The following is a 144,179-nucleotide window of genomic DNA, read 5'->3' on the forward strand; positions in this document are numbered from 1 at the left end:
CATATATATTCGTCCCCATGTTCGCATACCAACTTGCTTCTTCACTTATCTGTATACTACCTTCCGCTCTTATATTATCATGGCTGATATCAACTACCACAGCAGAAGTGATGCTGAGAAACGTGCATTTTCTAATTTTATCAACTTGCATACGAATAGCGAAATTTGCGCTATACCTAGAGCAACCCGTCCATCTTCAAATACCACTCCTGATGTGGTCATTGCGTCTTCTATTATCATGCCGTATCTCGAGATCACTGTTCTTGATTCAATAGGTAGTTACCATGATCCTATCAAAGTAGACTTACACTTTTCTACCACCAAGAAACCACAACCGGAAGCTCTTTGTACCCAGCCAAATTTTGACCGAGCTAATTGGATAGAGTACCGAAGGGAATTAACGGATACGCTAGCTGGTGTTCCACTTCCAAACGATATCCCATCATTTGACGCTTCGCTAAGTCAACTCACTACGAGCATTCAAACCGCCAGTGCACTCTCCATCCCTGTTACCACCAGAAATCTCTACAAGCCTAAATTACCCCCTCAGTACCTCTCATTCATTTCCTTAGCCCGGACTGTATACAAGGAGTACCTACGCACTCGTGATGCTGTCACCCTACGTCTCCATCGCCAATATCTTCGAATGGTGCAAAATTACATCCGAGCGTATAAGAAACGTAACTGGATCAGAACTGTCAACACTTTAGCCACAGAAAGTCATCCAACACGTTACTGGAAACATTTCAACCGTCTTATTGGGAAAACCAGTGCACCTCACTATCCGCTAGTTGAGAACAATACTGCCTTAACCACAGATACAGACAAAGCGAATGCTTTTGCCCGGATTCTTCAAACCACCTTTACACCAGAAGTCACGCTTCGAGACAGGTCCAATCTCTATCAACGTGTTGCGAAGTACAGCAACCCTCATAATGGGTACCTAAGAATAAATATGGATCATACTCTGGACGATCAGAATCCTTTGACTGCGCCTATAACTCCACTAGACATTACCGAGGTCCTACGACACAAAAAGAACACTGCACCTGGCTTCGATCGTATCACTTACCGTCACATTACGGAAGGTCCAGCTCTTTTATTCCACATTTTAGCGTCGCTGTATACTTTCGTTCTCCGAACCGGCTATTACCCACCCGATTGGAAGGTTTCCAAGGTACTCATGTTTCTAAAGCCACATAAAGAAAAGTCAGACCCAGCATCATACAGGCCAATTCAACTGACGTCAACGTTAGGCAAAATATTTGAACGAATAATCGTTCGCAGACTTCATCACCACTTGTCAACCCATGATCTTTTGCCTACACACCAAGTCGGTTTTCGACCTAATCATAGCCTCCTCGATAATCTCTTAATTCTAGTTACTATTCTCACGAATCATTATAATAAAACAGCACCTTCCTGCTTACTTCTCTTCGACCTAGAAAAGGCGTTTGATCGAGTGTGGCACAATGGTCTTATCTATAAAATACATTTTTTTCGTCTTCCTGCGGCCTATCTTCGGATAGTGTATCATTTTCTCACCAACCGTCTTGCATATATTTCAATAAATAACAGTCTATCCTTTCCAATCTTTCCTTGCACTGGCGTCCCACAAGGCTCAGCTTTATCACCTTTATTATATATTCTATTTGTTAGTGATCTACCTGTTATGCCAGAACCGATTTACACATTCACCTTTGTGGATGATACAGCGCTGCTCGCTTGCTGTCAAACTATGCATCAAATCAATACCCATTTACAACGAGCCATTGATGCTTTTAGCAACTGATGTAGTCGGTGGCAATTAAACTTAAACTGTGACAAAACACAGGCGTTAGTCATCCTTCCGCATAAGAGGCGTAGTCGAGTGAGACGTAATCCATCTCTGCTTAATATTCAAGTCCAGGGTGTACCCATCCATGCAAGTACTACCGCTAAATATCTGGGAGTGATCTTTGATGCTAAATTAACCTGGAAACCACACATTCTTTCAATCAAAGAGAAGGCCCGAAACCGTTTAAATCTATTGAAGCGCCTGGTCGGTACCACGTGGGGCTTACATGCTAACACATTGTTAAAAACGTATAAAGCGTTTTTCCGTCCGTGTCTCACACATGGCCACACTGCCTGGGTTAGCGCTGGAGATGAATTTTATAAGCGGCTTCTTATCATCGAACGTCATGTGTTACGTCTAGCCTACCGCATCACCTTGCCTAGCCCTACTCGTCTTTTGTACGATAAGCTGACCTTTCCGCATATCACTCGACATCTTGAAGATCTCCGCTCTAGGTACACCTTGTCTCAAAAAGGTTTAGCGCATTCTTTATTGGTGTTTTGAGGCAAAAATTTTCTAAGTCCAGCTTCGGGTATCTTCGGGAAAAAGTAAGCCAGTTTCGAACCTCCAAGCCAGCCTTTGCAATCGGGAAAAAGTTTGCAGATGTGTTTTTCTTCTTTTAAATATAATAAGACTTGTTACCAAGTGTTTAAAAAAGCAACATTGATTGAAATACTTAATGATATAATATTTCGAAACCTTTTATTAATGTTAGCACATGCTTGTTTGTCATTTAGCTCTCTATACGTAATGGAGCATTTAAATACGTTAAAGAATCTTTCCATATGTAAAAGAATGCTCAAAGTTAAGAAATAGAACATAATTATCGCCTGAGTACTAAAATAAAAGTCAAAGTAGAACAGAAACAGCGTTTGTCATGGATATGAATCTCATAATTATCTTGAGATCCGTTATACATCGCTAGAAGCTTAGTTCTAGAAGTCCTTGTGTTAGCTCATTGGTAAGCTGTCGGATTTCAAATCATAAGGTTGTGAGTTCGAATCCCATCTGGGTCAATTCTTTTTTTTTAAAATTATATTTTCCGCAATGCATGAAAAATTATATAAAATAATTACATTAAAATACATAAGTTGTTTATATATAACATAATAATTGCAGAACATAGTAATTATTATGTTTAAAATATAACATCTGAGATAATTTTCACAGTAGGTCGTTATTATATATGAGAATGTTAAATACAAGTTAGGAAAATCGTTTAATAGCAATAAATAAGTTATGTAGTGTATTTATTTGCAGCTATTTGTCATACAGATTTAACTTCTCAATATTCTCATTACAGTATGTTATTTATATTCGTGAAATACAGTATATTCCTACGGATATAGAAAGTGTATAAACAGAGTATCCAAAGTCGTATCCTGCTTCAAGACACATAGCTTTTCCCGATCCCCTTAACGTCACGGGAAGAAACGCAAATTCTCTTTAGAACGGAATTTCGTTACTTAGAGTCTCATTCGAATACGTTGAATATGCTTTTGTGTATTCATCTCTCTCTCTCTCTCTCTCTTTCGCTTTGTTTATGTGTGTGTGTGTGTTGTGGAATATCCCAAGTTGAATACAACATTTGCAAAGTATATGAGCATCATTGTCATCGAATACCAGAAATTGTAACTCGTGTTTCTTCAGGTTAGGTTTGCGTGTTCATGTTAGCTCACTGGTAGAGTACGGACTTGCCACTGAAGAGGTCTTGAGTTTAAAGCCTACAGCTAATTATCATTCTTTTGTTAGTAGGATTGCACAGAAATCGGATACACGGAGTGGTTTACTTCTAGAAATATTTTCAGAAGCGTTTAGGTAGCCCTGAAAAGGGCTGTTTTCGGGAGTTAAGGCGGGGATATTAATATTGTGTCCAAGACCCTTCTGAATTTATTACACGCCTCATTCTTCTGGGCATGGAATCTATTACATGGGTGACAAATCTATCTCCTTCCCCTACCTCCAGCCATGCTTCGGAAACAAGATGCCACAGGTCATCCTGAGTTCTTGGTGGATCCCTTAGAGTACGCTTCACTTCTGCTCACATATTTTCCATGAGATTGAGGTCTGCTCCACGAGGCGGCCAGTCGATTAAATCAATCTCAGGGTGCCCTGCGAACCATTCCTGAACCACACGGGAATTATGTATTGGCGACTGGTATTGCTGGAACTGAATTACACCATCAGGCTGAAACAGATGGCATCATGATATTACTGATAATGTCTAAGTACTGAGCATTGTCCAGATGTCCTTCAATTCTATGAAGCTGTCCTGCTCCGTGACTGGAAATCCAACCCCAACATAAAATAGATACATGGCCACTGCGATTGCAAGCAGCCACATATCCATAGTCATATCGGGTGCCTCTCGGACGATACACAAAACGGCGTCCCTCCTTTGATGTTGTGAATATGGATTCATCTGAGAAAACTACGTTTTCCCAATTGAGACCCACATTCGCCTGTGCAAACGCGAGACGGTAAATTTTGTGGTCGTCTGAAAGTTTTTCCTTCACGGCAGCAACACGGCCACGTAACCCAGCATGACGAAGCCTTCGCAGAGCTGTATGCTTACTACCAGGAAAGAGAAAAGCTTCCCTTATCTGTCTAGACGTCCTTAGTGGGTCTAACCGGGCTTCGTTTACTAATCTCGCATCTTGGGCTTCGGTTGACACATGCGGACGCCCAGGAGATCGTAAATTACCAGTCTGACCTGTAGCACCATATTTCCGAATCCATTGCCTTCCTGTAGAGGCCAGGACACCTACTCGCCTGCTAGCTGCAGTTGAAGAATAACCTTCCAACTCCCATAAAGTAATTACTGCTGTACGTCTACCCATAGTTACCAATGTTCTGAGCTGTGAGAAGAAAGCAATAGGTAAAAGCTAGTGCCTGACGTGTGATTGGTTACTTGCACGACACGCCTATTGTGGGGAACAGCGTTGCCAGATCTAGCATAATGATGCTAGATCTAGCATAATTTGCATGTCTCTAGCACCTAGCATCTTGCTTTTAGCATCCTGCCCAAATCTAGCACAATTTCAGCAAGTTTTCAAAAAGCCGTAAAACCTGGAGAAGTTGGTCGTGGGAAGAAAAAGAACGGCAGAAATGTATCCTCTTCCATTGATTCATACACTCGGTAAACCATACAGGCAGTCTTATTTTCCTAAGCAAGTTCGGAACGGCTTTGGGCTTTTTTTTTATGTGGCTCCACCCAGGGTTCTCTAATCCTTTAACTCCGAGGCATGGGCGGAGCTATGGGAGCCATTCTCCCCCCAACTTTTTGACAACTTCACCATCTTTACTTCTGACTTCATGATCATATTTATTCCTCAAATGACAGCTCCGAGACCGACCAAAAATCTGCCCCCTTCTCCAGCAGACGATTCCCAACTCCGCTTATGCTGCGAAGTAATTTTCTTTCAAAATATGTAAACAAAAACTTTGCATTCGTTTATACGATATATACGCCATTGAGTTTGGCAACGACTGCAGTAATTTAGTTGAGTTAAAATTTTGGTGCGTGAAGTATTGAGTTCTATCCATGCATTCTTGCTCTCTGTGTATTTTAAGTTACGTTATCGTATCTCAACTTTGTTAAACTCCTGAATTAGTAATTATGAGGATCTAGCATAATTTGACCGAATCTAGCATAAGTTCGATCAAGTTTTGGAATAATTCCGAGCTGTGAGTCTGGCAACGCTGGTGGCGAACGACTTGGTCAACGACTCGCGAAAGAAATCTGAAAATGGTGCGCCGTAATAATAATAATAAAAACAGTTTTTATAAAGGAATATTAATACATACGAAAAGCTGTTTAAAGAATGAATTGTTATACTGACTTTACACGTATAAAAACATATACCATATACCAAACAGATTGAGCGATATGATTATAGCTGTTTTGAGACGAACACTTTCGAAGTCCAACTTCGGGTGTCTTCGGAAAACAGTAAACTAAAGCTGCTGGTTCGAACCTCCAAAGCCAACCTTAGTAATCGGGAAAAGATGTACATATATGTTTTTCCTTCTGTTAAATATAATAAGACATGTTGAAATGGTATTAAGTGTAGAAAAAAGTAACATTGATTGAAATACTTAATGATACAATATTTCGAGACTATGTATTCACACTCTCGTTTCGTCATTGTGATTTCCATACGGAAAAGAGCATTTACGTATGAGCTCAGTTATATTTCAGAAGCAGCTTCCGAAAAGCAGTCATGTTAGCTCAGTGGTACACCACCGAGCGTTTAAATCGTCAGTTCGATACCCGTTCAGGTGAGATTCCTTTATGATATTCTACTTACCTCAATGCATGAAAATTATGTAAAATAGTTACATTACAATTCATCAGTTGTATATATATATTCATATCATCAGTTGTATATATCAGTTGAATATATATATTCATATCATTTCACGACATAAGTAATTCTTATCTTTAAAATATAACATCTGAGGTATTCACAGAACGTCGGTGCGTTATGTGTGAATATTGAATACAAATTTTAAAAATCGTGTAATAGCAATAAATAAGTTATGTAATATATTTATTTGCAGCTACTTTCATCGCAGATAACTTCTCAATATTCGCATTACAGCATTTAGGTAGAGCATATCGAAAATCGGATCGTGGTTCAAGAGAAAAAACTAGCTAGCCCCAAACTGTCACGTAAGAAATTCACGAATCGCAAAAGTAAAGTGAAGAGATTGAGAGCGGTAATTCCTTAATCGCTCTCTCTCAACTCTCTCTTATCTGCATTTATACATATAAAAGTGTATGTACGTATGTTCCATCATAACTCATGTATGCCTAGAGCAGGGTTTCTCAACCTGGGAGTCGCGGCCCCTAGGGGATCGCGAAGATAGGCGGAAGAGATAAATATAGTTGGAATCTAATACCAGAAATTATTTTTAAATATTATTTTTAATTTTGTTCTGATAGGCATACTTTTATTTTTTATACACACTGTAAAGAACAATAAAAAATAAGTCTACTGAACATTTTCAAAGGGTGTAGAATTCGTGTTACTATTCGGTTCAAAGTCTCTTGTCGTCGCGAATTCTGTCGAGAAATTTGAAGCTTAAAATATACAAAACGATAATCATGCCTGTTGTTCTGTATGGTTGCGAAACATGGTCGTTTACTCTGAGGGAAGAACATAGACTGAAAGTATTTGAGAACAAGATCCTTAGACGAATATTCGGACCCAAGAGGAACGGGAATGGGGAATGGCGAAAACTTCATAACGAGGAACTACATAATTTATACGGTTACCCAACATTGTTAGGGTCGTCAAGTCTAGGAGGCTTAGGTGGGCAGGTCAGGTAGCTAGAATGGAAGAAAGTAGAAACGCTTTGAAAGTCTTGACTGGAAGACCAAACGGAAAACGACCATTAGGAAGACCTAGGGGCAGAGGGGAGGACAATATTAAGATGGATCTCGCTGAGATACGAATACAAAGTAGAAACTGGATCCAATTGGCTAAGGATAGAAGTCAGTGTAGAGCTTTTGTGAACGCTGCATTGAACCTCCGGGTTCCATAGGCCATAGAGTTAGCTGGTTAGTAGAGTTGTTTAAAAATGAATTTAAATCAAAGAGGTATGATATAAAACTAATGAGAACTGTATATCGAAATACTAGAAAAATACACATGAAACAAAACCTGCACATTGAAATACAATTAAAATTAAAACCTAATGAGATACCTAAGCATGGTGTAATTTCCCTAGTGCAGCAATGCCCGGTTCAATCTTCATGACGAATATTATCAAGCCATTTTCAACTGATAAGCGATTTCTTATCTTTGTTTTAATGTTTACCATAAAAAAAAACACTTTCGCACAAGTACAATATAGCAAATGGAATTATTACTTTTAAAGCAGCAATCACCAAACCAGGATATTCTTCTCTCCTCATCAGGCAGAACTTGTCCAAGTCTTCGTTACAGAAAACCAGTTGCAAAGACTTGTCGCATGATCATTCTATTATTTTGTCAAGAAGTTGTGGGCTTAGATCGGATACGTTAATGGCCTCTTCATTGAAGGAGTTTAACATCCATCTTGAACCAGCACCTTCGTCGTTGGGAATATAGATATTACAGTTACTGTATCCACTGTCAGTGCCGGGCGCCGAAAAGAGGGGCCACACATTTCGGAGGAAGTGTGTTACTCAAGTTAGGAAAGTGCATGTGCACATGTGTAAAATAGAAGGAAAAACGTAATAAAATGTGCTCAAAATTAAGGAAAGGTAGGCTTTATTTTGAAAATGTTATTGAGCTTCGTGCCAACCATGGTGGCGCTTCGTAGCTAGTCTGTCGACGTCACTCATATATACGGTGACATCGTACTATACTCTCGCCCCGGGCAATGATTTTCCATGGCACTGTTCACTATAAACAAAAAAAAAATGGATTCTACTATTATAGAAATAGGTATGTTAAAAATCCCACACAAGCTTATTATAAAACAAATTATAAAAGGGTCGCTGGCAAGAGCGTGTGATAAAAGGGGATCGTGATAGGAATTAGATTGAGAACCACTGGCCTAGAGTAATTTTAACCACATTTCTTATAGTTTCAAAAAGAGTGCTGTCGGGTTACCTATGGTGAATGGGAGGGGGATACATATAAAAGATTGCTAGAAAATGATCGATATTAGATTCATAGTTTTCGGGGTCGCTTAGATAAATAGCGAGACTTTCAATTTCGCTTTACTCCGATTAAGCTCTCATTAGTAGGGATGGGCACGAACGACTTTTCTTTGAAACTCGACTCGACTCGAAACAGACATCTTTGAGGTCTACTCTTGGACTCGGCGCGAAAAATATCTTCCAACTCGACTTGGATTAGATTCAAGTCGAACCAAAACGAGCCAAATCCTGTGTGTAGTCCTACCTAGACAATACATAGACAATAATTATTCTATCATCAATTATACTACTGTTACTACAAATAATAATAATAATAATAATAATAATAATAATAATAATAATAATAATAATAATAATAATAATAATAATTATTATTATTATTATTATTATTATTATTATTATTATTATTATGACAACACCGTGTACAAACATGAACGATAGATGGTTAGTAAAGGAATACTAAAAGCTAGTTGACTGCCGACGTCGGTAGTCATGAAGTCTACAAGGCAAGGACATCGTTCATTACCCTAAGCTGTAAGCGTCGGTGGACTACAGATGGTCAACTATTAACCTCTCGCCAGAAATTGGTGGCCCCGCAGCGACGATCCGTGATGGCCCAAGTTCCATTTTGAAAACTTTACTACCAGCGGCAGAGACGCGATTAAACGCCAACGAACCACAAAATTACTCTCCCAAAATATGTTAAAATGCCTATATGTGTGATTTGTTTATATTTAGGTGAAACAAAAAAAAAAAACACAAAACAAATACCCCGGGGTGGACGCGAACTATCAATATTACGATTACTAGGCACGTGTTCTTCTGACTTCCCCACGGAAACGATCATAAAAAGCTTGGTTGTTGAAGGATAAATCATTGACGTCCTAATTTAGCCAATCAGACAAACCCCTACATCTCGAGTTCTAGGAGGTGATACCGTGAACCGTTTCAGATTTATTGCTTTCTGGTGGAGTACTATCCATGCGTAAAATTTGAGCATAATAGCCGACATGCATCTTCGGTGCCTCTTATCTTTAGTACAATTTTAACCAGAGATGGTGTGGGTCAATGAAAATTTTAACCATTGGCCCACTCTGACCCATCAACCATCGTGATCCACTCTGACCCACCACCAACTATGAACCACTCTGAACCATTGCGACCAACTCCGACCCACCAAAACCCATCGACATCAACTCTGACCGATGACCCACGTACTCCTCTCCATTGACTAAAGAGATTACACTTGTAATAAAACAAGACTGTGAAATTATCACTTATCGGAGTTTGAATTTTTACCGTCATTGGCTCAAGTACCTCTTTGTTACAATACTGGTGGGTCTGACCTTAACGACATATAATGGCAAAGTGTTTCTCATCTTCCGAATTAAAATGAATTTAAATTTATCATATGTAATTATTTCTTTGTTGCCTTACGGACACATTTCAGTAGAAAATAGGGTGAAATTTAAAAGTTTCGAATCAAGGAAAAGTAGACCAACGTAAAAAAAAAAAAAAGAGAGAGAGAGAGAGAAAGAAACTAATATTCTATATAATTAAGCATGGCGTACTAATTGGAAATGCCCATGTAATTAAGTTTAGAATACAAATTTTATGGCCATTTTTCTCTAACTTTATGGCTTGATTGCCTTATGCTCGGAACGCTCCATATATTAAACACCAGCTTCAGCAATTATAAATAGAAAGCAGTGGGTATAAAATTCAAAAAGAACTTTAGTTTGCATTACTCAATTTTTTTCTCAACTAATATCAATCGTTTTCGATTATTTTTACAAATCAACCCACTACCAATTTCCAATATATAGAAAATGCACCCCCGTCCCCCCGCTCATAAAAGACAATTTTAAAAAATGCCAGGGCATATTCTCTTTATTTTTAATAAAGAGTTATATGCTGAATTTCAGCTCTCAGTGTAACGGCTTGTGAGATACTAAATTTTTCGCAAAAATTCGGACTTCTACTCCCCCTAAGGATATGTATTATAATGAAAGTGACACGCGTATGATAACTTCCCAGTTGGGATTGGAGCCTGATTATATACCAAACGTCAATTCATTTGACTTTGCAATTTGACCGTGATGATTACGCAGACATAGTTACTTTCAATTTTTTATGATACATATCCTTATTTCATATGTTACAGATGATTCAAAAATATTTTTTCAAGCAGTTAGCTCCTCTAAAATCTCACAGGCTGCATCCCAAAATCCAACTCCTACTATCCTATGACAATCCAAAAGTGACTGAACTTTTTTTATTAGGAACAAATGACAAAAGAAAAATGGAGATCTTGAAAGTAAAATGTAGAAAAGCTCGGTGCCCCCAATAACTCCATATTTCTCCGCCCCTTCATTCCGAACTTAAAAATAAAACTTAATTCGAATATGGTTAATTAGTGAATTTATTACAGTTAAATTCCACTCACTACATGCTACAGCTACAACTATGTAAGAAAAAATAACAACTGTGAAGCATGTTCTGAATTACTATTACATTTCTTACGCTATTATTAAACATATTAGAATAGTAAAAGAGGATTGTTCGTGAAATAGTATATTTGCTCATGATTTTTAACTTTTTCATACGGAAAAAATTAAAATATTCAAATTTAAAAATTTGCACTCTGCAAATATGTTGCCCTCTAGGCAATGGGACTAATGTGGACTAATGAGAAATGCTGCACTGTTAGCGGCGCTGAAAACTTACGATTCGATTCTAATATCGGTTGATTTCGATATCTTTATGTCGCTACGTAACCACCCTGGGTGCTAATGGGAACTTAATTGGACTTGAATTGAAAGTAGAGCTATTCACCTAAGCGACCACGAAACTATGGATTCAATAATAATATCGACCCGTTTCTAACATTTTTGATATGTATCCCGACAGTACTCTTTTTCCAGACTGTAAGAAATATAGTTAAAATTGCTCTAGATATATCAGAATTATGTTGAAACACACACATAAATCCACTTTTATATTCTGTATAAATAGAGAGAGAGTGAGCGAGCGAGCGAGCGAGAGAGGGCGACTCAAGGCATCACCACTTCCACATTGCAAAAGCATATATCAGGAATTGAATTGAAAATCTATGTAAAGACTTTCTGTTGTTGCATGCTTCATAAGGACAATTCCAGTCTGCTCACGTGACCTTTGGGGTTCATGAATTTTTTTGCGAGCGTTCCGACTTTGGATTCTCTGTTTATTCCCTCTGTTTATGCATCGAATAACTTTTCAAGAACATAAATGACATTCTATAATATGAATGTTGAGAATTACTCTCTATATGAGAAATAGCTGCAAATAAATACACTAAATGATTTATTTATTGCTATTGAACGAGTTTCTTAACTTGTATTTACATCCTCATATATAATACCGACCTACTGTGAAAATTATCTCAGATGTTATATTTTAAACATAATAATTACTATGTTCTGCAATTATTATGTTATATATAAACAACTTATGTATTTTAATGTAATTATTTTATATAATTTTTCATGCATTGGGGAAAATATAATTTTAAAAAAAGTATTGACCCAGGTGGGATTCGAACTCACAACCTTATGATTTGAAATCCGACAGCTTAACAATGAGCTAACACAAGGACTTCTAGAACTTAGCTTCTAGCGATGTATAACGGATCTCAAGATAATTATGACATTCATATCCATGACAAACGCTGTTTCTGTTCTACTTTGACTTTTATTTTAGTACTCAGGTGATAATTATGTTCTATTTCTTAACTTTGAGCATTCTTTTACATATGGAAAGATTCTTTAACGTATTTAAATGTTCCATTACGTACAGAAAGCTAAATGACAAACAAGCATTGCTCACATTAATAAAAGGTTTCGAAATATTGTATCATTAAGTATTTCAATCAATGTTGCTTTTTTAAACACTTGGTAACAAGTCTTATTATATTTAAAAGAAGAAAAACACATCTGCAAACTTTTTCCCGATTGCAAAGGTTGGCTTGGAGGTTCGAACCTGGCTTACTTTTTCCCGAAGATACCCGAAGCTGGACTTAGAAAATTTTTGCCTCAAAACACCAATAAAGAATGCGCTCAACCTTTTTGAGACAAGGTGTACATAGTTAAAAAATGGACAACTCAGCATCACACCCTCCTGGAAACCATACACATTGATGCCAGTCTTTCAACTCCTCCTAAGTATGCTTATACACCTTTACAACATCTACTTACAATCTATAGTCAGAAACATCCAGAGCATCCGCATCAACATTTCTTTCAATCATATCATCCACCAGAATTCAATCATCACGTTTATCCATCGCTTGCACAGTAACTCTCATTCTAACAAGGGCTTCCCCATGTCGCTCATCAGTGTTGAGTAGCCCCAACACAGAAGATAACCTCATTTGTGACTACTAACACTGCCCTGTGAACTGTGGCGTCCATGCACTTCATCTCATCATCATAACTTTACGACCACTCAGATTTCATAATATTCCTTCCTTGTTTGTTTTCATTGCTATTGTAAAACTTATGATTATTGCAGTCTCATTTTGATGTTACTTAGGCTCTGTGTATTTATCATTGTGTCTCCTGCCATGATTACAACAACAATAATAATTCACCTATATGTATGAATAAAGTGAGCTTCTTTATTATTGTTGTTAGAAAACCTCATAGCCCATACATGTGTTCCACCTCTTACAGAAGTTAAATTTAAGTCCCTCCCGAAGAGACGATGTTATCGTCTGCGGAAAACAGTAAAAAAAAAATAAAAATAAATATAAAAAAGGCGCTAAGGGACATTGAGGCATCATATATATACACGTGTTGCTGTTGCCGATCGTTTTTGGTTTTCAATATGTCGTGTGGACCTTCCTCTTCCGTCTGCAGTGACCAGTTTACCTGTGAGTCTCGTGGTGTGAAAGTGGAGCGGTAAAATGGCCGAACTGACAGACTTCCAAAGACGCATGATCGTTTGTGCCTATCTGGTTAGAGCTTTAGTAGCAACAATGGCGAAAATTGTGGGATTATCGAAAGGCACTAACGCTCCAATGTCACAGGGGCATACACAATTCATGGGCAAATGGAGTCTGGAAAGCACAATAGTGGTCGTAAGACAATCCTGTCACATAAGGACCGGAGGGCAATAAAAAGGATTGTAGCAGCTAAAAAAATACCACTGCAATGAAAATTACTTCATAACTCAATTATGGACTACAGCACCTGTTTTCATCAAAACAGTGCGACGGGAACTTCATAAAATGAAAACTCAATGCAGGGCCGCGATTGCCAAACCCCTGGTCACAGCAGTAAATACGAAGAGGCGTATCCAGTGGTGGAAGGAACATTAGGCGTGGACTCACGAGCAGTGGAAACACGTATTGCTGTCTGATGAATCGACCTTCGCTTTGTTTTCAACAACCGGTTATGTTTACGTACGGAGAATACCGTCGTAAGTCTATGATAAAGACTGCCTGCTCCCAACTGTAAAGCATGGGGGTGGTTCTGTTACAGTTTGGGCAGTGATATCGTGGTTGTCTGCAGGTCCCATCATAGCCCTGCATATAATGATGAATGCTAAGTCGTATAAGTCCATTTGGGCCATAGCCCAAATAATATTCCCTGATGGTGATGGCCTCTACCAAGATGATTTGCCACCTTTTCACGCTTCAAACAGGTGAAATCATTGCTTCAGGAGCATGACCAGGAGCAATCACACCTCCTCTGGATTTCAGAATCAACATATCTGAATATCATTGAGCCATTGTGGTCTGAGTTATATTGGTGTATTTGGTCTCGTTACCCTAAACCAGCATTCCTTAAGGAATAGAAGCATATTTTGGAGGAACAATGGTAAAAAATTGCACACACCACGATTCAGGAACTGTATACGTCCATTCCACGTCGGATCCAAACTAGTTTGGATGCAAAAGGATGCCCCACAACATACTACGTAAGATTTTCACACTTTTCAAACGTTTTAGATTTATTGTCTGACCCGTATATATATATATATATATATATATATATATATATATATATATATATATATATGTGTGTGTGTGTGTGTGTGTGTGTATGTGTGTGTATTCTTTGTAGTTGTTTAGTACTTAGTGTACAAGTACAGATAAAGATGATACAAATCCTCTCTAAACCGTGTATCCCTTGTAAGTAAGGAAAGTATAATACTTTCTTATAAGTATACTATATATTTATGTCGTTTCGGAATCCATAAATGTTGGTATTTGTGTAAAATTCATACTTCATTAATGAATAAGGAAACGAAACAAAATAAAATAAAAAAGAACTATGATTCTCCTGGTATTTATTTAGATGCAGTATATGATCTGCATTGCTTATTACGCCTGCCGAAGGAGTATATTTCATAAATAGCATAAACTTAAGATCATACTGTTATACTATTTCATGTAAGTGTTTTTCTGTGTTATTGCAGAATCTGCAAGGAATTCGTCAATTGCTATTACAATTCCCATCAATTTGACTGTTGCTCCAAGATACGTCCTATGCCACTTAATCCAACAATTGCCTACGCAGTGAACTCGAAAGTCACAAAGTAAGGGTTCTCCGTTATGCCATGTAATATTCAACTATTTATGTAGAATAAGGCAGTTAATATAAAGTAATGTTAGCCTTGTAATTTAATTCGCTTAAGGTCTAATGCTAGTTTATTAACATAACGCCATTTAAAAATAAACTTATCTTCGAATTATCTTCTTGATGGATAGTTCATGTACGCTTATCACTTTTTATACTCAATTGCAATGATGTATCTCTGATTTTCACAAATATTCTATTTTAATTTTCATCATGTAGTACTTGTTCTAATTATATAGGTGATCTTAATAGCTTTATATTTAATTTGTTAATTGTAAACGTAACCAGAACTAAATATGTAATAGGTCAAATTGCACCTTTCCATCCCGTTTTTCTAATTAACAATAGTGTTGTACCAAATTAACCATATTAACCATAAGTAAGGTAGTTTCTGATCCACATATTTGTGATACGAAAACCATCAACATAATATCTGATTCAAAGGAATTTATACAAATCAAATTTATACGACCCGTAGGATTTCATTCTATGTGTAAATAATTACAAATTTAAATAATTCCCTAACTTCCCTAGAAGAGCAAGCTACATTAATTACAACACGTACGCGCACATTCTCTATTATTTTATATTGCTAAAAAAACAATTATGAAATGAAAAATCTAACGTTCCTTTACAATCTAAAGAAATTGTTCCAAAACAACACCATTAACTTTCTCACTCCAATCTTCAACACTTCCTTAGTTTTGACAATAATAATAGGATTAGTAGTATTATTTACATAAGAGAACAATGATACAAAAATAATGGAAGAGAGAAAATTAACCCTAGGAAGACAATACTACTGCGGGTTTCAGGTTGGAATAATGGGTATTTTAAAGATGTCCACTGTAATTTTTGTATTGAATCGTAGCTTCATTGGTTTGAAAATTTACTGTATTAACCCATTTATTCCCAGGTGGGTCGTTATCGACCCAAGAACAATCTGCGATATTTATTGTTTCATGGTTAGCAAATATAAAAAAAAATAAGTTCATATGATGTTTTGTACTAAAAGGATCGGATAGGATGGGATTCAATTCGCTGTCAAAATAGTATAAGAAAATCTACTCTCTCATTCTATCCCCTCAGCCACGGGGACTACTTTAAATTTGCTTAATTTTTATTAACATAAACATATCATTCTGTAGCCATGACACGCGTCGCTTCCAACCCATAGAAAAGAGTTTTCCTGCTTTTTATTGATTCATGTACATCATCTTGGCTACCAAAACTAATTTATATTTGGCAGACTAAGTTTAAACCAAAAAGTCTAATACTTCACTCGATTTTTTTGATCCTACTTCTTCACTGGAAATTTTGAAATTCCATTCGCAATTGTGTTCTGTTCTTGAAAAGACCTTCGAAAGTATGGTTTCCAGAATACAGAACACCAATAATGATTTTGATTTTTTAAATATTTTTATTATTGTAATTTATTGTCTTTGGAAATATCTCCATAGATGGATTTTTCTATAATCTCAACTTACAAATAAATGAAAGTTATCGAAAAACGTAAGGAAAATGATATTCATTCGAATCATTGTGTGTTACAGTATAAGCTCAATAGTCTCTGAGCATGAGGGTACTTTAGAAAAGTTTCTGAGTGAAACTTAAGTTGAACGCTTTCGTTTAATATTTGGGAAGTTGCAGGAATGTACTCAGAGGTGGGTCATGGTGGTCTGTAACCCAACACAAAACCTTGGAACCATACTTCAGAAGTTTGTAAAGATAGTAATTTCCACTTAAAAGTTAATTCTTCAGTAAGCTTAATGACAGAAGTATCGATAAAGAAAAGCATGGAGTTGTGAAAACAGTTTGGAAAAAATTTAAGATTAAGAATTTTGGGAAATGTCACCACATGTATTTGCAAAGCGGTATGTTGTTATTAGCAGTAGTGTTCTCGCATTTTAGAAAAATATGTATATGCATTATGAGCTTAATTCATCTTCGGATAGGACAGCAATAGGTTTAGTTTATGATACCATGTTAAACATTGGAAGCATGTTACCAAAGCATTAAATTTTAAGCTATAGTTTAGATAATAGGTAAAGACATAGCATATGGGGTTAGCTCAAGTTAAAATATATATGTAAATTAAATTAAATATATGGAATATTATTTAGGAAATTCCTAATAGGAGTTCTAGAATACATTTTGAGGGAAAATACTTCTTCAATTAGCAATCAGTCAATATACAGGGTAGATAAAGAAGAAATAGAAAAGTATGTTTCACAGATTTGTGAGTGCATGCAACAAAGTGATATGTGACATTTTTGTGAAAAATGAGTAATCGCCATTCATGAAGGCTTCGGGTTTCATTCTACTTGCTGATAAAAGTGCAAAGATTTGGCAAGTCAATCAAAAGCTAGCGCTCACATCGTATCAGGAATTGGAATTGATGGTTAAAGTGTGAAAGAACGCGATATGTTCTTACCACATTCTATTCTTGATACAAGCGGCATTGTACTGGGTTTGTAATGATTTATAACACACTTTTCCGTTACGTGGTCCTACTTTTCTACATTGTGACAGGCATGTTGCAATTATTGGTAAGAAGAAATCTACAACAGTATAATGTCCGATTTAGTAGGCCGATAATATTAGAACACCAGAGAGAGCCATACCTATCCAAATAACAGAAATAACTAGAAGTATGTTCTTTTCCCTTCCTCATGTTGTTCCATCCTTATTCCTCCGCAAATAATGTGTTCAAGGTGAACAGGTTTACATATACAAAGTTTCCAATCTTAGAATTACCAAAGGGAAACCTGATATTATTGATATCGCTTACTCCTACTTCTATATAACTAATTAGCAAACAATCAACATTGCCAGGACTCACCAATCCCACGTCTCAAGGAAGTGATTGCCCTCTACTTAGGTTTGCAGAATCTTTAACTAACATTCAACAAGAATTTCGAGATTACAAGGAAACTAAAATCGGCGCTACTAAATCATTACCAAACGGCTTCAAAGCAAGCGGAGCAACATTAAAGTAAACCACATTCTTCTTTGTTACATTAGAGGAGGAATACAAATTCTTCTAGTTGAAGTCGGTCTTTCCATTAAGCCTGAAGGAGAAAACATTGGTTTCTATACCTTCTTCTACAGAAAGCGATGAAAAAACTCAAGAGTCTCATCATCTTCTTATTTAGCATGTTGTATTTACTTTCAAATGATTCCTTTAACATATTCTATATAATTGATACCGGTACTAACATTGTTACCATTGTTACTATTGCTACTTTAGCAAAATATACACATTTTTGGCGTAAGTGTTGCGATGGCAACAACACTTCCTTTTAACACTACACTCATGCCGTTTATGCATAGTTTGGATTGTTATCTATGAGTGCGGTTATGACAAACAGTTTCTTGAGTGTAAAGGAAGCCGGTTGAAGACGATTTGGACCGGACAAATATATTGGCAGTGTTACACCATGGTCTAAGAAATTATGTTTTTCTGCATGTCAACATGAAAGAGATCTAGGTGTAGAAAGAGAAATGGAAATGATAGCAGAGGAAAAATATGATTACAATCAAGATTAGTATTACTATCATGTCACGTGTCAGGTTCATGCACTCTAAGATATGTCTGTCGAAGGCGTCGCATAAAAATGTGTACGTAACGTTTTAGCATATAACAACACAGCGATCTCAGGATATTGTTTCTATCATTTACTAAATACTGAAAACAAACTATAATGATCAAAGCAATAAATATAGATATTATATCTCGAGCCTTTTGCAGCTGTTTATTAAGCAAATCTTTAATTCTAACATCTCAAGTTCTTGCATGCACCCACAAAAGTAGTCCGGAAAATTATTACATACGTTAAATATTAGATATTTATCTTGGATATGCAAAATTACTACTTAATCATATAAAAAAATATTAGTTACACCGCGTATCAAATATCCAAAGCAATTAACAAGTATATATTTCTCAAGTAATAAGTTTATCGAGAAACACAATTGTCTCACAAAAAAGGTTTCAAAAAATGAATTGCAATTGTAAATTTGTTTTTTTTTTGTTTTTGAGAGGTACAGAGACTACATTATATACCACCTGCACAAATTCGTTCTCTTTCAAAGAAACATATGGTACCAATCATTTTAAATGGCATCTTTTATTTTCTGCCCAGAGTTTTAACAAACGTTAGGCCAGTTCAGCTCCACAATATTCACAAATAAAGTAACCAAAACTAAGGAAACATGTTTCAATCGTCAATTTCATACAAAATACCAAGTACATCTGAAAATACGCACAAAGCGTCTCGATTAATGTAATCAGGGAATAATATGTATTATCGTAGCAACTTATCCATAATGTAAAGAATAGTTACTCATTTCTCTAATAACTTCAAATTACTTTTCGCCTACCTTAGAATACAACAAAATTTTAGAAACATAAGTCTAAAAGAGACGCTCTTAATATAACTATTCTTGTGCGTGATAGCTGGAATCGAAATACAGAGTGCCAAAAGTGCAGAAGTGGAGTACACTAAAAGAATCAAAGAAAGCAACCACGCCCAAGAGCTCAATTACATTTACCAGATTAAGCTGTATGCTGATTTTATAAATCTGTTAGGGGATAATAGAAGAACAATAGAAAGAATTTTTAGGTCTTATTAAAGCCTTTAAATAATTGGTTAGAAGTTAATGTAGATAAAACCAAATACATGAAAGTTCACCCTGATTCTAATATTATAAACTATGAATGTCTCAAATTATCAGATAATACTTTCGGCAAATTGGATTGTATCAAATATCTAGGATTAACATTAGCAGACGGAAAAGTATACACGTAGAACTTAAAAGTCTACTTAAGGTAGGGAATTCGTGTTATTATTCAATTGAATACTTTTTGTAGTGGTGAATTCTCTCAAGGAAAGTGAAGCTTAAAATACAGTATATGAAGCGATAAATATGCCTGTTGTGCTGTAGTTATGAAGCGTGGTCGTTTTATTCTGATTGAAGAAACAACACTAAAAAATATGAGAATAAAATACTGAGAGGAGCATTCGGACCCAAGTGGAATGGGAAATTATAATGGTGGAAATTTAATGATCAAGAACTGCATAATTTATAATTTTTGTCAAACATTGTCATGGTCGCCAAGTCTAGAAGACTAAATTAGGCAGGCAATTTAGCCATAATACAAGAATGTAAGAATCTTTAATTATTTTAACTGAGAATTCAATGGCAAAATGTGATTTAGGAAGACGTATTTACAGAGGGGCGCAAATATTAATACAGAGCTCCCAAAAATAAGAGTGCAAAATAGAAACTGGTTTCAATTAACTAAGGGCAGATTTCAAAGAAGATCGTTTCTTACCGCGAAATTGAATCTCTAGCCTCCGTAGGTCACATAGTTAGTTAAATTTACTCTTATAAATAATTAAGAACAGTAACCGGGAATACTTTTACTCTACTAGTTATTTCGTTCATGTATTTTATTTGAAAAATTACATAAAGCGTTTCAGTGTTGTGCATGTGGTCAAAAAGGTGATCCAAAATGTAAACTCCTTATACATTCTCGTTAATTCTTACTTTCAGTGAAGGCGTCGGTAAAGAAAACCGAAGACAGGTGAAGTTAGTGGGTGAGAAAAATAACACTAGTGATAGTTTATAATTAAGAAGTAATAATGAGATAGTAAAAAAATAATTATTATATTTCCCACAGGGGAACTCCGTCGAATGAAGAATGGTTTCCGACACCTGACGGCGAAATTGAATTTATTTTCATGATGAGGAAACGTGAAACAAAATTAAAGGTAAGTAACAGGGAGACAACATATCGAACCATAAATAAATGAATGTCTATGTTGACTGTATTTATCACCAAATGTACCAAACAGTAAAGTATAAATTATTTGGGATACAGAAAGCATGTATCCTCCCAGAACGTTTTACCTTAAAACTGCATACGTTAAGCATTCGGCATTCTTTACATTTTCAGTTATTGCATCTTAATATATATTTTGTACTTTCTTTTAAACTTATTAAAAAATATAATCACAATAGTATACATGCGTTTATTATAAATAATGTTTATTTTTAAATGTTTTCGTTTTTTTACATGTATAATTTTTGTTTTATATTCCTCCAAAAAAATCCTAAATTTTCCTTCAAACCATGTGTTTACTATATCACTTAAAAGCAATTCACAAATTTATTTTTAACAATTTTAGAGCATATTTTTGTCTTCTAATTTAAATTATGCTGAATACATCAAAAAGTGCTTATATCGTCTTCTGGAAAACATACATAACATTATTATCATCTCTAAAACTGAGTGCTGAGTTATTAACTACCATGCTGTATATCTTGTGTTTATAATTTCTAACGAAACACAATTGCACAGATAAGGGAATTTATGGTTAAGCATACTGTCTTTATATTTATATAATACCAAGTATTTATTAAAATATGTTTTAGTTCTTGTAACTCTGTAAAAGCACGCCATTTTGTCCAAATTTTCCTGCGTTGCTGCAATAAAATTTATTTTAGTGCTAAACTATTTATTCTGCTATTGTTCATTCTATTTGATCATTTACTTTACTCAAATCTTTATAATTATTTTTTCTGCCTATAAATTCTTCCTCTCGATATTGTAACTTGTATAACTACAATTATTGAAAGATTTCATAAATTTATAAAAGTATGCTATTTGAAAACAAATATATATAAATGTCTTTATTCCATATTAAATATTGATTTTATATTATATTTTCTTTAATTGTTCTGGAAATCGTGCATTAGATTCCTAACAAATTTAAGATACATAATCTCACATAGATCATTTCTTGAGTACTTCCTTATTTTTTTAAATAAGCACAGGAAAAATTTCTCTACAAATAGACTTGCTTTTTTAGTTAGATTTAGCCACAAGATCCACACATTCCATTCATTTGTTCATAAGTTCTATATTAACTCTCATTCGAATAGTTCGTCTGTTAATTCCGAAAAAAATCCTTTATCGTATTCAAGACATCTTCTTTTCATACCATTTTTAGAAGTTAACTGACGTATCTGTCCTACACACTTTTCTATCTTATGTCATACTCAGTTATATTTTACGACAATAAAATGCTAAGGAAGTGAAATACTTATTTGTTTTAAAATAGTTGCATAATTAAGGACCGTATAATCCGAGAATATCTTGATAATTATATTTTGATAAACATTAAAATAGTATTCAAATTAACTGAAAAAATCAATTGAGTACTTGCATTTTATCGTAGCGATTCTACAACATATCTATCTCTATAAATTATTTCCTTTAATAAATATCAAATTTCTATGACGTTTATTTGACATTGTAAATTTAAATATAGTAATAATTATATAGCTTAAGTTCATTATCTCTCATAGATATTATATTTGAGACTCAGCTGCTATCATTTTCTATACCTAGGAATGCAATGTGAGTCCGGCGGACTCATTGATTTCATAATTTTGATAGTATTTATTATATTCTTTATAAATAGTTGTTTGTTATTTTGCATCATACTATTATAATTATATGGATTTCAACATGTGCTAATTTTACCAAAGGTTTTACAAGCTCAGAAAAATATTATGTAACGCAAAGTGACAAAGTTAGTCCGAGGGACACCTCTAACAGGTCACTAAATAACTTTTTGTATATAGACAACTTTTTTCTCTAGTTCCAAGTAATACTCTCTCAACACTAATTATCCTTATAACGACTGGTTCCAACATTATTTCTTCATAATTAACTATATAAATTAGATATCTTACTGGCATTTTAGTAACAGAAAAAACGTGATGTATATACTGTGAAAGTAGTATTATTTTACAACTTCTCGGCAACCATATATCATTGTATTTTTTCTTTATTCTTACATTCATAGCTAAACTATAATTTCATAAATATAAGTGAGTTTGTGAAATGATTGAGCAGTTGAGTAGAAGTTTGCAATGGCTGGTGGATCACGAGTTGTTAATACCGAAGATGATATCGTGGAAGAATTGGTTGCTATACGTGATTTTTTATTTGTTTTGGCTGAGAAAGAAAATAATGGAAGTGTTTGTGAAAGCAAACTGTCTGAATTGCCTGATCTAATTAGTCACTGTAAAATGTAGAAACGCAAATAGGTCAACCAAATGCTGTAAGCTAACATATTTACAAGGCTATATATGGGACAGTTAGTAGTGTAATAACCTCATATTTACAAGGATATATATGGAACAATAAGTAGTGTAATAACCTCATATTTACAAGGCTATATATGGAACAATTAATAGTGTAATAACATAAATGCTGGGCCAAAATTCGAGGCCAACCCATTTTGCAAATATCTTTGACCAACACAGATTGAGTAGGGTTAAATTTGGCAAGGTGCTCTGCGCATAGGCTTTTATGACATTTAAAATAATAAAATACTTACATCTAAAACTAAAACTCTTCTATCTTATAATGTACCAGTGGCTGGGTATGTATTCCATCTTTAAGAACATATCTCTTAGCATCTAAACAACTTAAAGCTAATTTTTTACTTCTACACTGTACAAATCGTGCTTATAACTTGTGATTAAATTCATTCTTTTATAATATTTTTTGATTGAACAAACAGTATTTATAATCGTTAAATGAAAGCTCTTTACTTATATTATTTTTCTTACCTCCTTTTGCTTTTCTACAACATTTATCTTTTTCGAACTTGATTGAATACATTTTTGGTCTTAAACCAACAAATTCTTCTATGATTGTTCCTTTTAGTTCATTTTTTATCTTACCAAGTATTCTCTTATTGATCTGAGGTATCTTATACCTGTTATCTTTGGAGAAATCATTCGTGTCGAAGTAATTAATATACTTGTCACGTCCTCGTACACGTATTCTGTTTGGATTTGATAAATGTAACTATCTGTAGTTGTATAACAAATTTCTATTTTGTCTTAATAATTAGGTTTCATCATATTATAGTGAAAATCAAACATTAAATGTTTTGACTAATCTAAATTTGACATACCCACATAAATCGGTTTGTAAAATTGCACTTTAACTTTATTCATGTGAACAGCTACTAAATTTTCCGTAAAAAACTTTAGTGCTTTCATAGTTTGGCTTTGTTACAAGCTTCTCAATTTTTTTCTCAATACTTACTAGTTTAATGTTAACTCTTTTTCTAATACTTTCCATAGCTTTTCCAAAAACTGAATTGTTCATTAGATTATAAAAGTCTTTATCAAAATCATTTGTTGCTCTAGTTCTCATGTGTGTGTTAAGTCTATGTAATTCTTTAACCAATCTGTTTGTTCAAATTGTATTACACAATAAATTTCCTTAGGTTTTACTTCAAGTGATAAACATTGTTTTAAATTTCGATAGTGGATTACATATTTTTCCTTATCGTATAGAGATGTTAAGATTTTTAATTGTTTTGAACCAGGTGGACACATTTTTTTTAGGTGCTAATGGGTAGTCTTTGCGATAGTCATGCAGTTCTTTAGGATATTCAGTATCAACTTCTAATATGTAACCAGTATCAGAATCATCATGTATATTTGTTTAATCTGTTTCTCTTATCTTGTCTTCACTTAACCATCTAAATCCCTTAAATGGTAGGTTTTAGCTCATTGCCTATCCATACAAGTTGTTAGCATCGAAGTACATTAAGTAAGAATCTTTGTTTCCATCGTATGCTTCCATATACTTATTGTGTGTTTTTACATATCTTTTACTACATTGTAAAATCCACCTCTTATAGCTTTTTATATCATCAGCGTCATATCATAATCTGTTAATAATTCTAATTCTATATTTGTCAACTTTAACATTGCATCCCAAGCTAAACCTGGTGCTGTCATATACCAAGCTGGATCAAGAAGCTTTAAGACATGTTTCTCTAAAGTTCTCAAACACATCTGCTAATAACAACACATCAGTTGTTAGATATAGGTCATGGTATTATCCGAGATTATTAATTTTAAATGTCTTCATGACTTTCTCTGAATGCTTATAATCCTCATCATTTATGTGTGTGTTGGTAAACTCTTTGAAAAATGCTTCCTTTGGGGGTAATTGTCTCTGTCTAAACTTATTCCAGTCAATAACATAATCGTACGGGTAAACACCTTTTCTTGTTACATGGTTAAATTGTTCTTCATTAGAGTAGACGTGATGTGTGTGTGTGTCATTTGTTCTCTTGTTAGGTTTGGTGATAATTTGTCTAAACTACATGCCATAAATCTAAATGAATCTATGCATTTTAATTGGATAGTGCCACCCTTTTTACTGAATGAAATGTAGCGTTCTTCGTTATTAGGTATTAAATCAATTGTTTCTTTATTACATCCAAGCTCTTTAATGAATAAATGTGAGTCGTATCCTGTTAAGTTATGTATAATGACTGGTACAAACTTTGGAACTTTAACTTTCAAATTGCAATTATTACATAAAGGAGCTAAAAACTCCCTTGTTACAGGATCAATACGTTTAACTTTATAATTCTTTTCAGTGTATTTTTCTTTACAGTAATAACAAAATTCGGATTTAGTAAACTCTCTTTTCTGTTTCTTTGTTAAAGGCAATTCATTAATGTAAAGATTGAAGATAAAAATTTTGCTTATAAATGTTTGATATCTTTTTAGCTTCTTTTTGTAATTTATTTATGAATCTTTTCGCTGCATCTTTACCTTTAAACAAAATAGGTTCGGTTTTAGTTCCATCACTTTATACAATGTAATAACACAATCCAGAAGTTTTATGTTGTTGATATTTTTTGTATATGGTTTGTTTTCTGTGTAACATTTTTCACATCCCATAACCTTATGTGATAAGCATTCGAAATCAGCATAGATTACAAAGGGCATTCTCGTTTTATATTGATAGTTCTTAAATTTAACATGTGTTTTCTTCAGCCATTATTATTTTTACTGCTTCATTCGATGAACAGTCTTGCTCATGCTTATCTAATGCACTTTGTAACAAGCATCTATCACATAAGTATTTTCCAGCTCTCCACTTAGTCATTTGAGTACTAACTCATTTACTTAGGTCTTTAATCCTACAAAAATGTGTTTTTACTTTTTATTCTTTAACAAATTGTTATCCTACAAAAATGTGGTTTTACTTTTTCTTCTTTAAAAAATTGTTTTGTATATAATACATTCATATTTTTTTGTTCTGTGTGTGATGTAATATATAGATTGAATAGTCCTTAACATTCGCATAGACATTTATAGAAATATTAAGTAATTTTTCGACTTTTGGAGTATCGCTTAGTTTTACAGGAAAATGAGTATTTTTAATTTAGATTCTAAGTTTGACAATAGTTCACTATTTTTCGGTATTCATTCAGGATGCGAATTTGTAGGATATAAGGCTCTGTGTAATGAGTATAAGAGGCATTTGTTATCTTCAATCTTTACATTAATTACTGTCTTTTTGTTTTGAAGCTGTTTAGGTAATTTTATGTATGATTATCCTCTATATGGTGCATATTTAACGATTCCTGGCTCTAAAAAGTTAATGTTTATAAGAGTCCAGCAAGAACCTCTAGCCTGAAAGACATACATTGTAGTCCCGCCATTGTTGAAACACCAATGCTTGTTTCATATTAGTCAATGCCTCTTTTATATTGGTTGATTGGTATATTTCTTGGTTTTCAGTATTAAAATAAAACTCTTGAATTTCTTCACCTTTCTTATATTTACACATTAAACATAGATTAACTTTCAATGAACCATGTTTTTGTAAGCTGAGTTGTATTCTGTTTTAATATAGCTTTAGATGTTGTTTTAATATAATATTCTAATAGATCTTTTTGTTTAATTTTTGTTGTGAATCTCCTTGTTTCTAATCTTGATTTAAATGTAGCATCTGGCGTCTTCCATCGATTGGTTTTGATTCAACTTTGATTTTCGGTTCTTCAAATACTTCTCCTTTAAATGGAAACAATTTGAAAGCTTTCTTTCTACCTAATCTTTTAGGTTTTCGTTTTTCACGATGTCTTCTTGAAACGGAAATATCTGCCCATAATTTAATCTGTTTTGTTTATGTTTATGTTCTTTAAGACGGTCAATAATTTCTACTTTCCTTAGTCGGGAATAACCTTTAACCCCTTTCCCTTACATAAGTTTTTCAATTCAACTACAGTATGTTTAATTAAATTATTCATTATTATTCTCTCGTACTTATTATACACAAAAATAATTTTAATCATTTTCGTTACCTAGTACAACAGCTAATATACATGTGACGTAGGAAATCAACGAGTCTATTAGCATATTGTATAAGAACAATGGCTTTCATGGGAATAAGCCATCAAAGTTACTAATGATCTAATGAAATCTAATTCATTTCTATTATTCGTTTCTCAAATCTACCTCATCATGTTCATCACTATCATTTGTTCTTTGTCACTATCCCTATTTGATTCCGGTGTATATCTTTCTAGTTCTCCATTCTCTTTTATTTTAATAACATTTCTTCTTCTTTTAATAATATTTATTTTTCTAGTAGTGCTTTTATGAGGTTAAGATCTTGATGAATAAGGTTAAATTTATTCTGTATCAAATCACATTGTTTATCCATATTTATTATATACGAAATTTAACAAAAATGAATATATATTATCCTATTATTATAAAAAACGAGGTCATGGAAAGGAAAAATATCCCCCAACTTAAACAATTCTGTAGAGGAAACGGAATGCATGGTTATTCGGTACTTAGGAAGGCAGAAATAATATCGTTAATCAACGAGCACAGAAATGTACAAACACCAAGTGAGCAAGATAAAGCAACTACCACATATTCACAACAACCAAGTGGACTTATAATAAAGGAGGTCATGGAAAGGAAAACTAACCCCAACTTAAAAAATACTGTAGAAAGAACAGAATACATAGTTATTCGAAACTAAGGAAGGCAGAAATAATAGCATTAATCAACGAGTACAGAAATAAGTCTTTAACAACAACTGTTGCAAATTCACAACCACCAAGTGAGCAAGATAAAGCAACTATCACAAGGTCACAATAATCCAATGAACTTACAAAAGACATGATTCAAAAATGAAATCCTGAACATATCATAAACTACTTTCAAAATCCGCTTGGTAGAAATATAGTTATAGAAGGTTCTTAATAGCCGAAAATTCAAAGAATGGAATCAAATTTCAGAAATAAAGAGCTTACCCGATGACTTTGTACATACCTTCAAAAACAAGATACATTGGTGCTCAGTTACATCGACCCATAAACTATAACTTTCTTTTATTGAACGCTATGAAGAATACATCGATTGGGTCAGATTATCAAACAGAAAAGACTAACTTAAACACGAAAACATTATTAATAAGTATGGTGATAAATTTTCCTGGGACAAATTGTGTGAACCAAGGTATGGTTCAAGGCGTTTTCCTCATATAAAACCAGAATTTGTATTAAACCATAAAGAACCTACAAGACAACTTATTTATTGGGATTACTCCATCTATGAATATGCTCGGCAAATGACTGAAGTTTGTCTTAATGAGTTTAAAGAAGGAGTTGATTGGTTGGCGTTCAGTGAAAAAATAACTGGAGACAGTATTCATAGAAGCAAGCTATTGAGGTTTGTACACAATTCAGAGAATATTTATATTGGGGCACACTCTCCTGAAAAACAGATTTGCTCAAACTTCCGTTCCTAAAAAAACTTTAAAGACAACCTCAGTTGGAAGGAATATAGTTTCTAAAAGTTGCTGCATTACAGGAAAAGGACTAACAGCCTTCTTGAGGGATATTAATTCTCTTATCGATTGGCAAGCTATTACACCACAGCTAGGTGAAACACATGTAGGAAAATATAAAAAAAAAGTTTATTAGCCAAATGTTAGTTTAGACGATAAAAGCGAAAAATTCATTCTTCAGTTCGAAAGGAAAAGTTTTGAATTAAACAGCATAATAGGCACTTGTTGCGATAGGAAGTTCTCTGAATACTTTCTAATAAAAATTAAGGTCAAGATGGATATGTTTATGTTCTTAAGAGTAAATAAGCATGTTCACCATTTCCTCAGAAACAAACTAATGCTACTTTTAACAGGTTTGCATTTAATAGAGAACTCAGAAGAACGTCCAATATGTAAAGAAATAAAAACTCAATTGTGTAAAACGATGTGTAAGCTTGTGTTCTGCGTATGCTTACCTGGTTAAGAGATAATAACACTTGGCCTTTGTGTGGAACTGTTATTATACATAGCAATAACAATAACAACAACAACAATAATAATGAATATCCTGAAGAAGATCTTGATTTTGATAGTCCGGTTTATTTTGATTACATTGAAGAAGAAGTAGAAGAAAAAAAAGAAGAATAGACTTAGGATAGTACATTGGAACGAGCAAGAGTGAAGAACGATTTTGAGTAACTTGTTTTACTTTTAAATTTGTTAAGCTATTATGAAAATGATGATCATAAAAGCTATATCGAAAGTTTTTACATAGGCTTAGATGTTAACCGATCATATAAACGATCAATTTCTTTAAGCATATCTTCTTGTGATAGGGATGTCCAAAACTCATTACTCTTACCTTTACGAATATATAGTTCTTGTTGCACTAGTTTGAATAACTTAATACTGTTAGGATCTCTAAACTTTTCGTATATTATCTCAAGATCTGGATATTTTTTCTGCTTCATTAAGAGGCTTATACAGACTTCTGTTTTGGCATGTGATAGCATAATAAGGGAAAGGATCATTAAGTTTGTTTTCTTTGTATGTGATTAGCCAATTTTCTTTTGAATCGTCGACTGTATATGGTGCTGCTATATCTTTTAGGTTATTATTCTTTCATTTGGTTTTATATCTCTTCCATTCGTGTTTCTAGTATTTCTTGTTGTTGTAATATTGTTGAAAGTTTTGGATTAAGTAGTTCATAATAATTTCATTCCATTTAAGGTAAAACCTAGAAGAAATCCATCGAAATATGTCCAAAATCATTTTCTTTGTTACATATTTTCCTCTAACTTCGCTCCATATTTCTCCTTTGCCACCTGTTGCTTCTTTGATAATTTCTACTCCTGGAATTCCAGTTCTGGAAATGTACGCAATGAGTTCTCTGTATTCTTTATTTTGAAACCAATTATCAAACCTGTTACCACCATCTTAACACAACTTAGTGGCGTTGAAATATTCTGTTGATTTGTCTATAATCAACTTGAAATCGCCAAACTTACCATAACAATAGTAATCTTTAATCTGCTCGTAACAAATATCATTTAGACTAAGGGAATTATCCAAGGTACTCATTTTATTAAAAAAAATATATTTTAAATTTCGATCTTCTTTTGCCATTGATACTTTTTGGTAATTCCTAACCTGAAATTTGTTTAATTGTTTTTTTTTCTTTTAAATTAGAACGCTAAAAATCAGAGGTCTAATGTTTGATTGAGGTCGCTTCTGTATCTTCACCCTTTTACTAGATACTTAGAGCGACTTCCAAATTCCGGGAGTCGGATTTCTCACCATAGTACGTTATTAGTTTTTAGATTGTTTATTTTCTAACCAGTAATCAAATCTCCTATTACCATCTTGACAAAACTTAGTGGCGTTTGAAATATCCTGTTAATTTGTCTGTAATCAGTTTAAAATTTCCAAATAAACTATACCAATAATTATCTTTGATCTGTTCATAACATATCTCATTCAAACTTTGACCCATACTAGTTATTTATTTAAAAATATATATTTTCCTTACCTTTTATGGTTATTATTCCATAAAAGATAGCATTTATATTTGCATTACAACATTACTTTTATCTATCCAGCTATTACGTGAGTCATCAAATCCTAACCACTTAAAGTATAGATTGTCACCTTTCTTTATTAAAACCTTTTACACCAAGTATTCATCTTTATGTTTCGTTTTCAATAGTTTTGGTTCGTAAAATTTGCCTTGCACATCTTCTTCTTTTAAACCTTAAATTCTATACGTAGGAGGATTAGATGGAATAACTTCGCTAATAACAAATACTTCTGTTGACCAATTAGGTGTATATCCTTTCTCAAATAACCCTTTCGATTTACTTATACGAACATAATCATCGATCTTATACTTGGGCTTAACATGCTTATGTTCTTTCTTATAGAATTTATTCAATGTTGTTTGCTTATTCTTTTTATTAACTTCTATAGATTTTAAACCAATTGTTTTTATCCATACGATTATTATACTCGTTAACTAGTGTTGGTAATATCTCTTTCCATTTATAATTTCCTTGTGTTGTAAACTTCTTCCACATGTTTTGTTTAAATGTTCTATTGAGTCTCTCAACAACAGAAGCTGTCTTACCACTGTAGGTTGAGTAATGATTAATCTTATTTTCCTCCAACAACTTCTTAAGTTCTTTACTGTAAAACTTTTTGCCTTGATCAGTTTGTAAATTATTAGGTTTTATCATTCTTAACCCTTGTCCGCATGGTTCAGTAAATATACGCTAATGCATATGCAGGGCCTCCGAGGCCCTGTATGGTATTTAAAGGGTTCTATTTGGAATTTGATGCAAATTACTACTTGCAGCCCTATGATAGCTTAATTTATCACACAATAGACCAATAATGGGCATTTTCATAACTACAAGTTTTAAAACAACGTTTACAATGATTTTATATTTATTACAATTAGTAGAAAATACAAAAAAAAAACAAAAAAAATCACTGTAACAAAATATTTTCTTCAAATATACTTTTGTCAGTTTACTCATACACTTCATAATTTTCTAGTTTATTTTAAAATTCTGAACACACCTGTGAGAAATGGTACTATAATCGTCAAAAGAGCAATATTTGTATAATGTCTGACATTCTTGTATGCAAATGACATCATTGTTTAGCAGTTTTGAGGGAAAATGTATCTACAAAATGCATGAATTGCAAATCATTTTATGTGTTCTTTGCAAATGCTTTTGCCACACTAGCAGCATACCAAAGCTCTATTTCTATGAATACTGTATGGACAAAATTCATATTATCGTATTTTTTTCTCCTGCTTATTCCTTTTCAGTTCCGTATATCTTCAAAACACTAATTGTTGCTAGTGGCAAGTTGTTTATTTGTGATCTTAGAATCATCTGGTTTCTCTTTAAATTTTCTGTCAGTTCCTGCAAGAATAATGGACGATTGTCTTTCTTGTTTTCATAGAAATTTGGATTCTGCATCCTGAAAACAATGTGACTATTTATCTGCCACATCTATCATATTTGACCAGAGAGCAAAGGGTCACCTTCTAGCTTGTCTTTTGCATGTATAGTCTCTAAAGTCTTAACCCATAACATCATCTCCACATTAATTTTTGATGTAATAGTTTATAATCACTGGCTTTCTTTTGGTGCTATTTTCATCAACTGCCTTATCATGATGCATGTTGGTTATCAAAATCACTGTCTTCTTTTTCTTTGGCACTTAGCTGACCATAGTGACATTTTGCTTGAATGCAAACATTGATGAACCTACTCCTCAAAGATATGAGGCTCTCATTTCAACTGGAACGTCACGTTTGTTTCGCCTTAGTGTTCCCATAACCGTATGTCATTGTTGTAGCATATACTCTGCCAGATCAACACTATCAAAGACATTATCCATAGTATATTTCGTGAAGTTCAAGAAACGGTTTTGCACAGGTGTTCTATCACATTGTTCCCAGAGTTCTCTTCAACTGGTTTCTTTTGTTTTTTTCTGTGTATACAAAACCATCAACGGCATATGATGATTGAGCTCCGCATGGCCAAAATATTTTTATTACGTACCTTCAAGATTTTCGAGGCATGTCAATATACGTGTCAATGAACCCACACCTACCTCGAAGTGGCACTAACTGTTGATCTACTGTAAGTTCTTCACACGGAACTGGCACTGGCACTTTTGGCACTTTTGGCACTCTATACTGGCACTTTTGTACAGTTTCACAGAAATATTTCCTACACAAAACGAATAGGTGCCAGTATATCATTTTAAAGATAGATTTGCCTTGTACGTTTATTGTCTATCGTAAGGCTTTCTTTATGTCTTCAAACCTGTTGACAGACATAATGCCTTTAAACATTGGTTTGACTTCATAGAGATGAACAGTTCAGTGATTGCCACATCTCAGCTTTTTCTCTACTCGTACTAGTAGCAAAATGCCAAGAAAAGCATTCATTTAGTCCAGACTATCATTTTTCCACTCTTTTCGTTTCAATGTTGCAACCCTTCTTCCCTCAAGTTTTCTATGGTATAAAATTCCATTCAAGATTTCCTTTGAAATGAAACAGTCAAACGCATCTTTTGGACGTATTCTTTTCACTCCCTTTGAAACACCTGGGGAAAACTTCATTATATTATGTGCTGCAGTCTGTGATGGAGTTGTTTTCTTTTTCCAAATTGTGTCGTTTGTACTAAAATGTGTATCGGAATCACTAATAGCTTCATTCCCACTGGTGCTTTCTGAGCGTGATGACGTATGGAAATGTTCATCACTTACACTTACACTTACACTTCCTTGATGAACTGTATTATTGGATTCTTCATCCTCAGATTCTTCACTATTACTGTTCGACAGTACACTATTATCAAGACACTCATTTACAAAACGGACAAAATCATCCTCACACACTCTCTTCTAGTTCATCTTCCACTAGCCGTATATGTCATTTTGCGCTGAAACTAACACAAATTGCACACCAATGTAACTGGGCATTGCAAATTGCACCTAGTCACAATATAAAAGCAACAGTGGAATGTATATATATATATATATATATATATATATATATATATATATATATATATTAGAACTTTATTGTATGAAGTCTGTTGCTGTAATTGTTCGAACAAAGGAAACAAGTTAGCAAAAAGCTCTAATAAATGGCTGATAGAGTATATAAACAATCTTATATACAGGACGATTGATAAAAGCTTGCATATGTATTGCAGCGCTATCTACTGGGCATAAAATAAGCAATTATAAATAGAACTAATTGCAAATAAGTGCAATAATAATAAAAAATAATAAAACTAAATAACATATTCGTTTAGGACCAATTTTATTTACAAAATTATGTCAAATAATTCGCATACCATTATTATTTCATTAGGGCCTCCCAGGCCCTGCATATGCATTTAAGGGGTTACTAAATCAAATCAAATATTATTGTTTTCCAGATAATGCAAAAAAAAATATTCTAAAGCTACTCATGAATGCATAAAAGAATGTTAAAAGAATACACAATGAGCAAGGCTTATTGATTGAATAGATTTGCCATAACTTTGAAAATAAAACCCCACAGGGCGTGAGAGGCCCTGCATATGCATACAAGGGTTAATATGGATTCAAATGCTTCTGTAACCTTCTAACCGCTCTTATCTTTAACACTAAAACCAAAAGCATATATCGAAAACACATCTATACTCGTTAGCAAATATTTATAGGCTTAACACACCACTATCCATTTCCACAAGATCTACTTGCCATAAATAATCTATACCTTTAACAATAACGCTTAACGTATGAAAATTCTTTCTGGATGGTTAGTGAGTATCTTCTATAATGTCTTCTCGAATACCTTTCCATTCTTCTATTCAATCTTTCTTTTTAACGAATTGAGATTTAGTAACTCCACACACAGAACAAATACCTTTCTTAATATATCTTCTATTCTTTGTTTGTTCTATTCTAATGCATTTTTCTTCGTATCTGTTGATTTTGCTTCGTACAATACATCCTATTTATTATATAGAAATTTAAAATTCATCATTACCTAATACTACAATCCTAAATTATCATCATCACTTGATTCGTTTTCGTCTTCTTCTTCTCGTTCTATATACATAATAAACAATAATAATTTGCCATGTTATAGATTAGAATCTTTGAAAGGTCTAATTGTTAACTGATCATCTATATTAAGGTGTAATGGAAAACTTTCAACTAGAGCGTCATTATAAATATGCATATAAGATATAAATTGAGACTTGATTCTATATGCATTAACCTACCTCTATTAAGAAATTTGTGGGCGGCAGATAAATTATGTACAAAAAAGACTGGTTTACCAACATCATCTTCTGCCAATCGACACGGTAATTCTACAGTTTCTTTTCGCGTAAGTTAATTAAACTCTTCATTTGCTGATTCAAGCTGTTCTAATGTTCCATCTTGTTTATCGACAGCATTAGATACACTAACCAATCTTTTATTCTTAAAATCAAACCAGGTTATATAATTAGACGTAAAAATTACTACTATTTTTATTTTATATTCTCTAAGCTCTTCTTTCCTAACAAACGTTTGTAATAACATCCTGCTGCTTTCTCTACTTTTAATAATGCCAAAAATATCCATATTTATTATATAGCAAATGTTCTCTTTTATGAAAGCTCTCTTTCTAAATATATAACAACAAACAATAATTGATCTTCGTTAGCAGAATTTTTATTTGGTTTAATCGTAATTATATCGTTCTTGTTAAAGCCGTAAGGTAACTCTTCAATCAAAGTATCACCGAAATAAATATTTAGAAATTATTTATCAAATCTTAATTCCATATGCATTATGTTACCATTATTGAGAAATGTATAACCATTAGAAGGATTAAATATTCTAAAGATTGGCTCCTTAACATTTTTAGCTCTCAATCTACATAGTAGGAGTATAGTATCTTTCTGCATTATTAATTTCTCGGTGCCTTTCTTCAACATTTGAAAGTCTTCTTGTGTGGCATACATCTTAGCGTCAATCGCAGCTTTCGTGATATAAGTGTCTTGTAACGTTTTTAACACATCTTCAAATCGTTTTATATCGTTCTCTAATACTGGCTTCTAAAGATTTAACTTGTTTTACGTTAACAACATTATTTAAATTCACTACCACTTTTAATTTATTTTCACTAATATTAATACCACTTACCCCACTTTTGACATTAACAAAGATAACCATATTTATTATGTACAAAATTTTAACTATTTAACAGCGAGAAGAACACTTATACGAGATTCGCCAAAATCAATCAAATCACCATTCTCATCTCGAATTGAAAGTTAAAATTATTAAATTTGTTGTGATGTATTGGGAAAAATATATTTTCCCTAGGCTCATATATAATTGGTTCTCTAAATTCAGCATTTGCTTTAAATGTTGCGATTAATTTTTTTCCGTTATGTGTTGTATCATTACATGTTATAATCATACCTTCTGCTAAATCACAGTGAATATTTATAGTATCAAATGGATGAAATTTAGGTACCTTATCTCCAACATGTTCTATGTTTTCAGCCAAGTTTTTCTCCTTAAAACCTAATACAGTATTAATAATGTCTAAGATTATGAGACAACTCCTATATAATATTTTAAATATATTGTTCTTTCTGTCCTCGGTAAATTTAATATATTTAAAAGAATCGAAGTGTACGGAATATTTGATTTAATATATTCATCTAATTGTTTTAAATTATATTGACCAGGTTGAACTATGAGTTGTTTTGAAAGTCCAGGATAGTTAGGAATGTTACTGCAAACTGTTAATTTATTATTTCTTTCTGTAATTTGTGCAATTTGTGTCATTTGTGTAATTTGTGGAGATAAGTATTTTGTGCAAAATCCTGCAAGAGCTATTTCTAAGTAGTTTCCTAATGGGTAATGCAAAAACATGTTTAATACAGATGAATAACCATTTAAATTAAATACTTTTATTTATTATATAATAAATAATAAAACGGATAATTGGGATATTAAAGTAAAGTTAAGAGAAAAAGCCACAAGGAAAATGAAGAATGGTAAGCTTGCATCTGATTATATAAGATGTCTAATAATTTGGCCTAGTGACTGTGGTAATATAACACTAATGATTCATAACTTTTTACTAGCATCAAATTGGCTTCGATATACAAATGTTTATATCTATTCTAAAAGTCTACATCCGCTTAAATATCAACAGTTAATACTCCTTTTCCTAGACATAGAACGAGATAATTATAACACAGTATTAATAGTAAAAGGAAACGAAGAGATTATTTCGTTACATGACTGCGAAAATAATTCTGTGGTAGTGTTTGATGATTTCATCTTAGAGCAACTAAGCCACGTTAGAGAATATTTTACTCGAGGTCGTCATAAAGGATTGAACTGTTCTTATTTCGGATAAACTTAATGAAGAGTACCAAAACAGCTAATAAGAGACAGCTTAAATTTTCTTTGCATCTTTAGACAGGATAACACACATTTAAGGCACATATATGATGAATTTGTTGGATCTGATATGACGTTGGAAAAATTACAATCACTTTGCAATAAGTGTTGGGAAGAAAAACATGATTTTTTAAAGGTAGATATGACTAGGAAAACGATTAATGGTAAATATAGATATAAAATTAAAGACTTTTTAAAAGTATAGTGACTCAAAGGGGGATTTAACGCCCTCTTGTCAAAAATACATCCTCACACAGTTTTTTTTATTAAGGAACCTTGAGCGTACTATCTCATTATGAAGTCAAATCAAAACGGGGTAAATCTTAAACGTTAACGAACCTAAAACGAACGTACTTGAACGTGACAGAACGTACCTAAACCTAGATGGACCTAGATGAACGTAGGTGAACATAGATGAACATGTATGTTGTTTTACGTTAGGTTACGTTACGATGTGTTATATTACGTTTTTAATTTTTTATATAATAAATGAGTCAGTTAGATGCTGCTAAGCTAGGAAATATATAAGGATAAAGAAGAACTTGTGAAAAGATTTAAGGAAATTAAACAGGCTAATCGAGGTAAATATGATAAATACAAAGAACAAGAACAGCCTGCTGTAGATGCAATTGAAGGATGCTTAGAAGGATGAATAGATGCTAATATAGCAAAGTAGCAGAAGAAAATAAAAATATAATTCAAGAGTTACTTCCAGTTATACATAAAAGCGCAAAACTACATTCTGATTTATATGAAACACACCCCAAGAACAAGTTATGATAGTTCAATAGGTGATGATGATTCGCCTGTGACTAAAGAAATTAAACACATGAGAAAACAAATTAAAGATAAAGCAGAAGGTGTAGAATCAATTGAAAAAGGAACACAATTTGGCATATTTGCTACAAGATATTATACAACAAGAGACAATAAGGTTTTTTGGAATACAAGCATATAATGAGAATGGGAAAATAATAAATATGATGGGAGACACATAAGTTAAAATAAATGGTGATGATTTAATAATAAACAATCGATATTGTACAGGAACAGAAGGCTTATGGGAACAGATAACAAGAAGCAATCAAACAAATTATGATGAAGATGATTTACAAAAATATACACAGATAGTTATTGATTCTAATGTCGCATTACAAGATAGTAATCCAAGTAGAAAAAAACAAAGGTCTAACAGAGGCAAAAAATATCTTGAAATTAATAAATTCATTTGGAACGAATATATAAAACCAACACTAAAACGAACACCACCAACAAGGACCACACCAAAATCTGGAGAAGGAATAAAAATATGAAACGAAATACCTAAAGGAATATATATGGATGGATGATGTGAGAAAATTAATAGATAGGTTAATAGTTATAGATGAGAAGAAAAGGCTGGAAACGATAACTTTTATAATGAGAAAATAGGCATAATGGATATGAAGAGACATAATGGTTATTTGATGAAGATATTGAAAACGTTGATACCCAAATTTTGGAATAATGATAAGTATATAAAAGGATTAATGAATAAGATTTGAAACATGAAGGGAATTCCAGAGTTACATATACCACTTTATGAATTTTGCGGTCCTTACACGAAGCTACAAGATAGGTTAGAAAAAGAAGACAAAGGTATTAATCCTCTAGATGCGGCTTGTAGAGAACATGATATTTACTACAGAGCTAATAAAGATACAACTTCTACACATACTGCAGACAAAAAATTCAAAAATAAAGCATGGGAATGAGCTTTCGCTAAGGATGCAAACTTGATAACAGAACGACTACCAGCTTTTAGAACTACTGTGCCTATGAATGCAAAAGTAAGGTTTGCCTTAGGTTTATAAGTATTATGTTTAATTTTTATCGATTGTCCATAAAAGTTTTATAATAAATATAAGTATGAAGTTAAGTAGTTTACGTTTACAATACCTACCGAAGAACTTAAGAAAATTAAAGAAGGGAGAGAAATGAGCTATCTATTTCTATACCACAAGTGAAGAAAATAAACAAAGAAATGAAAATTAAAGACAATATTCATTATGGTGGTTTTATATTTACTCTTCCAACAATTGTAGGCATAATACATGCTCTAGGTTCTGTTGCTACCGGAGGTGGTGTAGAGCCAAAACTATAAATGATGAAAAAATAATAAAAATAAATTAGAAGAACAAAAGAGACATAACTTAGCAATGGAAGAGAAGCAAGGTGGTAAGCTTCCAAAACACGTAAAGCCCAAAATAGTAAAGAAATTAAACCTTTTATTAGCTTGAACCTAATTCATTTTGTTAAACAGCCTAAGATAAGAAACTTTAGAGGTGTATTTATGAGTGATGCTAGAAAAGAATGAGTGTGATATTGCTAATATTGATACGTCTAAAAGTATAAGAACTCATTGGACTTGTTATCGGAAAGAAGGAAATAGAAAGTTTGTTTGATACATTCAGGGGTAATCCACCAAAAACACTCGTAAAATGTCTTGGTCAAAACAAGGAGTAAAGTAGCAATCGTATACAATTTAACGAGGTAATCTGTGGGCATTTATGTATTGTAGTATTAAAAATGTTTACAGTTGGATATAGTTTTCCAGAAATCGTTAGTCAGGTGAATAGGAATAACGATATTTGAAGAAGTTATATTTAAGTTTTTTTATGGATTGAGTTCATAAAACGACAACATTATCTTTTCTTTATAATAAGTATGGATAAAATAGTCATATGATTTACAATCCTCTAAACCTAATCCTTTAAAATCCTTTAAATCAAAAGACAAACGAAAATTTAAATAAAGAAAACAGATCTATAGAGTTTGATATAGATGTGGGGGAGGTTTGTACATCCTTAAAATATTGATATTTATTTAGCTTTTGAAATTAGAGGTAGAGGTGCAGATGGCGAATATACTACTGGTCAAAATATTAGACTTAATAATAACTTCTTCCTACATCTGTTTTCTCAAAAACAAGAAAGTAAGCATGGACAGATATTGGATATTATAGATTATCCTGGTTTAACTTCGACAGCTGTAAACACATATAAGATTTCAAAACCTGAAGCAAATCAGTATGCTGAATGTGGATGGGAAGGATTTACATGGCGAAGAACAGATGAAAATATAGTATTTTTGTTAAGACTTTTAACAGGATTTTGTTCAGATTATAAAGATATTATGTGGAAAGGAAAATAGAAATTTAAATTTGAAGGAAATAGTTCTGATGATAATGCATTTGCTATTTGGAAAACAAAAAAAAAGCAGGATTTAACGTACGAGAATGATCAACCACATCCAGGTAAAGTTAAGATTACAAATATGGAGTTGAGAATGCATATTGTTAACTATGAACCTAACTATTCTGCCTTGCTAAGAACTAACATGTTAAAAGAGGATATTTTGATCATTATAAAGTACAGGATATCAATTTTCGTAATTCTAAAAATGAGTCTTTACTTATAAAATTTTAGAAGTTAGATTTTGAAAAACAAATATCTCAAAGCTTACAAAATGTATACGATATATAAGAGAGTTACAATTGGATGCACTGAAATGTTTATTATCCTAAAGAGTTTTTAGAAAATAGATCAATGTTTGTGATAAACACAAGCAAGCATAAATCAGTAATTGTATATGATAGAACTAATTTTAAATTGACTTAATTTTGAAAGCGATGTACCAGATAAAATTATTTGTTATGTTGTAATTATTTGTAAAAAAAACTTTGAATATAATGTCTGAATAGAAAAAAATGATTGAATAGATATAAATTCTATTATGTGTATATTAGATTTGTTTAGTGCGTAAGTGTTGATTTGGTAATATAATAAAATCTTACTTAATAAAAATGAATATTCCAGATAACATTCCAAGAAAGAATCTAATTTCGGTAATTGAGGATGCTATATTAACAATTCAAAACTTACTTGATAAAAATAAGAGGAAATTTAAGAGATTAAAATTTGTTTGTTACTCTTATTGCATTTTCGATACTTCTTTCTGCTTCAAAAGGATTTATAAATATATTTATTCCCGTTATACACTATTCAATTGCTACAACAGCATTGGCAACTACTTCTGCTGTTCTCACTGGCTTATCTACAAGATTTAACACAGCGTCGAAGAAAGAGTATTATAAATATATGGTTACTCAAATTGCTATGTTTAAGGATGAGTTTAATGCTATTAAAGTAATGAATGGAAAATTAACAAATGAACATATAAAAGACATTGTTGATAGAATTAACTATATATATAACGAGTTAAGGTCATTACAAAAATGAATAAGTTTTTAAAAATTTTTGTACAATAAATAGAAAATGGCATAAAAGTTAAATAAGAAAAACAATATTAATATTTTAAAACTTGTTAAATTGCAATATCTGGAGGAAGGAAAATCATACGAAATAACCTTCCGGAAATTGATACAAACAAAAACACTTGTGAAAAAGTATTAGTACATTCAAATGAAAAATACAAAACCATATTACCTCTGAGATATAATGAAGATACTGATCAAGTTTTAAAAGAGATGGAAACTAAGAAACTGTTTATGAGGTATGATGAAATGAAAATCTTTTAAATTGTCATAAAATGCATCAACTGATCTTTAAAAATGAATTTAAAATGTAGAAAAATGTTTAAAAAATTTTAAATTAATAAATTGAGTAGTTACTATGGAACCCCAAAGAAATTCATTCTTTCTAATAATTTCAATGTAATTGTGAAAAATGTGCAAAACGCAAATAGTTTTCGTAATCAATGGTTGTTTATTCAGCTTCAACTATGACCAATGGACTGAGTTTATGAGATCGTTATTTTCCATAGAGAACGAGTTTAGCAGAAGATTCCCTTATCAGTATTCAAACTTGTAATTTTAAGTATGCTTTATGTGCTTTTATGGTTATAAGATCATAAAAACTGAAATTTAGTCAGTCACAACGCATAAGAAAAACCAGTACTTTTGAATGCCATCTGAATTTTTAAGATCCATATATAAATAAGAGAGATATTTGAATTTTTGTAATGATATCCTTAGAGTTATGCAGCCTGCAAGACTGTTGAAAGATAGTAAATTCATTTATCTATTGATCTTATTTAGGAATTAAAAACCGATGAATATTTGACGAAGTTATAACAAAATCAAAATTTCGGGAATTTTTTACGGGTTTATTTTTGAGTTTTCGTGAAAATGTTATTCTTTAAAATGGTCTTAGATTTTAATGTTGATTACAAAAGTATGTTTTATTATTTTAAATATATCATCCTTATGATTTTTCAGTGTTGCAAACTTAGGATCGAATTTGTTAATAGACTTAGCGATTTTTTAATTTTTATGGGTTGGCAGCACTTATGTATCATCCAAAGACTAATTGCCAAAAATTACATATCAGCTCTCTACCTTTTATAGGAATCAAGATATCCATAATTTCATATGTTTTGTTTTGAACTTGCCGACAAGAGAACATATTGAAGCAATTACTCACGCTAAAGATAGCGTTAGATATCATTTAGTTTGTCAATTTGCTAATAGATGTCGTTGCTTTGTAGAAGTATATATTAGGACTGATTTTCACTTGATTTCTTTGAGCACGCATTGGCCGTGCGTGCTCCTTCATGGTCTGACCAGCTGTGAGAAGTTATCGGCGTAGTCGTCGCATGTTCGAATCGCCTCCAAGCCAGAAGAAGGATTTTCACTCTCCTCTACAAGCCAGTAAACCAGAGGGAGTTGGTGTCAATGGAGACTAGCGCTAGTCGGGAAAACGGAGGCACAACAGAAGCAGCAGCGGAAGCGACAAAAAGAGAAAAAGAAGCCTGAGAGGCAGCCAAAAACAAAACCAAAAAAAGCAAACAAGAGAAAAGCGTAAGTCCTCTCAAGTCCACCTGTCTACAGGTTTTGCTGCGTTTTACTTTGAAAATATGGTTTTAGTTATAAGTTTTAGATGTACGTTTATATGATTTTAAATGTTATAAAAGCCTACGCGCAGAGCACCCTAATAAATTTCATCCTACTCAATCTGTGCTGGTCAAAGATATTTCCAAAATTGCCTGGCCAAGAATTTTGATCCAGAAGTTAGATTGTTAGACTACTACATTTCGATACACTAGTGCGCAACGTCCTCCAAAAACAAGAGCTCATAACAATACCATACAACTGTTGGAAGAGTAATTATTCCTCTAAATTAAAATCATTATTAACCCTCTGAATATGATAGAAGGTATTTCTTTGTGACGTTCTCTGTGACGTGAATTTGTATATGTATATTGAAGCTGAGCGTGAGAATTCTGAAAATCAAAATTGAAACAGAATGGCAAACCTACTCATGAAGAAGAACTAAAGTATTTTCTTGGAACGCTTTATACAGCAGATTATGTAAAGACTAGGAACTGCAGTGTTAAATATCTATGTAATAGTAATTATGCATCCGAATATTAAGAGCTGCAATGGAAAACAATCTATTCAAATATCGATGTACATTTAGTCCCTTTGAGACAAGTTGGCTATAATTACAGATGTTTAATACAGAACAAATCCTCATCTTTGAAAAAAGAAAAAGAAATATGACAGTCTATGGTAAGATTCACATTTCGACACTAATTACCTATGTAGTAAAACGAATACGTAATGAATATTTGTGGAATACATTGTAATAAATATTTTATGCCCAGCATGGAGATTCTAGACAGGAAAAAAAGAAAATTAACATCTAGAAACTTAGCAAAATGTTGTTATAACTGCAATAGAACCTTATTAGAGAAACAACGTAAGAATCACAAGTGAAATATGTTTTACTGATTTCTCTTTCGGCAACACACTCCTACAAAATGACCTAACAGTCACCTGAACAGTAAGAAAGCGGATAAAAATGTATACCCACTGAATTCATCTCACATATAGACAAAGCTAAATGGTGCGTCTGTGTTAGGTTTTCTCCAAAACAGCACAATATTTTCCATGCGCTAAAAAGAGGAGAAAAGTTGTGTTTTGTCTACTCCTGCTCTATTCCACATACATTGATAACAAAATATCTAAGAAACTATAAAATAGTGTGATAATATAGTTCAACAAATTGTAGTGTGAAGACTTTAGATTAACTTGTTCATGAGTATTCCGGTAAAATGAAAAGAAATATGTTGTAATTATAAATTAGTCAGACATTTGCACTGTGGACTCATTGTTCTGAATTGTTCTGAAAAATAATGATTCCAGGCGGAAAACTACAAGTCTTATGTCAAGATGGAAATTCATGATTCATGTATCATTATTGCTGCAGCCTGCTCCGAAACACAATCGTTTTATGCATAGGGGAAAAAGTGAGTGGAGCAAAAAAAGATGACGGAAGTAGAATAGAAATGACCGATCTGGCTCAGTGTCCGGCGTTTCTCGTTTTTCGCAGTTATTCCTGATAGGATGTAATCGACTTCCCAGCGTAGCAAGATATGTTATAAACTACGTACATAAAACAATAGAAAATTGAGTAAACCATAAAAATCATTCTCCTTTAGACCCCTTTTTAGAGGTGTGTATTTATGAGCACTTTAAAAAAATAGAAATTACATGAGACTACGAAAACCTATTTTGGCTAGCCTGACGTATTATTCGAAAGGCTACTAATATAACATAGAATAATAAGGGGTGTATTAGTCCTCTTTTGACTCCTTTTTGCAACCTATATAAATGGCATAGCAGAAAAGCTACAAACATTTTTTACCATAGAAGAGTATGGCTTATTTTTCAACCACTATTTGATGTAGCACAGATTCCATAAGACTATGAACAAATACTACAAACCCTATTAAATACAGCAGAACCAATAAAAGAATACGACTTATTTTCGAACCCGCCTATAACACAGAAGAGACTCAACCAATAGCTGAGATTGTACTCTTGTCCTTTTATGGTACCATTTGTAACATAGAAGAAATTATACACGAAAGGATACATAGCATTAGACTATGAACACATTTTAAACTCCTATTTAACATAGAAGACATTATAAAAGACTATGATCTATGTTCAACCATTAATACCCCACAAAAATAAGCACTAATTTAACCCATTAAAGAAAACACATAGAACTACAACAACATATTCTAACCTCCATTTAACATAGTGGAGCTTACAGAAGAAAGTGTACGACATTGCATTAACTAATATAATATTCGTAATCAGCATGTGAAAAATACGGATTGCTAAACAGAAGATCTCTTGTACTATGTTAAAAACAGTGCTTGTAGATTTCGTAATACGAGCTGAAAAGAAGGTCCATAGTCTGATATGATCTATGCTATGTTAATTATGGGTTGGAATATGTGTTCTTAGTCTAATGTGAGATACGCCCTTTTATGTCAATTTCAACCGTTTTGCATGAAACGCGCTATATAGAGGTTTTCGAACATGCTGATTACGGATATAAAATACGTTTTTACTTTGGTCTCACTGTTTATGTGGGATACGCCCATATAACATTTTAATCGATTTGGATAAGATTCATTATATAGATGATTTTAAACATGCTAATTAAGATTATTGGATTTACTTTTATCTACGTCTTTTATATCATGTGGGATATGAACTTTTATAAGAATTGTAATATTTTAATTATTCATAATTCGTCAGTTTTAATGAAACATTTGTTACCACATACACCAGTAGTTGTAACTGCAAAGTCATAGGTGGAGGCGCGGTGGCTCAAAGGTAGAGCGTTTAACTCCGGTTCTTGCGGTCTCTCGTTCGAACCCAGCTCGAGCTTTGTAGACTTTGAGGTGGACAAACACCATGCTCGTGGATTTTCTCGGGGTTCTCCCGTTTCCTCCCACTTGCTGCATTCCACCATTTCACTCATCTCTCATCATCACCGTCTTCTTTAGTTTAACCAGCATAACTGTGGGTAGTAAATCTTAAATATTTCATTTTACTTCAAGGCCATAGTTCAAATATTTAACCTTGTATTACCCGGAAACAATACAAGCTGTTTACAGTTGTTAATATAAAGACAGCAAGCAAATAGTTTATGTGAAAGGAGCGCAGCCTTTATAAAATAATAGCACTTTACTCCATAGTAATTAAAATTAGCTGATTTAAATAAGCAATGTTTTCTATTTTTCACTTCGAGTTAATTTAAGTTAGAATATATACTTGCGAAGAAACAATTTAAGGTGAAATAGAAGAAAGTGAGAAAAAGTATGATCGAATTGAATTTTAAACATAACAAGAGTGAAAACACTGGAATACAAGAAGATAACATTTTACTTTCTCGACATCTACAACACTTGGAGCGTTAGAGGCTCCGTGGTCGTTAGCACAAGAAGAAATATCTATGACCGAGACTGTAATTGATGGGAAAATATCAAATGAACAAAAGTACAGAACGTTGCAACTTAAGAAGAAAAGGTGGAAAAGTTTAAAATATCTAAGAAGTTATTAATAAATTGGAAAAAAAATATAACACTAAATCGTTAACTAACATCGACAAACCGTCGTAGGTGTATAAAAATAAAGCATATCAGTAAGTGTTTAATAGCGATGTACTAACAATGTGATAATTCGGACATCATTTGAATGAAATGAATATGTTATTGGAAACATAACAGATCTAAGTATGTACTTGACTCATGTGGAGCTGTAACACGTTAACGATTAGTACGATATATTCGAATGGGATACGTGCTATTTCATTATAATTGAATACAAGACTCAATTAAGTAAATTAAGAAACGCTTCTGTATCTTTCAAATATGATGACTTAAAGTCATTATTTCAGGTTCTGTAGTACGAATGATAAAAAAGTAAAATCCTATACAAGTGTTAAGAGTTTTATTGTAACGATGGTTAAAACTTTTTCCGTAATTTTTACAAACATGCATAATAAGATTATAAACAATTTGGAGGATCATGCTCATCATTCGTATGTACATAAGGATAATTGTGATGTATACATTGCATTAATGTTCATCATATATATTTAACTGAAAATATCTAAATAAAGTGATTCATCTTAATAACCTATCTAACTTTTTTGCTTAACATTAACTTCATGTATGTATATTAATAATATTAATAATATCAAATTGTGTATTTAATTTGGACATCTACATAGGAAGCGTTAAAAATAACAATACATTTGGTAATACGATATTTCTCTTCAAGCTGACGTCATTCTTTTAAAACGTGCAAGCACTGTTTGTATTACGCGTAGAAATAGCTTATTGCGACTGAAAGTACATTCAGCAATTTTAACAATATAAATTTCATATTTTAAAAACATTGAGATACGGAAAAACACATTTAAGAGGTTAATGTTTGATTCATTCACATTGTGTAGCAATATCCTAAACAGCAAAGGAGCAATCTGTAATTATCGTCTAATAATCTCTGATCAGAATCTTTTCAAAATTTTATAAATAACTTCTATTCTAATTTCCATTTTCAATTGGTAATTAATTATCGAATTTGTATTAATTTGTATTAAATAAGTTGTACATGTTCTAAACAATTGTGCACAGCTGCTGAACTGCATAACTTTCTTTAACTTTTCCACAATTTACAAAAACAGACTTCCATTATCGATAATTATTATATGAAAACGTAGCACATATGTTTATACTTGTCCAAAAAATCTTAACAGAATTACTTTCAAATAAAGACGTTAATAAATAATGACAAATGTGTTGATGTCATGTATAAAACAAGATGTAGCTTAAGATATTAAAATTTGTGACAATCTATGAAAAGTATTTTACAATTTGAGTAGATTTTAAGGAAAAAAATATTCAAAAATAGAATTCAGAAAGTCAGATTGCCCATAAAGCACTTTAGTTCATCTCTCTCTGAAATCTAACAAGACAAACTTTTAAAAACAAGCTCCAAATCAGCGATTAATTTTGGAATAACACTATTTTTCTGTGGGTAATTTGAAATCATTAAGTACCTCTAGAACGGTTTCAATCAACAAATCGTAATATTAATAGGTAATTAGAATATTGTTGGCAAAAACATTTCGATTAAGCCTATGACACACACAGACACACACACACATATATATACATACGTATATATATATATATATATATATATATATATATATATCTTAAATCTGGTGATTAGCACATTCAAAACAACACTTTTATTCATTTCAACGAAACCCAGAACTCAAACACTATATTATTTATTAGCATTTATTTTGTTATTATTTGAAACAGTAGATGATATTGATAATATCCAAATAAAAACTCATGTGAGGCAAAGCAAACTATACTTTAGCAAACTATACTTATTTTCTGTTAAATAATTAGTATTGATCCTATTCGAAGCTACCATGAAAACATTATTCTGAAGAACGTGCTTTTAATAATTGGAAAGACTATAGTAAAATTTTAAAGCTTTATTTTCACTTTGATTTGTGTAGCTTCATAAGGTTTATGGGTATACAACATTTGTTTTCCCACACGGTGAACAAACGTCTTGTGCAAGTAATACTTTAAATTTATAGATAATTTCTTCGATTACTTCCTGAAATAGAGACTAGAAAACATGTTTAGATAAGGTTTTATTCAACGTTGAATTATAATGATTTAAACAATATCCGAAAGTTCAAAAGAAACCTATTCCACTAAACTCATAATTAAGGCCAGGTTATTTTGAAGCCAATGGCAAATAAAATTAACTAAATTATTTTCGTGTTCTATTTCTATTGGGATCGATAACCATCTACTAAAAGCACTTAAAATATAGGGTGAAAACAACAATTGCTGAGAACATTTAGAAACTCTAAGTATATTAATAATGTTTCGTATAAAGGTGATTAAAATTGCATACTATGTACTAGGTCTAATTATACAAAAATAACATTAAAAATATATAGACAATATTTTCAATTTTAAAATATGAACTTAAATGAAACTTAATTAAATTAATGTAATCCTTATAACATTTAATAATAACCGTTACCAATGCATTCAATGAAAAGAGTTAAAAGTCATTTTATTTGCCTTTGTTAACGCTTGACAATGGAAGTAAGGTCAATTAACAACTACAGTAATTTTCTATTTCCATATTAATACAGCTCAAAATGAATAAAATATGTTAGTAATTACGTCATTGCAAAGTGGTGAACGTACACATATAAAATATTAAAATAAGGAGTGTTCAAAAAAAAGAAAATTAGAAAAGATAACTATAATATTAAAATTTATGAGTGTTGTACTGTATTTAACAAAAAAGAATGTAAAACACAAAGAACATAATACGAACTAGAATATATCTTTAAAAATAAATTAATATATGAATAATTTTAGATGGAGAAAAGTACCTTCTGAAAACGAAAGAACAAATATATAGATTGTTCTATGCTTTTTCAGAATTCATAGGTAAAAATCCTAGGTATTTTGTTCGATTTTAGTTGAATAAATTAACTTTCGATATAATTAAACGTGTGTTACAATAATGAATGTGAAACAAAATGTTGGAAGTTTTGAGTATTGTCCTTTAACGTTTATGTCCCTAACTTGTAAATGAATGTTATCTATAGAACAAATAATGAATTGTACATATTTTGCACAAAACATTTGGTGGTTTGATGGTGTTAGAAAGAAAACTAAATTATAGACATGACGAAAAATAAACTACCTGAATTTGGATAATGTGTTTTATCCAAATCTAATTCATTTAAATTGTTTCTTTGTTCTTGAGGTACTAAACTGGTCACATATAGTATTATAAACATGATATTGAAAGTTAAGTCGTCTATACTTTGTTGTAAATAATTATAAGATTTTAAAGTTTTATATTATTAAAAATGAAAAATTTGATTAAATGTATTCTGTACAAGAAGTTATACCTGTCATAGTACATAGAAGTGTCAACAATAGTAGTGTGATGATATGATTTTATTCATAAGAATTAGAGGTATGAAAATGATTTTTATTATTTTATGTTATTGGTTTAGACAACCTCTAATGTTAGGATTATCTTAGTGTGCTTGGATTGAAAGTTTCAGATATTATTATTGCAAAACTTAAATGAGGATACAAAACTATCTGAAATATACAATAGAAATTTTGAAAAAATAGTTTTTTTGAAAATTATGTTTGAAGCTGTCCAAAATGGATTCCGTGAAATCCGGAATTTTTTAAATAGGTAATCACATTGTAATAACAAATGATGTTAAGTTTCAAAAGGATTAAGTAATTCTCAGTGTGGAACCTCAAACGAATTTATTGATATAGTTAGAAGATTATATTACATGTAGTATTACATAACCATAAGCAATATTAACGATCGAAAAGAGCGTATTGAAAGTAAGAAAAGTATTTGCTTAAACTTCCATCAATCAGCAAATTTAAGAAATTTAAATTAAATATCAAGAATCACTCAATTAAAATATTTTACTTTCAATACTCGAATTCTAGGTGTTGCATATATTAGTAGGTGTTGTAGGATTAAAATCTATAACACTGCTCCATATGGTATTTTAATTTGTTAGTAACTCATATATAAAAGCTTTCACGCTGCTATCTTAACGCTTATGTAGAAATAAAATTTAAAATTATATTCGGAAAAAGCACTTTTAATTCTCTAAATTTCTATCATTTTCCAAAATAAATTCATAATAACTAAAGAGTTTGTAACGTAACATATATGGAAAAATATAGTAATAAACACATCTAAATATTTATTTTATATATATATCTATATAATCTTTAAAGTTTCATACTCATTTTCCAAATTGTCATGATATTACGGATTATAGTAAAAATATTCTTTATCTTAAGAAATTTACAACTGGTAGATTTAAAAATTGTGTTTTAATTCCGTAGAGACAATCTAATGAATTTTAAAACCTATTTAAAAATACGTTGCGTTGAACAGAAATAAATGTATATAAAGCAAAATAAAATCTATTTTGGTAGGGTAGTTATTTGTTCTACTTCGTGAGTTTTAAGCAAGCATATGATGCTCAATTTTTCTTGTTAGTAGTTTAAGGGAACTTATTTCAAATTAAAATATATGAAAAGTATATCAATAAATTCAAAATAGCATATTTCAATGATTACCATAACATATATTTACGCAATATGTGTATATAAATCACTTATAATATGTGGTGACATTCAGGTGTCTAGCGCTATGCATATTTATAAAGTAATAGGAAAATTAGCTACACATTCATGTATTTATATTCTTTTATAATGTTTAGTAAGAAGTCTCTAAATAAATAAGCGTTGACTTCGTTGATCGAATTGAATGTTCATTTGCATTGAATGTTTTGTTAAATTGTAGGAAAGTGTATCTAATATTCTCAACGCTAGATCAAACTTTAATCTGTAAACCAATTATCAACAGATGAATGCAAAGTACCAATCAGAACAATTTTATAATAATATTCCAAACTATATAATGTGATATGTCGTTTTGAAAAAAAAATATTATTTTGAATAAACTAAATCATCTTTATTTCAATAATACCAAAAATCCATATGCAAATGTTTCATATGGTCAAAAAATATAACAAGAATAGTTATATTTTTCCAAATATATGTCGGGTTCCTACTGCCTTTCTGAGTTTCTGTTATTGAATTTGTTTTATTATTAGAAAAATTATTCTTCACAATAATATTTTTCATGATGAGGAACCACGGAATTTTCTACAAATAATAGAAAATTACGGTTCTATCAAGGTATAAGAGTAATAATGCACGTTTCATTTAATATTACCTCAAAACATGTACATACGTTTCTATATGTAAACTGATTAAATTTTCATGGCATTTCGCTAACCAGATTCGTACGATACAACTACGCTGCAGCTCCCTCATTTAGAACTGACAAAGTAAATTACAAGTTATGAAGGATAAACTTTTAGTATGCATACTTTACTTTAAAGGAAATTCTATCTTGATGCTTACATAACACCACTGTATATGCGACATACACATTGGCATTTTCGTCATTTTCGTCTTGCTGTGATACATGAACAATATTACTAGCAAATCATCAAATAGAGAAAATTTCGGGACCTTTCCCTCATTGAGAAATGTTTTTGACCTGTTTCTGAAATAAGAAATGACATGAATAGTAACTTAAATAATGATCCTTATTTTATACATATTTTAGTCTCTGCACTAGTTTTCTGTAATATTCTAGACTAACTGAAAGTTTCTGTAACTATTGTAAAGGTGATTGGAGCAAGTAAGAGTTATATTCCGTATGAAATCAGGACTTAAGTTCTGATTTAAAGATATACTTCAATTATACTGGACATTGAATTGTTGACAAATTCAGCTATGAATTTAAAAATTCAAATGGAAATAGCAAATTTTTTGGAAGCATTCAAGGACTTCACTTTTTTCTCGATATGTTAAATCACAAAGGAAAATAATATATTGTGTGGTATTGACACAAAAATAAATATTTGAACCGCTTAGCGCTATGTAGTCCTATACCACACTTTGGACGAAAAGGAACTAAGGGTGCCTTATGTGTCATTATCTGAAGTGTTTTCAATTGGCTATAAAAATTTGCAGTGACGAGGATTTTTTTCTTGAAACCGAACTGGTATTAAGTATTGTTTTTTAATAAAATATGGTTTTGGACTATTTTCCGAAATTCTTCTTGTAGTCCTACTGGAAATGGTCCTATATTTGAAATAGTAGTAATATTAATAGTTTATTGAAGTGAGAAAGTAAATTCCTGATAGGTTGATACCTTCCAAAAATATGAAAGTTATTTGAACCATTGAGCAATGGAATCATAATTACTATAGACTACATAAGTTAGTGAAATATATTTTGGCTTAAATCTATGTTGCTGAAAAGTTAGTTTAAAACTGCAACAGCATTGCTGTTTTTCTGCTTCGTATCCATGCATGGAGTACATAAAAATAACATACACTTTTCATTGTTTCATAGCAAAATCGTTGGTTGCACACAAAAAGTGGGGGACGAGGGTCTTTTGTGTATTTAATTAGAAGAATAACTCGATACACTTTATTAACATGAAACATTTGAAATGTAGTATTTTAAAAAGATGTTCTCTATCCCATTCTTATTTTAGGTTTGTACATATTAATCCTATAAGAAAATAGATTAATCAAAAACAACTGTCGAGGACAAAACAAAAATTGGAAACAGTTTTGTGCTGTAGAAAATCAGCGCCCGGAGTGAGAGAATACAACGGCGCCCCATACCTATATTCCAAGTACTTTTCCTGTTTTTTCCTTTGTTTCTCCCGAATTTGACGCCCCCATACCTCAGCCCTCTGGGCAATTGTCCGGCCCGACCCCCTCATTGCACAGTTCTGTGGGTAACTATGGATTCAAGGCATATCCTAACAAAAACTAGAAAATGTTCAACTGAACGCTGTTTTCTGGTTCGAGGTCACACCTTGTTCCCTTCCGACATAGATTTTGGAAAATTTGAAACATTCAAAAGGGGACATTGTAGAGCACTGTAAACACGAGATCCTTCGAACAATGTAATACTGCCTACCAATAAATGCAAACATTTCGTTGGAGCAGGAAGATTTCCTCAATGTGAGAGAATGTATTTTGTCAGAAACACATAAGCCTAATACTGAAGATTAAAAACATGATCTCATTTTTTTTTGAAAATTTGCAGTTTCAAATTATGTGCTGAAAATTCTGGTGAAATGGAAGTGAAGTTTTCTAAGGAAGGAAATACAATCTCAGTGAACATTACCAAACGTGACCGCCCAATAAATGCACAGCTGAGAAGAAAACATGATGAAACCTTGCTAATTAAAGGTACAATTTCCAAGGATTTCCAAAATCTCCTATACTTTATTCCGCCAGTGCATCACCCGTTTTTCAATGCTTTAACCACCTGTGTCCAAAATGTAGCAACTAATGAACGCAATGAACACAAGGATAGCTCTCTAAGTGTAGAGTAAAATTTTCATTAAATTTGAAGAAAAGCAAAACACAACAGAAATACTGTCTAATATTTCTGTTACCAAGCAAACTCCTAGACGTAAAGCTCATCGTGTATATATTCCAATATCTTAATTATTATTAAAATGTATTTTCATAGTTTGGTATCCACTGAAAAAAGGTCTGAAATATTTATCCATGTACGCATAAAAGAGGAACGTCATTAGTTTGCCATTTATTGTATTCCTTCCCTTTCTTCTCGTAGTATTTCTTTTTACAACGAACTTAAATATTTCAAAAATCCTCAATATACGTTTGTTTGTATCATATTTTGTCAAGCACGTAAAGTGGATCTTTATAAACATAAACCGGGATAAATATGTAAGGAGAAAAATGTCGATTGCCGTATTAGGTTCACCTTCTCGAACATATCCTATGTTAAGGCCATTTGTGCATTAACGTCTCTATCAATAATATATTTTGAAAGCAAAGTGCTAAAGTGGCAATGACTTATTATTCTTATATCTTTTTAGAATGCTTCTCGAAATTATTACTATGTGACATAGAATTATTTTACATTTTTAGCAGTAAGTAATACAGTGCTATGCCACAATCTTCAACACTAACCTTACTGTTGTTTACATTTATTCAGTAACTAATGCTTAAATTGGTTCAAATTAAATTTATGTTGGTGGAAGAAATGTTGGTCCGTCATATATAATATAATTTACTAAGCAAAAAAGGAACTGTGATTTATGGAATTTTTTGAAACCTTAGTTCTCATTTATGTAAAAATCATCGAAATGTGACATAGGATTATATCGCGTTAAATTCTTCAATTATTCTAAAACAATTTATTCTTGTCATTATTTAAGAAAGGCAAAACTTGTGGTTTATATAAGTAATAATTAATTTTTTATAACTAATTGTATTTGGCATTTTTATTATTGTAGTTGAAAGAGCTTCACAATTCCACTAATATATATTATATTTCATTGAATGTGTTTTCAACAATTCTCTTTGCACAATAAACAATAGTTCTAGTTTCAGTAAGAGACATGTGTAGTTTATGAATTTATTAATATGAAGTATTAAATGTTTATTTTTTGTTTTCCATAGTCTGTACACGTGTTATTTGTTGTAACAGATAAAATGTATTTTTCCTTTCAAGCTGATCTTATATTCCAAATATGATACATGGATAACGTTACAGAAGCACTCGGAAAGTCAATTAACTTTCTCGGCTAATCCAGGGGTGGCTGAATTCTTATTAAAATCGACTATATATGATGAAGATGCTAATGCAAATACAGTCAAAGTTAGTGCAGACTTAAGACGATGCAGATTCCCATATGAAACAGAAGGACTGAACATATTTAAGTACTACAGTCAGCGAAATTGTCTTGAGGAATACTGGCACGAAAGCAAAATGAGATCTTGTAACTGTACAGATGCTCTCTTTGGTTAAGAAACAGGTAAGTGTTATTTATCATTAGAGTTGAAGTAACTTTTCAAAACTTAGGTTTCCTTGATTAATACAGCTCCTTATATTACACTTCGTTCGACACTGTGAATTACTTCTGCAAAGTAGATTTATATGAGTTACATAAATTATGTTTTCAACCTGTATGGGTGATTTTCTACAGTTGGTTGCAGTTATTTTATTCGTTGGCCTTTGATCTTATTCATGCTTGATTTTGATTCAAGAGTCTGAAAACTGCATTTTACCTATCTCGTACAAAGAAATTCCAGATCAGGTGTCTTAATAACCATGCGGTAATCTGTCCTCCCTATTTGAGTGATATTTGTTGTATGCATGTATTTGGTGAGCTGCATTAAGAGAAAATTTTGAGTGGAGAAACTAATGTCGAAATTCTCAAGGAAGATATAATATAATGCTGGTAGGAGCGCAGAAGGCAAGTTTGGATCCTAAATATTAACGCTGCTTACTCCTGGCAGGTATCGCATAACTTTTGTTGACACTTAGCGTAAGTGCTGGTTTGATGGATGCCAGACTTGAACGGCAGTATGCTACTAAGCTCTGGTAGGAAGATATACTTTTAAAGAAATTGGTATATCCTTATTGATTTCAAGTAAGAGCACAATTATTACGGTACAACAGGTGCCAACTATAATGTTTACTGAGCGCAGGCTGAGATGACAGGAGTCACATCTGAGCTTATTACAATTTTCGGAATGTAGTTTGCCTCAATGAAAAACGCCGAATAGAATAATGAAACAACGCTTAAAATATTTACTTTGGTATGTGCAGAAACGAAGTCTCCACTCGGATAAAACCCTATCTCTCTCCAACTTACTGCACTATAACTGGTAATTACCGTGATTTCGTGCAAGAGCGCATAATTACGCAAGATATATTTGACACTGTAAACAATGTCTCCAGTTAGAAACCAGAAACCTTTTGTGTATGCTGGAAAGAAATTGAGAATGTTGAAAACCATTTGCTGTGCCCTCTTTCAGGAATATCATTTGAATCTATGTTATAGATTGTAAGAAACGCTAATTGTTCTTATTAGGCTAGAAAAGCTAATTGTTCTTATTAGATATATTTTATCGTAAAGCATAATATTATTATCATTTCGATCATAATCATAGAAACTCCAATATTGATAATGTATGTTTACACAGAGTAGTATATATAAAACAGATATCACTCTGGAAATAATATGAATGGACCTAGGAAATATTGGTTATTTTATATGAACTCTCACATAAGTAGAGAATATGAGAAAGTAACATAAGTAAGCTTATGATGTTTAAATTGAGAAAGAAGTTTAACCTTATGAATTAACACAGTTATATATTCCTTTTAGTTTGTTAACTGTATTTCGTAAAATTTTAAAATATAATTCTTAACGTAGAAAGCTCAATGATGCTTCAATGAACAAAAGAACTTTAAAACTTCATTTATTCAATATATTTCCGCTTTACATTAACTGAAAAACCCTATACGTCATTATGCTTTGACGTGTCAACTGGTTATCCTCATTACATATCAACGAGTAACACATGATTCTATTATTTCCATAATAACTAAAAGAGACAAAAGTACAGTCGATGTCCTAGTTACAAATAAACAACAACAATCAGCTTCATTCTACGACTATCAGGTGGGTCCATTGGATTTCTAGGGATTCTTTTGTCAGCAATTGCAATAATGCTCAGCGTTCTCAGATATAGATATTCTTTGATTTTATTTCTTTTAGCATTCTTCTTTTGAAATACTTAGGTGCTACTTTTTTTGTAAATCATGTGGTAGGTTTAGTAAATTATAACTTTAATTTCCAAGTGTGTCAATTGGACCCGGATCTTTATTGAAGAAATATATTTGTAAACTTCAGCTTATGTTTAAATTGTGCATTGTAGATGGCATCATTTGAATTTTAATGTTCTCCTAGCTATCATGGTGAAGCTAGAAATAAATACGAGGACTGCAAAGAGAAAAGTGGCAACACTGTTTTACATCCGCGCATGGAGTTTTGTTCGAGTCGCAGTTGGCAACGCATGTAGAGGATGGGCGGAGCTATACAACACGGGGAGCGGTAGTAGTGTAGGTGCTAAAGTGATGGTAGTGGAATGTATTAAATGTAGGTTGTCAAATCACTTCGCTCTAAGGAGGGTGCTTTCTAACTAGAACAACGTGCAGCAGACCCGTGGAAAGAAACGCTAGGGGATGTCTTTTTGGACTACGTGAAGAATACGGTAATACCGCATTGTGATATCAGACTGCGATACTTTGGGTTGCAGTGTTTCGTGCAGGACATGATAGTGTGCAACAGGAACCAGGCGGAGATCGACATGGGGTCGGAAACAGTCACTTAATTGACTCAATTTTCCTGCATGTGGACAGAATGTGAACTGGCAGGGTATTGGCTAACGGGTAGAATCATCCCACACTACAGTATCGAATAAGCTGCACAATGTCCTTGGTTATTGAAAAATTGCATCTCGGTGCGTGCCGCACCAACTTACTTGCAATCAAAAATGGGATAGGCACGACCTTGCTGGTGATCATTTGGCACATTAGAGACAGGAAGATAGCGTGTCCCGGGACAGGATTATCGCATATGGGTGCACCCTTATGAGCCTGAACAATAGCGACAATCCAAGGGATGTCGCCACCCTCATCTTCGAGACCCAAGATGCTGCGTCAGTATGAAAGTAAGTGTAACCTAGGGGGAATATGAAGGTGATGCTAACCGTGGAATTCAATGTGGTGTTATATAACGAAATACAGTCCCTCTGAACAAGAACGTAAATGTGGTGTACTACAGCAGATTTCTGCAACATCCTCATCCTGGGCTGCTAAGGAAACGATCCAACTTTATAAGGAATTTACCCGTTGTTTTGCATTATAACGCCTCTTGTGACAACACATTCGCTATGAGCAACCTGTTTGCCAGATAGAGGTGGGAGGTTCTATAGCACTTACCCTAATCACCGGATATGAGTTCATGTTACTTTCATCTGTTTCCTATGATGAAAGAACCACTGTGGGCTTGTGAAAACTGGGAACTTGTATGCAATTTTATTTTTGTTACACAGGAATACATTTCTAACGTCAAAAATTCAATATTTGTTACTTAATTAATAAACATATGCTTTATGTTTATCAAAAAGGGAAAATACATTAAACGTAAATATATTTCATTGATGTTCTAGTTAATAAAAATGGTGGCAATTTACTGTTTAATTCCTGCCTTCTTCACCAAATGTACATTATTGGCTTGCACAAAGCAAGAAATCATCGTGGGTTCATTGGACCCGCTTGGTACTGAAAAGTATAAAATTTTGTCTGTAGTTCCAGGGCTGAATACAGGAAACGAAAGATATTCAACATTACATATACCATTGTTATATTAAATTGTTTCTATCTTTATGGCTTTTGGCAGATTATAAAGCAGTTTCTGCGAAGACAGGAAAGTGTTATTGTTATAAAATCATCTGCGAAGTTATCAGACTTGGTAATTTAGTTAGCCTTGTACATTTTAACATACAACTCCGGACAGGAATATTATAAATTAATAGTTTTATATAAAGTGCGTATTTTATCAGACAGTCCTATATAAAGTTGCGATACATTCATATTTGTTTTTCGTATATATTACAATTTTCATTATTTTATTGCTATTATATTCATAATTTAAATTATATTTATTATTTTATTTTCAAAAGCTACATCGTTAAATAGAATTTAAAGATTAAATCGTTAATGTGTCTACAATACATTTTATGTTATTCCAAGATATATAGCTAAGATAAACAAAATTATTATGCAACCTATAAAGAAACAATCCAATAGTAATCATGAAAATAAATTAGAGCAAACACACATTATTTTATTAAAATTATATATTTTAATAAAACATAACAATGAAACCAACTAATTTCTGTTTCACCAAACGCACATGCTTCTTGATGGGCCAAGTGACTAATTGTTCTTTACTGTTAAAACGCCCATTTAACAAAAAAATCTTAATTACTATTATTTCTGTAAAAGATTAAATTACTATCCAATCTTTAATCTCTTCTACAATATTCACATCTAACATCAAGTGTTATTATTACATAATATTATTAGATTAGGGCAATAAATAGAAGTATCGGAAGTAATATTGTCAATGTTGAGATTAGATAACAAACTTTGCGGAGCAGGATTTTTAAAAAATGGCAACCATTTTGATTTGGTATTATTAATAAAACATCAATACTTCGTACACTCAAAATTGAGAGAATTACTAATCAACGAATAATTTAGTCATTATAAAACAAAAATTATTATCTACATTATGAAGTGACATCCAATAAGATATACAGATTGGAATAAACTGACTTGAATCAACATAAACTAAATTTTAGGAATAGTTTCAATTTTCAGAAAATGTAACTAAACGTTTTACGTATTATCTCAGCACATTCCATTATTCCTTTTATAACCAAAATGTAACCTGGTCAAGTAAATTTAACCCGTTCCACGCCAGCCACATCTATAATCGGTTCTTATTGTATAACGGTCGGATCAGATCACATTGTACCACACTTTCGTAATTACATCCTTGCGTTTCACTTATTTTATTAGTCGCAATATTTCTTGTAACTATTTTGAGAATTTCTGTTACTTAATAAGTTCTTGCAAAAATTGCAATTACGTGGAACAATTGACCTATTTTTGTTATTTCTAGATGTAGCTTTTTGGACCCATTACCATTATGCAGAAATTAAAAATTCATTTTCTACTACAATTGGTATTGTTCGTAATAGCGTCATCGATAAACACCTAGTTAGGTCGCGTTTTGTTATTATTATGTTTTGGTGCCATTATTTGCTTTCAGTGGTTTTGAAACATTACAAACAGACAATTAAATCGATACGTTGACACGAAATTAATATTCCTGCAATCTAAAACGTAATATAATAAGATATGATATTATTATATGGACTTTTGTTTGGAGGGATTTAGAATTTTCAAATAATTGTAAGCCGAAATTTCAAAATCGGTAACACTCTCGCATACGTTAGGGTTGTAAAGTCTCATCCTAGGTTGTGCGTTCAAATTTGTTAACATAAAATAATGCGTTTTCAATTTTAGTTTTCAATATATCCCTGGATTTATTTCGTATAGGTTTACACTATGGTGAACAAATGTGGTAATGAAATATGTGGTATGATTTCTCGTTTGGGCATCAAAATTAAGTTATATTCTTCCCAAAATCTTCTTTTAAAAAACACTTACTGGAATGTCACCAGTTCGGCAACTAAATTTGATCTGACTTCACTAAATTTAAAATGGGTTTTACAGTAGCTTACTTTAGTATGTTTTACGTGAAGTTACACATTCGTCGGTGCATGTAGATGAGCATTATTATCTAGCATAGAACTTCTATCCTCTCTCTCACTCTCGGAGTTAAAATGGTGTCTTCATTTTCGTAATGTTATACTGTTGAGGGACGATTATCTTCACATCATCGGATTCCAGCTAGATTCTTTTCTACATCTGCTGATTTCACCGCTTTAGTAGGACTGTCATTTGTCTTTCTGACCTTTTCCTTAAGTACGTATATTTCTTCTTTTATCTTCCAAATCTTGTTCGAATTTTCATTGGCTTGGATATCTGCCATCTTTACTGAGCTTCGCACAAATTCACGGTTTTGGATCTTTTGTTCCAACTTGGTATCGCTTTGTTCTAATTTAGCATTTAACTATTCTGCCATACGCTGAGTCCTTTGTTCCAGTTATTGCAACTTAGTATTTAAATATTCTGTTAATTATTCAGTCATTGAGTTGAATTTCTGTCCAAGTTTCCGAATCATATAGACCACATTATTGCCGATTCAAATGATGACATAGCGTTATCTTTCACTCTAGTACAAAATCTATTGTCATTACTTTGAACATTCATTTTGTTACTTTTATACACCTCCGTATTATTTCACAGTAGCGTATAATGAATTTTGATCACAAATATAAGACTGTTATACTTCTCTTCAAACTAGTCTCAGAATTTGCTCTGAATTTCGTTACTGCCTCCTCAAAACCAGACAGTTATATCTTACACTGAGGATATTGAACTGCATTTCATGACACATTAAAATATATTTCGCAATGTAAATATCAAAGTGATGACACACTGATTTGAATTGCTTTGAAACTTAATATTATAGATATATGGCTTTTAACTTAACTGAAAAATCCTATATATCATTATGCTCGACGTTTCAACTGGTTATCCTCTTTATATTTAATAAGTCACTCATCATTACATTATTTCCATAGTATCTAAAAAGACCAAAATACACATTGTCCTATTGATAGGTAAATAACATCAATCAGCTTAAATACTCGAAAAGACAAGCAAATGAACATTAATTATATCATTTTTATATTATATTTCGTTTTGTTCCTTTATAGCTTTTGGTAGATTTAAAATATGTTTTGCCATGCAAATGAAAGCATTATCATTACAAAATAAATATACAGTGGTAGTAGAATTTGAAATATTGACGAAAGCTAATTTTGGCTATCAGAGGAAATTATTGCATAAGGTAACATACAACTTAATATGGTTTAATATACTGGTCAACACGGGGTTATAATGGTAAGAAAATTGAATGCATCTTGTTTCTAAGGGAATCTCTACCTTGATGAAAACATCAGGTGAAATATAAAAAGCCTAGCTGAAACTACACAGTAAATGATGGAAAGATGTTAATTACAAGTTCATGAACTTTATACACTGTAAAAAATGAGGTGTTGAAATAACACAAAATGACTACCACTTTAGCGTGTTACTTGTGTGTTAACTCAGCATAAAGACATTGTCTTCCGAGCATATAAAAATAACTAGTTAGGACCTAAGAGAATTTGCGTTGGTATTTATCGTTTAATATGAGTAAAGCTTTACGAAATATCTTTGGGACTTCTGCCAAGTAAGTAATAATGTTCTATGTTTTCAGTAATCGGTCACAATAATATTGTTGTAAACCTGTGAATCGTCTGACAACAATAACAGGCAACACATCTTCCATCGTATGTTCATATATGCTAATGACACAAGAATAACAGATAAAGAAAACAGATGGAAGCACAGTTTGTGCAACTGTTGTCAGATGATTCACAGGTTTACAACAATATTATTGTGACTGATTACTGAAAACATAGAACATTATTCGTTACTTAACAGAAATGCCAAAGATATTTCGTAAAGCTTTGCTTATATTAAACGATAAATACCAATGCAAATTCTCTCGGGTAGTAACTAGTTATTTTTTATATGCTCGGAAGGCGATGTCTTTGTGCTGGATTAATACACAAGTAACACGCTAAAGTGGTAGTCATTTTGTGTTGTTTTATCACCTAATATTTTACAGTGTAGTTTTTTAAAGGAACACATAAGAATAATTAAAAGGCAGAGTTTCGAAGTAGAGTGTTAGTAGCGACATAGCGAAGAACAGTACCGAGAACAAAAAGAATGAAATTCATGATCGTACACACTGACCTTGAGAAATAAGTACTCAGAAACGTAACAAACTCTGATTAATTTCTCTTTGAGAGACTCAAGATGGCATGTGACACGAAAAACCTTAATGAGTTTAAAAGTATATCTAGTAAGACTGAGTAGCTGATCAGGGTGGGTTATGCAGAAGGCGTGTCTACGAGACAGTCAGTTCTTATGAAAGATATAGAAATCCAGGACGGAAAGCCCTATGTGAAATTTGGATAATAAAGGCTTTGTTTGTATTGAGGACTCTAGTCGATTAGAGTTCCCAGCTCGTGCCTGTAAGGAGTTTTGAAATATTCAGAATTTTGTAAGCTTTGGCAGCTGTGTTTTATAAGTAATTCTTGTAGGTTAGGCGAGTTTCAGAAATAGTGCCATGACAAGTGTGATAGTTCTGACTGGAGCGACGTGAGAGTCGTGAAGCTGAAATGAAATACTCTCAGTAAACATCGAAACATATTTTCTTAAGCTTTTGCTGCGTTAATTGAGATGTTCCATAAACGAGGGAATTGATTCATGGTTTCTGAGCGGCATGTTGTTTTGTGGACTATGCCATTTAGTTTCATTTGCCACAAAGGGCATTAAGCGATTTATAAATCTTAATAGGTTGGCTACTATCGTTTAGACTATTGAATTATTTACCCAATGCTTCAGTTTATAATCCTTACGCTAGTTTGGAACTGAACGCTGTTGTTAGGTGCAATGATGATATATGTGATGATTTCATGTATTATTTATTACAAATACAGCTGAGGTGAACGGCGAATCATATGTAAATATTGAGATGGAAGAAAGTTATTTTGAACATAGAGATGGAGAAAATTAACGCCTTTTCTAACAGGTTATTTCTTGCGAAGAGAGGGACATAATTAGATGACCTTGAATTAATCATTATAATTTTGTAATACTCTCGTACCCATATCAGGTATACAGGTAGTTCAATTATTACAGGAATATCTTCCAAACTTAATACTAGTAATAAGAAATGTGAATGTAAGTCTATCGTAAAATGTATTTACTTCTTTAAAGAACAATTAGAGATTATAATAATATTAAATGTTTATATGGCTGAAGAATTAAAGATGTTTTTATAAGATTACGCAAACACTTAGGAAACCACGACCCCACTTACTTTACTTCTGGCTTTACTTATAATATGAAAAACGAATAGCGTTTTTAAATGAGTAATTTAAACGTTACCCCTAAGCAGGATTTGTTATCTACTAAATTAACAGGTTCTTGAAAATTCGTAATTGAAATATAAAAGAGATGATTAAAAAACAACTCAAAAAGAAATGGAGAACTTATAACTGACGATATACTTTTCTTACTGTAGGTTCATATTGTTGTGGTGAAACATTTCATTTACTTAACATTTTACTACATGCAGCTTGGTTAAACCATAATTATTACTATATTTATTGTAAGAGCATGAATCAGCTAAGGGATCAACAGGTACAAGAACAATTTGAAAAAAAAAACGATTTAAAATTTAATGAAAGAATAACAACATTAAAATAGCAATGACTGTATTGTATCGAATGATGAATGTGAAAAATCTTTATTTTTTATTTGGTTATTATATCCTAGAAAATCGAGATACTGTTAGAAATTACTTACAAGAGGAAGGCATAAGCATTCAGATTGTATCTATTTTGCACAGACATGTACTAAAGTACCTAAGCAGCTACTAAGAGGTAATGATTATTTCTTATTCATATTTCGTCAAAATGATACTAATCTTAATCATCTTTATAACGCGCTTGTTGGAGGAGACATGTCTTGTGGTAAATTCAAAGAAATATGGTCTACTTATTAACAGGATGATAATTGTTTTATAGTTATCGATATGACAACGAAAGTAAATAATGGCAAATATAGAAGCAAGATGAAATTTTTATAAATGTTCGATTTACCTACGTTTTCTATACGGATCTTCACGTTCATTGATGTTTGTTCATATTCCTTACAATACGTTGATAAGAAAGAAATTACGAGGAACCTTAAGTTAAAAGAGTTTCTTATTAAAGGCTTTAAATATGCGAAAAAAGAGCAGGATCATATGATAAGTACAAGAAAGTAGAACAGGTTGTAATTGATGCTATTAGAATTTAAGTGTTGACGCTAAAGTCGTAGTAGAACTAAACAAAAATCTGATGTAATAACGTTCTCCAGTTGTAATCAGGAGTGCATGAGTAGATTCGTATACTGGAAATATTCACAAACTCCTCCAATCTAAGACAATCCTTTAGAGGAGGATGATATGCCATTGAATGAAGAGATAAAACAAATGAGAAAAAATAAATTAGAAGGATGAGAGCCTTTATCAACTCAACAATATGGTAAGATTCAATAAAATGGATGGAATGAATTTGAAATAAAAGCTGTTGATGAATATGGTAAAACAATAAATAAGTTTGGAAATTCTAATTTTAATTGTAAGATTTATAAAGGAACATATATTTTATGGGATATGTTGACAATGAATACTAATAAAAATTGAAGAATATGATGGAAAAGATGATCAAAAATATAAACAGATAATAATAGAATCAGTGTCTGCGTTTCAAAATTACAATTCAGGTAGTAGAAAAGTTCCATCTAGCGGAAGTGAAGAACAAAATTACCTTATAAAGCCTATTTGGGAAACAGCTATTATTCCATATGCACCTACAATTCCTGGAAGACATAAGAAATCACCTAAGTCTGGGAAGGAATTAAACAATATACTGAACTTCCTAAAGAATATGTTTGGATCGAAAAATTATTAAATACATTAATTGTTGTAGATGGAAAATAATAAGCTGGTAATATTATTTTATAATGAGAAATAGATATTGTAAGTATGAATAATACTAAACTTTAACAATTTAGTTCTAGCGATGCAAAAGGCAAATAACTGATAATGTTATTAAACATATGGCCACCAAGATTTTGGAGTGATGAAAAACGTGGTAAAACGTTAGTAAATTATTTGGTTAATAAAGTAATATTCGAATTCCATATTCCTGGTTTAGGTATTGCGGTCAACTGGGTCACTGTATTGCTTGAAAAGAGCATGGCAATTCTAACCTTGTTGCGGGGACGTCCTTAGAGCCTACTCTGCCATCTCTGTTTGGAAACATTTAGACAGAACTCGTGTAATGACCGAAACCAATGGTAATAACGGTTAGGATTGGAAAATCCGCATGCAAGCTCCTGAGTTAGCAAGAATGAAATATAAAGTCAGTCTAATATGGTGCTGTCTCACAGACTGAACGGGTGTGGTGGTGAGGAGTCTGAGCAAGTTCGATGATCCATTCAGATACAGTCCAGCCTTCATGGAAAATTGAAAGGCTGACTGCTAGTACTAAGCTACAGGAAAGATTAGAAAGAGAATATAAAAGTATTAACTCATTAGATGAAGCTTGAAAAGAATATGACATATATTATAGAAGTAATATAGATACAACTTCAAGACATTGAAAATAAAGAACTACTAAATCAAGATTGGGAAATGTAATTTAGTAAATACGCATCAACAAAAGTAAGGCTTGGAGATGTTGGAGTTGTTACGGTTATTAATGCTAAAGTAAGGATGGGAATACTAATTGTTTACTAATTTAAAAATATTGTTGTACATATATGTTATGTACACCATATATATGTTAAACGACACCTCTATACATTTTAGTATGTCTTCAACATTTTCCATATAATAAAAAGTATGAATATTATTGTGATTTATCAGTTGCAAAGCTTTGCAGCAAATATGAGAACATATAATATTTTGAATGACGTAAGAGATATTGAATATGACTTATATTGGAGAAGACGATTTATTCGTCCTCACAGAGCATACTTTTATATGAAATATCAAATTGTATGTGCTCAAGCTGAAGGAACATTTGAAGCTGTTTATACAACAATACTTGTAGATGATTTCTTCCCATCCCTCTTCACTATCAGAAATTAGAAAGCATGGAGTATTTACACATAATATTGTTCTACCTCGAATAACATTTACAGCTGTTCTTTCTATTCTTTCTAAATCAAAAGATGAATACTTACACAAGTAGGTTTCAAAACAGACAATAAACTAGGATAGGAAAAATATTTTGTCATATTTCTTTTAAAAAAGATTAATTAATGGCTTTTAAGTGATTAAAGAGAGGTTATGTTGTAATGACTTACATGTTTATTCGGAAAAAAAAAATCCTGTTACGATTAGTGGAAAACTAGTAGCGCCATTAGCGGCGTTATGATGAACTATCCTGTACATGATTTGGTGTATAACAGGCAAGCGTCATAATGAAGCTATATTTCAAACTGGGAACATCAGACTTTGATAATGGATTACGTCGATTTACTGTACTAGTTCTTGGTTACCTTCGGGTTTACGTTTGTGATATGGAATGGAAGTCAAATTTATAAAACACAATATAAGCATAAAAGTTAAGTGTATGGTTTTCTTGGGTGTATTCAACTCATGTGTAGTTCATCCTAGTTCCATATGGTATACGTTTCTTAAAAGTTATAGTTATGTGTTGAAAAATTAAAAGATGTGATATTTAAATTAAAATCTTTGGTGTTGTTAAGTGGGAAGCAAGTAAGTTGGCACAGTTTTCATATATTACGTACTTATTTAATCTGCAGTATTGGTAAGTTGTAAAATTTACATATTATATCGCTATTGTTTAAAATATTTAATTTGTAAGATAATAGGGACCAATTTGCAAATATTTTTTTTTAAGTGAGATGTAGTAACCAGCCCTTCAGGCTTTTTGTAAGGTCCTATTTGAAGAAGTTAACATCAAAGTTATTGTTGGATCTACTCAATTTTGATATTTAACCATATAAATTGTTATTAAATCACATGGATATAGTTTTTCTTTTTCCCTAATTAGAATCCACTGTGTTTTTTAAATTTATAGATATATTTATGTATAATAATCCATTCACTTTGCAGTCTCTACAAGAGAACGGAATTTATCGTATTTGCGATAGTTTATGGGGATTGGTTAACCCAGTTAGAATATATATATTCCTTTTTGATAGATCCATACCTGCCTTTATTATTAATTATATAATATGAAGGGAGTTTTAAACACTCTCTTTCCCAGGAACGATACCGAAGTCTGAGCTTATATCGGGTAGTAGGTACGTTACATAAAAATATAGCTTCATTATGTTTCTATACTGCTTACATTTTTGCAGTTAGAAGGAGGTTGGGTTTTATGAGGTACATTATATGGAATTTGATACTATTATATGGACTTTGCAGTAGTGGAAGGAAAAGTATAGAAATACCTTACCGATTGGCAGTAATTAATTATTATTTTGTTGAAAGAATAAGAAAGAGACTAGCTCAACATTTGGTTGCAGTTTTCATTTTCAGCAGTGTATATGACTGCCGTATATAACATCCATATTAATATAGCTGTATTTGGTATAAATTATCAAGATTTATATGTTGGTTGTTAAGATTATATGTTTATTGTTAGTTATGGCCCATTCTCAGTTGAATTTAAATAATTTCGATAATGGTGATCATGGATTGTTTGTCGATAGAACAGACGATGTTTGGGATTTAGCATTTCTGCAGGAAAGCACCTCGTTTGTAGAAAGAGGGGTGGGGAGAAGTACTGCGATGAGCGACAGCCCGCAGGTGTTAGCTGGTACGACTCAGCGGGCGATGACCCAGGAAACAGCTGGTGGTGATATACTGTTTGCGGTAGGTCAGGAAAATGAGCAAAGCAGGTGCTTGTTAGAAAATGTTAGTTCTGGTAGTCTATTGAAAAGGAACTCAGGCGTTGAAAATAAACAAACTAAAGAATTTTCAAGTCATAATACTAGTAACCCGTTCGTTCCTTTTTGCACTTCTTTTTCTAAACTGTCCGTAGATGCAGCGAAGTATAGTTTTCAGGAATATATAAATAAAATTCCAGAATGTGATGCAACAGAGCACCACAAATTGTTTTTGTTTGCTATTGAGGTTCATAAGATAATAAAACTGAACTTATTTCCGGTTGAGTCTGTATTAATAGCTGCATTAGGAAAAACTAGTAATTGTTTGCATCAGGAATTAATGAATATTTTCTGTATTACTCATGATTGGATTGAGATATGTGGTCAGCTATTTGAGAAGTTTATATCGCCTTTGGCAAAAAGGCAATTAATCCATAGTTATGTAGATAGGTTACAATCACCTACAGAGTTGACCTCTATTTATATTAACAGTATAGTAGATAGTTATACTATATGTATGGGTATACGTAATGATAGAGACATACTTGAGTATGTATGGAAAGGGATTAAACCGGAAATACAACACGAACTATTCCGTTATTCAAAACCTGCAACTTTATATGAACTAATAAGTGAAGTGCAGCGTTATGAATTATATCAAAAGAATGTTGAGGTTTACCAGGCGATCACTAGAAAGGAACAGATTCCTGAGAAAAAACCTATCCAATGTTATTCCTGCGGTGGAAGACATAGGGAAAAAGACTGTTATTTACGTAGGAGGATAAAACAACAACAAGACTTGACTACCTCGAGGAGAAAGGTGCAGTGGTTAGGTACAAGTACTTTTAAGGGAGAAAAAGATAGTAAACTAAATGGACAATTGAATGATCCTTTGGATGTTAGTGCTTCAGGGTCAACATTAAATAAACTTAATAATGCGACTACCAAACCGAGGGATAGTTCCGATAAATTGGTAGCAGTGTTTATAAAGGGATACGTCTTGGGGAATGACTATGTTGGAGGAATTGATACTTGTGCGTCGGTTTCGATTATAAATCGTGGAAAGTTTTTGGATTGGAATACTAAATTGAAAGTGCCTGTTAAAGTGATGAATGAAAAGTTTACAGGGACAGGTGTTAATAGACAAACAATAACATTGACTCAATATGTGATTATTCCAATACGTTTTCGCTCTAAAGTTTATAGACTTAAATTCTTTTTGATGGACCAGTTAGAGCCCACTTTTATAATTGGAATTCAGCAATTAAAGTATATGCGTGCATTTATAGACTTAGTCGAGAACAAATTAGTTCTGGCAAGTGAGAAAGTGGTCATTCCCATAAGTTATTATCCTAATAGTGACTTTAAAGAATTAAATGATTCTGCCGTAAAATTTTTATTCCATAGCTTTTCGAGTCATACGGACAATTTAAAGTCTTCTATAGCAGACCGAGGGGATAAGGTACAAGGAACAAGGGAGCAGACCAGCAGTGTTGCCAACCATAAGGAATGTCCTAGGGAATATTATTTGTTTCAAGTTGCGGAAGGAAAAGAGCCATCCAATCATATATTGGTTGATCCACTGCTAGCTGAAGATGATCCCTCATTGGGAAGGTATGTTGTTAGTCTCCCTAATAGATTTCCTAGTGTGTTTAAAGATAAAATAGGTGAAATTAAAGGTTATCAATATGAAATTAAGGTGAACAATGAGGATCCTATAAGGAAGAAAGCTTATCCTATGAGTAGATGCGATCAAAAACAACTTGATTCCATTTTGGATGATTGGTTAAAACAGGGAATAATTCAAAAGAGTAATAGTAATTGGTCTTTCCCATGTTTTTTAGTGAAAGGAAGGTCTGGAGAAAAACGTCTTGTTATTAATTATCAATGTCTTAATCGGAGATTATATTTAAATCCGCAGTTTACCCCCCGTATAGAGGATGTATTAGCTAACGTATCTGGTGGGAAAGTATTTTCCGCTATTGATATTAAAAAAGCGTATCTACATTTACGATTATCAGAAGATTCGTATAAATATACAGCATTTATGACTCACCGAGGTCTGATGGAATTTAAATTTTTACCTTTTGGTTTATCTTCTGGTAGTTTTATGTTGTCCAAGGTATTAACTGACATTTTATATCCTTTAAAAAATGAAGGTCTTGAATGGTTCTACGATGATGTAATATTATTCACTCCCGATGTTGAGAGTCATAAGAAACTATTAGATAAGGTCTTAAATAAATTTGAAGAGTATGGTATAACAATTTCTTTGAATAAATCAAAATTTTTCCAGAGAAAAATATCTTATCTGGGATATATTTTAGAGAACGGGAATATGTCACTGGATCCTTCCAGGGTTGAAGTAATTAGAAAGTTACCAGCTCCGCGTAATAGAAGGGGATTAATTAGCCTTCTTTGTTTTCTACAATACCATGCTAAGTTTATTCCTCATTTTCAAGAAGTAGTAGAACCATTAAATAGAATGAGGTCTCCTAAAGTACAATTTAAGTGGGGTGATGAAGAACAGAGAGCGTTAGATCAAGTTAAGGAGTTATTTGAGACTCATGTAATTCTGAAATTACCGGATTTAAATGCTAAGTTTTTTGTCAGTTCGGATGCAACACTCAAAAGTTTGGGCGGAACGATACAACAATATGATGAGAATAATATATTAAGACCTGTTGGGTTTTATTCCAGACGTTTAAAACCTTATGATTTAAATAAACCAATCTATCTGTTGGAACTTATGGCAGCTGTTGAGACTATTGAACGCTTTAGTACCTATTTACACTCAAAGTTCGAACTGAGAGTAGATAATTTAGGGTTAATGTATGCCATAAGAAATATTAAGCGTATTAAGAAATATGGCAGTTTATTGTATCGATTGTTTTCATTCGATTTTGATGTCAAACATGTACCATCTAATTTAAATATTTCTTCAGATTACCTATCAAGGGTCCATGATCGAGAAATGTTCGAACCTATGGAGATAGATCAAACACACGATCATGAGGTAAAGAATTTGTTGTTAGTCAATATGTGGAACATGCCATATGCTTGTATGTCAATTAATGAACACCAAAGAAAAGATGTAGAATTGATGAATATAATCGATAGGTTAGAAAAGAAAGAAAAAATTGATGATTATAAATTAATTAAAGGTACATTATGTAAGAAAACTAAAGCGCAAAAGAATCCATGGAAAGTTTGTATTCCGAAAGAACTTGTATTACCTATTATAGAATTTTATCATAATTCGATATTGCCGGGAAATCATTCGGGAGCAAGGAAAACTATCAGTAGAATATCAGCTAGATATACATGGCCTTCGATGGTAGATCAGGTACGTGAATATGTCCACTGTTGTAAATCTTGTCAGCTCAATAAAAGCGATAATCGTAAGAAAATGGGTCAATTAGTGTCCACTTTCGATAAAACTGTAAATGGAAGATGGTACACTGATATTTATGGACCGTTATGTCAATCCCAATCGGGAAGATATTGTTTGATCATAGTTGACTCTTGTTCTAAACGAGTTTGGCTGGAACCATTAAGAATATTATCGAGTCAAGCGATAATTAATAAGTTATATAAGATCATGTGTAGGTTTGGGTTCCCTTTCTCGGTCAGTCATGATAATGGGTCAGTATATGTATCAGCTAGATTTAAAGATTTCTTGTATAGCCATGGTATACAGGATATTCGTAGTTCTCCATATCATTGTGCTTCTAATAATGCTGAAAGATATCTAAGAGTATTGGGTGATAGTCTTAGAATTTATTTTTCCAACAAACAGACGATGTGGGACAGAGGCATTCATGAAATAGAGTTTTCAATAAATTCTGCCGAACATTCGGAATTAAAATGTTCTCCAATGGAGATGACATTTAATTATAATGTGTGCGACCCATTGGATATTCGCTGGAAAATAGATGAGTTAGATATACGTAAAAAGGACCCTAATGTATGGGCCAATGCCATGAAGAACATGGAACTAGCTTGGTCTCGACGCAAACGTATATATGATAAGTCTAAAGTTGCTACTTCATATTCAGTGGGTGACCAAGTTTTATTAAAGTCGCATTATAAGTCGTCTTTGGCTGACAAGATAACCAGGAAATTGTGCCCAAGGTGACTGGGGCCTTATCGGATTGAAAGACTATTGGGGACTAACTCACTTCAATTATAATCTGTTGACGATCCATTGGATATTAGGAAGGCTCATGTTTCTCAAACTAAACTGTACCGTCAACCTCGTAACGCAGGTGTAACATGAAGTGTATTTCGGAAAACAATAATAAATTTTGGGTATATTCTTAATTCTGGTCTAATTATACATACATATATGTGTGTGTATGGATAATATTTTGGTTATATTATTATTTAATAATTGCAACTAGATGTTATGGCGTTAAATAGTCAGTTTTAATTAGTCTCTTTCAAATGAATGGTTTTTAGAGGATTTTAGTGTGTTTTTGAATTTTAATTATATTAGAAAATATAAATATTGTTATTATGTTTTTGTCAATGTATTAGTTATTCTGTGCTAATGTCTGTTTTTAAATTCCAGGCCTGGAAAAATCCGTAAACCTTGAATGTTTGTAATCGTGGAAAATATCATATATGTATTTTTGGATATACGTATGGACTGTAATAGGAATGAATACTGGAGTTGTAACCTAGATTGGTATGTCTCATATTATGAATATATGTACGTCATGCATGACCTGTTTGGATTACTATGGATATTCAAAGTAAGTTATTTATTTATAATGTAACCATATATATTATATGGTTATAATGGATAATGGAAATATATATTCTATTTTCATTTTGTACATGTAAGGTTATGAATTTCTAGGAAGGTCTTGACCTGAGACTTTAGAATTACTAATATTAGGTATAGATGTAGATAGAATGTAAGGATGAATGAATGTTTGTGTGAATGGATTATTAGGGGGATATTTTTATTTTCTTTATATATTATTTGGAATGAATGGTAGAATGAATTGGAATTAGTATTAGTAGAATAGATTCTTGGGTTAATTATGACTAATATTGACAACTAGACTATCATCCTTCCGGAAAATCATAATGATTTTAAGGGGGGTGTTAGTTGATGTAATGACTTACATGTTTATTCGGAAAAAAAAAATCCTGTTACGATTAGTGGAAAACTAGTAGCGCCATTAGCGGCGTTATGATGAACTATCCTGTACATGATTTGGTGTATAACAGGCAAGCGTCATAATGAAGCTATATTTCAAACTGGGAACATCAGACTTTGATAATGGATTACGTCGATTTACTGTACTAGTTCTTGGTTACCTTCGGGTTTACGTTTGTGATATGGAATGGAAGTCAAATTTATAAAACACAATATAAGCATAAAAGTTAAGTGTATGGTTTTCTTGGGTGTATTCAACTCATGTGTAGTTCATCCTAGTTCCATATGGTATACGTTTCTTAAAAGTTATAGTTATGTGTTGAAAAATTAAAAGATGTGATATTTAAATTAAAATCTTTGGTGTTGTTAAGTGGGAAGCAAGTAAGTTGGCACAGTTTTCATATATTACGTACTTATTTAATCTGCAGTATTGGTAAGTTGTAAAATTTACATATTATATCGCTATTGTTTAAAATATTTAATTTGTAAGATAATAGGGACCAATTTGCAAATATTTTTTTTTAAGTGAGATGTAGTAACCAGCCCTTCAGGCTTTTTGTAAGGTCCTATTTGAAGAAGTTAACATCAAAGTTATTGTTGGATCTACTCAATTTTGATATTTAACCATATAAATTGTTATTAAATCACATGGATATAGTTTTTCTTTTTCCCTAATTAAAATCCACTGTGTTTTTTAAATTTATAGATATATTTATGTATAATAATCCATTCACTTTGCAGTCTCTACAAGAGAACGGAATTTATCGTATTTGCGATAGTTTATGGGGATTGGTTAACCCAGTTAGAATATATATATTCCTTTTTGATAGATCCATACCTGCCTTTATTATTAATTATATAATATGAAGGGAGTTTTAAACACTCTCTTTCCCAGGAACGATACCGAAGTCTGAGCTTATATCGGGTAGTAGGTACGTTACAATGTGGAGATGTGAATTGAGAATAATATTTATAACAGCTGGCAAAAATAATGATGTTTTATATGTGGACTGGAACCGGAGCAGTTGCAACAGCGCCTCATGTTGGCAAAACAACAATAAAGATTGTGGAGATAAGAATGCTAATTGTGGAGTACGAATGTAATTACGAAAGCAAGTTAAAGTTAGATATTCAAAAAAACAAAATTATGTTTTCATTTCACACTTATCATGTGTAAATAGAATGTAGAAGGTTCTCTCTTCGAATTTGATGTAAATACTCAATCTAATCTTAGGTAATCTGATATTTCTGGTTTTGCAATTGTAACTTTCAAACGTTAAATAATAAACATACAGCAGGTTCTAGTAAATTTAATGATTGTAAAGTTAACAAAATTAATTTCATTATCAAGAGGTTTTTCCAAAAGAAAATAGAAATTTACATATTGCTAATAATAATTATTTTCATATGTATGCTGATAAGAGTGCATTTCAGAGAATATCTTGTGGAAATACGGAAATGTATTACAATCCAGTTTAGCCCATTAAAATATATTCTTGCTGTACTGTACTGTGGGATTACAACCACAGTTATTTGCTCAATTATCAGTTCTTTACTGAGAGAATGTGGGGATAGCACTTCGCATGGCAAGAGAGAAAGTACGTGGGGATCTGAGCAGTACAGCGCTGAATTAATTAATTGGGGATGAATGAAATGAAATGCATGTTTTCTAATAGAAGAAATCACAGAGACGCAAAGGTTAGGAAAGGAAAGGGTTTACTGTACCTCAGCCATTTCGATATGATGAGCCTCTTCAATTATCGGGTGAAGCCTTTTCCTCCAATCCGTTGAGTATTTCCGTCTGGTATCGATCCCGGACCTCACGTTCGAGAGTGAAGAACCTCTCGACCTCAGGGCAACAGCTTCCAGATGTCCTGGCCTCTTCAGAATGACACCTCTGTCATGCAGTGGATGGTGAGGGCCCAGGCGTGCCAACCGTCTCTCAATTGCTGCTACGACGACTCTTCTGAATAGGGGTCCAAAGTGTGTTTCTGGCGGCTTCTGTCACACTTCTCACCTCGAGGGTCCCGTGTCCCCTGGTTTTGTTCTACTTCCTTGCTTTCGCTTCTTCCTGGTGCTCCGCACGTGGATGACAAGCTCATCACAATTATCTTGGTCAATAGGGAAGTTTGTTAATTGCTGAAACGGCGTGGCTGAGTTTGTTTTGATGAAGTTACGGAAACTAGGAAGAGAATGGTAAGCATGAATTTGTATTGGGATGAGGTGACAACATAGGGAAGTCTCTTCTTTATTATTTAATAATTACAATTTCTTGTTTGAAAAACAAAATAACTACATACAGGGAGAATTCAAAATAGGCGCTAAGCCTGATATCCTCTACACTCCCTGCTCTATTTCTCCACGACGATTTTGAAAAAAAATTCGGAGTGTTCTCCTGGAGACGAGTGTTGATGACCAAAAGATGCTGGAAGTAATTCTCCAATGTCCTTAAGATGGCGGTCAGGTATGAATTAATTATAATATGTTGTCGAAGGTTGCCCTCTGGCGGACGCTCCCATTACTACGTAGAAACTGAAGATGTTGAAGGATAGAATTCAAGGTTGCGCTGATTCAGATTTTTTTTTTTTTTACATGGAAGAAAAATAAAATGAATTAGTTCATAGTACATCAGGAAGTGTGGTGTTATGCAATCTTGATGGGAGGTAAGTGTAATAATTTTAATATGGGATTATTAATATAGATTATGGCTGAGATACAAGAGAGGGGTTAGGTGGGAAGGAAAAAATGACATTTGAAAGAAAAATTAATTGTAACTTGTTTATATACAATAATTATATGATTCCTTAATCAAATTGTGATATAAAAAATAAATATCTGAATATATGTAATATAATAAGATAAATTATAAATAATGAATAACATATAAGATAAATAATATATATTTTATACATATGCAAAGTAAAATCTCTCTAAGTTTAGGTAGTCGTAAAAGTTTGTGTTAGTTAAAATTGATGTTCGTGGGAGTGTTAGAATATGGGAGGATACAATTAGATTAACTAATTTGGTTAGTAGCATTTCCTCTACTAAGTGCCTGAAAAGTCCGATATACCGCGGACTACTCGGTAACGGTATATGAAGAGTAGCACTATTCCAGATTAGTTAAATGACTGGGATACCACGAGATAAAACACGTTACACATAAGGGATATAATTGTTTAAATACGATGCTGAGATATTTTGCCTGCAACAAAGTGAAAAAAGTGGAACATTAGATACGCCAAGTGAATAGAATGATGCCTATTTCTACAATTAAATATAGATTTGAAGCAGTATTCCTGTGTTTACTTCTTAACTTCATGGTGAAGAGCTATGAGCAATAATAAAACAATATTAAAATTATCTACTATATACAGCACTAGTAACATTTGAGTGCTTCTTTCCCTTATTTTTCATCTAATATGTACATATATATATATTTTTATGTATTTCCATGTTACCTTGAAGGCTCACTGACAGTGAAAAAAACGACCAACAAAAGGTCAGGAAAGAATATGAAACATATTCAAAAAACACTTGTCATGCAACCCACTACTCATACACAATAAATAATACTCAAAATAAAAGGATTATAAAAATATCCCACAGAAACTAAAAAGTAGTTTCAAAATTATCAAAAATAGAGTATCAATACTTCACTATACATCACTAACGTATCGTAATAATAAGATTAGCTTATTCACTCATATGCTCAAGCTCGCTTTTTTTTTTTTTTTTTTTTTTTACACCACAGGAAAATATTCATGCATCAAATGTTCGTAGATTCGTTTATTCTGTACATCGTAAACACAAAAAATAATTTTATCTATGGAATCCAAATTTTCCTCCAAGAAATTTCTCACAGTTCTTAAGGCTATGTGACATGCTGGTGTTTTAGGATATAAAAATGCACCTGTTGAAATGGTGGGCAATGCAACTGTACGAAAATCATTGTTTAAAACACTAAATAAGATTTTCTCGTAACAAGACTGTAATGATTTGCTATTTTCACCTTTAGGTCCACAAGTGTGTATTACGTGTTTAGCTGGAAGATTGAAGCCTTCTGTAATTATGCACGAACCTTCTTTTAATTTCCCAATGCGTGCACATTCTTGAGTTAATTGTGGCCCTGCTGCTAAGTGTATTGCCCTGTCTGTGCCCCCTATGGGTAATAAATCCGTGTTGCTTGGGTTTACAATGGCATCGCCCTGGAGTTCTACAATGCTTCCATGGTACAAAGCTACTTTAGAATTGATCTCAGTGTTCACACCAAATTTTGAAGGAACTTTTGGTGCATTATGTAGCGTACGTCTGGCTGTGACATCCCACGCCGGTAGATGGAGCATAGAAATGGCATTAACGATATTTAGGCATGTGTAATTGTCAGTTTGATCACCTTTTTCTTCCTCTCCCTCTTTCCTTCCAGTGAATTCCATAATAAACCTAGATGTTGGTAAGCCTGTTTCCTCTTCCTCATTCCGTGGAGACAGCTGATTCCGTTCCTCCTCATCTTCTGTGCAGTTCTCTTCAGGGGGTACGTTCTCTCCTTGAATGGCTGAGTCTGTGGCTTCAATATCGTCACTGGTGGGAGGCTTCTTGCGTTGATGGTCGTGATCCCCTAACTCGTCCAGAGGCGACGGAGGGTAATATTTCTTAAGACGGTCAACCGTAATGGAGTCTATTTTCTGTCTTCCTGTGCCAGTAGTGAATTTAACGAAGTAACTATTTTCGTTATTCTTGCCCTGTATCTCACCTGGTCCAATGTATTTCCCAGTGAAAGCACGTGTCTGGCCCCGTTTCATATTATCTACATATATCCAAACAAGATCTCCCTTCTGAAATTGCACTTGTTTATGACGCTTGTCATATGATTTCGCAGAAGTTTGGAACCTTTTGAATAATTTTTCAGCAGCCTGCTCTCGAATATCATTAAGATGGGATAGCCTGACTGCGTTGTCTTGAAATTGACACTGTGTGTCAAACATAGCTTGATGTATTAACCTTGGTTTGAAACCATGGAGTAATTCAAAACTGGAGTATCCCATACTTGTGTTAATAGAAATATTATGGCTGAATGTAACCTTGGGAAGTAACTCCACCCAGTTTCCTGAATTATCTGGGTCTATGTTGAGCTTCAATTTTTGTTCCAAATTACGTATTGTTACCTCAGCAAGCCCAATAGAAAAATGTGCTTTCACGTCTGCAAATTTCAACGTAACACCACAAATATTGCACAATTCCTTAAATATGGCGCTTGTAAATGCAGCTGCCCTGTCTAGGCAGAGTTCATAAAATAACCCATATTTTAAAATGACGTCATTAAAAAGGAATGATGCCAAAGTATTGGCAGTGGTGTCTGGAATACTAGCTGTTATACAAAATCTTGTGGCTTCATCCACACAGACTACAAAATATTTGTGTTTCAAAATATTGTTAGTGCAATAAGGCCCAGCTACGTCCAAATAAAGCCGGTAAAAGGGCATAACACTAGGGTGAGTTTGCAGCTTACCATAACTCAAACCAACTCTTTTCTTTAACATTTGGCAGTGAAGGCATTCTCTACAGCGTCTATATACAAAACGTTTCATGTCAGGAAAATATACACTGTTAACTAATAATTTATATGTTTTACTAAAAGCAGAGTGATTGGCTCCCAAAATCTCCTCATGACACTTCTTAAAAACTGTTTCCCGCAATGACAAAGGAATGGCAAGCAAGTAGTTCATACCCATAGGTGTTTTGTTTTTTCTGTAAAGAATGTTATTGCGCAATTCGTAACAGGAAGCTTGTCTTTCATACTGATTGTCTTTAGATTTGCCCTCAAGCCAGTCAATAATGTGCTTAAGAACATTATCTTTTCTCTGAGCTTCGCTAATATTAATATCGGTGTTATCTTCTAGAAGAAAAACACAGGGGTCCTCTGAACTTAACTTTTCATCTTCGAGATCTCTTTTATTGGAAGCAAAACGACTGATATTATCAGCTTCTATATTGGCGGTCCCAGAGACATGGGATATTGTAAAGTCAAATTGCTCCAGTTGAGAAAGCCACCGAGCTAGCTTGCCACTAACATTTTTAGATTGTTTCAGGAATGTGATCGCTCTACAGTCCGTTTTTAGAAAAAAATGTCTTCCGATTAGCCAGTAACGAAAAGAACGTAGTGCATACAGCACCCCAAGAAGCTCAATCTCATATATAGAGTAATTTTTTTCTGTGGCGTTTAGAGACCGGGAACAATACCCAATAGGAACTAATTCACTGTCAGGGTTATCATCAATTGGTTGCTTAGCAACCGCCCCCACCCCAGATTTACATCCATCCGTGTACAAAAATAATGGTCTGTTGGGGTGATAGTTCATTAAAGTTGGTGAATTTATGATTGCTTCTTTGAGTTTTTCAAAAGCATCCTGTTGTGGCTTTTTCCAGCTATATTTAGCATCACGCTTAAGTAATTGTAAGAGAGGAGCTGAAATTTCACTGAAATTCTTTACAAAGCGTCTCACAAAACTACAAGTACCGAAAAATGATTTGAGTTGTTTTTTAGTTTTAGGACGTTTGTAACATTTTATAGTGTCAATCACTTTGTCAGAAACAGAAATACCATATTTATTTACTTTATGTCCAAGAACAACTACAGAAGTCTGTGCAAACTTGGTTTTCTTTGGAGACAATTTTAAACCTCGCTTGCGAAAAGCATCAAAAAGTAATGTGCATAATTCTAACATTTCTGGTATGGTGTCGGATACTATAAAATAGTCATCTAGGTAATTCAATATATGGGGCGATGGAATATCGGCTAATGTCAGTTTTATGAGCCGGTTCAACGCCGCAGAAGAACAAAGTAATCCCTGGGGAACCACATTATAATGAAAGGATCCCTCCCCCGGAACAGAGAATGCTGTGATTGGTTTGCTATCTTCTGTGATGCGGATTTGGAAGAAGGCATCTTTTTGGTCACACATTGTAATATATTTCTTTCCAGAAACACGATTTAACACGTCCTCCATGCTAGGAATCGGAAAGGAATCCACCCTACAGTTTACATTTACAGCCCGAAAATCAGAAACAAAACGATAATCACCTGTTCGTTTTTTAACTAAGAGAATAGGTGAGTTCCATGGGGATATAGTTCTCGAAATGATCCCTCTTTGTAATAAATTGTCCAGCTGTTTTTTAACTACAGCGCGCAAGTGGTACGGTATAGGTAGGGCTGGTTTGCAAATGGGCGTGTTGTCTTTGAGCTGGATTTGATATTCATAATCCTTAGCAAAAGAAAAATCTTGATCGTGCCACATAAAAATATCACTATAACGATAAGCGAGATCATAAAATTTCTCTTTATCACTTTCAGAAAGTTCGGGGTTAACCTGAATTTGTGACCTGTCAAACAGTTTTCTTTTTTCTAAAATTTCCGGTGATAATTCCTCCTGAATTTGACCCACTAGATAAGCAGAGTCTTCCTCTGATATTTCTTCAAATTCTTCGGCTAACCCTATTTCTTGACCCTCGTTTAACGTTATGTCATTAATAGTAGGATTCGTAATCCATACACAAGGCTGAGATGGTGACAACACACAAAAAGGAATAAAAATTTCTAATTTATTCTGCAAAGAAATATTTGGCACTAAAAGGTTCTTATTCCCTCCTATGTCGTAACGTTTAGTGAGAGAAACTCGAGTATGCGTTTTCGCTGGAAGCACTATTCGTTCAGAAAGTGTGTAAACAGCTTTAGAAAGAGACGCTAATTTCTCTTTTAAAGTTTCAGAAATTACACCCTCATTGTTATTACGTGGAAGCTGGTTTACAGGTGGTTTCCCAAATCTATTAACTGAAAAAATATTGTTTTGAAAATCCAGGAAAACATTATGGGATGTTAAGAAATCCTGACCAAGCAGAGGCTTAAATGGAAACCGAGGAATTATTCTGAATGGATGTGTAAAGCTCTTTTTTCCTATGAAGAAACGCAAAAAAACAATATGAGATACTTCAATTGTGTTGCCCGTCACTCCCTTTAATTTTGTAGTAATTGCAATTTTCTTTGCTCCTTTAGGAACTAAATTTTCAGGGAGACAAGAAACTTGTGATCCTGAGTCGATTAACAATGGAGTGTACACGCTCCCTGCTCTAATATTAATGTATGGGAGTTCTGATTCCTTGAATATGGGGACTTGTAACACAGAATGACGAATAGTTGTGTCCCGACCAACTATTCCGTTTCTTCGTTTAAAAATGCGCGACAATCTCGGGCTATATGATTTAATCCTTGGCAGCGCCAACAGACAATAGGAGAACGTGGTGGTTTAGAAGTTCCCGCAGCGGGGCTTGAACCCTGGTCACTCGAGTTATTGTCAATCGCGTTACCCCTGTCACCATTACTCCCTTGATTTTGAGCATAGTTGTTGTAGTAGCGAACTTGGTTTCCCCCTCTACCTCGTCCTCTTCTTCCTCTGTTATTACAACGAAAAGATGAATTTGCATTTCCTGTGTTTGTCGATTGACCTTGATTTGCAGTGAGAGACGTAATATTTAAAGAAAGTTTCTCTAACTGTTGCTGTATTTGCTGCAATGCATTGGAGTCAGGGACCTGAGAGTTTACATGTGCGTCAGCATTTTTCTGAGCAGAAATTTTCTCAACAGCTCTGGACTGTGTGGTAGGCTGAGAGCAAGAATGCGTATTCATCGGGTCAACATTCGTATTGCTAGAAACTAATGAAGACTGCAATATTGACGAATTACGCTTAATGTATTTCTCGATGGTTTTCCGTTCTAATAATATCTTTGTTTTTTCCTCAGTTATTAAATCTGATATCAGTTTTTCAACTGAATCATATTCCTTACGAATAACGGCCCTAAAATACTCAGGTTGCAAACCTTCTATGATTAATTGTGTTTGTTTCGCTGGGGGGGCTTGAGGGTCTACCCTCAAAATGAGGTTGAGTTTAGAATAAACATAATCAGATATGCTCTCAGTTTCTCCTTGTTCGCGAGCACGCATTTCACTTTCTGTCAACTGAGGCATGGTGTTGCTCCCAAAAGCTTCTATTAATTTCGCTTTGAACTCATCGTAAGTCCAATTAGCAAATTCGGGTTTTTTGGAAGTATTGTCCATCCAAAATTCAGCCGGACCCTTCATCAATGTACATAGTATTAGCTTTTTTCTTATGCCTGTCCAATTATTGATGGAGGCAATAGCCTCGTATTTCTGCAAATACCGCGTGATGTCTTCTCCTAATTTAGCATAAAATGGTTCGGGCCTTACTATCGTATGGATCGAGGTCAATGAACCTTCTACATTCTCACTATTATTCTGGGCCATGTTTAAACTGTCCGGTGTGAAAGAATAAGAAATACTTGAAACTGGGGTAGATAAATGCAAATTGTCTTTAAGATTGGTATAAAAATTTCTAGTAACTGGAATGGCAATCGGTGATGAACAAATTATGGGTTCAAAGTACTGCGTAGTGGAAATATCGTTTAGATCATCAAAAGGTTGTAGATACTGTTCAGCTAATAATCGAAACATGCAGAAAATGCTAAGTAAACATGCATATAAAATCAGTGTCAACACAACATTCTTAAAGTTAAAATAAACCCAATCTTTGCGTCACTTCAAAAAATAAATAATAAGAAAGACATGGTTTGATGTAACAGAATTGTAACAAAAAATGACATAATAAAATCGTCGGATTGACGTTAATTTAAAAGTCTTACGGTTCGGAATTTATAATAACAATGTCTCACAGAAGCTGCATTCCTACATTAGGAGAAAAAAAATTCCTAAATGCTTAGGCAAAGGCCTCAAAAATCTTCACAAAGTGAAGGTCCACATCTCCACCATCTTGCTGTACTGTACTGTGGGATTACAACCACAGTTATTTGCTCAATTATCAGTTCTTTACTGAGAGAATGTGGGGATAGCACTTCGCATGGCAAGAGAGAAAGTACGTGGGGATCTGAGCAGTACAGCGCTGAATTAATTAATTGGGGATGAATGAAATGAAATGCATGTTTTCTAATAGAAGAAATCACAGAGACGCAAAGGTTAGGAAAGGAAAGGGTTTACTGTACCTCAGCCATTTCGATATGATGAGCCTCTTCAATTATCGGGTGAAGCCTTTTCCTCCAATCCGTTGAGTATTTCCGTCTGGTATCGATCCCGGACCTCACGTTCGAGAGTGAAGAACCTCTCGACCTCAGGGCAACAGCTTCCAGATGTCCTGGCCTCTTCAGAATGACACCTCTGTCATGCAGTGGATGGTGAGGGCCCAGGCGTGCCAACCGTCTCTCAATTGCTGCTACGACGACTCTTCTGAATAGGGGTCCAAAGTGTGTTTCTGGCGGCTTCTGTCACACTTCTCACCTCGAGGGTCCCGTGTCCCCTGGTTTTGTTCTACTTCCTTGATTTCGCTTCTTCCTGGTGCTCCGCACGTGGATGACAAGCTCATCACAATTATCTTGGTCAATAGGGAAGTTTGTTAATTGCTGAAACGGCGTGGCTGAGTTTGTTTTGATGAAGTTACGGAAACTAGGAAGAGAATGGTAAGCATGAATTTGTATTGGGATGAGGTGACAACATAGGGAAGTCTCTTCTTTATTATTTAATAATTACAATTTCTTGTTTGAAAAACAAAATAACTACATACAGGGAGAATTCAAAATAGGCGCTAAGCCTGATATCCTCTACAATATATCATTGAATGCAATTAATTTTAGTAAGAGAAACAATGTATCTGTAAATGAGATAATTAATATAAAAATTTTATAGCTTTTGTAGAAGCACTAACCGATAATACAATTTGTTATGTAATTTTAATTGACCCAAAGAACTTTTCTTACGATCCTAAAAATGAAAAAGTAGTAGAAGAATTTTAGACTATTTAAGTTACTTTTATATTTAGTTTTTACAATTTATGAACTATGTTTCATAAAGGTTGTTATTAGATTTAAAAAAAACGAAAAAAATTAAATAAATATTTTCTATTATATAAAAGTGGGAGAACATGTTCTATATTTAAATAAGCTTGGAAACTTAGAAATGAAATTAGTTATCTGTTTACAAATATTCGAGTTAGGCATACATTATTATATTCCAAAATTTAAAAAAAATAGCAAGTTCGGTATAAGGATTATAGTGGAATGATGAAACATTAAGGTATTTCTTCCAGACAGATTTACCAAACACTTAACTGATAAAATTGAAAGTGATATAGCTAAATATGGATTAAAACTTAAATATACTGCCCAATATAATAACTCTCCGCAAGCTGAATTCTGTGTTTACAAAAACGAATAAATTATTCGAAGATTTTCATATAATAAGTAAGAAATGCGTTCCTTTTAAAACAACACAAATGACATTATTGTTTTAAATCCTGTTTAATCACAATATTTACAGAAAGGCAATGCTTTCGAAATAACATTATGGAAAACAACTTGAACACAATCTACAGATGATAGTTTTAATAGACCTAGATGAAAAATAGAAAACATTATTGCCACAAACATATAATGAAGATAAAGTGCAAGTAATTAAAGAAATGAGAAAATATAAACTATTTATGCTTTATTATGTTATGAACACATTATGTAATTGATATGATTGTTTTGAGTTTGAGTTTAATGTTCCTTTGAGCAGTGAGGCTATACGGTAATTAATATTCTATCCACCAAATATTTTGAAGAATGCACCATTAAAATTTATTTTTTTTTATATATGTAAAATAAAAGAGTTGTTGATATTAATTCCTAAACTATATCCTTTTTTTCTAGCGATATGACAATTTTTTAAATTAAGTGCAATAAGGGATTGAAGTTGCCTATGATCTAAACCGGTGCTCAATTCCTTAAACTGTGATCAATGAATAGACTTTAAGAAGTCATTTTTCCCATAGACGACAAAATCAAAAACAGGTTCAATTCAATTACCTCAAATTTATGATTATCATATAAATGTATAAAATTTAAGAAGTAAGATTTTAATATAATAAAGCTACGTTATCAACCTTTATCTACACACCAATAAATAAATCTCACTACATAATGCCTCGATAATTATTTTTCGTCTTCTATGCATGATAGTTAACATCTATCTTTTGAACAGACCGGATGTATACATGTTATATATAGGTCATTCTATAGTCTTATGTGATATATACTTCATTGTATTCCTGATACCAGATTCCTGATACCAGATACATATTTCCAAATTACTTTTCGGATAATCTTCTTATGCACCACTTGAAATAATCATTAAATGCTGCTGAAATATGTACTCCGTTCTATCTAGCATTAGTAGCATTCGATGTGAAAGAATATATTTAAATTTACTTTTCGAATAGATCTCGTGTGCAAGAGTGTAATGTAATTATAAGAGAAGAGCAAGAGGACGTGAGAAGGAAAATTCATGACGTTTTGCATGTGATTTTCTGTTTGTATGAACAAAGGGAACGTTCTCTCTCAAACCTCTTAAGGAGTGAGTTGATAAGAAGAAAAACACAAAATCTTACTTCTCTTTCTTCCCCATTGCTGCAAATATATATATATATATATATATATATATATATATATATATATATGTGTGTGTGTGTGTGTGTGTGTGTGTGTTTGCTCTTGCTACGTTCACATCAAGCAAGCTGTCTTATTAAGGACGAATGTATGATCGTTTTGATCTTACTAATTACAAAACAAAAGGCAAACGATGTATCCTTCGCCCAAAACATATTGTGCTGTTAAATATAATGGTAAATATATGGAGAGCGATCCATGTTGAGGTGTTAGGTCACCGGCATATCATTATCTCTCAGTTTTTCTTACATAAAGCTCTCTGTCTGAAAGCTGGTGATGATTAAGGTAAGAGGGTGACATTTTGAAAGTATTCAAATGTTGCTATAAATGTAAACATATATGTGTGTCTGCATAACTTAGACTTTTAAAGCTGGTGTTGTAATCGGAATATATAACAGACATTACATTATAACTTTTCTCTTTTAAACTTTTTAAAGAGATGCAGTTATATGCAACGCGACATTCACTCAAAAATTATATATATATTTGCTACTGACTAGACAAATGTTGTACGGCATCTTATTTAAAAGCTGTTAATACTTCTTCTAGTAATTGTTGTATAAACGTCATGTACGCAGAGCACTCCATTTAACGTAATTACATTATAACAATTTAGAAATTGTAATTATCGAAATTTTAATATTCAACGTGCGTGAAGAAGAAAAGTGCTCTTGAAATTTGATATTATGTCTACTAGCGCGACTTCAAAATATATTATAGATAAAAGCAGTATTTTCTTGTGCTTTCACACGTTTTGTTATTATTATTGCTTGCCTAATGGAGATTTATTATGTTCTTGTCACTAGTATATTTTCTGGGATATCTCTTTACTGGCATTTCTTCAAAACTTTACAATATTTGACTCACATTATAGTGTTATTAACTTTCCATAATTTCATTTATAACTTATTAATGTGTTAAATATTAATAACTACTACCAACGTATTTTATATTTTCGTCAAACTTTAAAGCAAATAAACATTACAGCATATTAATTGTAATAATACATACAGATATTGAATTGTTTATGAACTTGAATTCCCAAACGAGTTCACGCACACAGTGTTTCTATCTATAACAGAAAGGCTACTTCTCACTATCAGGGTGTAACTTCCTTGTGGATCTCTGTAATAGCCGTCAATATTGCAATTTGAAAAATATATAACAAAATATTGTACTGGATTGTTCAATAATTATCAAGTTTTCTTATTTGTATGCTGATTTTATAAGAAAAGTGTGTTTCTTGTATTTAAATTTTATGAAGGGCTAAATCTGTGTTAAATATACTTAATTTCAGAGGATCAACGAATTTGTAATGAAACGGAGTACGCTTGTTTAGATGCGTTGACAGGTAAGCAACGTTTATCTATCATAATTAGTGGTTTATGCCTAAATATGGGTTCTAAGTTTAATGTGGAAATTTTACTTGTATGTATTATTAAAACATTTACCTTTAATGAAGAGATAAACGTGTAAGATTCCGAAATAATCACACAAATTTTACAATTTCTATGTTCGCTAATGTGATTATTAATTCTGGAGTTTATTCCTTTTTGATTTCTTCCTTTTTATTCAAAGGACACGTTTTATAGGTTGAACTTATTGTTTCGTGCACGACCAATTTTCGTTCATATCATCGGAGAAATTGATTCTGTTATGATTTTGAAAAAAGCATTAATGAAGTAACATAGATCTCAGTTTAAATCGGTCAGTGTTTTTTTTTTTAGTTTTTTTCATCTACCATATTACAGCAGTAAGGTACTGTGACATCTAAAACAACTGCGCTTATTTTCATTCCTAAAAGTATTTCCTCAACTGTAAATGTTTAACAGTTATGCGTAGTGTAACAATGATATTGGCTCTATGGGTTGGTTGGTACGTGCCCTGTTGTATATTTACCGTCTGCCAATATATACATACTAAGCAAGATATCAAGTCATACATATATTATTTATGAGCACTACTATTCATTTATCAGTTTTGATTTATTTACATATTATACTATTGTGTTTGAAATACTATATTATTTAAAAAGTTAAACAAATTACCTTGTTGGTAATAGGTAAACCGTCGTATGCAGTCACATCCTGGCCACACTAGCATCTTTAACTAATCATTCTTTTTGTGTCCATTGATGAAAAGCACTATTTATTCTTTATTAAATATACTTTCATAATATTCATATAATGCATTTTTCTAGTTATGGTAAAATTAAAAAGAATATTAGAGAAGTAGATAGTATAGTTTACTTGGCAATATATTTGAAAGTGTATTACACTATTGTTATTTTCTGAGCATTACTTATATTCCTGTGGTATTTTTGCAAGAGTTCACCTTTAACATCAATATTAATTTTAAGATTCTAACTTATTACTTCTTTTGTAATTAGATACAATACGTGCAACACCTATCCTTATATAAGAAACTAAATAAATTGTCCATTCTTTAAACAAGTAAAAAAGGTTTTTTGAGTATATTTGAATGCTTAATTGAATTAGAACCTCATTTTACTATACTTCGCATATTTATGTCAAGTGGAAATGAATAACTAAGTTTAATCCAAGTAATATGTTTATGCACGTTCTGCATGATGCATGCTTTATACATTAAACTTTATTTGCGTTTCATTTCCTTCTTAATATTACCCATTTCAATCAAATTGTACTAATAAAATGGAGAAGATCCCAGAGCTAAGTACGTCAAATAATTCATTTTAAACTGTTCAAATATTTGCTTGTTTAAAATATTACACAAATGCAAATAAAGAAAAGAGTAATATTTTAAATGCTCCTTTTTTCCTTTGGAAACGAAATTTTCCGATACTTTCTACCATATGCTAACTCGCTATTAATTCTGAGCTTTCACGTTTAACTTAATCATTCTAATATCATTCTAAACCCTTTACCTTTTATCCTTTTATTACTAGGCATGTGCTCTTTCAACTTGGATACGGAGGAGAAGGAAACATCGCTTGTAGAGGGAAAAATCATTAGGGTCTTTTTAGCTTGGTAAATCAGGGTGGTCTTGTAACCCTGTATTTTCGACGATAACTGTTTGTTATCAGATAAAATCCGTTCGTCATGTAATTGTATAGCAAGTTGACGCGCGTGTCTTTACTTTATTTAATGGTTCTTCCAAATTCACATTCAAATGATCGGCGATCATTAGCATGTAAAAAATACAATTCTTTATCCCTAAGTACGTAAATAATTAACTGTTCATCTGTAAATGAAAGATTCATCTTATTTTTATTCATCAGTTATGTCATTTCTTTCTTCTAAATTCATTTTCCTAATTCGATGCATTTGTTGCTTCTTTTTACTAAGTGATTGTATACTAGAAGTAGTGGTATGAGGTAGAAAATTCTACGCAAAATTTTCCGCTACAATTTTACGGAAAAGTTTCCATTCTAAAAAAAACACTATTAGTAATCAAATAACAATTCCTCAGTAATCGTAAAATTGATTGAATTCTTGTATAGGAATGTTAAAAAGGTGAAAGATCGTTTAAAGAAACTGAAAATCTTCATTGCTCAGACAATTTTCATACTATGTAAGAACAAGCGAAATAAGTTTTCATGAATGGAAATATTTTTTGTCTTCTATGAAAAAATTGAAGAAGTATATATGATTCGGAACATTTTCATCAGTTTGAAGCAAAAAGTGAAACAACTTTTTGGAAATGGGAAAGCTTTATTGCTGTGTAGAAACAAGTTAAAGGAATATTTATAGATAGGAAAATTTTCATTAGATGTAGAAACATGTGGAAAAAAACTTTTCATAAGCCGGACAATTTTGGATATTATATATGGTGTTGTTTGGTGGAAAATTCTCCACTACATTTAACTCCGCATTGAGTTAAAAGATGGAATTTATGTAGAGGAAAGTTAGTCAGCAACAAATTATAATTTTCCAAATAACTTTCGGGAACCGGAAAATTTTATGATATTTCAAGTTTAGAAGTAGAAATTTATATATTGTTTCTCTCTCTCTCTCTCTCTGTCTCTCTCTTCTTCTGCGTGCTCCTTCGTTGCAAAGTGGTTAACATATGCACCTTTGACATGTGAGACCTCCTTCGATTCACGGCGGGAGCTCATGTAGTTGGGATTTCACGTTAACCAGTTGGTCCCGTCCCATATAGCGTCGCTGCTGAAAGGGATGTTAAACTCAAAGTCAACTCAATTCTACTCTGTGTGTGTGCGTGTGTGTATGTTTGTATATGTAAAGTGCCGAGAACATACATCGACTTCGTAGAGTACAATTATCCCATTCTATTATTTAAACTATACATTTATTAAAAGTAGTGAATAGTTTCCGATTCATAAAGACATATTTCACCTATATGTACATCGTTTTTAGCCGTAAAATTGATTTGTAATAAATATTGTCTTAAAAAGATTCATGAAGTGAAAATCTAACGATTCTTTATTTCTTCATAAATGTTTGAAAGACTTCAATGCATTTTTCTCTCGGAATCCACATTTGATTTCACAAAATTATATTTCGTCAGTTTAAGACGCGTAAGATGAAGTTTTCTCATAGCTTTACTACTTTTCTATATTTACATACTCTACTTTATAAATAAGTAGAGATAATATATAGAACGTATTGTAAATTTTTGACTATACAAAATTCGAGCTTAAGTGACTGATGCAAAGAAATACTGACCATTTTCTGGAAATAAACATTTATTGATTAATATATATTCATTCTGAAGAGAAAGTGAAATATAGCTAATAAGGAAGTTGATTTTTGTAGTTATTCTTTAAATAAAATAATGAAAGAAACGTAAAAAAACTGTACTATTAGCGCTGCGTTCAAAAACCAATTAGAACTCTAAAACAGTTTTTTTCGCATAAAATAAAACAACACGTATTCGTTTATTTTTTGCGTATTGTCCCTACACAAAATTTCGTTGCTACGCTTCATGTTCTTAAGGCACTTCTGATATAACGTTATTAGCACTTTTGATATTTCATGATCTTTGCGTTTAATGTTTTGCGCTTATGTCTGTTAGATTAAGGGAGACTATGATTAAAGCAAATGAACTATGATTAGTGGGAGGAAACTGGAGTGTCCCGAGAAAACACACGAGCATGATGTTGTCCACTTCAAGCTTACTTGCCTTGGAAACGAACCAAGTACCCCACCCTCAGATCGGGGTTGGAGTGAGTCGGTGGGTCAAGTGGATCGAATTACCTGAGTGGATCAGTGAGTCAAAGGTCAACACCATGTGAGGCATTTCGACACACCACCCACCATGACCCACTGCGACCCACCATGACGAACTGCGACCCACTATGACAAACTATGACCCACCTACCGACTCTAATCTACCGATCCACTCTTCTTCCTGCATTGCAGACAGTATCTTCTGAACAGTATATTTTTTCACCCACGACCTTAGACATAGGAACTAAATATACGTTTGTGTTAGGTTGCAGTTTCCGATTGTCCAAACCTTCTGTTGTATGTATTGCACATTAGAGTAATAGAAGAAAATTGTCACTTTGTTGGAATTAAAGAAGAACAAAATTGAAGGAGCAGCTAAGGTTAAGTTAATATCATGGCAGTCAAGCTGGAACAAAACGAGAACTGCCAGTTGTTACATCTACAACTAATACTACCTATACTATGGAAGCGTGTAACAAAACTGCACGTGTAACGTACGTAAATAACTTTTGTGAGTATTATTTATCATATTTTAATGGAAAAGTGTTATGGAAACTTAATAAAAAATAAAATATAAGAATTAAAAAAGATTCTCTGAGCCGGGTTTGAACAAACTACAAAAGAAGTTATAATTATTAACCAGTGGTGCTAGCAGTCTCAGCCACGAAGACCAACAGTGGTAGGTGTTCCATTTCTGCTATATTTACTGTAGGTAGCGAGAAACGTATAGCTTCAAATAATCACAACCTCGTATTTAGCTCCTATTTCTAGTGTCGAGTGTCCTTTAAAAATATGCTTCTCAACAATGATTAATTTGTTTACGTTTTACTTTCAAGGCCTCCATTACCCTTCCTTTTCCATTTCTTTCGGTTTACTTACCTGACATGAGTATCTCTAAGTGAAACGAGAACATCAGGAAATGATATTTGGACGTTGATATTTGTAATTACAATAATAACAATAGCACTTATACTACTACTTGGCTTTCAAGATACACAGCCTGGAAGTTTTTAGAGAAGCTAACTACTGGAAACAATCCATTTTTGAATCAATATACTATATAAATTATTATATAATAATGGATGTAATTATGTGTGCCTAGTTATCACGGCCAAATTGCAAAGTCAAAAGAAATACAAACTGGGATGTTATCATATCACTTTCATTATAATACGAGTAATATCTTAAGGGTTAGCGGGGATCCGAATTTTAGCGGGAAAAAAAGAGTATCTTACAAGCCGTTAAACTTACGGAGCTGAAAATCAGCATATTAACTTTTTATTGATAATGAACTTAATGTCTCTTAGCATTTATTTTAAAACGTCTTCTTTATGTCGCTTGATGGCACTTTCTATGTGTGCAAAATTGGTAGTGAGTTGGTTTGTACAAATAATCGAAAACCATAGACATTAGTTGAGAACCAAATTAAGAACCAAATTGAGAAACAAAAACCTTGCGCTTTCTACCCTAATAATTGGTTAAGCTTATCTTTATTATATGGAGCGCTTAGGGCACAGGAGAAGCAAGCAATACAGTTGCGAGAAAAATAGACATAATTCAACAAGGAAATAATTATAGCTTGATAATTTATTTAAAATTCATCGTAATTTGGCCCATAACGATTACTTTACCATTTTATATAGTAAGGATCAGACCATAGTTATTTAACAGACCGGTTCTTGAGCGAGTGACCCTAAAAATCAAACTCCGATTAGTTAAAATTTCACAACCTGGTTTTTATTATTACAAGTATAAACTCTTTAGTCAGTAGAGAAGAAGATGTGTATCATGTGTCAAATTTGATAACGATGTGTTTTGGTAGGTGGTGTGTCGAAGCGGGTTGGTCGGCGGTGGGCACAGCCCATCAAACTCAGGCTAAAAGAAGATGTGGCCCGTCCCAGGTGGATCTGTACTATGTGCCAGGCGCAACCTAAAACGGACAGCTCGAATCTTGAGCCGGGCAGAAAAAGGGATGGGCTCTAATCGAGGCTAACCGTCCTGAGAACAACCAAGTTGATAAGTCAATGTTTCAATATTCAATGGAAAATTGAGAAATGTGTAATCATAATATTGCAATGTATACTTGTCGTTCCCGAATGGGAAAATTGTGTCAAAAGTTATCCAAGATTTGTTTTTTATATCCCTATTCTGTCTGCCTGTTTGTTATCTGTGCTTGTTCTGTCCAGCTATGTCTATTATACAATAATACAGTTCATGGACGTAAAATTCTTATACTATACTCAATAGTGCATTACGAGTAAGAGAGAAGATATGTAAAACTGCTATACCGTATGTGATACTAATACTACAACTACTACTGCTAATACAACTATTACTATTACGATTACGTATTCTAGTGCTAACTCCATTATTGCTGAATGTGCTACTATTATCTGTACTACCACTACTGCTACTACTCATTACTATACTAATACGACAGCGAATACCACTACTGCTAATACTAGTAATACCAAAACAAAACAATGAAAAGGAAATCTTTGAGTTTTACGTACTACAGTTATGACGGCTAGGCTAAAGGATACGGTGATGATGAGAAATAAATGAAATGGTGAATGAATAAAGTGAGGTGAAACGGGAGAACGCCGAGGAACCCCCACACGGTGTTTGTCCACCACAAATTTCACTTGGCGAAAGCTGGAATCGAACCAGGGACCCCATGCACCAGAGGTTAACGCTCAAGAACTGAGCAACTGTTCCCGGAACACTTAATCTAACCTGGCGTCTTGGAGATTTATTTGATTATTATATTTTGTAATCATATTTTAGCATCATACTTTGAAAAATACAGGAACATGTAACACAATTTAGTATTTGCCTTACTAATTGAATATTACTACAATTTGCACTGATCTTATGAGCACGCTAGTTCACGGTTTGGAATCTGCGATCTTATCGTAGCATACCAAATTCTACTTAGCAGGTCAAGTACTTGACTTTATCATACGTTCTTTAGGTAACTACGACTCAGAACGTATGTACGATGATGGGATGAATTGGTGGAATGAGAACATTGGGAGGAAGCAGGACCACCCCGGAAAATCCCACGCACACGGTGTTTGTCCACCACAAAGCTCACATAGCACAAGCAGGAATTGATCAGACGACCCCTCGCACCAGATATGAGTGCCTTTCCTACTGAGCAACGGTTGTCTTTTGTAGATCAAGCATCGGTTCACATTCTACACAGACCGGCCATAACAACTAGGATTTCTCCGTTTTTTCCATACTTTTATAAGGTAAATTCGGTACCACCAGTCATGTTAACTCTTACGGAAAGTTGCGGCAGTTGTTGAGTTGATTTTGAGTTTAACGTCCCTTTTCAGCAGCAAGGCTACATGAGACGTGGACCTACTGATTAATGTGGAATGCGAAACACATCAGCTCCCGCCGGGAATCTAACCCGGTCCGGTCACCTCAAAGCCGCGTACGCTAACCACTTAGCCACGGAGGAACTCTCGTAGCAGTTGTAGTAGTATTACCAGTGGTCGTAGTTATAATAGTATAAGTAGTAGTAGTAGCAGAAGTAGCAAATGCAGTAGTATTATAGTACTTTGCAATCCTGAATAAAGAGCCAGTTTCCCAAATACATTAGGATTTACATACGCTTACAGTAAGACCGTACGGACACGGCGAAAGTAAGGGCAGTGGAGGACATTAAGAAAAAAGGCCAACAGCAAAGGTTTCCCACCCATCTTCTAGAGTGTCCGGGCCGAGCCGTGCTGGCTCGGCTCGGCCAGGAAATACATGTGACTGGATCGGCCCTATAGTATTTTTGTCCGGCCCGGAATGTGACCGACACGGTTCGGCCCTCAATGTTTCCGGCCTGATTCTGCCAGGTTAGGACCCAGTCCAGTTTGATATTACAATAGGAAGGGCCGGGCAGGGACAAGCACACTCCAAGCCGAACCGAGCGCACTCGGCCCATGCAGGGCTCTGGTGATTGATCAGAGTGGGTTATTGCGCTGGTGGGTCCGAGTGGGTCATGATGGGTGGTGGGTCCCAGTGGGTGATGGTTGGTTGTGGATCAGAGAGGGTCACAGTTTGATGAGGGACATGGTGGGTCATGGTGGATCATGGAGTGTGGTGGGTCAAATTTTCATTGACCCAAGCCATCACTCTCTCAGATAGTTCATTGCTGGCTGTCCCGTGAGCAATTCCCGGTTAGAGATTCTTTGAAATTTTATATGTCCTCGATGTGTCTGTGTTCGTGTCCCTGTCGTTCAAGGTTACTGGAAATATATGAAAAACGGGTATTGCTAAGTAAAATAAAGACAAATTACGGAGATACTTTCGGTGAATCAGAAAACAAAGTGGTCTGAGGCACTACATGTATATTTTAGTTTTTTAGAATTTAAATTTGAAGTCTCTCGACTCTAGTATTTTATCATGACAGAAATCCGTGCGTTTCGTAGTTATCGTAGACGTGTGTAAGTTCCTTCATAAACGAGTGTTTTTGCTCTTAGTTACCTATGTACTCTTAGATTAGTGCCATGAGCATTCGTTTCGTAATTCAGGGGACCCGAGTTCGAATCTCGCTTCGGTGAATTGTTTTTACTAACTATGATATCAATTCTTCTGGTTTGTTATAAAATGAAAAATACTCAATTTCTTTCGGTCTTACAAGTTAGAGTGGAGATGGCTTTCTTCACAGGGTAATACTAGCAAATTGCCGTCGCATGTCTATTTACAACCTTGATCTGTATCGTTGAAAACGTAACGTGTTTAGCAAACAATTCGTGAATAGTACCTTCGAGGGTCATGCTTAGGGGCTAGTATAAGTCATAAATGTGTCTGGAACAATATTGTTTGCGAGAAATTATTCCGAACGTCTTCCACTATTACTCCTACTGCTAGAAATAATATTTTCGTTCGTCATTTACACGTTCCATATATCCGTTAAACCAAAATTAGTAAATATGAACTATGCTTTTTACATAGATTTGTGTATTTTGTTCAAATATCAATATAACGCATACATAATCCAAAGAATGCGTGTTACTATGTAACTTGGTGAAAACAACTTCTACTTAATTTCTGTTTAGGCACCGAAGTTTCGATATTAATATTATTCAATAGCTGACACATTCTTTCTCCCCTCTCGTTTCTTTTCCGTCGACCGTCTACTCTAGCCTAATCGGTATAACTGTAGGACGTAAAACTCAAAGATTTCATTTACTAATCCCTCGAAAGTATCTCTTATCCTCTTGTCATTTCCTATCAACTTCAGTATTCTTATTTACATTGCAATAAGACGTAATATTGAGGTCTTAAATTTCCAGTAATAATAATAATAATAATAATAATAATAATAATAATAATAATAATAATAATAATAATAATAATAATAATAATAATAATAATAATAATAATAATAATAATGGTATTAAAATTTTTAAAGTTACATCAAAATTAGGCAAAACTAACAGATAAGCCGGGATTTTGGGAGGGTGTCTGGACCTCCAGGACACACCTCTACAACTACCGAAATTTTAAACTAAAGTGTTGCCCTAAAGTTTAATGTATAAAGTATTCTACCGTAAATGTTGAGGAAGGTAACTGTAATAAAAATAACTTAATATCACGGAACAGTATCGTATTAAATAAACTAAGTTTAAGATATGCAGAGGTAATTATAAAAGCATTGCTACAAAAATACCTACACAGACTATAATAAATTCAATGAACTCCGAACTACTAAGGGACAAAATAGCGTATAAGATTCAGTCTACAAAGCAATTGTTACTTAAAGAATGGGCATATATTATTTCTGGAATAGAGATAAAGTGAGAAATTTCTACGATACTTTTCCTCTCGTCTAGATTTCCATCTCCAAAGCGAGAGGATAATAAGAGCTAGCCTTGCACCATCTTGAATTTAAAATGTCAACTCTCGTCTCAATTTTGTTTGTTTTGTTTGAGAAAAGAGATAACTAATTCTTCTTCTCTTGAGCAACACTAAGCAAAACCGAAATAGTCTATCCAAATTTGTTATCTCGTTTCAACATTTCTGGTTGTAATGTTATGCCCTCAGCTATAATAAGCTCCTAACTTTTATGTCTTAAAATATAATAATAATTCTGTTAGTTTATTATTATTATTATTATTATTATTATTATTATTATTATTATTATTATTATTATTATTATTATTATTATTATTATTATCGCCCGATCTATCGCCCACAATAATTCTAAACTTTAAAAAAAGAGTACTGGTCGTTCGAGGATTCGATGCGATTGGACAACCTTCAGATTACTGTGCGAGCCCTTGACCACTTAACCACGTTTATTACGCAATTAATTTCTCTTCAGTTTGTTTACGAGTAAAATACACGTACCGTATTTGATTCAAAATCAATGAGCTTTGTATTTGTTTTTGAAAGGACCTGTAATGTTGATAAAGTAGCGTTAATTAATTGTTAATATGTTAATTAATGGCAGTTTTATTATTTTGAACATTACCTCCACCATATCTCAGGGATGAGTTCTTTGAAGGGCTACCATTTACAAACGGTGGTCTGCTAATATTAGTTAGGCGTCCATAGAAATCAATTTATCTCATCATTGCTACGCTCAATTAAAATGCGCGTTAAAGAGTATGTATCTCACAACTGAATGCTCGAGATATTATTGTTAAATTTACGCAAATGTCAAAGTATACACCACATTAGAAACTAACATTGTTAGCAAGGTCGTAGGAATTATTAGTAGTAAGACTGTAACGTTTATTCGTGAAATTGAAACACACAATGTTTTTCTTTGAGTGTTCTATTTTGATGTGCCTGCTAGAGTTTAATACGTTACTTTCTAGGTTATCATTTAGTTTTACTTGCTTTCTCCCTTGGTATGTACCATTTTAGTTTCCCACATAACTTCCGTCTTATTTATCAATTCATTTTTGTACCATTCACAAAGTTTTATATTATTATGCTACATTTTTGAGCTATATTGTTTTAGATGCGGATTAGGGTATTTTTAACAGTGCTGACTACGCGTAAAATATTAGTATTGCCACGATAAAAGTATAAACTGTATCTTTGCTCTTGATATGAATATAAATACTATTCAATAAATAAATCAGTCTACTTCGGTCTACATAAAAACTTAAACAGATTTTTCGTGAGAAACTTTATACACAACCCAACGACGATTTTGGTGATTTTCGAAGTAACTTTAGGGGAAGTTTTTTTCCTCAGGGCACTAACATGATACCTTAAGCAAAAAAAAAAAAATATCGTGACTTAACAATCATTGCAGTGAAAATTAAGTAATCAATTGAAAATACTACGAACTAAACACTGAATTACATTCAGATTTTGTAACTGACTATATAAACTTCTCAGCGGTGATAACTGTATCTATGTCTGTGTCTGAAATATATATATATATATATATATATATATATATATATATATATATATATATGTGTGTGTGTGTGTGTGTGTGTGTGTGTGTGAAAGTTAAAATTTGTACATATATATATATATATACTGCATTTGCGTGTACGATATATCAACGTTTTGGAACGCCTGGAGCAATTTCAACAAAAATCGATACACTTATTACTATCAACCCAAAATAAAACTAACTTTAGAGACGCTTTGAGCTTCAGTGTTGGATTTTGAACGTTTTATGTAAGTAATAATGAGTAGTTTTTGAGGTCATTGAGATGAACAGTGAATATTCTGTTGCAATGTAAATACAAATGTTTATCATATGACCAACAGGTGTTGTCGAGAGGCAGCCGAAAGTAAAATGTCTAAAATTTTATACACTGTTCTGGAATTCAGAGTTTTCGGCATAAAAAACTGGTTGGTGAGAGTGCTGGTGATATTTAAGCATAAGCAAATTGGAAGCTTAATATCCCAGTTAGTGTTGTTTGTTGTTCAAACTTGTGTAATTTCAAATTTTATGGACATTATTCAGCACGTGTACGCCAATTTCCTTTAGATCGTCATAACATTGGTTAATTTATTTTAATAATTTCAATATTATCAAATAATTTGCATAAAAATTTCCCTTCTTGCGAAGAACATATATTTGAAACTACAGTAATAATAATAACTGCTTTTGCAAGTTAGTATTCCTATTAAAAACCAAGGTTATAATGTGGTAGCTGTTGCACTCGGAGAACAATTAACAACTATGTGTTCAGAAAATTTGCCACATGAAGAAACATAAAAGGAAGCTTTTAGATTTAAGGAGAACCTTAGGTATTGGATCCACAAAAGGTAAAACATGCGTTTAAATGTCTGTTTTCTTGTGATGTATGTACAACCGTATACCTTTTACCTTTTAGCAAAGGAGAAAGAAGTACAGTTGGACAGCTACAAATGCCCTCGAGACTGTGTAAGACCACGCTATATCCACAACTACTTTAAAGCGTGAGTATTATATATATATATATATATATATATATATATATATATCACATTTTTATAACTCTTGATAATAAACTTCTTTTCTTCTTAAATTTTTCTTTTATTATTCATAATATAGAAAGAATCTGGAAAAGGACCTTTAATTTGGATATCTACCATTGGAAGGACAAACAAGCTTAAAGATTATATAAACGCAATCGACATATAAACACTAGTTGTTTCAATTCTGTGAAATATTGTACCAGTATTTGAAGTAATCGTGTCCCCTGTCAATCATAATTACGATGAAAAATTAAAAAATCAAATTAAAATCCATATAAAGAATATATCCTTGCTATTTAAAATATGATATACGAACGTACATTCTTTCATGGCCTGAAAATATTATATTGATTTAGCAGAGGCAGAATAGATAACTCTTACGCTAATTATGCAGTTATGAATAGAAAAGAAAATATTTTGAATGAAAATCCGTAATGAAATTACTAGAGCTAGAATCGCTCTTAAAATAATAAACTGAACATATTGTGTTGTGTATAAGTGACATTTTTATTTTAGATAGAACGGAACCGTTTGCTTTATGTTTTTAAATAGACTTAAAAAATATTTAAATTGAATATAGTTTCTTTGATTTTAAGTATTATTACCTCATGTTAAGTTGGATACAAACATACATTTTACACATGAGTTTCACACTTTTGAAATTTAAACCTTTGTTTCTATTGACATTTATGTATTTTGGATATATGCATTTCCATAGCTACAAACATAAAACTGAGAGAGTAAACATTAGAGAAAACCAATTTTAAATGACGATACACATAGAGAGCAGTGATGAACGTTCTTAATTGCTATCTTAGAATTATGAATTTTACTGTGCACTGCCGTCTCCTCTTCTTTTCTTATCTGCTTGAGATTTTTCCCGTTATCATTAATCTTTTACGTCAAGGATATAATTTTTGTACTCCCTATATTGCTTAGTAAGAAAAATAAATTGTCTTACGTTGGGTTTCTTAAGACAAAATCCACTATGATCCAGCCTATTGACAAACACACTTTCTTTAGTTTATCTCTTGTCCATTCCAATGTAGTATTACTAAGGTATTTGAAAATTTTACCGTACCTCCTTTTATTTTTATCATCGTTGTCATAGCTGAATTTCTTAAATAATTAAACCACAAGAATTCAAGATCAGTATGATGTTTCATCCAATGATACTTTCCATTTGAAATTCCATCGTTTATCAATTATTTTCTCGGGTGTGCTTTAATCTTTTTTAACAGCTTCAAAAAATCCTTTCCCTTGGCTGAAAACGATGCCGGGATGAGGAAACTATTAGCAAATATGTATGTGATTTTATTCTACGTTACGTAGTCTACAAGTGTCCATGGCACATCGTCACCTTTTTACTTTTTATACCTCGTACATATATACGAACTTTGTAACGTTGCACTTGTGTTTGCCACATTTCGAACGCCCTCTTTTCTTGCTCAATGATTAATCGGCTATCGCCTTATGTAAATAAAGATATGCATTATTGTATAAATACAAATAGTATCAGGAAAATCTAGCTTTTACAAATATTCAGTACCACCACCACACAGCATTGTAGATTTCAAATCAGAAAAGAAAGTGCTAAAATTTACACAATCACTTTCGATGTGTACGAGTTAAAATATATGCGAAATAGTGACGACTTTCAAGGAAGCCAATAATATCATAAAAGTTCACGTATTATATAAATGAGAAAACAAATTATCATATCAGTTTAACGGCACATGGTAATATCCTTGTAAGTAAAGGATATACTGAGTAAAGTAAGTGAATGTTTTTGGAAAAATTGATGAAGTGTGACAGTCGTAGGAAACGGGAGAGCCCAGAAAACACACGCAAACAGTGTTTGTTTGGTTTGATTAAGTTTAACGTTCAGTGTTTATGCTTGTGAGGCTAAAGAGATGTGGATCAACTGACTAAAGTGAAATGCGAACCACTGTGGTCGTACAAATGTACCCCCACCCGTACTTTAAACAGGGACCATAAGAAACAAAGTGAACAGTGATAGGCAGTTGACCAAGTGGGTCTCAACATACTGTGTTTGTTTATACGAAAACTAATATGGATTGAACTGGGAACTCAGCGAAAATCAGATGCAGCTGAGAGATGAACGCTGAGGAAACGTGTAAAAAATATACTTATTATACAGTGTCTATAATTCGAATTCCAAGTAAGTTTACGTGGATAATGTCATGTTAATTTGTTTTCTCATTGCCTAATTGTGAAAAGATTCAAATTGCAGGAACAAAATAGAAAATTATCCCAACTATGTCTTGCAGAGGGTCCATGGTTGCATTACGGTTGAAGTAAGTTTATGTCCAGAAACAGTCATGAATATCTTAGTTCAAAGTACGGGGTACATTTTTTGTGAAATTTTCATTACAGAAAGAGAAAAAATAAATTTTCCTTGAATCTGTAATGCTCGTAACTTAAGGTAGATAGATAACTTTGTAGTTATTGAAATATGTTTAGAAGTAATGCAAACGAAATTTTCAAAGTAAAAATTTTCAAACAAAAAAAAATCAAACCAAAATTTTCAAACTACTTTTTTAAAACAAAATTATCAAATTCAAGGTGTCAAGCAATAATACTTTGAACTTTCGTGTCAATGCTACGAGGTCACAAATTCGGTATCATAAATTTCAAACGTACGTTTCCAAGCTAAGAACTTCAACTAAAAATTTCAAACAAAATTCTCAAACAAATTTTAAAACAAAACTTTAAAACTAAAAAATGCTAACCAAAATTTTCAAATTATAAAAAAAAGTTTAAAATTAAGGAAATTTCAAACCTAAATCTTCAAACCGTTATATTAAAATTTTAATACAAAATGTTTCAAATTAAAAATTTTAAAACAAAATTCTGAAAAAAAAAATTCAACACAAAATTGAAAATTAAATTTACAAACAATAATTTCAAACTATAAATGCCAAGCAACAATATTTTCAAATGCAGTAAGATGAGATGAACATTAAGATTTTCTCCAATTGTTTCATTACTTACGTAAAAGATTCGTTTCATTTTAATTGAAGAGTACCTTACCTAATTAATACTTAAGGATGAAACAAATTTAATACGAAAATACATTCTGGACAATTGAACTATTAAGATACTATTGCACAATAATATTTAGAATTTGTACATCGTGAAGTTAATATAAAAATTGATATGTATAAAAATTCCTAAAAATATTTTTGTCGTTTCATTACTAAGCATAATAATGAGACATTAAAGTACAAGCTCATTTCGTTTTCATCTTATGAGTAACTTTCACTTATTAAGACGAAACAACACATTTGAGAGAATTGTGAAGCCATTTTATGAATGTAAAGATACGAAGTGAGATAATAAAATACAATTTATTATATGTCTAGAATAACTCTTTTTCATTTTTCTCATAGAGAGCAATTCTTGACCAAATGATACGTAAAAACCTTAGCTCTCGTCTTGTTTCCATTACTGAGAAATTATATCTCATCCCGAATAAAGTTCTGGTTTCATAAAAGAGAAATTTTGCGTCTGGTTACTAACTTTCAAACAAATCTCGTCTTTCTTGATATGTAAAGATAACATTTTACTTGCACTTAAATTCGTTTGTCAGGTTTTCAAGTGAAATCAATTTAACAGAAATTAAAAAAAGCTTTACAGATTTCAAATAAGACAAGAAATGCTTTACATATCGGTAAACGAGAAAAGAATGATTTCTTGTAAAGGCAATTTTTCTATATAAAAAAATAGAATGTCTTGCCGCTGATATAATATTTGTAACCTAGGCTTATCCCGTTTCTTCATCTTTGGGGTACTTTATGTCTTATCACTTTAGTTATAAAGCCTGAAAACTTGGTATCTATTTGTTTTATCCCTGGTAGTTATTTCATAGTACAAAATCATATAATCATGTAAGGGAATAAGAACTCATCAAAAAGGATAACTTGGGTTTATAAACTCCGAAATTTGAATTTTTATAACTTTTATCCGTGAAAGAGAACCAGATGAACTATCGAAATTTATACTGGTATTTATTAGGGTCCTATACCACTATACCAAATATTTAAATTGAGTACTTTCCAACATTAAAAGGGCGGGCTAGTAAGCTCCTCCCAAATTTTCAAAGTGGTGCAGCAATGTACATATGCTTTTTAGAGGGGAATGGCCCCCAGTATACAGCCGTATAATCTTATAAGGTAGTAAGATCTCACCAAAAGAAATAAATATATTGAATAACATACATCACCCTACACAAGTGGTCATAGCAATTTTTGTCAGTTTTATTCATGAAAGGAAACGAGATGGGCCACCCCAAATTATACTATTTTTGGGTATTAGTACTATGCGAAATTTTGAAAATCACCAATTTTCTCTATTTAAAGGGTGGGCCAGTGTGGTCTTTACATTTTTACAAAGGAAAGTACCAATCTATTTGCATATTGTAAAATGGAAAGACTCCGGGTACACGACACCATGTTTCTGGGGACGTGGCTAAAACGGCAAGAAATTTTTTTGCTGACTCAGCTAGTTATACTTTGCTCCGTACTACTATAACATTAAAATTGCACCTCTTTTGAAATAAAAATGTTTTGTTAACCGTAATAATTATGAATGAAGTCGACTTTTGAATGTAAGTGCTCTAATCTAAAGTCAACTACTCCAAAAGCTTACATTAGTCGAAAAAGAACTTAAATTTCATAACACAATTACCTCAAATAGCTCATTGTCGATTATTTCTTTTTAGAAACGAAAAGTACTCGCCTACTGTACTATGGTAATTCTCAAGAAAATGATCGCTTTTCAAACCACATATTTATGAAATTGACATCACAAACAATGGGAGTTAAGTGTATATACGATTATTGATATAATCTGAAACAAAAAGGAAAACTCATATACACAAAATATGCACAGTAGGACAGGGTAGGAAAAATGTAATACATACCAAGTATTGTATATTACTGACGAAGCAAAATAGCCTTAACACACTATACTGATAGTGATTCAAATTTGTCAAAAGAAAGTCGAAGAAAAAATAAGAAATAAACTACATGTTATTCTTTACGCATATTCATAATTACGTTTGATATTGCTAAGCGCTTTGTAGGCCTACGGACAATTTTTTTTGTCATTGCTTTCCATACTATGAAGGACTGGTTGCCTAGGAATCTTTTGTATTGTGTTAATTTTAAGCATATCATTAAGGGGGAAAAGTACATTTCCTATATCAGTGCATTATTATTCCTGGAAAAATTAAAATTCTTAATTTATTGATATGTTCATGCAATTGAAGCAAGCACTACAATATATACGTAACTCGTTAATAATTGAAGTTTTTAAAAGCTTCTGAAATCTATTTGTTGGAGAACACAACTCCAGAGAGGGTTTTGAGACAAGAAAATAAGATATAACGTATGTAACATATTTATGACTTTCTAAACAACCATAGTCGTGTCACCAGTCACCGAAACAGGAAGAAGGAAATATAAAAAATGAACATTTAAAAACATAATGAAATTAAATGGACCGATTATGCCGGAACGCTAGATCAGGTGGTAATGATCGCAAATGAGTGAAATTGTGCAATAAAGGAAGTGGAAGACACCTGTAGAATCGTGAGAATTCCTACGCAGACAGTGTTTGTTAACCACAAGGCTGGCGTAGAATCTAGGACCACTCCATTGGAGATGAACAGTCTACCACTTAGGAACTGAAGCCCCGTTTTGAAAGGCATTATATAGAGAAAATGTATTATAAAATTTAGTTAAATTATCTTATATTTTATATCTCTTAGTTGAACTATACTTACTATAATTTTAAATTTACTAAAAAAATAAATTTTGGGATAAAAATAACGTGTCATTCAAAACGTAAATCAGACCAAAATATGTGCCCCAGTGAAATGATTTGAATACATAAAATTTCTTTTAGCAATTAAAGACACTGTCTCTCCACTACGTTATAATATCAGCAATAGCTGTTGCAAAAGTAAAAAAAAATAAAAACTATATAAACCTACTTTAAGATAATTCCTAAACGAACAAGGAAAATGAAAACTGGAGAAAATATATAATACCATAGAAAAAACGAACACTAAAGCATAAATAGAACAGTTGTATTAAACACACACACACATACACACACAGATATATATATATATATATATATATATATAAAGACTAAAATAACGAAAATATAAGCAACGTTAAAGGATGAAATTATTTTACCAAAATAAGTTATGATAATACAATATAATGAGTAGTTATTTTAAATTCCAAAAGAAGTGGAGGAGAACTGTACAGTACTTTCTTTCATATTGTTTCAAAAGATACAGTATTCGTAAAATATCTGGATGTTTCTCATTATTCGATTCAACGCCACCATCACTCTTGTTACTTTTCAACGTCAATATATCTGCTAAAACTTTATATATATATATATATATATATATATATATATATATATATATATATATATATATATATATATATATATATATATATATATATATTTGGCTTGTGAAAAAGTATACAAAAGACAATTGTATTTTTCATATTTTAAAGAATAATAATTATTATTATATGGCATGTTGTTTCCCATTCTTATATCACTGCTTTCCTGCGCATTCGGAAAATTCATCCCAAGGAGATAAGTTCAATCTAACAAAGTAAAAGCAAAATGTACAATGTGTGACATTTTAATTGTGAAAATCATTGTATTAATAGAAACCAAGTAACATGTTTCAAAAAGGACAAATAGTAAAAATGTATATCTTCGAGTATTTGTTAGTACATAGAACAGGAGTTTCTAATTTAATATCAGTTCAATAATAAAAGAATGTCTCGGCTAGAAGCATTTACATTATAAAAGGAACACAATTTATATCTTGTAGAAAACCTTATGATATCAATCACTATCCATTTCTATATTCTAAGTAACCCAGCATTGAAATTTCGTAAAGAAGAATAAATAAAAAAAATAAAACACAATCAAATATGAATAAGGGTTATGGTTCCTGATAATGTTTAAATGAGATATCTCCACTCTCTCTGTGTTACCATGTGTAGAGTTATTGCATTTCATTTCTAGATGGAGAGTTTTGAGCATAGAGAAATATAGTTCACCTTCTATGCACAAATTAAATTTAGAAGTATCATTTCGAAGTACAGTGAATTCCAACAGAAGACATCTGCATTATGACTAGTGCCTATAACATCGAGACTATTCTTCCTTTACTAGCGATGAGTTCTAATTGAACAGTTGTCTTCAAAATATGACGAATGTTTAGAAAAAGTGAGAAAGATGTTTGAATATGAAAAGAAATATTTTAGAAATTTTCTCAGCTCAAGGTTAAAGTAGTTAAGTACCGGTCACGACAACTCTTGTTTGATACTAGTAGCACAGCAGTAGTTAAATGATTGTTTGCTCTTTTGACACAGTAATCACGAATAAAATTAGCACAAATATATTTTCACCATTTTTATGTTACTTTACAAAAATAATTCCTTAAACTTATAGTTTGTTTGAAAACATTGTTATAAAGTATGTTTTTAGATTTTTTTTTTAAATTACCGAAGTAAAATTTGCCAATTAGTGCTATGCAAAATTTACTCCATATATTATGTTGTATTTGTGAACAATTATGACCATTTTGACATTGTGAACGTATTTGTATTTATGAAAAGTAAAATTTATGTACACACATATTCACAAAAAGCTGGAAACTCGTTCAGAATCTAAGTCCGAAAAAGTGAGCCTAGAACCGTCACAATTTCCACAGATCTATACAGGGAATTGCATTTTCCCTCCGTTTTTTATATAGACACTATCTGCAAACCGTACTGTCATCCGAACGATGTGAATTAATTAATATTGATTGCACATTTCATGCACAGATCCAATATGCAAAAACAATCCATATCTAAAGTAGAAATTACTGCAAAAGACCGAAAATGACTATTTAAAACTTCAAGTGTCAACCTGCGCTTGGAGCGATACAATTATCATTATTATAACGCATTTCCTTCTAAGTGCTTCCGTAGCCAAGCCGGTTTAGTAATGCTGATTGAAATTTCTGAGCGATGGTTCAAATCCCGTGCGGAGATTTAGTCTTTATTTCTCCCTTTTTAAAAAAAAATATGGGAACATTGTTATAAATATAAATATCTACTTGGCAGTGCTTGGAAAAGAATTAAACGAACTGTCACATTTCAAATCTCTTTTACATTTACTAGCCCGTCATTTCCAGAATTTATGCATGAAATGTTAACACAGACGTCAAAAATGCAAATTATTCATGATGTGACATATATATATATATATATATATATATATATATATATATATATATATATATATATATATATGTGTGTGTGTGTGTGTGTGTGTGTGTGTGTGTTGTGTGTCGCACAATTCTGTAACACATTTTTTTGTGAAAAATGCTGAACTACGAAAACATAACGTATGCCTTGTCGCAGCAGATAAATTTCTCCACTTTAGCATACGAGTAACGAAATCACCTACAGCCAAACAGCTGCAATTCATTCATTAGTCATTGCTCATCGTGGTCAGAATGTTCGCGAGCAGCTTACTGCTCTTGTTGAATACGATGGTATGAGTGTGAGACAAGCTAGCGAACGTCTTGTTGTTCCCTGTTCTACGACATATACTTGGTGGAAGAAATACTCAGAAACAGGTAACGTGTCTACAAGACCTGGCACTGGCCTTCAAAGGGTCTCAACCCCACAACAAAATCGGGCCCTATTTGATGCAAGCCATCGTAATCCTTTCATGTCATCCCGGAGTTAGTGATAGCGTCTCGTTTTCCTGGCTCCTTCACCACTCGGCGACGCCTTAAAGATGCAGGACTTCACGCATATCGAGCCGCGTGTAAGGAGCAATTGACAGTAGTCATAAAGTTGTTCCACCAGCATTTGGTGAGGCAAATATTGGTCGTAACTGGGATCATGTAATCTTCACAGACGAAAAGATATTATCTTCAGCAAATGATGGTACTCGACTTGTGTATAGATCCACATGAAAACGTTACGATCTACAGTACATGCACAGAACGCATTCAATGGGGCATGTTACTATTCACTGCTGGGGATCCTGTGTAAGGATACAGTTGGTGAATTACACCGTATAGAAGGCTGATTGAACAGCCAGAAGTATCTGGATAATGTGCAGTATGGCTTGCTCCCGGCTGCGAGAAATTTATTTGAAGACGGTATTGTACAAGTTCAACAAAATCATAGCTCAATACATGATTTCCATCTAGTTCAAGCCTCGTTTCAAGATTAACCCAATGTTGAACTAGTCGACTGTGTTCCACGAGGATCTGACTGGAACCCAAAGGAAAATCTATCGGCGGAAGTTACAAGAACTCTACACGAAAATTAGCCTGGTCCGCCACAAGGACAGCTGATGCACTTTGGGAACTAGTTTATCTGGTGCGTGGAAAGAAATAGCACAGGGATATCAATATGTCGTTAGCTTGGTGAACTCATTACTAATTAGATTAAGATGGGTTATCGAAGCTAACGGCGATTATACGAGATATTAATACCTGAATAAAGATTTGTCTTCATACCCAGTTGACCTTCGAGCTCTCTCAAGAGCTCACTAAGGGTTTCCAGTTTACCTTTAATTTTGCTTTCATTGGGACGTTTGCATTTCGTCGGAATGTCTAATATGTATTTATTACTGCTCCTTTGTTTACCCTACACAGATAGTCCAGTTCCTTTGGTCACTGTGCCTTTGGTCACGTGTGCCTTTGGTCTACGGGGTACCCGGTTTTATTCCCGCCGGGAGAGGCTTGTGTTTTTACCTATCTGTGATAATTCTGTGTTCGTGCCCCTGTTGTTAAAAAGGTACTGATAAAATTATAAAACAGAGAAAACAATTACAAATAAAAAAACAAAATCAGTTACTGAGGAACGTTCTGTAAGTCAGTTTTGTTTTAATATCTAATGCCTAGCGTGTTCGTTGTTTGTCTTATAGTTACGGGTTCAATTCCCGTTAAAGGTCCATTAAAATTTTATTTGAACTAGAATTTATTTGCATAAGTCGCCCGTCTTCTTTAGCCTAAAGGATTTAAATATTGAGAAAAGTATATAATAAAAAGGAAATAAATAATAAGACAGTAATTATGCTAATTATCTCTATTTATCTACAGTGTAATAAATGAAAAAGACGTCGTCTATCAGAAGAAAGAATGGCTTAACCGTTTCAAATGATTTTTATTAGTTAACACTTTCACCTACCTCTGACTCCTGGGCACCCGAAGGAGGCAGGGTGGAACACCCTCTGACTCACGAAATATACACAAAGAGAATTACCAAACAGAAAAAAATATATTTTAATTACTCTATATTATTTACTTCTGAAAAATAGAAACATTCAATTACAAAACTCAATTTGATGACTATAAAAAGTACCAAAGGTGAAAACATGACGTAAATAGTTTGATTTTAACACATTTTATGACTAATGAGGTTTACAAAATTTCATACCAAACATAATATATAGCAATCATTAAGATAGCCCCTTCTAGAACATTTTAGCGTGCTATGCGCAGACTGGCTGGTTGTCACGCACTTTTTAATAAAATGAGTATCCTAACAGAGGAGAGGAGCTACAATCTATGCAAAAAATAGAATATCTTACATTTGTGGGATGAAACTTGATCCCATGCCATTAACGTCACCAATATCTAGTGGCCCACTTGCCGGTAAATGTCGATCGTCGATATAGCAACGCATCGAAAGATTGCCGCTAGTGTTTCCCTGGCGGCAGGGTTTCGTTGAGTAGAAAAAGACATCTAGATTAGGGGTGCTGCAGTTACTACCACGTAGCCGTGACCACAATGACTTCTTTTCAGTCCGTCTTTCGAATTGTCGCGGAGAATTGGCGATGGGACCGAAACGACTTATCGCCAGTCATGTTCATGAGTTTATTTTTATATATTTGTTTTTCCTGACGAATGTTCCTAAAATGAGCTCGGGTGTGAAGAGTAACCAATGCTTCTACATCACAAGGTTGCTGTTTCGCGCCATTCCGGGAGAACTTTATATATATGTTGTAAGTGCTTTTTAGACTCATCTAAATGTAAATGAATCACGCATATAGGCTATATAACATATTTTGGTGGAGTATTTTGTAATTCATTTGCATTTCGTCGCGTCTCTGCCACCGTTGGTCCACAGGTGGTATATTTTTAAAAACTGAAGTGGGGCTACCGCGGATTGTTGGAGTGGGGCAATCAATTTTTGGCAAGAGGTCGCTAGCTACCCATCGATAAACCACCGAAACTTACGGCACGGGGTAACTCTAAATTAAATTTAATAATGAAATCGCTATAGTTGCTCGTATAAGAACTAGTTTTTGAACTTGGACTGGGTAATATTGGTCTTTTGAGGGAAATATTTCCTATGTTCATCGTCACGTATCTTAGGGAAACAGAAAAACACAGATGATAGGTTCGAACCCACAATCCAACGTTCAAATCGAAAACATTCTGTAAATATGTATTTTCCCCTTTTAAGTGTAATATGATATGTTGATATGTTATTAACTGTACTGTAGAAACTATTCATCATTGTAATAGTTAAGAATAAAGTATTTTGAAATTATACATACATGGGTGCACATGGTAATTGCCTCAATCCAGCTGTAATCAATGCCCTCAATTTCCTTCGTGCAGTTCAAACCGATTTTCCTGCAAGCTGTTACACAGCGACAATTAGTCTAGTTGTTTACGTGTCGAACTGGTGAGCCAAAGGAGGAGGGGTTGAATCTCGGAGATTGACATGTACATTTTTATTACATGCAGAATTAAAAATTTCACCCATAATAAAATCAGCATTAATACAGTTGTGTTTCCGTGGAAAAGTAAGAATTTATTTCTAGTTTTACTTCTGAGCAGTGAAGCAAAACGAATAGGGTTCGTGGTTTTCCGAATAAATGACGATTCGAACAAACCATACGATATGCCTTTAGTATGGAGTTAGAAAGCTTTCTAATATGTATAACGAGATCTCACCGACCTAAAATCCATTACGAAATAAGACCTACCAGAAGCTTCAACAACACGTCTGCGTCAGTTTGATGAACGCTGTATCGAAACTTCCTATATAAATTTCACTCACTTGACGTCTAGTCAGTCGACCGTACTTTGTTTGTTAGCTAACTATATTGAAGGGGTATAGACGAACAACATGCAAAACCCATTTTTCAATTTTGTCAGGAAACGAAGAAAATATGACGCCCTATGTTTCAGAATTGTTGATCTTTTTTTTTTGGGGGGGGGGTAGATTTCACTCATCTGCTGTAAGTAGTGACTACTGCTGTTAATAATTGTTTCTTTCATTTTTCATTTTTCATTTACACATTATATCCTATTTCAAGTTCGGTCCCACATGCCATTCCATTTAGTTTCATATATTCTGTTCGATTAAATACAAATTCCTCAGTATTTTATAATATGTCCAAATTAACAAACCAGTCCTCTTGCCTTATTTCTAATAATGATGATTTAGAGTCCAAGAGAGTTAATTTTAAATAAACGTGCAACCAATTTGTTAATTACTACGAGCATTGAGTTCTTCCTCATTGTGTGTTAATATATATTCTTCAGTGCTTACATTCTAATAATAATATATATTTATGCCACACTTACACATAATTGCAGTATACGAAGGTTAAGTGGGTAATAAAGCAGTTCAAGCCAATATCTTACTTGAATCTGTATCGTAGATCACAGTTATCATTAAAAGAAATTGAATATTTGCATCCAAATTTGATTTTGTCTAAGTAGGATGGATAGGGGTGCGAACGAGACAAGATTTGAGGCCGTCCCGTCTCGGCAATATGCTGTAAAAGTGATCTCTCGACTCGTCAAATGTATATTTTTCTATTGAAAGAGCTGTGTCTCGACTCGAATTTTGTCAGAAAAATTCTGTCTGGACTCGACTGTGCGCTTCCCTAAGGAAGAATAGTTTGAAGAGCCCAGTATTCCAAAGCTGACCGGGTAACCAATTACATCATTACGCAATATTTATTTCAGATACAACCATTATTATACACTTCATTGTCAGAAGCTTCTTCTTATAATAACTATATTGAATTCCTAATTAAATTCAATTATAGATAATAGTTTCTTATGTAGCAGCTAATATTCATGCTATATAGTATAAATCGAGTACACATTCAATAAAAAAAAATACAAATTTAACATTTTACAGATTACTGCCATTCGGATTTAATCCGGTTTTAAGCAGTACATATTTTCTAAATAATTTTTCAAATTGCTTTATAAGAATCCAGATTATGAGATAAATTAAGTTTTTGTAATACTAAAAATACAAGCATATATTTATATAGGTGTATTTTAGGGACTTCCGGGCTTGATCCCACCCCCCGAAATTTGATGTTTATTCAAATAAAATATTATAAAGTATGTAATATCTTGTAGAATATTCACATTTCCAAGAATGAAGTTAGCACGGCCCCCCGAAATATATATATATATATATATATATATATATATATATGAATAATTTTCATGTGGGACGTGTGGTTTTAGGTATTCAACTCTCTTCACATTTCTCATTTGCTTGGTAGTGAGCTCCCTGGATTTGGTAGGTAAAATACATCAGTTAGTAGAAAAGCCTCGAGATCCTTTCTTACTTTCTTAAAATAATGGCTTATGTCTTAATTTATGTTCACAAGCGGTGATAGTAGAGTGGTGGAACTTGGTGGAAATTTTTGACCTACTGCGCATGCTCAAACTGTTCCGGTTCCTGTTTCGCTTCCTGCCCGACCCCTGTTCCGACTCATGTTCAAATTCCTGTTTCCCCGGAGCAGACTATGAATAACGGGTAGTGTTTTACGCCTATGAACACCACCGGACCAAGCATGCGCAGAAACATTACAGTTCGAGTTACACACAACAGCAAGACTATCAACGACCATGACACTGGCACTAGTGTTTTTTCAACCATTATAACATCAGGGGCGTAGTCGTTCTCTTTTAGAGCACTTTTTTGATGTAAAATTAGATTATGGCAACATAGTAGAGCAGAGATAAAAAAAACAACATTTAACAATATAGCATAAGTATGGTTAGTCACACACATACACACACCTAATTGCTCATGCGCTGCAAAATTAAGTTTCCAATTTAGTAGACGAAGTAGAAACTTCCACTTCCTGTTATGTTTAAACACACCACCACCAGCAGCAGACTACAAAGGCTACAGCATAGCACTATGAACACACATTGTAGATTGTTCACATTTCCAATAATGAAGTTACCAAAGCCCACCAAAATATATATATGAATAATTTTCATGTTGGAAGTGTGGTTTCAAGTATTGAACTGTGTTCACATTTCTCATTTTAGCGGTTTCGTACGTAAATTATGGACATGGCGGTCTAGTAAATATGACAGGGATTTGAAAAGTGACAGTTAGTCGGATAATGTGTTTCAAATTACTTCACAGTGGAAAATTATATTTATAAATCGATTCTCATATATTTCAAAAAAAAGGAAGAAAAATCTTTAACTTTGCGCTCGCAGGCTTGAACCTGCGCCCTTAGTTTCAGAAGTGTCAGTAGCAGTACTAAGCCCGCTTGACCACAGACGCTACTTAAAAGTGATTGTGTTACAATATTGATAATAGAATCACTCCAAGCACAAGTTCCTACTTGGAGGTTTAAATATCCGTTTTCTGTCGTTTCCAGCAATTTCTACATAAGATAATGGTTGATTTTGCATATTGGAACTGTGCGTGAGGTTTGCAATCAATATTAATCTAAGAAATAAGTAGTTTGATTTTGTTTTTACATTTTCTCATCGCTCGGATGGCAGTACGGTTTGCAGCTAGTGTCTATATAAAGAACGGCGGGAACATGCAGTTCCCTGTGTATACATCTGCGGGAATTGTGACGGTTGTAGGCTCACTTTTTCGGTCTTAGTTTCAGAACGAGTTTCGAGCTTTTTGTGAACAGGTGTGTACAGGAGAATGGGTACCAAGACGAAAGGAAATGGCAGTATGCTCTTTGAGTGAACCACACAGTTCCGTACACGCCTCAAATTGAAAACGAATATACAATAGAAGTTATAGGTGACATTAGAAGTGTTGGAAACTTGAAGTGTTTATTATATTTACAAACTAAGATCTTATAAACGGAGAAACTGTACGTGTAGAGATATTGTTTTCACGTATTATTTTTGAATGTCACGCCTTGAATTTTGGAATCACTGGTAAATTTAAAGGCTCATCGATCTGTTCCTTACCAAGTTCAGTTGAAAGAGATTTCACAGTGGGTACCAGACACACTCGCTCAATCCTAGTGACGTGGTAAACAGACAGGAAGAAAATTATTGATACGTGTTTTTAATGTTATGTTGCTTGAACATATCTCACTTTTTTATATATTCGAACTTTCGGAAGGGATTCATAACATGGAGAATTAGTAGCAAACACCTTTTTAATGTTTGTGTTTAATATTATTCTTAAATAAAGAAATCAGGGGCAAAACAACTAAATTTACAAATTGTGAAAATTACAATTGTCTAGAAAAGGCTATTTTTCAAGATCGGGTAAGACCTCAACAAGAAGGAATTCAGGAAGGAATAAGAAAATCATGTCTTGTGCTAGAGCAGAGGTGCAGCATACAAGGTGTAATAGTTGTTTACCACGTTAGTGTTAAATTATTCAATAAATGAGGCATTGTATAGCAAAGCGCTGTAACTGATATTTTAAAAGAAAATTGAGGTTAAAACATTTACGCGAACTTAAACCTATAATCTGTTGGATGTCAAAGTTGCGTATCTCAGAGCTAAAAATAGGCAATAGATGAAAACATAAAGAATCCGACCATAAAATAACCAGTGAATTCGAATTTTCGTAACTTCAGTCATCTCACTCAAATCTAGAGTCTGAAAAGGGAAAGAGAAATTACTTAGAACCAAGAGATTGATACACATTGATACCAAAGGTTGTACTATTCTAATAAATATAATTATTCTATTCTAGATTCTCATTTTCTTTCTGGCACAAAGCTTTTCAATCACAACTCGTGCATGCACATTTAGTATGATATGAGAGTGGGTATATAAGGGCAAATTTATTAAAGTGTGATACTAGAACGCACATAATATAATTTCAGTACACGTGTTAAGAATTTTAAAAATGACCCTGGGTCAAATAATATCTCTCAAGGAATACAAAAGTCAATGAAAATGTTTAGAATGAACCAAAAGGCATTTGGAGCAAGATGTTGTAGGTAACAAAACCAAAATGTTGGCCACGGATTCTTTCTTGGAGGTGGAAGCGCATAAATGCTAAATAAATACTTCAAGAGCTTCTATAATAATTAGTAAAAATCTACATAGTGCAGAAAATAGCAACTAATTATATATGATATTAAACAACACGGGGTTTCATTGAGATAATAATTTGAAAAAAAAAACAAGAACACAAAACAGTCATATCTTCATTTGGTTACTGACCACGAAATATTATATATGCAGGATCTTCATCAACATCATCATAATAACTATATTACTTGAGTAAGGATTTACAGTATGTGGTAGAACTACTCCAATAATAAGAGGTATTTTTAGCAAAGCATTTTGATTTTATGGTTGCACACTTATTACACTTCCTTAGCACGGGCTCATCGCAATTTGATGACACGAAAACTTTCGCTGTAAGGATCGGTTTCAATCCACTGTCTTGCAATTTCCAGCCACTGCTGGAAACCGATGGCAAATTTTGCGGTGCAACATCGGATGCAGCCACACAAATGCTTGGCGGAGAGCTCCCCGGACTTGGTAGGCAAAATACATCAGTTGGTAGAAGAGCCTCGAGATCCTTTTTTCCTTTCTTAAAATAATGGCTTATGTCTTAATTTATGTTCACAAGCGGTGATAGTAGAGTAGTAAAACTTAGTTGTATTTTTGACCTACTGCGCATGCGCAAATTATTCCGGTTCCGGTTTCGATTCCTGCCCCGACCCCTGTCCCGACTCATGTTCAAATTCCGGTTCCCCCAGAGCAGACTACGTGCAACGAATAGTATTTTACGCCTACGAACACCACCGGACCAAGCATGCGCAGAAACATTATAGTTCGAATTACACAAAACAGCAAGACTATGAGCATAGTAGATCGACCATGACACTGCAACTAATGTTTTTCAACCTTTATAATATCAGGGGGGTAGTCGTTCTCTTTTAGAGCACTTTATTGAAGTAAAATAAGAATATGTCAACATTATAGAGCAGAGATAAAAAATAACAGCATTTAACAATATAGCATAAGTATGGTTAGCCACACACTTACAAACACCTGATTCCTCACTTACAAAGTTTTATGCGTCTTTCTAATATTCTCGCAAGCAAAGAATTACATATTTTTTAGAATCGATTTACTAAATGAGCTACCCACCGCAAAGTCGTAAAAGAAAATAAAAACATCAATAAGTTTGGTTCCAAAATACCGCCGAAATTAGTCTCAAATTATTATCCTACCTTTTAATAGCTAATTTGAAAACAAAATCTCAAAATATTTCTGAGTTATATTTGAACTCCAGGTGACCATTTTTTAAATATTCTATGCGACGACTGTATACGAGAATTGAAAACAATGGTTATACTTGTCTAGGCTATACTTACGTAAAGCAAGGTAATATGCTGCTATCCTTTGTTTTGTTTTATATGTCTTTTTAATATTTTACCATGCTAAGAATTAAATATTTAAAATTATTTCTTTTTTGGGTCATTTTTAAAATCATTGTTCTTCATGAGCTTCTTACAGCAATGTCGTAAAAACACAAAGATGTTACTAAATTTTGCTCGAAAATGTCGCCCAAATTGATGTCCCAGAAATTATTTTCGTACCTGTTTATCGGCGAATTTGAAAAATAAAATCTCAAAAGTTTCCGGTATTTGTCATTACCACTATTTTACGGGCGCATTCAAATTACATTATCCCCCTCACATCATTGCCAACGTCTCAAATCATTGAAGGTCAGTGAAATTCTTTGAAGTTGTACTATAACATTTGTCTCAACAAAAATGGGTAATGTTATTATAAATTTCAATTACTTTATTGACAAGTGCGGAGGAAGACAACCTCTTTCGAGTTGCGAAAAAATCCAAAGTGGCGTAATTGTTGCGTAATTACGTTAAAGATAATCTCTCTTTAACATTTGGAGTATCTATGATGAACTAAGTTCTTTTCAGGAGTTGGCAACACACGCGTACCTGGAATTTCTGTAACTGCCGGGACCAACGCAATAAATAATTGAAATAATTGTCTTTTATTATCTTCAGTAAACTTTTGTAATTACAGCGAATTTTAAACGGGTGTCCATTAAAATACAATTACCGCATTTAAGTTCTGTTCCGGTTCCTCCGACTAGGTTCACCTTGCAAACGCTAACCTGTAAGGCAAATACTGCCCTGCGGTTGTCAATTGGAATTTTGAAACTCCATTTTGACATCCAGGTGACCACTTTAGTACATCACCAAAATATGTACTAAAGTGGTTCCCCACCTGGACCTCGAGCAGACTATTTTTGCACAAAATCTATTTGCTGATCTAGTATTAAAATTAAATTTCAAATATGTAGAACGGTTCACAAAATATACGGACCTCGATTTTTATTCAATCAAATGTTTGACTTCAAGTTGACCACTTGGAACATCGATATGTCACCAAAGACATAAAAAATTTTTCCCATCTGCATTGACGACGTTCTGTCAGCTTTTCGAAGGCCACCAATTCCACCGCGAGGAAAGTATTTGAACTGGCGTTTCCAAGGAATGGGACAGGTGAAATGTCCTGGGAGTATGGCAGATGCTATTTTGTTTTCTCGTGTGGATTAGCTTTGCCCCGTAACAGGAGGACTGAGCTGTACTTTGTCGGGGACGCTGCAGTAGTCCCAAATATGATGTATAACTATGTATAGGAATCATATCATCTTGTTGATGTCTACGAAATGGATTAAATCAAAATTATAGGTGTCCTCTCTCTTTACGTGCAGAATACAAATTGCAGTTCTGTTGTAGCACAAAACTAGAATCTAGCTTAAAAATCTTTGCGGTCACGGCTATATAGTTTCTGGTATGTTAAATAAGAATTGCAAAAATATGTCTTAGCTTTATAAAAATCGCTACAAGTAAGGGTTAAAAAAGTTGTAATATTTGCTATTTTACATAGGGTTCAAAGGTAAAAAATAGGTCATTCTCTTTTATTAGCTTTGCAATGTTACAGAGGAATTAAAAAAGTGTGCTAGTACCTTTTAGTAATAGTCCGTTATAATATTTGTTATGTTAAATATGCTCGCAGTTTGCTTATGTGTAATTGCAACTGTAATTATCACTGTAACCGAAATTGGAGTTGCACATACGTCTCCAAGTGCTCCGTTAACCATATGTGTGTATGTATGTGTGTTTTAAGCTCCACGATTGTGGCGAATAAGCTAAATAGACGGTTTATGCACTACATGTGAGGTGAGAGCGAACAAGTGAGGTACAGAATCTGTTATTTTTAAATCTCTGCTCTACTATGTTGCTATAGTCTTTTTTCACACCAATACTGGTAAATGTTGTATGTTATATAGGGAATAAAAATAGTTCATAGTCTTTTATAGAGGTGACAAAATCTCCACTGACAATGTCACACTCGTTCTTCTATGTTCGTAGTCTGTTCATAGTCTTTTATAATTGTGACAAAATCCCTGCCGACAATTTCGCACTCGTCCTTCTATGTTCGTAGTCTGTTCATAGACTTTTATAGTTGTGACAAAATCCCCGCCGACAATGTCGCACTCGTCCTTCTATGTTCGTAGTCTGTTCATAGTCTTTTATAGTTGTGACAAAATCCCCGCCGACAATGTCGCACTCGTCCTTCTATGTTCGTAGTCTTTTCATAGTCTTTTATAATTGTGACAAAATCCCCGCCGACAAAACGCAGTCGTTCTCCTATGTTCGTAGTCTGTTCATAGTCTTTTATAGTTGTGACAAAATCCCCGCCGACAATATCGCACTCGTCCTTCTATGTTCGTAGTCTGTTCATAGTCTTTTATAGTTGTGACAAAATCCCCGCCGACAATGTCGCACTCGTCCTTCTATGTTCGTAGTCTGCTCTTGTGTGAATTGGAATTGGAACTGTACCTTTTCTGTGCATAACTGTAACTGCTACTAAATTGGAACTGAAATTGGAACTGTAATTTTGTTGGGCTTGCACTACCTAGGGGTACATGAACCCTGTGTTTGAGTTTGTGTGTGTATGAGCGGAAATGCAATTTTCAAGTTAAACATCCTACGAACATGTCCAATAAGCTAAATAAGGCGACATGCGAGGTCATAGCGAACCTCTGAGCCACCGTAGCTCTTATTTTTAATATCTGGTCAACAATGTTGCCATAGAATTTGTTCACACCAATACGAGTAGCCTTTGTATGTTATTTAGGGAATGATAAAAGTGGTCGTAAAAAGGCAACGTAACTACAATTGCCATACAATTGCCAACGTACCACCCATAAGCTGTGAGGCCTAGATAAAAGCAAATATATTTATATTTAGCATGTCCGAAAACCCCTATATACGTAATTTTCATCGAAATCGTTTAAAACGTTCATAAAAAGGCGTTTACGACTTCAACTAAAAGACCTACGTAAAATAAATGTAATATTCGTGATCAACATTTTCCAAAATTCCTATATACCGAGTTTAATCTAAATAGGCTAAACTTGTTATAGAAAGGACGTATCCCACATAAACTATGGGATGTACTTAAAAATGAATATGGTATTCGGAATCAGCATGTTCGAAAACCCCTATATTCCGACTTTCAACTAAATCGGTTAAAATTGTCATAGTAAGGGCGTATTCTACATTTAAATACCTAGGTAAAAATAAATGTATTCGTAATCATCATATTCGAAAACCCATATGTACCGAGTTTCATCCTAATTGGTTTACTTCGGAAATTTGTTTATACAGAGTTATTCCAATAGGTTGTAATTGTTATAAGTTTCGTACTCCCATTAATTATAAGGTAATATTTACACTATGCGTCATAGTCACAACAGGCTGCAGAAACAGTGTTTGCCAATGTCATAGTCGTGCTGCTGCTATGTGTTATAGAAACCGAAACTGCAACAGTAGTCGGAATCAGAACTAATGTTTTTGTCTATGCCTGTTATTTCTACTAAATTGGGACTGTAATTTCTTTGGGTATGCGCTAACAAATGATACGTGATACGTGTGTTTGTGTGCGTTTATGTGTGTCTCTGCTTCACATTTTTCGTCGTACAAGAGTGAACGAGTAAAACGGATGGATTTTGTATGTTTTTAGAAGCCGCTTCTTCATTTCTGCATGTGGTCATTGCCTTTCTAGAATATTTGTTACGTAGTCTTTTGCAGCTGTGCCGTAGCTTTCTTGTGTAATCTTAAAAAGTCTGCTAAGTTCGTAGTCATGTGCAGCTTCTCCTGTGTTGTGCATTCGGAACAGCAACTTGTGCTCCAACTTGAGACGTAACAGTTTGCTTATTAGCCACAAAATGCTCCCTAAACCATGTGTGTGGGTTTTTGTGTGTGTGTGTGTATGAGAGAGCGAGAGAGAGAGAGAGAGAGAAAGAGAGAGAAAGAGTGATGAAAAGGAAACCACACGCAAGCAGTGAGCGAACTGTGTTCAATAGTAGTTATAGTGTGTGTTGATATTCTACGTATGTTGTAGCCTCTGCTGCTGCTGCTACGTTCGAACTGAACCGGGAGTGGGAGTTGGAAATATAATTTATATTCAAATGGAACTGAGCCTGCTTAACCCAGTACGTGTGTGTGAGTGTGTCTGTGTGTGAGGTGTGTGTGTGTGTATATATATGTGTGTGTGTGTGTAAATTAAAAATAGGCCATAATATTTTATAGTGGTTCAAAAAAAGCTATCCTAACAGCCTACTCGTTACGTAGTTTGCTCCTTGGAAAGCGGTTCTGGTAATAGAACTTGAATCGGAACACGAACTGGAACTGGAACTCAAGCAGGAACCGCAACCTTTTGTTCATGCGATACCAAGTACTCCGTAAACCACGTGTGTGTGTGTGTGTGTGTGTGTGTGTGTGTAAGCTGGAAAGGAAACCATACGCAAGCGGGGAAGGAACCACTGCTTTACGTTGTTCAATAGGATATAGAATGTGCGTTCATAGTCCTATGTTGTAGCCTTCTTAGTCTGCTTGTGATGGCGGTTTGTTTAATCGGAACCGGAAGTGGGAGTTGGAACCATAAAATTTCAGCGTATGCTTGTAATGTCTACTAAATTGGAATTTTAATTTTACTGTGCATGAACAATCAAGTGTGCCCGTATGTGTGTGTGACTAACCGGGCTTATGCTATCTTGTTAAATGCTGATGCTGTTTTTTTTATTTCTGCTCTACTATGTTGCCACAATGTTTCTTACATCAAAAAAGTGCTCTAAAAGAGAATGATTACGTCCCTGATGTAATAATGGTTAGTAAAACACTAGTGGCAGTGTCATGTTCGTTCTACTATGCTCATAGTCTTACTGTTCTGTGTAATTCGAACTGTAATATTTCTGCGTATGCGGGGTCCGGTGGTGTTCAAAAGTGTAAAAGACTACTAGTTTCGCGTAGTCTGCTCCGGGAAAACCGGAACAGGAACTGGAACATGGCTCGAAACATGATTCGGAGCAGGAATCGGAACAGAAACCGGACAAGGAACCGGGTCTGGAACATGACTCGAATAGTTTGAGCATGCGCAGTAGGTTAAAAAATTCCACCAACTGACACCACTCTACTGGTGATGGCAAAAGGTATAGGAGACAGGCAAATTCCTCCGCTTTTCTCTGTGTGTCTTTAGTCATTTAATCTTTTTCCCTAACCGTCAAGGAGAAACGGGCCCGTTATTTAGAACACACCATGCAGTCTTTCTCCGAGTGCCATAAAATATGAATATTATTACAGCCTGTAATGCTATTAAGTGCTGAGATATTATGTCTGGATACATTAGGAATACAATATCATGGATAGCAATAAACCTGAGTTTACTTGTTTGTGTTTCGAAACTTATTTCCTTTCCGAGTTGATCAGCAAACTGCAGCTATAGCACAAGAATATCTGTGACGTTGGTAACAAGACGTTTGAAACTTTTTGGCATGAATCAATCCCATGCAGAATTACTTTGGTGCATCCTTCTTCGTGGTTCGACTTTAGCATTAAAATATCTCTCTGTGTTAAATAATGAATCACTTTTCCTTTAACAAACCCACCCGATAATATTATTATGTACTCTTCCATTTATTTGTTTTATGTAATTAAATGTTCAGATAATTGCCTTTGCCAAATTAGGTTTCTTCACTGTCATACTTATGAACTTGTTCCAACTCATTACCAATGGTAAGTCATCGTTAACGGAAATAACTCGCCAAACTATAGAACCTCTTGCGCCGTTTCTTTTCTTTCGAGAGGCTTTGATGGAGTTATTATAATATCGATTAAATGTAATATTTACTCTGAAAGAATTTATACTTAAGTTTTGATAAAGTTTCTCTTGGTGTCTGTTTGTATACACTCTAACTGAAAAGCATCCTGGAATTCTTCCCAAGACCTGCACAAGTCGCTGTCTGTCTATGATAGTGCACGGTTATTCATCAGTATACAGAGCACATTACGTCCATGCCATAGATACCAAGATATGAATGATTTCGGACTTGTTACTTGCCGCCCAAAAATCAACTTTGGAATCATTAATAGACAATGAAACAGAAGCGAGCTAGTGTTCGAAAATATATTGCAGATTCATTTTTCGACCTCATTCTATACCAACCAACAATTTATATAAAAATGTTCACATTGTTTTTAACCAATTGCATGTTTCTTCTTTTTGCTTTGAACTCTGGCATTAATATTCTCTAATGTCATGGTCACTGTCTGGATACATTTCTAGGACATCTGAAACTTCTGAGGTGTTTTTATCAATCGGTGCTGATCGAAATTGTTAATAACATCAGTTACTATTTGTGTGCCGACAATAAATACTCTCTTATATTAGGTGGTGCTAGATCACGTGTAAATATAGACGTCACAATTTCTTGATTTGCTGACGAAACATCCAATTTCTGAAATTTATGGACAAGCTTTCTAACATCGTTATTTTTACTTTTGCATGAAGATTTTGAAAGGTCCTTAGATTCTGGCAAACAGTGTTCATCATCCTTCACTCTATGACCAAACATATCATAGATCTCATGCTCGACACGACTGCATTCGTCTAAGTTTTTTCACCACTATTTTCTTAGGAAATCGCTCCCTTTTATTTCAATTAAATCACCTGCTAGTAATACATGGTCAGATGATATTATCTTGAAAGTGTTCTATGTTTTTAACTTGTTAAACCCTTCAAAAGGTAACTAGGTGGGGGTCTTCTAATGCATGTGCTTGGTTTCAGGTAGCAAGGGCTAGTGGCTTTTTATGAAATTTTTCTAACTTACCATGTAATCGCTTGATATTAATTTTATTTGTTATGTAAGAATATCCGCGAAGTAGTAAAAAATGCAAGTGTTATTCCATTCTCGTTCTTTCATCCGGGAACGGTCGACAGGTGAGCGCAGCGCTCACCCTGGTTTGTGTTTTCGTTTCAAAGCCGCCTTAGTGGGGTCACAGACTTTTGGTACCGTCTAGCTGTCTCTTGATGTGTCTTGTGTCTGAGAGTCAAGTGTAACCATTTCATTCTCTTCTGTTGGAGTAGCACTGGCCTTATAAAATTGACTATGCGTAATTTGTGAGCGCCACGCTCACCTGTCGATCGACGGCGTGAGTGATTTTTCCGAGATCATAATCAAAAACAAGGAGCAAATTCAACTACGGCTTGTAAAAAAAGAAGAAAACTGTCTATATGCTGTCTGTCAAGAGCTAATCTGTGGGAAACACAATATTAGCATCTTCTGGAAGTATAATGGGTGACATCAGTACAGAGATGAGACATGCAATAGAACTGCGTCTTATTGAAATACCTACTCGATGTATCAAGAGACATAAGTACAGTATTTACACTAAGATATTTATATCTTTAATTTCATTAGAAATTTCCAATTCAAAATACGAATAGTATAAACATATGAAGAGCATGTACTAAAAACTCTCTCTAATTATGTAAATATTTTTTTTAAGAAAATGCTATTCTTATGTGGTATATGTGATAATGATAATAAGAATATCATTTTAGCGACAACGATAATCAACTAATTGTATTCTTTATGGGATATCAGAAATTGATTTCATTAAAAACATTTGATATTAAAAACTATAAGAATAAATGGTAATAGGAAGTGGTTTTATATAAACGCGTCATAATTTTATTTGCGATTTTATTTTAATAATATTTATAATAATAAATCACTTGATGTCACGAGAGAGAAACGTAGCTTAAAACACAAGAGCATGCAAGCTTCAAACGAAAGAGCCTAATAACTAGAAAACTCTTCATTATTCATAAATAGATTGGATATCAAACCAAAGTATTGGCAACAATGAAATAAGTTATTCGCACGATGTAACTATTTCACGACAAGGGAAAAGAACTGCCAAACATTTGACAGTGAATGTGAACTGTTGGTAAGTAAACCAAACGGGGGAGAAGTTTAAACCAAAATACTTGTGATCTGACTTACCATCGTTTGATCCCCATTAAGGTAGAAGTGTTCGTTTTCTTTACATAATGGAGCAGTTTTCTACGACTTACGAAATATTCATCCACAAACGCACAACTAACAATTATATCAGAGGTGATACGTAGAATGTAGGTAAAACGTGGTAAAACATGGTTGTTACATGACGACAATGCTGAAAAAATGATGATTTTGAAGACAACGCCTTTAATTGTTTAATGTGAACATTCGTAATATATTCGACTCAGGCTGAGTATGGGTAAATACTCTTAATTTCGTTGTAGGGTCATTCCACGTCAATTCAACTAAATTTGTGTCCATTTTGAACTTGACCATTTTCGAATTTTGTAATGTTTGGTGTGTATAAAGTACTCCTAGAAACAGAAGAAATAGCAAAGTTTCAGATTTTAAATGACTAGTTGTCCAATAGCAGTCCTTCAAAGTTCGAAAAAAACACCATTTTCTGCCGACATATATTCACAAAATTAACGATTTCTCAGGCTAGAAAAGAGATAGAGGGATGGAAATTTTATCAAATTGCATGATCCTTTGTTTGATATGAAAAATAACTACTTTTGGAGAAATTTTAATTTTAAGGTCATCCAGGACAAACTTTGACCTTGAATTTTACAAAAGCCTACATCAGAAAAAAAAATGGATAAAATTCATAGAATTATGTGAATTTCGGCATCATGTACAGAAAGTTTGAGGAAGGAATCGCAATGGGATCGTACTGTCTCAATTATTTATAAAAAAAATATGATAGGGTGAGAAATCGAAGAAACTGTCATTTAAAAATGCAATTATAAAGTTGCAATTTTGTAATATAATACATTTTATTTTCAAAAGTGACTTCATACTGCGCACTGTGCTCCATTACAATAAAATTATACATTGTTTTCCAGATAGGGAGCATTAGAGATATTATCGCTCTGTACTTCTGAGCCATCTGTTTGAGTGAACTAGTTTAAACTTGCTTCTGTCTGCTTACTGGTAGATTCAGAAATCTTCAGTTGTCTATTTGACCTACTGTGTGTTGGCTGTACGAAGCATGACTTTTTTCAATGCCAAAGTGCTGTGTTACATATAGGTAGTGCGTATAAATTTCCTATACATATATGCAGTGCGTATAAATTTCCAATATGGTAGGAAAAGTGAAGACAAACTACTATATTTTCTGTTGCAACCCGCTAATCCATAGGACTGCATTTCGTATCTTGATGGATTGCATTCTTTGCAGAGAATTCAATTTCCTAGAATTATTTATCCCATGTGCTTTGTTTCTTTCCAAAATATATTCTTAATTATTTTTCTTTAGTTGAGACGTATTTTTCACTTGGATTGGAACCCTGGTGATAAGGTTATATATTAATATCGTTAATACCATAAGCATAAAGAAAATCTTTAAATTTAGCTTATGTAAATATGGAATGATTACCATGACATACGGTAAAACTAAATCCATTTCTGCACATTAATTTATATAACTTATTAATCGCACTTTGTGTAGACAAGACCATAATTATTTCTAAAAATCCTCTTTTAGAACATGAATCAACGACAATCAAACAGTAACGTCCCGACTTACTTTCCACTAATGGACCAAGGAAATCTACCGCCCAGAGTCCATTTCTCATACTGAGATATTAGCTTCCCAGTTGTTTTCCTATTATGGCTGTTATTTAGTTGACAATCTGCACAGGTATATACGTATTCCCTTATTTCCTTCAATATCTCATTCTATGTAAAATGTGCACAGATCTTAGCAATAGTTTTAATTATACTATCATGAGAACCTGGCAAAATTTTTGAATGAAAGAATTCTATTATACTTGGGACTAATTCCTTGGGCAAACATACTTTGTAAGGATTTTTATGGCTCTACTTTTCTTACATAATATGCCTTGTATTAATTTACATATTTCTACTTCCCTTTTCGCTCTTACTTCCCTATTTCAGGGTCCTTTATGTGATGTTCTTTAATTGATATACAGTACTTGCAAAAGGCATATTCCAACGGTTAGTTAAACAATAGTTATTTACTTGTTCGGAGTGGGAAAGCTCAGTTTCCATTTCCTCAAAATTATTCTGATCATATAACCTTGAAATAAAATCTGCTATTATATTCATATTCATCATGATAGGTATTCTGCCTTTATTGGCAGGTCACTTGCCGCAGCTGAGAAGCTTCCATGCTCCACGGATCTCCGCTAACCTTTTCGTCTTCTCGTATACTTTTTCTGTTTTAATATCATGCATTAATTGTAGTCCCAACCAGTTTCTCTTCCTCTTCCTAATAATATCTAAAAGTGTTCTTTTCTCACCCACCATTTCTAACACTCTCTCATTCGTTTTGCGCTCGACCCATCTAATTCTTTCCATTCTTCTCCACACCCACATTTCGAAGGCTTCCAGTCGATTTTCATCACCTTTACGTAATGTCCACGTTTCCGCCCCATACAGTACAACACTCCACACGAAGCATTTTATGAGTCTTTTTCTCAACTCTTTTTTCACGTTCCCACAAAACATACTTTTGTTCTTATGATTGGAGAAAATATCAGACCCGGGAAGGGTGTTCGCGTTCTTAAAGCAATTCCGATACCTGTCCTCAATCATAACATAGACTATTTGATATCTTCCGCCGTCTATTGGTGATTTCCATGTATATCTTCTTCTCTTCTGCTGATTGAACCAAGTGTTCCCAATTACAAGTGAATTCTGTCTACAGAAATTCACCAGTCAGTCTCCCCTTTCATTTATTTCACCTAAACCATATTTGCCTACGATACTAAATTCTTGTTTTTCTCCCACAACTGCATTAAAATCTCCCATTAGAGTTATGCATGCACCTTTCTTCTCCCTATCTATAATTTCTTCTATTTTCTCATAATTTTCCTCTACTTCTTCATTTGCATGCGAAGTCGTCGGTGCATATGTCTGTATCACCACTAGATCCTTCGTTTTTCCTTTAAGTCTTAACATCATAACTTTATCATCAAGAAATTCTACTTTCACTACCTTCTCTTTTGAGCGCTTTCCAAGAATTATTCCTACGCCATTATGACCTCCCTTTTCATTACCTGAATAAAACATTCTATATTCTTCGCTGTTCAATACCCCATTACCTTCCCATCTAACTTCACAAACGCCTACCAAATCTAAATTATTTTGTTTCATTTCTTCTTTAAGATTTTCTAATTTTCCTCCCTGTAACATAGTACGTACGTTCCATGTCCCTATCCTAAACCTTTTGCTCTTCCTTGTCTTTCTTTCTCTGTCTGTCTTCCCCCCATTATTACTTTCTCCTCCAATAGTCCTTCCCAAGTTATCCCCCTCCCGGAGATCGGAATGGGGGAATATTGTACCTCCGGAACTACATTTTGACCTGCGAAAGACCATTGTTCATATGTTCTCTTTTTGCTGCCAGCAAACTAGGGAAAATAGAGTGTTGGTTTCCCGTTGCCTTCCACCCTGCAGTATCCCAGCCGTTAAAGTTACTGTGACCACGCCTGGGACTAATGTCCAATTTGCCGTTCCAATCACTATGATTTCCGCCAAATTGGCTACTGGAGAACTGCTGCCTTCTCCCAGAACACTCTTCTTCTGGCTACTCCATTTAGACCAATTCAGTAGGGGTGGCCCTTCTGGTAGTGAACTACCACCAACACAGCTCTAAATTTCACTGTAGCACGCAATCCTCTCCACCCGACACATAAGTGTCTTCGTAAAGGTGGTGTTTATCGGGGAGGATATTCACATTAGAGGATATAAATTTTACCTGAAAATAATATGTTAATAGTCTATATAACAATGACCCATAACGATTAACTCTTCTCATATTCCACAAGGCATACACAAGTCCAGAATGATGCACTCTTAATTCAAAAGGTTTATGTAAGTAAGTACTAAAACGTTCCGTTGTTTCTATAGCCGCTAACATTTCAAGGATGTAAATCCGCTAATGAAAGTCATGTTTCTTTAGCCTCCTAATAAAATGCTACAGGGGCTAAATTATTATTTTCATCATACTGTTGAAGGACTCCCCCTAACGTTTTGAGACTATTATCTGTGTTTACAATAAACTTCTTATTTAAATCCGGTAGTTTTGACATTACATGATTGGCAAATAATTATTTAATATCTTCTAGCACATTTTGTTGTTCCGGTTCCCAAACAAATTCAGCAGAAGCCGCCCTTAAACGTTCAATGGATTCCATAACCTCATGGAACTGGGGTACGAGCTTCGCATAGTATTGTAGAAACAGTTTAGAGAAATTAATCAGTTCTTTGTCTTTGGAGCAGGTAACTTTCAAATAACTTCTAGCCTTGAAGGCCCCATGTACATTTTTTTCATTTTCAATAATAAAGCCTAAATATGAAATCTTATTTGAAAAAAAGGTACATTTCTTAGTTGATAAAGTGAGACATTTTTTCAATAACCTTAATACTTTTTCCAATAATTGCTTATGTTTTCCTATATCTGAACTTTTGCAAATTAGGTCGTTCATATACTATTGAACCCCTTCATCTTTGAATGGGTTCAATAATTGAGTTAATATTTTAGACAATACATATCCTGCTGCCAATCCGAAAGGCAAAACTTTAAATTCATATGAACCCCTATGCGCAAGAATGCTGTTAGAGGACGGCTTTCCTTTGTTATAGTTATAGTTATATTCTTTCAAACTATCAAGATGGCTAAAGATTTTACCATAAGATAATTCAGATAATATGTCTTCTATCGTTGGCGTGAATTGAGTATTTAAATAAAGATGACGATTCAAATCACAATAATTAACTATCAATTTCTTTGAACCGTCATTATTCTTAAGTAAAAAACAATGGAAAGCATAATCACTGTTACTGGGTTGAATTAAATCAGCCTTTAACATATCAACAAGAATTTTATCCATTTGTATATAATTACTCAAAGTATTCAAATTCTCTCTGTATAATGGTTTCCTACTCTCACGGCTGTTCCCTCTAAAGCCCCCATTGCTTTTGAAGTCTCTACGATGTTGCTCACGCATTCCTTTTTCACTAACCCCCACATTCACTGGATTCACATTAAGCACCCTATTGTTTTCTCCCAAATGTTCACTATTAAATTCCCATCGGGATCGAGTCCGGAACCTCTCCGTAGGAGTCTTCTTCCGATCAGCATAGTTCATACGTGTGTTGTAACCCGCAATATAATTTTATCCACCTTCTAACAAAGTTCTCTCACAAACTGTATTTTCCCATTTTGGAACTTTGGACCTCCCACTTTCAGTTTTTCACTGTGACCGTCTACTGTTCCCTGCAAAGTGTCTTTTATCATTGCCTTCATTATATTTAAATTCTTTGTTATAAACACCCATAATACTACGTAATTTATTTGTCTGACCTCTGTTTCCCATTAACTGAGTCGGAGCCCCTAACCGGTCACTAATGGCTGCAGAGCATCCTTCCGTATTCATATCCATATTCAATTGTACTGTCCGTTTATTTAAAAGGTACTGTTTGTTAGAAGCACAGTTTGCTATTCGATGTTGTCCACCACAAAATAACACTTAACTTTATTCCTCTGATTTTCACTTTTGTCCGAATTCCTCATCAGTGCGGTATACATTCCTAAATTACGTTGATATTTTTCGTATTCCATAATACTACGCATAAGATCATCTAATGACATTAGATACCTATATCTATAAATTTCAAATTTAATTTGAGGTTGCATCTCGTTAATGATAATGTCTAATAATTCACTAGTTCTACTATCATTAATAGTTCCATAACATATTTCATAAGCATCACAAATACCATTAACATAATCAAGAAAATTTTCTTTAGGTCTTTGTGTCAATTTTACAAAACGATTTATGAGTTCTCGGCTACCAAAAGGAATAAGTAATCTCCGAAATCCCCAAAGTAACTTGATATGTGCAACCAATTATTAGTCATTTCATACAATGAAACTAACTCCTGATTTAAACGACCTTCAGCTTTAGTCATAGCTGCTATCAATACAGACTCAACCGGGAATATTTTCAATTTAATTATTCTAAGAACCGCTACTAGAAATTGAAACAAGTTTATATCGTCAGTCCCATCCGTACTTGGGATAGACCGTATTTTTGCATTAAATAAATTACTGGAGATACTTCCCTTTAATTGATCAGCCCGTATTTGAAATGGCTGAAACCTTTAAATATTACACTTGGCAATGGCACAATAATAACTGTTTGGAATTGTTGTTTAGCCAAGATCATATGTGTAAGCCAAGTATAGCATCTCACCTGAATAAATGCCCTTAATGTACTGGTTTAGAAAATTTCAAATCTGAGTTAAGCTTATAAAGTTAGATGAAGAAATGGTGGACAATATCACATATAAACTACGGGTATCAGTGCACAGATGTAATCTTTTATCACATTATCGAAAACAGCCTATGAGTTTGTCGAATGTATGTGTGAACAGTTGTTGGTGCTAAGAAGGCATTCCTTTATCTCAAGAAAATAGACTGAATATTATAACTACTTAAAGGAGAACATGAAGGTTAACGAGGCTATCGTCTGTATGGATTTTGTGAAAACTACTCATTTGTGTTGCAAGATGAGGTTCAATCTTTCCACTGGAACAATGACCAAGCTATCATTTTCCCAATATGTGTCTACTACAGAGATTTGAATGTTATGAAATTCGAAAACATTGTATGCAACATGATACGGTCGCCGTTCATTTATTCCCCAAAAAAACTTATCTGTTACCTAAGATCACTGTTGCTTCCCAATGTGGAAAATTATATTATTTCTCTGATGGTTCTGCAGCACAATTTAAAAACAGAAAAAATCTCAAATATGTGCCATCATGAAACTGAATTTGGAATGAAGACTGAATGGAATTCCTATGCTACTACCTAGGGTAAGGGAGTGTATGATGGGCTTGGCGGAACTATAAAAAGACTTGCAGGAGGGGCAAGTCTGTAGCAACCATTCCAAGATCAGATTATGACACCGTCGTAATTATTCGCATGGTGTGAGGCAAATATTGACTCCATACATTTCTTTTTCTTCCGTACAGAACAACACAAGAAGGCAGAAAAATTACTGGAAGACAGTTTTATCCTCGCAAACCCACACCAGATACCCACAAGACAGCTTTATTCTTGTGTCTGAGACATTATTAGTAGCTAAAATATTTTCCAGCAGTGAGCAGTCTCACACTTTCACTGTCTCCCGATAGGAAGATTCAAAACACAGAATGAATTTAGCTGACGTTAATGGATTTGTAAAATGCAAATATAACAGCAATTGGTGGCTGGGAGTAGTTTTGAACAGAAAGAAATCATCACAGATGGTGAAACTGAAGTCCATGTACCCTGTAGACCCTTCTTCCTTTATATACCTAAGTGATTATACAGGTATCATGGAAGTGTGTCTCGACTCAATCCTTACAGTTGTGGATCCTGCATATTCCAAGGACCGTACATACCACCTGTGTAAGTTATTTGTATAAAGCTATCCAAATTATTTGCTAGATCAGAAATGTCGATTTCTCACAGTATCGTATTTCTTAAAAAAATCAATCAATATGATCCCATTGCGATCCCATCAACAAACTTTCTGTACATGATGCCGAAAATCGGTATATCTATGTATTTTTGTTTCATTTTTTATGTAGGTTTTTGTAAAATTCAGGGTCAAAATTTGTCCTTGATGACCTTGAAATTCACATTTCTCCAAAAGTAGTTACGTTGCATATCAAACGAAAGCGAATTACAATATCAACAATTTCGAACAAATTTCACCCTTCTATCTCAGTTATAGGCTGAGAAATTGTTAATTTTCTGAATACATGTCGCAATGAAATGGTGCTCTTTTTCGTACTTTGAGGGACTGCTACTGGACAACTATGTTATATAGAAATCTCAAACTTTGCTATTTCTTATATACTTAAGAGTACTTCAAGTATACCAAACATGAATTAGATGAAAATTGGTAATGATTTTCGGGGGTTCACTTGACGTGGAATGACCCAGTAATAATGTCTTTTCTTTATACTTTTAGAGACATAAATTTGTAGATTAGAGACATATTTGGTACTTCTTTCATATATACAATGTACTGGATTTCATATCTTTCGTGGCAGTGCCCGTGAAATTAGAAGGAAGTAATATTCCCGTTTGTACGTTAGTGGCAAGATTTCTAAAATTGATAGTGAATAATTACATTCGAAGTTTCGAGATCCAGTATGTCGAAATTCGAGTGTCCGTAATTCAGTACTTTTTTACTTATGTTTCGACAGTTTCTGATTCTGGAATGTTCTTAAGACAAATGTACCTAATTTAAGTATTGGCACGCAACGGGTTTAGACGAGATTGAAAGCATGCTTCTTTCTCCAGGTTCCGAAAATTGTTTCTATCTCGTTTTATATCGAGGTAATTCACTAGAAATAGCTTCTACTCTTGTTATGTCTCTAGTGTTGTTACCATTCAAGTAGTCTTGCATCATAAAAATACTGTACTGTATATAAAATTACGTGACGCTCTCATTCTATTTAAATGCATTTATCACTACTTATTTAAATGCATTTAGAACATTCAACTTAATAAATGTTTACACAGAAAATAATCGTTTACAGAGAAACATTTAAGAGTCAAGTCTATAATGAAAGTAGTAGATAGAGGGTAAATTTGTTTAATGCACTAAATTAATAGTGGTGGCAATAGAAGACACAATTCTATAATTTTAAACACGATACGTATTGTGAAAGTTGAATATATCAATATGATCAATATGTTTTTTTATAATTCACAAAATTACAATTTTTATTAAATAAATATTAATGGTAAGCATTCTTCTTTTGCCAATAAGCATACTTACAATACTTAAACAGTCTTCAATCACTTATTGTTTGATTTTAAGGTCTCGTGATAAAATACTATCCTACCGATTTCTTCCACGTTATACTTCTCTTGTAATACGAGAAACGATTTCATTATTATCTTGTTCTAATTCCAACATTTTGATATACAATTTAGTGTGTTTGGTTTTTAAATGGACTATTACGACATAATTATACTTGATTTTGATTTCAACGTTTCAGCAGTGAACTATAAGATACGTGGACTTACTGATTAATGTTGAATCCGAACGACTTGTGCTCCTGTTTGAAAAAAAAAGAAATATACGAAATATTTCATTAAGTTCCTTATTTGAAGATATAAACGCACATTCCTAACACTGTCAGTAACGTAGATGTCTCAGTTCTACGTTGAACAGGAGAATTAATTTCTGGTCCAGTTAAATGCCCTATTCAAGAGAGTTGGTACTTTTCGTAATTTCGGCCAAATTAATGTTTTCCTCTCTGATTTTTTATTTGTAAATAATATTGAAAATAAATATTGAAAACATGTAGTGGAGTCGGAAATATATTGCGGCTGGTGGGAACAAACCGATTTTGAACTACTGTCTTGAAAATAGACGCGGAATTGTGACATAGGTAATATTAATTCGAATGTATGTTCAGAATATAATAATTATTGGATTTGCTTCGACAATAATGATAGCATATTAATAATAATAATATAATGCAGCTGTAAACACTTTCATGAAGGTAAAATTTCCTTTTACGTGAACCATCCTGGTTTACATTATTAAGAGTAATTAGCTTAGCGCCAATTTTGTGCTATAGTGCAATATAATGCAGAAATTTTCAACCACTGAGAGAAATCACACATAAAACATAAAAATAGTAAAAATTGTACTACTTACAAAAATACATGTTTTTAACTACACTTTTTACCATTTTATATACATATTTTTAACTGTGTTGGAAATGCCCACACGGACATTATTCGGGCAATGGAGTTCGCTTTGTCTTTTGTAATGTGCTCTCGATTTGTCTGTGTCCTTTTTCCACTTCTTGAATCCTATGATGGGAAAACCCAATTCAGGTTCTTGCATCAGCATTTTACGTGTCAAACGATCTACCTTATACAATCAAAACCAAATACGTAATCTCTCAGTGTATCATAAATTACCAGGAAATGTCTGCAACAATTTTGCGCGAATAGATAAGAATGTAATTTTTGAAAATTTGAAATCCTTAGTCAACTGAGTTTTTATTTTCTAAAACAGGAATCTCAAACTTTCCCCCGTGGTCCGACACACAAGATCTTTCAAGGTTTATAGTCAAGGGAATTTAGGATTTAGATTTCTGGGCTTTCGGCATCTAAGGCCGTTTAGCCCTTTACGTTTTGAGGGATGACTTCCCTCGGCGAGCAAACTATCCGGGGAAAGGGAAGGAAGAAAGGATTAGGGAGGGAAGGAAGCGGCCTCGGACCTATGAGTTAGGTACCACTTCGACATTTGCCTGGTGTGAATGAGGAAAACCCAGGAAAACCTCATTCAGGGTGGCTGGCCTGGAAAAGCGTTTTACACTTTTTCGACCGAGTGCCCCCACCGGGAATCGAATCCGGGACCGCTCAAGGTTTACAGTCAAGTCCTGTATGGGAGTGTTGGGGGTTTTGTCACAATTTGCCTGACGTTTTGCACAATTTGCTGCTTGTAGGTGCTCGTGGAATCCTGTACTTCAAGTGAGACACACTGCGGGGAATTCTGAGATGCATTTTGTTGTGAACGTTCTGTACCAAAGCTGGCACTGGTTTCTGACGAAGTTGTTTCATAAACAAGACGAAGACCTGTATTTTTTATTCAGACATAAACCATTTATTAACGAAAAGCTAACTCTTTTATTTCAATGACAGACTGATTTAAGAGGTTTCAGCCTTTTCTCTCCTACAAGGCCTAAGTAAACGTTATGTGATTTGAGTAGTTAAGGGGTTTAGCCATCTTTAATGCTAAAACTGAGTTTTCCGTCGGAGAATTTAATCAGTATTCACTTTGCTTTACGTTGTGCTAGTAAAGCAACGACAAAAGAACTCAGACACAAATGTCTCGTGAACCACAATTTCAACTAGATGATTAATAAATGTGCGCTCAAAAATTGTTGCTAAGGTTCGTCAACTAGTAATTAGGTCATTGACTTTGCGGATGGAATAGGTTTTGAATTTTTAAGCGCTCTTCAGCTAGTTTAGATATATCGGCCCTTCCATGACTGAGGGATGAAGTCCCTCGGCAAGCAACCTGGGAAATGAACGGACGAAGTAAAAGAAGAAGTAATTAGAAGATGAAGTTATGGCCCCTAGAAAAGTACCATCCTAGCATTTGCCTGACGGAAACCGTGAAATAACCTTAGTCATATTGGCCGGCTTCGGGTATCAAGCCCCGGATGTAACGAATGTGGAGCCGTAAGGCTACCACCGCACCACAGATTCTAAGTATGGACTTTGTAGCGCAGATAAACTAATAATTATAATGCTTGCGATATTCTATAATCACAAGTCATTGAGTTTTCATCAAACAAACCATTATTTATAGAAATACATATATTTTGATTTTTAATCCAAGAAAGTAAACATAAAGGCACTATTTGTATTCTGCTCTAAAATTTAGAAGAGCTGTCGCATCTGCTAAAAAATGTTTTCGATTTAGTGTGTATTGGGAAATACGGAAAAAATTATTGTTAGATATAGGACTCTCTGTGCCCCAAAACATTATCCCGTGCTTTCATAGAAAATGCACACAGACATGGGAAAACAAAAGTCGTAAAGGAGGAAAAACAAAACAAACAGTATTATTACACCAACGTAAGTAGTGCACTACCTCAAACACGAACAAGTATACCATATAATTTGGAAATTTTACGATATTCTTTTTAAAACAACTGTCCTGTATATACATGCAATGCAATTTCTGATTCCAACCCTGTGGTTTCTTTTTGTTCAACAATGGTATAGATTTAAAAAAAATAGTACTCTCAAATTCTGGTAATATTATTTTAATTATTCCATAAGCGTTACACAATGATAATGAAAAATATTGATTCTGATATTTTTACATTCTACTCGAAAATAATTATGTCATAGAAATAACAATTACTCCTTAAATATAGCCCTTTGTATAAACGCTAAAATAGACTGTTGCTACTTTCCTACTAATGAATACAAGTTACTCATTTTTTGGAAAATAATTACATCCAGTTCTGTCTTTACTCTTTCTCTGTCCAAAATTCATTCATCAAAGGCCTACGTTTTACCTCATGCTTGCATTTTCAATATAAAAATGTTTAATAATTATTCAGGATACAACATTAACAATATTACGATGTTGATATAATGTTCAAAGTAAATGTCTTCAAACAACGGGCCTTGAAACACGCGAAATCCCGCCCGCCTCCTCTTACAAAATCAATCTTTTTTTTTTTTTTTTTTGCTGCAAATTCTCTTCGGAAGTTAGCTACGTACACTGGAATGTATTTCGGAATTGGTCCAAATCTTTTCGGGGCTTAAAATCCAACACGAGGATCGATTATATTAATTAAAAATACAGAACAGTGAGGATTTCGGGGGGAGATCCGGTGACCCGTAGGACCCACCTCCGCATACAACCCTGTCGGAAGTGTCCATGCTGACGTTTGTGAACCCGTTCCCGCAATGTTCCCTCTTCCAGCAAGAACATCTTAAATACTGTCAGTCCTTACTGCTCACAGGAGATACATTTTTCCTCCTCTCCATAAAACACTACACTCTGCATATAGTTTGTAAGAATAAATTAAATTTATGGAAAATATATTTTAATGTCATATTTCTCATTTAAAATATTATCTTTTATAAAGTTTTAAATTTCGTCGTTTCGTATTGACCTACGATTACTTAAACAACAATTCTTTAAGAATTTGCCTATTATGAGAAGGTAACCAATGTAAATAAAGAAAATTTCCAATTATTTTTTCTAAATCTTTCTGTTTAACTTAGGGATAAAAAACGCGTCCGGTCTCATGTTTCAAGGAGAAAGATGAATCTGGAATAAAGAATTTATTACATTATCAAAAGAAGTAGTTTATATAATCACTCTTGTGTCATGCTTTCACCATCTGAAAATGGGGGCAAAATGAGTATCTTGCCATCCTGAAAATTTGAGAGGGACAGCTGCCCTCTTGCCCCCTCGGATTCGATGCCTGCAATCATGTTTGTCATTAACCTTTTCTATTGTGGACACCTCCTAAAATTTCGGACTTGTAAAGGAAGCACGTATAATATCAAGCAACGTCAGATTAAATTCACACATCAATAATTTTGTTCGCACCTGTACATAATATGTTTCATACGTCACTAACATTGAGCGAGTTAGTATTGCCCGACTCTGAAATCTCGTACACCAAATCTCGCTACGAATTAAGCTATTGAGATTTGAAATATACTAGCGTTTTCCAGCTTCAGTGACAGAATTGAAAAAAAGAAAAGCAATACGTGATTCAAAACCTCTGCACGAAATATCTCTCCGTTTATAAGATATTAGTTTGGAGATTGGATTACTACTCGAAAAATTAAGTTTATAATGATTGTAATATCTCTCATAACGTCAATACTATCTTTCTCGTCAACCTAATATGTGCAAAGACCCGCTAAGATTCACTGAAGGCGCATATACTTATTGCCTGGCACATCGGTAACTACGATCCTGTATATGCAATTTATGCCTATAAATGAATCAGATAATGTAAAGAGGGCTTCAGTGAAACAAATTTAGTTTTGAGAAAAGTAAAAAATACTTTGCAGAACAAGCTAATTCTCTATAGAGTAATCAAAGTTGAGATTCAGTTTATGGAAAACGACATGGTAGACCAAAGAAACTGAACCCCAGTGTACATATAGACATGCGTTTACACTATAGGAACAAAAATTGAGGAATTCTATGTAATTGGGGACCATATACCTTCATAGGCCCTTTTTAGGGAGATCCCATTTTCAAATTCTTTGGTATTAATTCTATATTCCTCAAAATCTCAAAACCTCAAAATCAATGTATCTTATGTTTTGACATTGCTACAGTGAACGAAAAGAGTTGGTCGTTAGACGAAAGGGAGTATCTGCTGCAGTTATGTTGGTGGGAAAATTGTTTGATCAAAGTTGAACATGTCACAGGGTGCTAGCACGAGTTTCCTCCAGTTCGATTATAATTCGGAGAACCAGAAAACACAGTCAAAAAGCGATCCTGATGCAAAAAAAAAAAGACTTAAACGAAAGATATACAATCATTACTGCAAAGAAATTTGCATTAGTGGACAGGTACTGTAAAGGTAAATAATGCAAGAATTTAAATGCTGGTTAATAAGAAAAGTCGTTCAGTCAATATTATGGACTTCACCTCTGGTGCTTGGGGTCCCGGGTTCGATCCCAGCCCCCGCCAAGTGGACTTTGTGATGGACAATCACCGTGTGCGTGGGTTTTCTCGGGGTTGTCCCGTTTCCTCCCACTTTCTTCATTCCACCATTTCATTCGTCACTCATCATCACCGCCTACTTTAGCCTAACCGGCATAACCGTGGGACGTAAAACTCAAAGATTTCATTTCATTTCAATATTATGGAAGTGGTTCAAAGGAACCACAAAATGTCCTCCTGTTGGGTTTACTACAGCGTTGACGTATGGAGCCAAAAGAACTGCACGTACGGGGCTGTTCCCCTTTTCTGCGCCCAGATGCTGTTGATTGGTAAAAGGAATTGTTCAAGGCCAAACCTTAAACCAAGAATCAAACAGCGAGAATGCAGAATCTGATCTCCACGGGTATGTTTTACGAACCATACATAATGCATAAACTGTTTCTAGTATCCAGGACTGTTACATGTCCAGTTTCTACATAATAAATGACTACTTTCATGTATTATTGTTACACATATATTGTTATGTTTACTTTATACTTTGTTACTTACTTGCCTACGTCTTTTTATTAATTTTCACAAAGTATATAACACGACTGCTGCATACAAGTACGCGAAGATCCTGCAAAGTCGTTCTCTCTGAAACGGGCCTATGTGAGCATTAAAAAAAATATCATATTTATGTAATAGTGAAACAAACTGTTAATTTATTTGTATTTTCTAGAAGAAGAAGACTAAATCTGTGTTTCTCTTGTAGGGTGCGCATGTACAAACTTTAAGCTAATATGTTTACATTCAATTTTCTCACAACACGGTTTCTCGTTATGAGCCCTTATTACGTAGTACTCCATAATTAGTTTTTAAATCAATTTCACGATAATGGTAACTGAAACAAATTTTCTTGGACTAATTCAAATACGTTCACAATATCAAAGCAGTTATGATTCAACACAACACAATATAACCAGAAACGTTTCGCATGGCAGTACTAGGCAAACTTTGCCTTGCTAATTTAACCGAGTGATTGACAAAATACTTCTAAATGTGAATTAAAACAAACTAAACTCTTAACAAATCATTCCTCCTGGCTAATATAACTGAGTAAGTTGTTGAAAATATTAGAGCCAATTTTCACGTAATATAATAAGTCACAAGAATAAAATGATTTAAGTACTACTTTCTAACTAGTTCTCCATAAAATTTCTTCAAGAGTTTACTTTACCGATACTTGACTAGTTTAACCTTAATTCGACACGCAAAATGTTTCTGTGTTATTTCGACATGAGGTCGAAGCAGTCGGGCGTGATTTGCTTTAGCTCCGTGGTGCATTCAAGCGTGGAATGGGTATCTCAATAACCCTCTGGACATGCAGAATAGGTTTGTTCGCCAGTCCCGGCAATAAAAAGTACAAAAATAAATGTGCTACATGCAGCCACAAATTCAAACGTGCTGCATGCCTACGGTTTGGTAATCGCGACATTGCTAATTATTTCTGGGGTAGAACAAAATCCGGGACCAACTAATTCTGAAAAGAATGATGTGGCAGAAATCAAAGAAATGATTAACTTTCTAATGAACTCTTAGTGTCTGAAGTGGTACAATTACGGGAAACCATGACGACGTTAGTCAATCGTGTATGCGTACTGGAAAATGAACTCGTACTAGTGAAAAGTGAACTAAATAATCTTCAACAGCATAATTCATTTTTACAGAGCAAAATGGATGATCTGGAGAATCCTAGTCGAATGCAGAATTTAGTGTTCTATGGCGTTGAAGAGGAAGAAAGTGAAAATTGGAGCAATACTGAAAATAAAGTGCGTAATTTCTTGCGGGATCGTTTCCAGCTGGACTTATCAGACGAGGACATTCAGAGATGTCACTGTGCAGGCAGAAAACTTCCAGGCAAGTGTCGTTCAATAGTGTGCAAGTTCTTAAGTGATAATGAAAAGGAATCAGTTCTACAAAATAAGAAAAAGTTGCGTGGAACAAATATCTATGTAGAACAAGATTATTCGTATGCAGTGCTAGATGAAAGGAAAGGTCATCGATATTACATGTCACAAGCTCGTAATCAAGGGAAACTTTCCTATATAAGTTATGGCTATTTATACATTGACGGGAGAAAAGACACACTTTCAGAAATGTTAGAAAAAGAAGAGAGGCAGCGTATTGAAAGTGAAATACCAGATGTGACCACATCCCCTACTGCTCTGCAAGAAACACCCAATCGTACTGATAATTCCCCCGAGGCACATGTCATTCAACATGGAAAACAACAGAATTCCAGAACCCAATATCCTCCTTCTCTGCGTCAGTGAAGCGTAAACCGATTAGAAACCAGTGAGAATTGTGTTTTCAGCAACTGCACCATGTAAGTAGAATAAAACAATTAATGACCGGTAACAACTAAAGTAGCATTCCTCTACCGAAAGAAATTCCAGGAAATAATGAGTGTAATTTGACCTCTTGATTCTGTAAGCATAACATGCATGTACCATCTTCACAGAAAGTTAAGTCTCTGAAGCAAATATGTATGTTTTCGTGTTTTATGAAAATATGTTTGGTTTGCGTTCCAAAGCTCAAGAATTTTATACAAATGTCATAAAATCATAAAATTATGATGTTATTATAATCACTGAAAGTTTCTTAACCGAAAATAATTTCGATACAGAGTCCGAAGATAATAGATACAAAGTCTTTCGCCAGGATAGAAATCTCGAACTGTTTAATCAATGTAAGGGAGGAGGTGTAATAATAGCAACACACTATAATCATAATTCGTATGACTTGTATTTTGAATGTGTTCTTGTCAAACTTGTAATTCACGGTTTTAAATTATTCATATGTGCAGTATACATTTCCCCTGTATCAAGTGTAGTAATATATGAACAATCCTATCAATTTATTGAGACTAATTACCCAATAGGTAGCAACATTCTCTGCATAGGGGATTTCAATATTCCTGAAATAATAGGTTGTGCTTTTGATTTCTTATCATCAACAACAAATTGTAAAAAAATATATAGCTTTATATCCTTATATGATTTAGCGCCATTTAAGAATATTCGTAACAGTAACGGCCGAACTTTCGATTTAGTATTATCAAATATTGATAAGGTTCTCGTTGAAAGAGACTGTCCTCTTGCTACTAAGGAAGGCACCATCCAGCAATAAGTGTCTATATCCCATTAAACGTTACAAAGAAAGAAAACAGAGAAGCAAAAGTATCTGGTTTCAACTTTAAGAAGGCTGATTTCAAAAAGTTATACGTGGAACTGCACAAAATAAACTGGGACTTTCTTTCGCAAATGAATGATATCAATAGTGTGCTATCCAACTTTTACAACATGATACATGGTTATTTAGCATGTATATTCCCCGTAAGAAACATGTTAATGGAAATTATCCGAGCTGGTTCATTTATAGTATAATTTAAAAAATAATATCCAAATCATATCATCATAAAAAATGGGGAAGTGGAATAACTTCAAGCCTATATCATCGTGAAAAATTTCATAAGTAACGTAAACAGATAAGGACCGACATATCACTTGCGTATAAAACCTTAATTCTAGAATCTCAACTTTCTATTCATAATGATCCGGTCCAACTTTGAAGTTTTGTCAAAAGCAAAACCAAGCATATGCCATCATCTTCCTTGACTTACAATGGGAAAGAACTAAATAAGGACAATGAGATTGCTAAGGCCTTCGTGCATTAGTTTCAATCTGTGTGTAACAATGTCTCAGCCAAATATGACGTTGACAGTTCTATATCTAACAAGACGGAATGCATTAGCCTGTTAGACAACTTTCAACTTGGAGAAACAGAACTGCGAGAAATTGAAGTGGCGATAAAGGCACACAAACCAAAAGCGTCATGTGGACCGGATGGTATTCCTGCGTATGTTGTCAAAGGCTGTATTGATATATTCGGAAATAAAAACGAAATA

Source organism: Thermobia domestica, chromosome 3, assembly GCF_964235325.1.
Source record: "Thermobia domestica chromosome 3, izTheDome1.hap1.1, whole genome shotgun sequence".
Taxonomy (NCBI): Eukaryota; Metazoa; Arthropoda; class Insecta; order Zygentoma; family Lepismatidae; genus Thermobia; species Thermobia domestica.